The sequence below is a fragment of the Cheilinus undulatus genome, linkage group 8 (assembly GCF_018320785.1).
Source record: "Cheilinus undulatus linkage group 8, ASM1832078v1, whole genome shotgun sequence".
Lineage (NCBI taxonomy): Eukaryota > Metazoa > Chordata > Actinopteri > Labriformes > Labridae > Cheilinus > Cheilinus undulatus.
Window position 1 is genome coordinate 16,043,679 of NC_054872.1, and position 133,063 is coordinate 16,176,741.

The 133,063-nt window shown below is 38.7% G+C and overlaps 3 protein-coding genes across 3 annotated transcripts; 1 reads left to right on the forward strand and 2 right to left on the reverse strand.

Moving 5' to 3' along the window:
• Positions 1–27,668: 27,668 nt before the first annotated feature.
• Positions 27,669–37,973, forward strand: LOC121513996 (cholecystokinin-like). The gene is made up of 4 exons (XM_041794047.1): positions 27,669–27,738; positions 31,189–31,268; positions 36,535–36,727; positions 37,261–37,973. The coding sequence occupies exons 2-4, from the start codon at positions 31,191–31,193 to the stop codon at positions 37,401–37,403; spliced, it is 414 nt and encodes a 137-aa protein (XP_041649981.1). The 5' UTR covers positions 27,669–27,738; positions 31,189–31,190; the 3' UTR covers positions 37,404–37,973.
• A 7,865-nt stretch (positions 37,974–45,838) lies between these two features.
• Positions 45,839–87,171, reverse strand: mroh1 (maestro heat-like repeat family member 1). The gene is made up of 45 exons (XM_041793119.1): positions 87,020–87,171; positions 85,666–85,775; positions 85,359–85,504; positions 80,903–81,034; positions 80,644–80,806; positions 79,122–79,220; positions 78,854–79,005; positions 77,339–77,479; positions 75,633–75,725; positions 74,205–74,283; positions 72,984–73,097; positions 72,750–72,823; positions 71,769–71,891; positions 71,466–71,573; positions 71,172–71,316; positions 70,845–70,885; positions 69,125–69,266; positions 68,535–68,587; positions 68,208–68,315; positions 65,350–65,469; positions 65,093–65,215; positions 64,846–64,992; positions 64,347–64,373; positions 61,062–61,184; positions 60,883–60,962; positions 60,439–60,580; positions 59,699–59,794; positions 58,682–58,786; positions 58,272–58,407; positions 57,940–58,052; positions 57,639–57,791; positions 57,424–57,480; positions 57,136–57,233; positions 56,774–56,939; positions 55,887–56,053; positions 55,628–55,765; positions 55,181–55,295; positions 54,179–54,325; positions 53,970–54,036; positions 53,640–53,761; positions 53,383–53,532; positions 53,160–53,294; positions 52,704–52,806; positions 50,586–50,651; positions 45,839–49,738 (listed from the first exon to the last, which is right to left on the reverse strand). The coding sequence occupies exons 2-45, from the start codon at positions 85,685–85,687 to the stop codon at positions 49,662–49,664; spliced, it is 4,908 nt and encodes a 1,635-aa protein (XP_041649053.1). The 5' UTR covers positions 85,688–85,775; positions 87,020–87,171; the 3' UTR covers positions 45,839–49,661.
• A 1,626-nt stretch (positions 87,172–88,797) lies between these two features.
• ncam3 (neural cell adhesion molecule 3) lies at positions 88,798–104,076 on the reverse strand. The gene is made up of 17 exons (XM_041792393.1): positions 103,777–104,076; positions 103,107–103,178; positions 102,809–103,003; positions 102,579–102,716; positions 99,749–99,892; positions 99,375–99,492; positions 97,540–97,694; positions 97,298–97,431; positions 95,660–95,795; positions 95,327–95,497; positions 95,106–95,225; positions 94,762–94,764; positions 94,446–94,573; positions 92,575–92,743; positions 92,206–92,401; positions 91,963–92,091; positions 88,798–91,282 (listed from the first exon to the last, which is right to left on the reverse strand). Exons 1-17 carry the CDS (start codon positions 103,841–103,843, stop codon positions 91,240–91,242), a joined length of 2,118 nt encoding a protein of 705 aa, XP_041648327.1. The 5' UTR covers positions 103,844–104,076; the 3' UTR covers positions 88,798–91,239.
• Positions 104,077–133,063: the final 28,987 nt, after the last annotated feature.

Genomic DNA, 133,063 nt, shown 5'->3' on the forward strand with positions numbered 1-133,063 from the left:
CTTATTTATATTCAAAGCTACTATAAATCATTATTTAAATTTGGTTAGGTACTTACATAAGGGGGACAAGTGGTTAAGAAGCCTTTGAAAACTCAAAGACACAAGAAAAATGACCACTAAAAATTAAAATGCACACTTAGACACCAATTTCATCTCCAGAAATTGATCAAAGTACTTTTAGATTAGTCCTGTCCCCCTTTTAGTGTTTCAGTTCAGGCAATGGAAACGATGGCCCCCAGAGGTTTAGAGAAGTTCCTCAAAAAAGGCAGCATAATCCAACCACAAAAAGTAAGCAATGCATTGCAGAAAATAACAAAAAGGAGATAAAGTATACCAAAGGAATTGAACTAACCTGTCCAAGGAACGTTTCTCCAGGCCTAGCCTTAAAAGTCCATCTGAATTGAGCCCAGTCCTCCTTTTCACAGATCTTCATCTTCTCGTTTCAAAACCAGAATTGTTTTGTCAAGTTTTTCCTTTACTCAAAGTTAGGCAATGCCAGTGGCCTTGTGGCTCCAAGAGGCCACAAGATATAATGACGAGTCATCATTGGTGGAAATCAAATATGAGATACTGTGTGTCTAAGGTGGTTTTCACAACTGATTCAGTTCAATTTGCAACACTGTTGCACTTTCCTGAGGTTTGGTTGCATTCACATTGCTCTTGGTCAAACAAACCAAATCGTATGGATGATGGAGAGCAGTTATACGTTTGTGACGCTGTCATCCTAAACAAAGAGCAGTGAAGATGAAAAGTAGATGTAAAAGACGAAGAAACCAGAAATCCATGCCCTTCCACCAGCCCTTTTTTTTAACCTCATAAACAATTAAACAACAGAGGGTGGCCTCTGTCTGCCTTCGGGTGGGGGGACGGGTCCTGACTGTTGTTTGTGCGTATGCACTGAACAGCAGCTCAGAGTACCTACCCTTTTTGGAGTCGCTGGAGGGGGCGCTGGAGGGGGTGCTGGAGAGTGCTCCTTCCAGGGACTCCATCGTCCTGCTGGGAGACCTCAATGCTCATGTGGGCAATGACAGTGAGACCTGGAAGGGGGTGATTGGGAGGAACAGCCCCCCTCATCTGAACCTGAGTGGTGTTCTGTTGCTGGATTTCTGTGCTCATCATGGGATGTCTATAACGAACACCATGTTCAGGCATAAGGGTGTCCATATGTGCACTTGGCACCAGGACACCCTAGGTCGCAGTTCGATGATCAACTTTGTAGTCGTATCATCGGACTTGCGGCCACATGTCCTGGACACTTGGGTAAAGAGAGGGGCGGAGCTGTCAACTGATCACCACCTGGTTGTGAGTTGGCTCCACTGGTGGGGGAAGAAGCCGGTCAGACCTGGCAGGCCCAAACGTATGGTGAGGGTCTGCTGGGAACGTCTGGCAGAGTCCCCTGTCAGAAGGTGCTTCAACTCTTACCTCTGACAGAGCTTCAACCACATTCCGGGGGAGGCGGGGGACATTGTGTCCTAGTGGGCCGTGTTCCGTGCCTCTATTGCCAGAGCTTGGTCCGCATTGCCGGAAGTAAGTTGGACTCGTTCCCGGTGCGTGTTGGACTCCGCCAGGGCTGCCCTTTGTCATTGGTTCTGTTCATAACTTTTATGGACAGAATTTCTAGGCGCAGCCAGGGCATCGAGGGCGTCTGGTTTGGTGGCCTCAGGATTAGGTCTCTGCTTTTTATGGATGTGGTCCTGTTGGCTTCATCAACATGCTGGACAGACTATGTTGCTTGGCTGGCCTGGGAACGCCTCGGGATCCCCTGGGAAGAGCTGGGCGAAGTGGCCAGAGAGAGGGAAGTCTGGGCTTCCCTGCTTAGGCTGCTGCCCTTGCGACCCGATCTCGGATAAGCGGAAGAAGATGGATGGATGGATGGACAATTAAACAACAATGAATTTATTCTAACTTGGGATTTCTGCTTTTGCTTTGGGGCATTATGAGCAGTCAGCGAGGCAGTGAGCTGTCCAGCATGTCTTGTTTCCATGAGGCTAATGAATCAGTACCGAAGAAAAAGATGAAAAATGGCTAATAATTAAATCTGAAAGGCAGCATAGACTGAATGATGTTATGGCTGATAAGGAACAGCAGGAGGGAGGTATGTCTCATCATCCTCCATCCTGGCCCTGTCCATGAACTTCCAAAGACCTTTTTGAACCTCCAGAGTAGATGCATCTCATCTGAAACTCTGGAGTTCAGTTACTCTGTAAAGAGAAGAAAATCCATTGAAACAAAGAATTTTTTCTCTCAAAAACATTAAGGAATTTTAATTAAAAGTTGAATGATGCCTTTTTAAAAAGTTAGCCTTGAATCAAAGTCAGTGGTGTACTTTTTTGAAAAATAAATAAACTTTTCAAAGAGGCCACTAAGGGCAGAGAACAGGTCTCTGTAGAGGCTTTTGTTCATTAGATTCTCATTATGCTGGGAGACATTAAATCTGCAAACGATGCAATCCAGAGATAAAAGACAGCAAGAAAAAAACACTCTTATTAAGTATTGAATAATTACAGGTGAAAGAAACTCACAATGTGCTTTGAAGTGTTGCCTCATGGTCAAAAAGCGAGACTGTTGCTTCTCGTCAGCATTCTTCACTTTCTTTTCAAAAATTTAATTCTCATTTCTACCTTTTTTCTTATGTTTTGCTAACTATGGACTGTCTGCTGTCAATTATTATGTGGTCCAAAGTTTTTAACTCTTTTTAAGAATGTAAAACATGTTTTTCAGATTTATTAAACGGATGTCTTCCTTGTAAACATCATTTCTGCCCACTGCCCCCCCTCCCTTCCTCTGTGCCCCGACCTTCCCTTCATGTCTGACACAGAGCGAGGCAGCTGATTAGAGCAGAGGAGAGGGTCCATCTATTGAAGAGGTTTGTGACCCACACAACACTACGCTGCAATTAACTCAAGTACCATGACTCACTACCAAGAGAACGAATGAATTCCTAAAAAGACTGTGTGTTTGCATGCTTGTCATCTTTAATGAACACTGATGTTGTTATTTAACCAGGGCTGTGTGGGTAAAAGAACATTTTTTACTCTTCTTCTGATTAAGAGAGACTGATTGGTTCTTCTAGGATGAGGTGTTAATTAATCCATCCATCTGTTTTATAAACACCTTAGGCTGTTGAGGGTCACAGGGTGCTGGAGCTGATTTCAGCTCCCACTGCAGTGAGGCAGGGAGCTCCCTGGACAGATTACTCATTTATATGACATATACGAGGTATGGCTATTAAATAATGAGACTTATGAGGATAAAACCACATGGTTCACAGTCACAGCGAGTGTTATTAAAGGTTGGGTATTTTGCTTTCCAATAAGTGACGTGTTTAGTTCACTTTGAGCTACTGATAAAAGTGCACCTGTTCTTGCTAAGGCGTCTGAAAATTACTGCTCAGAGGTTGAGCAAGGCATTAACTCCAAGAGGATCTGGCTGCAGACCTTTATGGTGAGGCGTTCACCTGTGACCTAAACTGTGGGGTGGGAGATGACGTACATAACCCAAGCTGGGACCAGAATAACCTGCTGAATAGCGAATATTTTTTAAAGCCTTACAACATCATACATGTTTGATATTGTCGTATCGCCATGATTGAATTGAGTCTTATGATCACCTTACACTAACCTGACACACCAGATGGATTTGTTTCACACATCTATTTTTGAAAAGAAAACAACTCACTGCTGTTCTTTGTTCTTCTTTTAACAAAGAAACGTCATCAAGTTCTGATAAAACTGGCACTTTAGCAGCATCCATGCTAATGTCTTCCACCACAATTGCACCGGCCTCTTGCTGCCGCTTGCTTAATGCTGTGCCTGAAAGTACTGCCCCTCGTCGCTGATTGGTCCTGTCACTTTCTAACCGGGCCCAGACGGGGGCTTTGCAAGATGGATTCGCCAGACACTATAATATCAGCACCACTCGCTGTCTTTTTGCTTCTGGCTATATTCACTTTGATTTACATTGAGAGTAATGGCTTCTTGATTTTTGATCTCACTAATAGAATGATCATGTCCATTATATAAAGATTTCACAGAGGATGAATGCATAGAAGTAGTAGGCTAGGGGTAGAGGACCGCAGAAGCCTCTTAACGTCACACACTCAGTGCAGTACGAATTAAAACATGACATGTCCTGGTGAGTATATTTAAAACTTTCTCAAAATGCAGATATCTAGTGAGTCTTTGTTCACTTTACATATAGGAGATACAAATATCTGTCTAACATGGTGTATTTATCTGATAATGCCGAGTTCCATTTAAGAGTTGGAGTAGCTGATGCATTTATTTGTAAAACTTTCACACTCACCTTTTTAAAATGTTTGAAGGGTCACACTGGTCATTTTTCATGAGTGCTGCTTTCAGAAAGGTGGATAGATTTTGAAAGTTTGTTTTATCTGACTTATCCAAGGAGCCAAGGTCTCATCAGACATTAAGGAGTTGTGTTACAAAGAGCCCTGAGTGAGAGTTTCACCCTTAATTGTGTTTGGTAGGTGTGGGTTAGTTTCTAGTTTTGTGCTTGACTACGACTAAATGTATCTTGTGTGCTTGGGGGTGATGTGCAGGGTGATGTATCTTTGGGTAAGTGACCCTCTAAATTGCAAACAATCTGCTCAAATTCAACAAATTTTGGCATTTATGGCTTTATCCAGGCAACATTCGCCCAGGAACTTTGGTAAGGAACAAAGATGTCTTAGAAATCAGCAAAGCAGCTGAACTGAAACAGTTCCTGCTTTAAACTGGGCCTGTTGCACTGAATAATAAACCCAGTGTGTGTATAGAAAAGTTTTACATTTATCTGCTTAGATAGAAAACTTCTTAGCCATCATCTGTTAGAAATTAGAAATTAGAACTTTGGATCACATTTATGATACCAATTTGAAACTGTTTTAGGCAAACGTAAAAAGATTTGGCAGTGGCCCAAAAACCCTGTGCAACAATGGCAAAATGGAAATATGCATCTACTTCTCCTCTCCCTGAACAGCACCATCTTTCTGGACCAGCGACTAATGAATTTTGAACATGCAAGCAGCACAAACATTATGTGAAAACATTAATTTCTTGCTCTACAGGCAAAGAAATACCTATGAAGCTGTCAACATGTCATTTGAAGACTTCTTTTACAGCTTCCCAGCTGTCTCAGCACATGTTGGAGTTCACTTTGTTTCAAAGTTATCCAAAGACTTGCATGTTGTCAGTTTAGGAATTGGAGAGAAAACTTGTCCTTTTGCCAAGTAAGACTGGATTAAGAGGTATCTACTGTAGCTAGCTGGTTCTGCATTTTTCCAGCATGCCATTTGAAGCTATAAAGTTTGTGAGTGGTGAAGAAGGTATAGCTATTATACCCTGCAGTTGACTATTGGGACCAGAGGAAGATGCTAAGAGCTTCAGGTTGACTCTACATGAAGGATGGGCTTGCTCAGGGCTAGGGTGAGTTTCAGGTTCAGCCCTGGAGTTTCACAGCTTAGACGAGCCCAATTTAGTTCACAGCCTTTTTATAGAGAAGTCTAAGAACTACAGCTCTGCACGGGACTCTTTTCTTAATCCAGCTCTTGCCACTCCCACAGTGTGTGCAACCGACTCCCGCCTGATTAGAGGAATGGTGATGTGAATATGTTCACTAAGCACCACTTTGACAAAGTTTCCCCCCTGAATGAAAGAAAATTTCACAACACTCACATCATTTAACTGGAAATGGCTGAGTTATAGCAATGTTGAAGTAATATTTACTGACCTTATTTACACATCATGTATTTTTAAGTCCTACAGAAGTGAAATTGCTTGCAGATCTCCGGAAAGTTTGTGCGTTATGTAAACTGCAGCTCCTTTCATCTGCTCCCATGCTGTTACCATCCATGTGATTAGATGTTTGATGCAATATGGCTTATACGCTTGGAAATGAGTGTTTATTCCCCAGATAACTACATAATGGCTCAGCCTCTCTGTGCATCCATGCATATGTGCGGTAATAAGCCAACAACACAATAAGCAGAGCACTGAAGTTGTTTCAGAGCACAGTTTTATGTGGAGCTTTGACAAAACATCATACTGTTTGGCTGCACAGATATAGACCCAAATTCACACATTTACATGCAGCACCAGCAACTAAAACTGACAAATAACAACAATTAAACTGTGATTTTTCAGTGAATACCATCAGGGCACATAATGGTGGACGGGGCAAACTGAAAGCAAAAGGCACAACAATGTTGGATGTTATTGAAAATCTCTGCACATTTATGACTTTTCATGGCATTAGTTTTAAACTAGTACACCTAAGAAGTCTTTCTGAGTCAACTGGAGCAATAGTGTGGCATGAAAATCGACACAAGCAGATAGACACGCCGCCAATTATAGTAGTTAGATATAAAAACCCCATAAAATGTCAGTTTTAGATAACTGATTTGATTTTGTGCAATTATTCACACACTGAGACAACAGCTCACCTTCACTTTTTGTGTTACTGACAGCAACAATTGACACACTACTGACACAAAATCAAGTTTAACATTGTGTCATGATGATGACAATCTCATCGTTATGACTTAGGCATCAGGATTACGTTTTTTCTTAAAGACCCCGTGAAGTGAAAATAAATCTGTATTTAGGTTTGTTGTATCAAATTTCAGTCAAATAAAACATCTCTAGGTTTATAAAATTAAGCTTCAAAATCATGAAAAATGAGGCAGTACAATCTGCTCTAGGATGGTGTGGGCGTGTCTGTCGAATGAGCTGAAGCCACGCCCACTCAGGAGAAATATGATTCTCTCAAATTAAAAAAAATGCTACAATCTGAATCCATTATCTTGCCCCTTGACCCTAAATTTACCTTATATCAAAGCGCAGCTGTCTGACTTGAGCCAGAGAAGAGACAAAGTCCCTCTTCTGGCTCAAATCTCTGTTATGATACCTCAAATGATCCATAGTCCACTGTGGCTGATAGAATCTGCAATTTACCTCACAGTGATCAAAAAAGCAGCATTTAACTGAATGTTAACTTTCAATGTTAACTTTCAATGAAGGCACTGACATCCGCTAATTACAGACTGTACTGAGATGAACTTGTCTGTAGTTTTATATTGTAGTGTTAGAGGGGCGGGGTCATTCCCCACTGTGGGCTGTTGACATCACCAGTCCACATATTTGCCCCACCCAAACTAAACCCAGCCAGGAGAGAGGTGAAAAACTTTCTAACGGTCTAAATCCAGGTTTCAGTCACACATTGGTCTCGGTTTTTTCACATGTTTACAGCAACCATATTCCAACATATGTCTAGTGTTAAGACACAAATTTTGGATTTCACTTTACAGGGTCTTTAACAACAATATCACAAGTTAGTAGGATAGTTGTATGAGTCTTCCCTTCTCACAAATTATCTTTAGGCTAAGCAGCTTATCTATTCAGCACAGAATCATTACGTTTTGATTTTCCTCTGGGCAGTTTTCGAGTAAAACAGGTGTAGATTCAGACCGTACTCTTTAGAAATATAAAGACTTACTAACTGTCTACTCTCATGGTTTGTTCTTGGTCGTGGTGTTAGCTCTTCCATACTCTCATTGGCATGCCAGAGCAAAGCTTTTGCGGTCTAAGATGAACTCTAACTTGCAGAGCCAGATCGACGAGAGCCAAAAAAGAGGCAGACCATTTATCTGATCCTAGATTTTAAGAGCAACAAAGGTTCATGTTGAGGATTATTGATCTTGTTAGTAATGATTGATGAACAGGCTAACAACAAAACAAAAACATCACTAACATACCAGACAATTTTTCTACTAGGTGTCTGCTCATGTTTCAAAACCATTCAGTATGACAGCTAGACAAATCTTTGCACAAAATATTGGATGAGTATCAAATTAATGAATGAATAAATGCTGAAATAAGTAGTCCACTGGCAAACAAAAAGCTGTTTTCCTTTTTTTTCCATCAAACAGGCTTTGTTACTGATGGACCTCTAAGATAGAAAATCCTGTCTTGAAAGGCTTTTCTTCATAGTTCTGCATCTAAAATGATACATATGACACTTTTAATGCATTAAATGACATTTAGATTCAGCTTCATGAGTGTGGATGACATTATAATGCTCATGAAATGTGTTAATGGAGCATACTGTGGCTATTTTTATGTCTCTGCATCAGCAGTGGCCTGGGCTGGAGGCATTATGTTTATGGGTTGTCCATCCATCCATCCTGTTCTGTCTGCAGCCACTCCTGTGAGTGTGATGTCTCAAGAAACCTTTGAGGATTCTTGAAATTTTGTACAAATGTACGATCTGACTCAAGGATGATCAAATTATAATTTGGAGGTCAAAGGTCAAGGTCATTCATGAATGCTTTGGAGGATTTTCCTTTTTTTGCATAAATGTCCACTCTGCCTCTAACCTTTAGAAGCAGATGGGGTGGCCAGATTCTAGATCTGTCATAGACAGGAGTAGAGAGTAATAACATTTACTCAAATTACTTTAGCTGAGAAGCTTTTTAGTGTACTTGTACTTTTTTGAGTACCTCTAAAATCACTCCTATGTTTTGGGGGAAGTATTGTACTTTATCACATTTTAAAAAGCATCAAGTACTGAGTAAAAAAACAAACACTAAGAGCCAAAATGAGGAGGTCCAAGCTCTATTTCACCAAGAAAAATGACCAGTAGTTTGACTTTCTCAACACACATCAGTCAGCATTACTTTGCAAAAGAATGATCCAACGACAAAGGATGAAGGAAAGAATAGTGATACTCAAACAGAAGCTAACTAGCATGTTATTGTCGCCAAAGGAATATCTTATCCTATAGTTCGTACCAAAGAGCAGTTTCATCTTCACTCACTCGCTCACCCCACAAGGTTTATTCAGTTAATGATGCATTACTGTTTCAATTAAAAGCATGTTTGTGAGAAATTGAGGATTTTTTTTTATATGTATAAAGGGCTCAGCTAGCCTCTTAACTGTGAAAAAAACATCACTTTTGTAAAATCTAGGGATTGTACTCAAAATATGTCGCAATTTCTGATGATAAGTACAGCATAGAGGTTCATTTAGAGCTTTTCAGTGCCAACATTTATTTGTTTCCCCACTTCCTGCCTCCCACCAGACATTCAGGATTGTGTGATAGCAAACAACCTATGGAACAATAGATATGCTCTGCACCCAAACAAATCCTTATGATGCAGATTGGTTTGAGGAAATAAAAATATGTGGTCTTTGATTTTGCTGGATATGAACAACTCCATACTAAACACAATTTCAGACCTTCAAAGTCAGATTTCATTAAATTGTGTACGCCAAATCCCCAAGAGATCATGCTTCTCTTAAGATATATTGTGACACATGAAACCATACAACCATATATTACTCAACTATCAATCAAGGAGCTTTTGTTACTCACCAAAACACGTAAGAATTATTTTATATGGAATTAAAAGGAATGTAGTCATGGTGATTTTGGTTCGCCATGAAACAGGAAGTTTTTTTTTTTTTTTTCCCCAGAGTCTTAAAACACTGATAGATCTATGATTCTAAGCACAACATTTTTAAATGGGAAAAGGAGAGGAGTTGTCAATTTTGGAAAACTCTTACTAAATCCAAAGGGTTCTTCTTGAATTACGCCTTTAATTTTACAGTTCGTATAGAGCTGAAAAACACCTTATTCTGCACCTGAACAAAACTCCTAGGTTAAGACTGTGTGGGCCCCCATGTCTTCAACATACAGGGTACAAACTTCCTGAGACCAAAAACAAATTTTGAGTGGACGACGGTTTTAAGTTATTACGATGAACTTTCTGGGTGAACAGTGTTTCTGTTTATAATTTCCTCAGAGCGCTATTTGGACACATTTTAATCCACTCTACAAAGATTCATGGCTCTACCTTTGTTTTAAGACTTGTAAAAACTACTTGCTATTTCATGGCGAACACAAAATTGCCATGACTATTTTTGATGTAGCTTGAGCTTAAGCTTACATCAACCCACTGGCAGTTGTAAATAGGCTGCAACAAACAACAATGACCACATATATTCAGTTTTCATGTTCATGTTACATGTGTAGAAAATTATTATTAGTGTTTTAGGACTCTGTAAAATCCACTTCCTGTTTCATGGCAAACACAAAATTGCCATTTTTCTATTTTTTCGTGTAACCTGAGCTTAAGCTGACTTGAACCCACTGGCATTGTAATTTAGCTGCAACAAACAACAATGACCACATACATTTGGTTTTCATGTTCATATTACACATTTGGGAAATTATTACAGTTTTTAAAAGCTGTATTTTTTTGTCTTTCAAAAACAGGATAAATCACTGCAAATGTCTTAGTTATTAGATTAGTGGGAATTTTGTTATTACCTTTGCAGTAAGCAACTGCTATTACATTTGTGGGAAATCTATTACTTTTGTTTTCTTATTATGTTAAATAACTGCAGGTTTGTATTACATTTGTGGTTTAGTATGCTTGTGCCATTTATTACTTCTGCAGCTGTCACACTGTATCTGTATTTTCTTATAACATAAATGAGCCTTTACTCTGACTCAACGGTGTCTTACAAGAGCCTTATCAAACACAACACCACAGAAACCCCTCCAGCTCTGAATCCTAACCCACTATTGCACTCTCACCATCCAACAAACTTTATATTAAGATCAAAAATGTTGCTTTCATGGAGTAATTCAGAGACAAACAAAATAAACACTCAGATTGAGCGAGCATGCTCAGCATGCAAAAATCTGATGAAGCAGTAATAAGGAGCCAAGCTGGCATATACTGAAGCATGTTCTCATCTAGAATTCTCTAAGATTTGCATAAAGTGTGTGTGAACGATAATGCAATGTGTCTTTGTGTGACAATTGTAATACAGAGCTCCAGACATAATGGCTCCATTATCCTCCATCAAAATACAGCAAACACCTCAGGGGAAAGATGGAAGCCTGCTGAAACACGCCATCATGAGAGTTCATTATTTAACACTACACATGTTTATTTAAATAATAATAACATCATGAAAACCATGTCACTGGGTAATAACATTCATATATTACCCATGTGTGGTAATGGAAATATTAGATGTTCCTAAAACACCCAAAGTTCATATCACATTGGTGCTAAACATGACCATTAAGGAGTTATATAACTGTAATCGAGAGGGTAGAACTGATGCCAGGCTGGAGGGGAAATACCTAACACTGATGCACAGAACAATTAACTGCATATTGTTGAGAACATTTAGTTACTGTGTTTAACAAAAATGTTATCATTTTACCCCAGAAGGTATCTGCTGATCCAGATGTGATGTACTGGATGTCTTAAGACAGGGCTGATATTTCCTCAAAGGAAAATAACTAACAAGTTACATTAAAAAAAACACACTACAAAACCTAACTACAAATTCAACTCAATTAGAAGAGTAAACAAATAATATTAATGAGGTTAGCAAAAGATTAGCAGATGGGTATTTCTGCACATGGCCTACAAGGAGACAACTGCTAAAGTTTGTACTATAAATACCAGCCACCAGTCTAGGGCAAACATCAAAAATGTGATTTTTGAAGTATAGAAGCTCCCCCTCTGAAACAAAGGAAGCGTGCCAGAACGCCGGTGTAACCCAGGTGATAAATCAGCCTGCTGTCCCTTTATTTTTGTCCACATGTATTCTCATTCAACTAAATCTCGTGTTATTTCTGTTCTCGGTCACGTGGGCCTTTTAGCCAATTACTGTTTAGCTTCTGCTGACGTCATCTGGTCATGTGAGTCGCCGCGGCCTATCGCGTGTAGTTAATATGGCGCTGTGATTCAGTCTGGGCAGGTGCAGTGGGGAGGCTGTATCAGAGACATGCTACAGGAACCTTTTACCGAGCCAAAATCTATAAAGAACGAGTGTATGTGTGGCGTAAACTGCTGACTGACCAGGTTCTGGATGATGGCGAGCTAAAGAGGAGCAGGCAGAGAGCCTACAGACTACAGAGGTAGTCAGGAGTCACCTTCTCAGCCAGGCCGGTAGGGGGTTTCAGTAGCCCAGTAAAGAACTGTACCCCACTCACTTGCCAACTGCCCACTATCCAGATACAATCCCCCACAACTCTCTCACTAATATTCTTTTGGACTCAACCTCAAACCCAGACGTGGGTCTTCATGAACTGTGGGTGGGCCGCTGTGGCTTACATTTTGTGTTCAAACCGAGCTGGGGTTGGTTGAGACTTCGAACAATTGGATCCTTAAACTTTATTGACTTGTCATATTTTTTTGATTCTTGCTTACTGCACATTGTATATCATTGACTGATTGAATAAGCAATAATTTACTCGAATGGCCATTTGCATGATATGTTTCTTTAAATTTTGTCACTGTATATAATTGCACTGTATTTGTTCAGTTTATTTTTACAATACATGGTAACATCAAAAAGCAAGTTCAGCCTCTTGTCCACTCTCTCCCAAAGCGAATTCTAGATTTCTGGTTACTAGCCTACTACACCTTATAACTGTGGAACTCTATACATAGACATTACAGAGTATTCCCACAATACTTAATAGTCTTTGCATCACTTTAATCAACACAGTTGTTACACCAGCAAATCGTACTGTGTAGAACTTCGTTCCCTCGCTAGTCTGTCAGAGCATTTCCATGGCTGGCGCTCTAGACCGGCAGCGGCGTGTGCCTGGAGCAGCACTTCACTCCGCTTCGTTTCAGATACGCTGCAAGTCTATTTTCAGCGCCGGCAGCTGCCAAACCTCGTATATGCTGTATATGGAAATTCGGGGTAAGAACACAACACTTGCAGCCCATTTCCTGGACACACCTGTGGTGGCTCTTGATCCACTGATTCCAGCCTCAGTCTTCTTCTTGTGAAGCTCTCCTTAACCTGAAGACACACTACAAGATTTTTCTCTAGATTTGACCCACAATTCCCAAATTGGGTAAAGTCTGCCCTAGTTTACACTTGTTGGCACAAAAATCTGTTTGTGTGTGAGCAGAGAAGATGCAAATCTGCAAGTTTGTGAGGGAAACAGACTATCTCAGTCGTGTTTAATCAAATATGATTTAATTTCTTAGCAGAATCTGTATATATTGGGTGAACTGATTACTGACCCAACTGCAAACACTAGTTGCCAACAGCCAATGAAAAATGGAGGGTGGGACACAGTAAATAGCGTCAACGATGACAAGAAGTAGGGGAAATATAAAAACAATAATGGCGAACAGCGAGAGAGTGGCAACAAGGCGACAAGTTGATGAATTACCACCACCAACTGAGAAGTTTGTTTACCCTTCAAACTGTTGCCCTCGAAAGAGTTTGCACCAGAGTTTGATGCGTTCAGTTGGCTTTAGTTGGTTTCACAAATCATGTAGTCTGTAATCCCTCATCAGACACAATTAGGTATGAGATCCCTAGTCTTTCAGTCATCATACAAAAGTCTGCTGAAACAATCCATTAATGTGTACGCCTAGTCTTTTCAAAACCTGTTTCAAATTTTTTTATTTATTTATTTATCCTTTATCTTAACAGGGAGGACCCACTGAGACTGAGGTCTCTTTTCCAGGGGTACCCTGCAGTTACACAGAAACATTGTTAAAGTTGTTTAATGTGTCCCTGTCTAAAGTTATTGAATCTGTTTTGTTTGACAGTCCTCTAAGGGCTGAGCTCATCCTGTCACTGGCTCACCTTTTTAGACAAAATTTTTCTTTTCCAGTCAACTTTCCATGAAAATACATTGAAACTGCACTCTGAAAACAGCCTGCACTTTCAGCAATGACCCTTCTTGTGAAGGATGACAATGTTCTGGACATTTGTGAAGTCAGCAGTCTTCCCCATGATTGCAGTTGTGCTGAACCAGAGTGAGAGAAAGGAAACCTTTGCAAATTGGACTTTTACACAATATTCTAATATTTTGAGTTAGTTGATTTTTAATGAGATGTGAGCTGTAAGTATCAAAATTAAACCAATAATGTTTTTAAGTTGTATAAGATGAATCTCTTTTTTTTTAGACGCAGCTGTGCATTTGATTCTTTTGCCACAACATAAACTGTAGCTGACAGATTCCATCTAAAATAGAACATCTTAACTATGGCCTTTTATGTCACTCTTATGTCACTCATGTCACTGTTCATGATATAAGAACCCTACTCTTCAATACAGAGAGAAGAGGACTCAGAGATGATCTCTTGATTGCTTTCTTCATCAATAATGTTAAGATTGTTTACTCTTGGTCACCTAAACAAGTGTCTAAACATTAACCATCCTACCACTGTTGGACCCATATCACAGACTCAGTCTTTCAGGATGTGGCAGGGGCATAGTTTACTGTGCAGAGTCAGGTACTGTAACTGAAATTTAAACTAGTTTGGCATTGGCAGAGAAGACTTGGCAAATTTTTCATGGCCACAACCCGTACTAAGCTCTGCTGCTCATCCCACAAATGCATGTTCCTTCCAAATGTGTCACCATATCAAAGGGAAATAAACAGGCTTTCCAATAGTATAAGATATGGAGCTGCATAGAGCTTGTCAGGGTTTGCCAGATCTGGATTTTTCCAGTAGATTTGGGCTGCTTTTACCTACTACTGCAAGTAGATTTTTTTTTGTCTGCGGGTAGAGCCGACCCAGTTTTGATCTCTTGTGTATGAGTATTTAATATCCATAGCAGAACAAACGACTTTATTTACACGCAAGTACAACTAATCAACCAGCAGAGAAGCACGAAAACATGGCACATAGACATAAACACCACACAAAGAGAAGCAGCATGCCTATGTGTGCATAAGCAATATATGTGGTTTGTCAAAGGTTTTACTGGCTTATTTTAAATTTCAGCATAGGGCTTGACTTTGGGCAAGTTTTGGGCTAGTTTTGATTGACCATTAGGCTGGTTTTGTCACACAGACCTGGCAACTTAGTGAAGTGAAAAGATCTAAATACAGGGAGACACAGAAGTACTTTAATGCAAAAGCTGATTTCCAAAATTTACCAGAGCCTGAACTGAGTACTAGACTTGGTAAACGGATCATTTGGCGATCATTTATGCTCCACGCACGCATGTAAATAGATCTGTGCATTTTAAACTTTACAACTGTCTGAACCCTCATACTGACTTACAGTTTTGTGCAGAAGTTTTAGGCATGTAGAGCGCAAACAGTTCTTCACAGGTCCCAGTGTTCCACAACCCCGGGCTGAAGAGTGTCAGTGTTGACACATTTGACATGTACACGTGTCGCTCAGCAGCCAAGGTCGAGCTTAACAGCATTTCTTTTATCTGGTCCTTTGCACCCCTGGTAATACACCCAGCAACCACCAACAGTTTTCAGGTGCTTAGAACATACACATGACATCCAGGGGGGTGTGGCAACCCTCCTCCCCACCCTAACAGTACCCTAGGCTATTTTTGAGCGCCACATCTACCCAGAATTCCGCCCTTAAGCTGTGGTTTTTGTTTTGTTTTCATCAGATTATTTTCCCATGCCCTTGGTAATGTACAAAGACATCCAGAGCATGACCTGGGTTGTGTCAATCCTCCTTCCTGCCCGATAGGGCCCTCAGATGGGTGTACCCGCCATTACACGCCTTACTTCAGCCTCAAATTTCGGCTAAAACATGCCTAAAACTTCTGCACAGTACTGTATGTCTATAATGTTGGAGAGCACACTCAAAATCAATCCACAAGCAGTCATCGACTCTCACCAAGCTACTTTGATGCCGCTCCATCTGTCTCACTAAGTGAAGAAAGAACGATTTCTCTACTCAGCATACTCTAGAAGTTGTCTGTCTTTGTGCCCAGGTGAGCTCACATCATTGATATGTTTGTATTTTCTAAAAACTCAATAATATTCTTTAAAATGTTTCTTCTCGTTGTGTTCACTACTCTGGGTTAAACTGCATGACTGATGGCGGTATTGCAACGTCTGATCTGTATCCATAAGAAAACTGACAAAAACAGACAAAATAAACACAGAATATGGACTGAAAGGCCTGTCCATATCAATTTCAAGCATAGAGCATAAATGAGCCTGAAGATGACATTTTGATTCTCATTGCTTGATTGGAGATGAGCTGCTGGTGTGTCTGATTGATTGGTGTGAGGTGAGCCATGCACAGCTCCTGAGAAACACGCTCACAAACAGAAAGGAGGGGGAATGGGAAGCCTGGATCCTCACATTGTGACCAAACAGAGCTGGACTTTGGACTCAAGTGTACTTTGTGAATGTCCTAAGAGCATGACCACCAGCTTTGTTCAAACCATGACATCTAATACAAGTACAAATTTCCTTCGGTATCAATAAAGTATCTACCTAATTTATCTAAATACTGTGACAGGAGTAAGGCGTAGTAAACAGGTGTGTAAATTCAGACATAATCCAGGTTTAAGTAAACAGCATGGACAGCTCTGTTCCATGCAAATGACTCAGTAAACACTACAGTATGGCAGTGACAGCTCTGACAACACCAGGAAGTTGGAGCGGAGGCAGCTTAAGGGAAACAGCCTTGTCTTTCTAACCACTCATGCTTTATTCATTGTGACATGCAGATAGATCACAGACATTGGATTTTTCCTATTTCTTTATTTTGTGCCTTCTCATCCCCTCTGTTCTCCTCCCTGTGACTGGATAATCCATCTCAGCGTGTAGTTAGGATGTTTCTGTTCCTAAATTACATCTTGAGGAATGAGGAGAGAGGAGGCATGCTGGAGGAGCGATGAGCGACGTTGATCAGGTTTATCTTCTGAGCTCTGTGATGTATTATAAACGCCTGGCATAGAGCTGGAATCTACTGACTTGTTTCTGCACCTTAAAGTGATGTTGGTGAGGCATTGTTGTGTCAGTGAAAAAGAGACCCATTTTCTATCATGTGCGGTTTACATAAGCTTTGGCCATCTCAGCTATAAAGCTGGAAACTTGAGCCCAACATGTCATTTTTTCATCGTAAACTCTTAAGGCATTAACTCAGCTGTAACTAGCCTGGAACACCCACACAGGTTACCCTACAGGAAGTAGAGTAACCTGTACCAGAAAGAGCAGGTCGTAAATATAGAAAATAAAGTCTACTTACTGTCTGGTCTCAAATAAATAAAGAATTAATTCTAACTGACAATAAAAATGATGGTTGTGATACACAAGCCTATGAAAAAAAAAACATCCAAGATTACTGCTGATTCAGTCTCGGTTGCTTTTATCAGAGGGCCTCTGTGTGTGTTGAAATATGGCACAAAATTATTTCCTTTAAGATTTACTCCGGCACTTACAAAAAATGGTCAAACCACAGAGCGAGTTAAGTTTATTTATAAGGCATCATTCATATAATGAGCAATTCAAAGAGTTAAAAACAGAACACAAAGGCAGCTGAAAGGCGTTAAGTCCCTGTAAACTGATTTAAAAAAATATATTTTAGGTAGGGATGTAACAGTAACAAAACCTCACAGTATGGTATTTGCCTCGGTAACAAGTCCACATATTCATTGTGATATAAAAAAAAACTCAGAACAACAGATGATGACATCTACATTTCTTAAACAATAGTTACACTTTAAATATAAAATTATGTACAAAAAAGCGTTGTAGGTTTGCATAGTTTTAAAAATGAACATTTATATATGTTACATATGGGAGACCTAAAAGTTCTTTTTTATAAAATAAAAAACTGCACCAGCTGGACCTTGTTAATAAAAAGGCACTCCTACTGTGTGAAATCTGGTTTTTCAAACATTCTCAATGCTAATTCCTAACTTATACTTTACATATTTAGGATTTTTTTGTGGCACCAGTTTCAAACCAGCACACCCAAGAAGTCTTCTAAGAGGAATAAAGGAGAACCTGAGCAATGTGGTGAGGTGCAAATCAACACAGACAGACAGATACAGACTCACAATTATAGTAGTGAGATAATGATGGGGACTGACAGAGACTTTGAAGGTATGATGGCTATAAATGTAGCCTACGTGTATAACATGAAATGTAGTTTCATCACAGCTGTGTTATATAAGAGATATTTGATGTTTCTCTCTAAACACCACACAGAGGGTGCCAGAAGATGAAGCTTGGAAAGAGTGTCTGGTTTGTTCACTTGTGTGTTTGCTCAAAAACTGGGTCAGTCTCTCAGACAGCACAGATTAGATTTTGAAACATGGTGGAGTGGATAAACAGTCAATGTTCTCTCCAAAAAGCAGTGAGTTGTCAAGCAATAAACAAGAAATACTGTTTTTTCAATCTTGCACAGCAGGGAGGAGCAGGTGTCATTCAACTGAACTGCAATAATTCACAAAATGAACTGAGTAAAACAGTGTAGTGCTCTTCATCAGACAATCAGGAGGCTGGAGATGGTAAACAATTTCTACATATGGCGTTTGTCCATTGGAAGCCAGGCAGATGCTAATGACAGCAAACAGCTGCTAATGACAGGAAACAGGCTAATGTTAGCCTCATTTACATACAAGAGATGAGCTAAAAATACACCAGGGACAGACTGGAAAGTTAAAAACTACTACTCATTCACTCTCATGAACCATTACACACACAAATGATTAGATTTTACACAGCCAGTTAGTTATTAACTTGTAGTTTGACTGCCTTAAAACTCCTTTGAGAAGTTTAAGCTGGCTATGAAATGATTAAAGGTACCATTGATGCATCTAAATAACAACCAGAAGTAAACAACAGCATCAGCATAAAGATTTATCTCTTCTATACAGTAATTCTTTAATGCCTCAAACCTCTGCCACAGGGTAGGTGTTAGAAGTTCAACAGCATGCTGCAGTAGCAGACTTTTAAATAGATTTACACCAGTAGTAGTTCTCATTGAGATGACCTTTGGAGAAAGTAGGATGAGGTTATTTAGTAGAAGAAACCATAATTGTCCATATGCATGACAAAATAGAAATGTCACAGTTTGTCTACAGGGGCACCAAAACCAGCACAACAAGCAGGTTCCACAGAGGTGCTTTCAGTTAATAAGTGTGCCTTTTTTTTTAACCTTGCAAAGCAGATGAATTCGCCTGTTTCAGTGTTTCTCACTGGTGAATCCATCTTGCAAAGCTCCCGTCTGAACCATTTGGGCCCGGTTAGAAAGTGACAGGACCAATCAGCATCGAGAGGCAGTACTTTTGACGTAACAAGCAGCGACAAGATGCCGGTACAATCATGGCAGAAGACATTAGCGTGGATGCTGCTGTTCTGCAGTTCTGTATGGAGTTTACTCTTTCGATAGCAGCTTGGTAGCGGCTACGTCACATGTTTTTGTGCTCTGATTGGCCTGTAAAGATGTGACAGACTGTTCATCCAATCACCTTCCGAGTTTTTTTTTCAAAGGCTCTGCCCTTTCCCAAACGCTGTCTATGAGTGGTTTTCCAGATGGCTATGTGAAACAAATCCATCTGGCGTGATCGGTTTCCTTTTTCTGATTTGTCAACAGAAACCTATAAAATGATCACTTAAATATGATACTACAAAAGTCCCTATAAATCTGTCATTTTAATGTTGGTGTCAAAACAAATGAGAAACTACATAACTTTAGCAACATACAGTGCCCCTTGGATGTTTAACCCTTTTATAGATTTTATAAATCAATCATGGTCAATAGAATTTGACTTTTTTGACAAAAAGAAAAAAACTATTTAAGGTCAAAGTAAAAACATATTTCTACAAAGTAATGCCAAAAAGTCATGTTTAATAAAAATATGTTATGCAAAATAAGTGACTGTGTGAATATTTACCCCCTTTAAGTCAGTATTTAGTAGATGCAGCACAGCATTGAATCTGTGTGGAAAGTTCTCGCTGAGGCTTGCACATCTGGACACTGCAATTTTACTCTGTTCTTCTTTGCTAAACTGCTCAAGTCTGTCAGGTTGGACAGGGATTGAGCCCTTTTCAAGTCCAGCCACAAGTTTTCAAGTCACAAGTTGGGTTGAGGTCTGGGCTTTGACTCCAGAACATTCACCTTGTTGTCTTTAAAACATTTCTATGTAGCCCTGGGTCACTGTCTTGTTGAAAAAAATCATCTTCTCCAAGCTGAAGTTCTCTCACAGACTGAATAAGATTGTTCAGGATTTTCCTAAATTTTGCTGCCTTCCTTTTGCCCTCTATCTTTACAAGCCTTCCAGGGCTGGCAGTCCAGTAGCATCCCCACAGCATGATGCTGCCACCACCATGCTTCACAGTGTGGATGGTGCTTGTGGTGATGTGCAGTGTTTGGTGTCTGCCAAACATAGCATCTTATCAGACAGCCAAAAAGGACCAGTTTGGTCTAATCAGACCAAGGAGCTTTATTTCACTTGACCATGGAGTCTCCCACATGTCTTTTGGCAAACTGTATATGAGTCTCCAGGCCTGGCCACGCCCCATTATGATGTTTTGTCAACGTTAAGTATACAATGTGGTGTAAACAGGGAGTGTTTTGTTCTAAACTGTATCTGGACTTCCTGCCTCGCCTGATCATTTCTGTGTTGAGTTGATGTGCAGTGGTCGAGCATCTGGCAAAACTGATGCATATCAGTTGCAGAGGGTTCTGGGCTGCTGCAGCCTTACTGGAGGAGACACAACACAGCAGAGCTGGACCAAACACGCATCTGGTGGATTTTAGGGTTTAGGCTACCTTTCAAGTTCCGTACATATAATATACTTACTTGAATGGCTCTCCCCTTCTCCTTTAATGCCATCTGACTGGCATTCATTTAGTCAATACAGTCATGCAATCAACTTGCACAAAAAGCTCTGCTATTTTCCAAAGTGTTCTTCTTCACAGTGTTTTATTGGTCCATGTTGAACTGACCATTGACTTCAGGTGGTGTTGCAATGTTTGGTCTGCACACCAGCCTCCAGAAAACATGCTGAAATATGTGCAAAAGATACACTGAGTCCGGGTGGAAGGCTTGTTGGACATACAGTATAAATGAGCCTTTTGATCTCCTGGGGTAGCCAGCACTAAAAAAGCACACTCATTTTTGAGATTGTTCCTCTAAACTCTGTGACATAAATATTGTCTTTGGTGGGCTGGTGATGCAGTTTCAGCTTCACATTCCGTGAACTTTGTCTCCTCTTGGTTTTGTACATCAAGGACTTGTGCAAACAGTGACGATAAAGAAAGCCATGCCATAAAACTTTATTCATTAAAAGCCCACTCCCAGCCAAGATCTCATGGGAAGTCAAAGTTCTGGATTTGAGAGAGGAGAAAAAGTAGAAAAATATTCAAAAGACTCAGATTCGTCCTGTGACCTCGCCTGCAGCTAAACAAGTGAAGAATTTTGAATGATTCACACAAGCCCAGCGAGTAAATCAGTTTATGAATAAGCATAAAAGACATGATGACTGAATCCAGACATGTAAAGGGAGTGGTGCCTCTACTCCACAGGGCTGCTGAATACCTAAAGCTGCTTGTGACTGAAGAGGAGGATTAAAATTCTTTTTTCTCCAGCTGTGAATGATGCAGTAAAGACACACAGAGGTCATTCTGATTATCGTGAATGAAGATGTCAGTCAGTGATACTTTACATTGACCAATGAATGAGAAATGTAACCTGCTTTAATGAACTTCTGAAGAAAGACTGTATTAAAGCTTCATGTTGTTACTTCAGTGTATGCCTCATTCTACTTCAAGTGAAAATATCTCTCAGCCCTCTTCCACAAAGCTCTTTTCTTCTCCTTGCATCAGACGTCCTTTCTTAGAAAAACATCCTTTGTGAGAAAATGAATATCTGTTTGCGGGTTTTCTTATCCTATACTTTGACCCTTAAACCTGTGGCACATTGCAACAGTTTCTTTATTTGTAGAAAAATACCTTACATTGTGGAGTATCACCTTCAACAACATTTTTTAAAGTTTAATAATCCACTTTTCATCAGTTTGATATCTTTGTCAGAAGTTAAAACTATTATGTGCCAGACTATGTTTTGTTTTTTTCTGAGGTGCTGTGGCTGCCATACAGTACTCTGATTACCCACATCTGTGGTGAGTCTCCAAAGCCAGAGCTGAGCTACTCCTCACTCAAGACCAGCTATGTTCTCCAGCCACTATTTTCTGGTCCATTGCTCACTAGTTTGAAAAAAAGACCTTTGGTCATGTGGTTTTGCAGAGAAACAGCTCCGAATTAGGGCTGTCGCGGTATACTGGTATTGACGATAACCGTGGTATTAAAAAGTAAAATTTCACTATCGTGTTAAAAATGTGCATATGATAATATCGTGTAAATGATCCAGTGCTTCTCCAGCGCTGACATGAGCCCTTAACATTTTAAATAAGCCCATCACTGTAACAGATCATCAACTCCTGCTCTCCTCTAACCTCTGCAAGAGGGTCTGGCTGCAGCCCTCGAGCAAACCTCTACGCTGGGCCGTTCGGCTGGAGACCTCTACGGTGGGGCAAAACCTCTTCGCTGGGGCTTGACGTCATTGCCCAAGCCTACGCTTGGGCGTGCAGCGTGTTAGCTGTTGTTAGCATGACCTAGCTGTTGTTAGCATGACTACAACGCTGTGCTTATGACACATTAGCATAGCCCCGTATGCTGGGTGGTCTACACTGGACCGTGCAGTAGCAATTGCCGACCCATACGCTGGGGCTTGTATGTGTCTACGCTATTAAACCCCAACTGGTTCGGTTTAGGCTTTTAAATCCGACTGGTTCGGTTTAAGCGTTTAAATCCGACTGGTTAGGTTTAGGCATTAAAATCCGACTGGTTAGAGTTAGGGTCAGCCTGTCGGCAAGCGGATAGAGTTGAAATTTCGTCGAGGGTAATATATATCACGCCCCAGCGTAGAGGTCTGCCGGCTCGGGCAATATACGTCACGCCCCAGCGGAGAGGTCTCCAACCGAACGCCCCAGCGTAGAGGTTTGCCTGAGGGCTGCACCCAGATGCCTCTCAACCTCTGTGCCCCTTGTTCTGAAACCATCTAGCCTCACTTCGCCGCTCTCTCTCTCCATGCACCCCCCGGCATACGTACACTGTGAGCCCAGCAAGACATTTAGAGAAAACAAGTTTTCTTTTTCCTCCATCATACAGCTCTTAACGGACAGGATGCAGAGTCCTGCGCCGGACAGCTAACACCCTACCTGCCCATTCCCCCTGATTTCCTGATCATTAACACCTGCTGGCATGTGTGTTCCATCTGTCTCTCTCACTTGCACCCACAACATGCGTGTCCAGTTCCTCCTAAAGTCTGACCATCCACGTAAAACACGGAATGACAGAGCACTGCCCTTGACAAATAAGGTTTTTTTCACTGTTCTAAACCAAGTTTTCTCACTGAATGAAACAAAAAAGTCTCACATCCTTGTCAGCTATAACGCTCCAAAAACATCGGCAGCTGGCAGCCTGGACTAATTAACTGGGCAATATTGATAAGAGTAACATCAGGGTGATAATTACAGACTACATCCTTTGTTTTTTAAGCTGTAGGTGGAATTATTTTCCTGATCGTTGTTCGCGAGTGCCAAAGAGCGCATCGCTCCGTCAGCTCTCTCTGAGAGTTCGTTTTTACTCTTTGCCCCTCTCTGTTCCTGTCCTACCTGCCAATTTTTATGGATAGAAGGAATTTCCCCTAAAATAACAGTATTATGGCTCAGTATCTCTGTGCCAGTGTCTCTTCCTGTGCATCATGACGCGCATCAGAGCAGTGGAGACACTTACTGTATGCAGGGCTATGAGGAGCGTTAAAGCTTCTGTGCGCATTTAAAGAAATTAGACTGTGCCTTGTTTATTAACTTAAACAGTTTTAGTGCAAGCAAAAATAACTTCAGACCTGATCCCAACACAACCGTCTAACTCACTTCTTTTAGTAGAGCTAACAGGAAAAGTCTCATTAAAAAACTGCTGCAGGTGCTCTTTAAATATGTCTGTAATTAATTATTTCCTAATGTGTTAATAACCCTACGTTTCTGACACTGTGCTGATATGATGCATAAATCTTGTGTGGTGGATAAGTTTATCAGTCAGAGGTGGAACCGGGGGGGCTTGTGGGGTCTATGCTCCTGATGTTATCTCAAAAGCCCAGAATCTTTAACTCTGGTGAAAGTGCATTATCTCTGATTACTGATAAATGTAAAAAAAACTATCTTGGATTTTGATAAACAGATTGACCCTGCTGATCACAACATGGGAATTTCATTCTTGTTGCCAAACTGAAAAAACCCAAATCAGATGTTTTTTTTTGGTTTTACTTGGAAAAGCTTAAAAGCACATGCTGCAGAATAAATAAAACTATTAATATTTCTTCATTTTTTTAAAGAAATATTACCCTCCGCAATGACACAGCAGCTGCAGTACCTCCTTAGACAGGTATTTTGAGTGTAATTCATCTGCCAAAAGAGAGAACACAACATCAATAAAGTCAAAGACAAATTTGATTAATTGTCCTGTTATTATTTAAATTTTTATTTATATCGTGATAATATCGTTATCGTGACATTTTTTGCCTACGATAATCGTGAAGGGAAAATCTGATATCGTGACAGCCCTACTCCGAATATGAGAAAAATTAACCAAAGATTGTTCAAACATTTTTCCCCCCTCAAAACTGAGCATGATTTATAATATGGTAACTCATAAAGGAACAGTGTCCAACAAGGTTAATCTGAGAAAAGGAATATGAAAAATTAAATAAATGTGCAAATATTCAAAAGAAATGCAACAATGAAAACATACTGTGAATGAAAAAACATGCTGCAGAAAGCCTAAAGAAAAGCTCTAGCAACAACAAAAATGTGGTGGGAAAATAACGACATATCCGGGAATTGCGTGAACAAAACAGTCACCTTCTGAGAAATGCCCGAGGCCTTGAGTTGCACTCAGTGCAGCAGCTTTCTTATGGACAAAAGGAGAGCAAGTGGGAGAGAAAGAGAGAGAGAGGCAAGGCAGTGAATTTATTGATTATTGGACTGATTTATGACTAACACAACTCTGAAGACTTGGAAACCATGTCCTCTGTATACTGTGAAATAACTTTACAACATGTACAAAACACCAGCACAACTTCCAAAAAAGTTTCTGTTAGACTAAAAGCTCTGATGAAGAAACTGCTCTTAGTGTAGCTGGCATCAGTCATGTTCCATCATTTGCTGTATCATACCGAGCTATTCGCTTATTCTGTCCTGTGTGAGGCTCTTTGTATGTTCGTGAATTTGCAGCATCTCTTCTTTTGTAATCAAATAATTACATGCCATCACATAATGGCTGACGGTAGATCAGTGATGTCGGCCAATGTGAGCAGAACGCTATGCATATGTGAAAAAGTCACAAATGTAAACAAATGTCAATGTAAACTTTGTTTTAGCTTGGTGTGGTGTTATCATCCCGTGGTGTTAGGGGTTTTGTGGGGGAGTGAAGTGCTTTGTACATTTTCGACACAGTGTACAGGTGAGCCAAGATATTTTCTTGGCCCAAGTACCTCATATGACCCAACATCAAAAATCCTGAAATAACCCTTCAACGTGATTAAAAATTAATGCACTAATCATGGACAATCACATTTTGATTAATTTATCAATGCTGACAGTACTACTGACTGCAAATAAGAGTGCATTCTTGTTGAAAAGATTCCTCAATTCAAAATAATTCAGCAGCAGAAGCGGGCAGAGCTGAGTAGCGTATGCCATTTTAACTTGGAAATGCTGAGTTTGGCCACACCCTGATGATGGTCTGTAGGGTCATGGTGGGGTTAAGCATTAATGGGGAGCTTGGGCAACAGAGCATGCAGCCGATGACAGAGAATAACCATGGTTCATCACAAGTAAGCAGCTCAAAACATGAATGAGGTACAGCAAGACAACAGCAGCTTTCAGTAGCAGTTTTCATATTGCCATGACCAGTGTTGGGTAGTGTTACTTTTGAAACTAACTTGTTCGATTACTGCGTTACATACTGAGAAAAGTAATTTGTTACATTACTGAGTTACTTACTACTAAAAATAAGGCATTAGAGTACTTTTGCAGTACTAAATATTAATAACCCTTTAGCCACTCATTTCACTTGTTGGTTGTAAAAATAGCAGCTAATGACTCATGTCTGCCTTTAAATGTGCAGACTCTAATGCCAATGTACAGCCTAATTTACATCCCATAATCTGTGTCTCTGCAGCCTGATAACACCACTAACAGACAGGGAAACCTTTAAAGCTCTTTAACATGCTCACAATCTGATAACAAGCTGAGCAGAAGCATACAGAATCATTCAAGCGGTGTGTGTAATAATGGTACGTAACTGGAAAGGCTGAACAGCTGATTCAATTAAAGCAAGCAGAGCTTTTTAAACTTACGTTTCACCTTGATGCTGTTCTTGTCCCTTTCATGCAAAAATCCAACTTAGTGGGGATAATTTTTCACTGTCATGCTGTCCTTTCTGTTATCTCACAGGCTCAACAGGCTAGCAGTGTGTGCGTATTAGCACAGAATTTTTAACTTCTGCTGGCACGGCACTACGTACCAATATGACTACAGGAAACAATAAAGGACAAACCATGCAGATTTGCAGCTGCTTTGAGGAGCTTCTTTTTTTTCTTTCTCGTTTTGAAGCCACGGAAGAGAAAGGTAATTGGGGGTTCTCCTTTCAGTAACGTATTACTTTTATGAAAATGTAACTAATAACTAACCATGCAAAGCAGATGGATACGCATGTTTCCTTGTTTCTGACTGGCGAATCCATCTTGCAAAGCTCCTGTCTGAACCGTTTAGGCCCGGTTAGAAAGTGACTGAACCAATCAGCGATGAGGGGCAGTATTTTCAGGCGTGGCAGTCGTAACGTAAGCAAACAGCGACAAGAGGCCGGTGCAGTTATGGCTGAAGACATTAGCGTGGATGCTGCTAAAGCACCAGTTTTATCAGAACTTGACGACATTGTATTAAAAACAAGCATTTGGATGAACATCCAGGCTGAAACATGTAAACATTTTCTTCTCATTCTTCTGTAACATACCAGCATCTGCACATCCATCGCACGCAACGAAGGTTTACTCAGAGTTTCAGGATTACATGGTGACCCACTTCAGACTAACTGCGTCAGGGCTCCATTAGTGATCATTTCGTGGTATTAAGAAAAGAAAGCAGCAGAGAGAAATGTATTTCTTTTCGTGACCCGTCAAGACTAAACTCGACGCCACTTCGCCCTCAGAGAAATGTGAAGGGCACTGAACTGCATTTGTTCTTCTGCTCCGTTAGAAAGACAGTTGCAGACAAACAGTGGATGAATTTTCAGGCCTGGAGCAACACAGTAGGACAGATTGTGTTGTTCTTTTCACTTTCTAAAGTCTGTTTCCATCTACATACATGAATACACAAGACAAATACATGACAGACACTCATTTTAGTTTTGATTTTAAAATTACAACTTTCTCTCTCTAATACTGTCTCTAAATTCATGCCTGTTCTTGTTGCTGTTTCTATGCTCTATGCTCGCACACAGCAGAGCTTTAAAGAGCCCTCAGCCTCTGTTATAAACCACTAAACAGAGAATGAGTGAAGGTGTGTCTTTATTTCTCAGACAGGTGAGTGAAGAGACAATTATAGCTGTCATCTTCGTCCAGACCCCCTCTTCATTTCTCATGCGTGCTCATGTATACGTCCCAGTTTGCGAATGAGTTTGTGCGTCTGCAGTATGCGTCCTCAGTTGCGTCAATGCTGTCCGTTTCTGCGCCAGCAACCGGCTCCTCCCAGCCCTCCGGTATCCTCCCACTTCCTGTGTGTCAGTATAAAAGTGGTCTCCACTCTCAGCCTCTCAGACACTCACTCCAACCTGAACGTGAAGGAACAAACTCTACACTGAGACTTTCACTGCTGGTGGATGCTCAACAGCTGCAGGTAGGAATACAGCATTACTCCGATAACAATGGCTTACGCTGGTTTTAGTTATGTTACAGCAGCAATGACACAATTACCAAAAAAGAGTAGTTTTTTTTATTTTGGAAAGGTGGTTGTGGTTCTTTGAATGTTTAGATTTTACTTTACCGTAGTTGTTTGTCTTTTTATACAGGATGAATAAAATCTTTAAACGTGTGAGCTTTTAGATTTTTTTTTAAGTCTAATTGAAGTTCATTTATTTCACTCTTTACAATGCAATCTATTTTTTCCCATTATTTGTTCTGAATCAGGTGTTTTTAAACTTTACTGACTGCTTTCTCTGTGGAAAAATATGCACTATAGTATGACAACAAATCACAGCCTGCTTAAAATATTAACCATATACTAATCAGAGAGGATTTACATTTTTTTTTTCAGTTCAGGAGACTGGGTTTTTCTTTCTCCCCTTAAATTGTGCCTGCAGACAAATTGCCCATGTGATTTTTGCATAATTTATGCCGTATCACACTTTCTGTGATTGTTGAGTTTCAGAGTAAGATTATCTAAATGATTGAAGGCAGGGAAACATGCAAATACATGTCTAAAAGGCTGAACTCAGTAAATTTAATCACCAGTGGAGTCTTAAAAAAACCTCTTTATATTTTCTTTATCATACTACATAAGAGAGGAGGGAGGCAGAATAAGGGAAGGGGGAAGAATAGAAAAAGTAAGGTAGGAAGGGAGGGGAGAGAAAAAGATGGAGAGAGTGGGATGATGTCAAAGAAAAAAAAGAGGAGATACAGATGATAATAATAATAAGGATTCTAGTATCATACTAATAATAATAATCAAGGAAACAGATAATTTGTTCTGTGATACTTTGACAGCAACATCTTTTTGTTAATGCCAATAAAAGAAAATTGAGTTGATTTAAAAGAGGAGAGGAAGGGTACAAAAGAGGAGAAAAGGGGAGTTGTTGATGGGGAGCGGAATAAGGAGAGGAAAGGAAAATGAAGAGGAATAGAGCGAGGAGAAACAAGAGTATAGAGGGATAGAGGCAAAAGAAGTTGAGATAAGAGGAGCTGCCGAAGAGCAGGAGAGGAATAAGGAGAAGAGAGGTAAAAAAAAAAAAAAGGGATTGCGTGGTAAAATAAGTATAGAGGAGAAGAGGTAAAAGAAGAGAAGAGAGGGGTAAATGTGTGTAGAGAACAGGTTAAGAAAGGGGAGGACAGGTAAAAAAAAAAGGAGAACAGAGAAGTGTGAGAAAGGCAGCGTGGAGGAGAGGCAAATATGAGAAGAAAAAGGGGCAGAGAGGTAATTGAAGAGGTAAAAAAGAGGAGAAGGGGTAAAGGAAGGGTAAAAAGGTCATAGAAGAGGAGAAGGGATGAGAGGATAAAAAAGAGGGGGTAAGAGAAGAGGGGAAGTGAGGAGAGGTAAAAAGAGAGGAGGGGTAAATGAGAAGAGGTAAAAGAGACGCTAGAAAAAAAGGAGAAGGGAGGAGAGGTATAAAAAGAAGAGGTAAAAGAGTAAGGACGAAGGAAGGGTGAAAAAGAGGAGATGTAAAAAAAGGAGAAGTTGTAAAAGAAGGGCAGAGAGGTTAGAGAGAAGAGGTGAAATAAGGGTAGGAAGGAAGAAAGGTAGAATAAAGAGGGGAAAAAGGAGAGATAAAAAAGGATCAGTAAAAGAAAAGAAGGGTATAAAGGAGGAGAGGTTAGAGAAAGGTAGAGAGGAAAGGAGACCAGGCAAGCGGGGAAAAAGAGGGGCAGAAAGGTAAAAAAGAAGAGAGGAGAGGTAAAAGAAAGTAGAAGAAGAGAAAAGAGAAGAGGTAAAGGAAGGGTCTAACAGAGGAGAGGTAGAAGAATAGGCGGGATAAAAGAAGGGAAGCGAGGATGGGGAGGTAAAAGAAGTGATGTAAAAGAAGAGAGGAGAGCAGAGGAGAGAGCTTTCACACACTTTTCATCACTACCAGCCCATGCAAATATGCTTCTAATAAGTCTGATCTCTGCAATAAAAGAGCACAAAAATCCCTTTAAGTGCAATTAATTTTTCTATGAGAGGACAGATGAGGAAAGAAAGGAGCCTGAAATAGAGGAGAGTTGGAGGAGAGTAGAGTGGAGGAAAGAGGGTTTTACACACTTTAGAGTGGCACATCATTACCAGCCCGTTGAATAATGAATGGGAAACAATGACCAGCTGCTAGCAGGGATTATATTAGCATGAAGAGAATGACTGCTTACACCGACACTGTCAATTAAAACAGAAATATTCAGATGAACTGCTGTAATACAGTTACAGACATGAAATAATGATAATCCAGGCATCATTTGATTTAACACTACATTAGGAGGTTTCATGTCAAATTGTATGATACTGTGTTTTATACAGCCTGCATGTGTTTATGTATGTCTGTGTATGATTTATAATCATGCCTGGTGAAAATAAGCAGAAGTGAATCACTATTAGAATATTATGCAGCTTATTGTCCATTTATTGTAATATTGATTTGAACAAGTTTTTCAATGTCTGTGTATTTGTTCAAATATTTGCTTCACTGCAAGAGTTAAGGTGGTAATAGGAAGAGATCATTATACAGTCTATGTATGTATATGGGTGTGTCTGTTTGGAGGGATCATATATTGAAAGCCTCAGAGCAATCAGTGTTGCTGCTTTGATTTAATTGGATGATTTGTTCTGGAGGAATGTTCTGGCACTAAGCATCATTTATCACAACTAATAAGCTGCTTTGTCAGCCTCCAAGGTGGATGTATGTAACGTTAGCAAATCAGTTTGATAAATGATGCATAAGGTGATTTTTTCCATTTGTATGTGCATACTTTTTATCATAGTGACCAACAGCAGCAAGTTTTTGAAGCAACAGCAAAAATTGACCATCTAATCAGGCATACAAAGGTGATTAAGTTTTCTCTTTGTTTAATCCATCATGATCAATGACCACAGGGATCAAAAAAGGAATCTGATCACTGTAATTGGTCTCTCAGTGCTGTCATGTTAATATTAACCCTCTGTCTCAAAACCAGCTCAGAGAGCAAAGTGAAGATGAAGAGATAATTGGACAGGGTCCTTCGGGATTGTGACGCTGACAGATACATTTATCAAAGCTACCACACACAAACTCTCACTATTTTGCGGTCTTCACGGTGACAAAACCAGGGAGCACGTAGTGTACTAGACGCAAACTGATGCTCGCCTCAGGGTCCGGCTGAATCATCACAGGTTAATCTCGTCCCCTTGCCGCCCTGCTTCCAACAAAGCGAAAGATAAATCGCCGCTTTCTGCCGGACCTTCATTGCCTGTGATTATTTCCCCTCACACTGTTTTAACAGGCTGAAGGAGGCAATAAAAGGGGGCAGTGGGGGGACAGTAAATGGATATATTGGATAAAGTGGTCACATTAGGTGTGGAGGACTTCTTTAACTTTGTTTTATCTTGTCTGTCTTTCTCTCCTCACAGTCATGAATGTAGGAATCTGTATGTGTGTTCTCCTGGCTGCTCTGTCCAGTGGATCCCTGAGTCTGCCCTCACAAGTCATGGTAAGACACAAAAAAACATGCATGGCTAGAGTTTCCTTGAGGCAAGTTTAGATGTGCCATGGGAATTAGTATTAGTATTAGTATTAGTATTATTAGTTATTACTACAATTAACAACAATTAAAGATACTTTAACACGTGTTAAAGAGGCTGATTTGCAAGGATATGAGTATGGTGTGCCTTAAGATTTTGGCTTGATCTTAGGTGTGCCTTGGGAAAATACAGTGTAAATACACACACACACTTAGAAACTAATCATTATCTGATTTCTGGAATTACTTGATTATTCCAGTAAACAGCAGAATCCAATATGCTTTGCAAAGGCCATTAGCTATTAAAGTCCCTGTAAAGGAAAATCCAAAATGTGGGCCTTAACACACTAGATATGTTGGAATAACTTCTGTAAACATGTGGGAACACTGAGATCTATGTATGATTAAATTTTGGATTTTAAATTGATATTTGAGCAAGACAAAAATCTGAGCTAATGACATCACCGGTCTTAATGGGGAATTGCCCCGCCCCCACAATGCTACAATGATGTGAATGATATGACAGCCACCACTGAAAGTTGAAAGCCAGCCACATGCTGTGTTTTTTTCATTGTGAGGTAAATTCCCCAAATCTATCAGCTGCTGTTTCCTACAGGTCATTAAAAGCATCGTGCCAGAAAACATTTGTGCCAGAAAACAGTAAATAAATATAATTCCTATCTCTCTGCTCTGGCATGGAGCCAGGCAGCTGCTCTGATCAGAATTTTTTTTTTTTTTAAGTTGAGAGATCATATTTCTTGTGAGTGGGTGTGGCTTCAGCTCAATCAACTGACACGCCCACACCATCCGAGAACAGATATTAGTGCCTTATTTTTCATAGTTTTGAGGCTGACATTATAAACTTAAAGATGTTCTTCATGACTGAAATTTGGCTTGGTGGTTCATTACACAATGGCCTGTGGTACAACAAACCTAAAATACATTTTTTTTTTATCACTTTACAGGGATTGTATTGAAAAAAATGGATGAAAACACTGAGCTCTTTTTCTCAATAACTGGTTTTATTCAGTGTATTTATACCATTTAATCTGGTTCATAGTGATGGTACTTCTGGATGTAAGTAAAGAACGCAAGCAGAAATGGATGAAGAAACATCAAAAATAGCAAGCAGCAGAAATGGTGTTGAGAAGCAGCAATTTGGACTGAAGCTGAAATTAATTTCATGCTCATCCCATCAATATCCATCTCCTTAATGGTAGGAATTACAGAAATCCTTAACAAAGTATCTATGAAAATGGGCAAGATAGGGTTTTCAAGAGGGTAGAAAAGTTTAACTGCTAAGACACAAAACAACACTAGATATACAGTATATTTAACCTGACACACCACATAGACTTCCATATATCCATTTTCACATTCATTTGGGAAACCTGCCATACAAAGCGTTTGGGAAGGGTTAAACTTTTCAGAAAATGAGTATAAGTTGATGGGACAGATGTTCTGTCACATTCATTATGGGCCAATCAGAGCAACAAGACAAAATGAGGTAGTACGCATGCGCAGCTTCAGAAGTAACCTGAGCTGGACAGACAGGAGCTACTGTAGTTTATGATGGTGGAGCTTGTCTGAGGCTGCAACATGCTGGGGCCGGTTGGTAAAAGTGCAGAAACATGTTCTCTGCAAAGAGAAGCTTTGAGTGTGGCTCTTTGCTCTTGTTTTAATAAAGAAATGACCCAGTTCTGATAAAACTGCCACCATACTTTGGCAGCATCTTAACTAATTGCTACACCAGCAACAGCCATTGTTTATACTGGCTCACAGTACAGCTAAACCCCTTCTGTAACTATCGCAAACTCATGCCAAAGCAGGTCAGGAGCAGAGTGAAAACTTCTTTTCATCATGAAAAGCTTTAAGTGCTGTACTTTGCTCTTTATTTGACAAAGAATTGTGGTCTGGTAGAGATACAACTACTGCTATAATATGGCTAAATTCCAACTAAACACTAGAGTGGCACCATTGCTGTCAGCTTCCAGTAAAACTAAACCCCACCCATGGCTTTAAATGAAGCTGATCGGTCAGGTCCATTTTCAGACCTAGCTCAATGGTTTCAGATTAGAGCTTTTCAAGGTGGACCCTGATGACAAACATGGGATTTGGCCAATTCACCTGCTTTGCAAGGTCACAGCACATTACCAACCCTGAGAGCCAGCATTGCTAATGTTAGCATCGCAGCTAATGAGTCAGGACTGACACACCTTTTGCCACATCAGTGTGGCAAAAGGTGAAGAGGAAGCATTAAGCATGTGAACAAGGTTTTTTCCAAAAATGCATAAGTACAAGTGTAACCCTTTCTTTCTGTCTTTATCTCAGCATACGCAATAAATTCACTCAGATTCACAGCATTTATTTTCCAGCACACAACTGTCAGGAAAAACACAAGATATAGTTGGTGATAGTGAATCATACAGTACAACTCCAACCCCTACACATCAGAATAAAGAGGGAATTACACACTTTAACAGACACCAAATTTGATTTAGCTGCACAGTTTGCAAACAAGAGAGCATGAGGTAGAGTCGCTAGTAGCTACAAAGCTAACACACTTAGCAGACAAACTTCACTCGGCAAAACAATATAAACACTAAATAACTGCTAGCAACTGTCACAAAAGGTGGTGACAATATCAGTGTTACTTTATATTCATTTTAATTTGGGTTACGTTATTTTTGAAGTTTAACATTTAAAACAAACACACAGTTTTCAGTACACGCTGTGTATGGGATTGTTAGCAAAAAAGAAGATGACCTGAGATTCCCCCGCCTGTATTATTACCACCACCATCACACGAGAGCGCTATTAGCAAACAAATAAAAGGAGCATTGCATAGATGAGGATAGAAAATATCCTTTATCTGTGTATCACCTTTTCCTCAGATGACAAAGTAAGGTAACTTTACTGAAAATTAAAGGACTATTTAATGGACATAAAAATACATTATGACAAACTTCAACATTACATAATAACCCTGTTACACGAGCACATGTAAACAAGTCAAATCTGATTTTGCAATTACCTATGGATTAGTCAGGGTCTGTCTTTCATCATGGAGATTTTTGCAAATCTTCAAGCTGGTAAGGTTAATGATCAAACAATGACTGAAACAATTAATATGATTTGAGGAAAAAGAAGCAGTGCTATGGACTGGTTTGTTGAACTGCAAGCTTGTAAACAATGGCAGCTGGTGAAGAGATTAGGTCAGTGCATTTACTGCTAGATTCATTTCCTGGTTGAAACCAGACTCAAAAATCGGGAGAAACCCTTGTTATTCTGTTTTTATGTTTATGACAGAAAATGTAAAAAAAAAAAAGGAAAAACTAGCCATTTTCTCATTTTTTTGTTTTTGATAAAAATGGAAAAAAAAACAAAAAAACAAAACAGAAACACAAGCTGTTATCTTGTTTTTTTTCATTTTGGTCACAAAAACAGAAAACCACAAAAAAGGGGCCCAATTTTTGTTTCATTCAGTTCTGTTATTTTGTCTCCTTCATTTAATGAAATACTTGAGGAAAAGGAAATCAATTGACCATTTGAGAAAGCATTTCAAAGTTAAAGCCTCCATGTCAGAACAAGAGCTATCCATTTTGTTTTACGGTATGATAATAGGCCATCTATATATATATGCTCTATGTATAATGTATGAGAAATGATGTAAGTTGTAAATGAACTGTTGATTGATGGACTTTGACTTTATTACCTTTTATTATGTTGTATTTTCATTTCAGGTCCAAACATAGCAGGCCTTTTACAGCATGCATTTGCTGATTGTGTGTCTGGTGTCAGGTTCATACCAACGCTAAATGCTATATATATAAAAAATTCTGTTTTCATACTGTAAAACACAATTCACGGCTCTTGTTTTGACATGGAGGCTTTTATTTTGAAATGCTCACCTTTCCCAATAGGTCACACAATTTACTTTTCCTCAAGTATTTCATTAAATGAAAGAAACAAAATAACGGAATTGAAAAAAACAAAAATTTGACTCCTTTTTTTCAAAAGTGCTTTCATTTGTTCTTCTGTTTTTGTGACCAAAAACAAAAGAGACGAGAAAATGGCAATTTTTCTGGTTTTTGTTTTTTTTCCATTTTGTCAAAATGAAAACCGGGAAAATGGCTTGTTTTTCCATTTTACCCCCATTTTCTGTTAAAAATGAAAAGAAGGCTAGTTTTTCCATTTTACCCCCATTTTCTGTTAAAAATGAAAAGAAGGCTAGTTTTTCCATTTTTTCCATTTTTGTCAAAAACAAAGAAACGGAATAACGAGACTTTCTCACGATTTTTGAGTCTGGTTTCAACCAGAAAATGAATCTGCCAGAAAATACACTGACCATATTAGCATTGATGCAGCTGTAGCGTCAGTTTTATGATAACTGGAAAAGATGTTTTTACTTTCTTTTGACTGGCTTCAGCAAGGATTTAGTTTACCAGCTGGCTCCACTGATAGTGAAGAATTGTTTGGTGACACGACAAAGGCAACCTTTACAGCTCCTAGTATGAAGTTTACTCCTTGTTGGTGGTGCTTGTCTACTAGCTCATGTTTTGTTGCTGATTGACCCATAATGACAGCCAGAATGTTCAGCCAATCACCCTCCACGTTTCTTTTAAACACTCTGTACTTCCCTCACACTGTGTTTTTGGTATTGGCCAATTCAGTTATTCCAAGGAATTGAGTCAATTTTTCAAAGATATATTTCTGAGCTTTGTATGCCTTTACTCAGTGTCACAGACAGTGAGTAAAGGAAGAGCTGGGGAGAGACATGCAGGAAAGAAGCCATAGGCTGAACCTGAAATTATATATATATATTTTTTAAACTTTTTTTAGTCATATTTTTTGTTGCAAAAATACATGGATAGAGAAAAAAACCCACAGACTTGCATAGAAATACAAGTCAGCCATGATGAAAAAAGAGAAAAATGAAATTAATTGGTTAGTAAATGACAGACCTAAGAACCAAACTATCCAAATCAAAGCAGTAGAAAGAACATCTGCTGCCTCACGTGTCTAATTATGTTGGTTAGTTTGAATTTAATCAGAGCTGGTCAAACCTGGAAGTTAAGAATGCTGATTTGAGAAAAAGTGGTTTGGTTTCAATCCCAGCCTTTTATTTTTGCTAAATAACAAAAAGTATGTATTGTTCAAAACATCTGTCCAAGAAACAAGTACAGCTACATGTCTAAATCTTAGTTTTTTATTCAAAATATATATTTTTTTCCAGTCACAGAAAGCTGAAGGTGAAGCCCATGCATCAGACAGCCTGCCCACCTCCTCACCTAACCACACACGCCACTCCCGCTCAGCTCCAGCCCCCCCACCAGGCCTGCTGACCAACTACAACAAACAGCAGCAGGAGGAGGCAGACGCTCGCGACGGCCTGAACCAGCTCCTGGCCAGACTCATCTCCAGGAAAGGTGAGCGGAACGAAGAGTCAGTCATGTAACTGCAGCAAGAATCCTCCCTTCAGTCATCTCATAACACAGAACATTCCCATGGGCTTATTTCCCTTCTGCTCTTGTTATTTCTCTTTCCCTGTGCCGTCAGTCATGCTGCGTTTGTGCCCCACCATCTGCCATTGCTCGCCTCCCTCCAGCTTTCTCTTTCTCCTCTCTTCATGTTTCCATACCTCCCTCTCGTCCCCTCCCTCTGTCTTTTCCATTTCTGTTTCATTCATTTCCCTCCATCAGCCTGTGTGCACTGCCCTCACCTCCTTTGCTCATCGCCTTACCTCCTGACCTCACTCTCTCTGTCACGGTGCGTCTCTGTTTCTCTTTAACTCAACACCATGTGACTGTGAGACCTGCTGAGCTCACAGAGATGAGAATAAAAGCAAAACAAACCATGTGACTGACATACCACCTCATTCAGAGATATTTTCAATACTCATTAAGTACAGAAAGAAAAAGTACAGCTTGATCACATTTTGTGTGGTCTCTGTCTCCCTCAGTCTCCCCCAACCACAGCAGAACCTCCTTGTCCAGCAGAGCCAGCGGTCCGGCCCCCGGTCACAGGATAACTGACAGAGATTATATGGGCTGGATGGACTTTGGACGACGCAGCGCAGAGGACTACGGGGAATACTCCTCTTAGAGGCCGGCTTTGTCTCACTGAATCCTGAGTTACATCCCCCAACATCGCCAGTAAAATCCCCCCAAGAATAACAAGCCCTTTTCACTCTGCACTTACTGGAAACAAGGGCTGAATTGACTAAATCCCAGAGGGAGTTTAGCATTATGATAAACAAGTACAGTGAAAAAAAATCTATCCAATTAATCAATATGTGGTCCCTGAAGAGCACTTTTCACAGTATGTCTGAAATACATTAAAGCACAAATATTTATTTACAGAAATGTTTGAAAATATTCTCTAATGTGCATCAGACTCCATCTTTCAAACTTGTCTGTGACTCTGAAAACTTACATCATTCAAAACAACTCAAACGCATAAATTGTCATTTTCAAAGGGGCATACCTTTGGTTACATCTGGGCCATGTGGTATGTGTAAAAAAGAGAAACATGGCACTTCATTTGATTGGAACAGCTTTCAGTTGTGGATTTATACACATTTAATGCATTAGTAAGTAGTAATAACAGTAAGAAAAGACTGAGACAAAATAAACTAAACAAAGTATGTTTTATGTGTGCGGGTGTTTGTGTCAAAATGTTTAACAGGGTGTCAATATACAACCTCCAGTGCTGAAAAATGAAGCCAGTGTGGAGAAAAGTGCAGTTCCTCAAGTGTCCACTAGAGGTTGACTCCAAAAGCCCTAGATGTCACATTAACACTTATGTTAAATATCCAGTTTTTACAGCAGAAATAAACATGTTTACAGCCAGGTACAGAAACTGAATTTGGTACCAATAACTAATATTCTTAAGGTTGCATATTTATATAACCTTTCTGTTATGATTACTTTTAAATTCTGCCTATATTTGTAAACTTAACCTTTTGTTGAGCCTTGCCCACTTTGTTTTCTAGACTAGCAGCGGGTCCCATACTTCTGCACTAAATACTGGGGGTGTAAATCACCTATTTCATGACGCTTCATTTACTTCAGCTGAACTGAGAGGAGAGTGGTTAATACCTGTAAACGACCTTTTAAGATGATTGTAAACTGATAAAAAAAAAAAAAAAATCAGATGTAGTTAACAAAATAAGGCGAGAGCCCCACCCTGCTGTAGTCTTTGTCTGAAATATGTCCACAAAGCCGAGAGGAGTTTATATCCTCTTTATCTCAGCTGCTGCTGCCACTGTTAGCTTGTTTAGGACCACAGATGGGCGGAAACTGTCAACAGGTGTGCAGGAGGAATTTCAAAATTAAAGCTTAGCTTAAGGGTGACATTGTAAGTCAATGTTTTGACTTTATATCGATCTAATTGGATAATTAACCAACCAATTGATGTATCGATATATATCAATGGATCATTACAACCCTGCTAAATACAAAATATTTTGATTGAATAAGTGCACAAATTGCACTTGCACTGTTAAATTTATCTTTAAAACCATCTTTTGAATTGAGTTTGGAACAATAGACGCATTACACACTCAATGAACACCAAATTGGTGACGTAGCAGGTATTGTACTGCTGGCATGCTAGTGCGCTAGCTAATGTGTTGGTGTTTAAGGATAATTTGAAATCTCTAAAAACGGGTTAAAATTACTTAAAATAGTATAAATGTCAGCTACTACTGATATTGGTTAATGTTAGCTCCCCTGTGGAACATCAACAGAGAGCTTGTTCTGTAAAAAGAGATCATGTGTTATACATTTTAATCTGTCCAATGTTAATGCAAGTTGTAAGTTCATTTTAGCCAACAGTTTAGAATAGAAACATCAGTATTATATGTTGACTATGGTATTAGTCATATAAAATTAGTAAGTGAAGTTCTCTATCAAATAACATCATAGCTACTTAACATGACCAGTATGTCACATATAACATAAGATATTCCTTTGACATTTTCTATTACCTTTTAGCCAATGCAAACATTCTTTGTGAATGTCAGTGGGTTTAATTTTCAGTGTGGTTTTTGTTGTTTTGTTTTTCATAATCAACCATCATTCTAAGAAAATGGATGAAAATACTCTAGGACAACATGGATATCAGGAGTTGTTTAGCACCCTGAGCACACCTTTTAACTATACTGAAGGTACCTTAAAAATACAATGTGTAAAATTTGGCTGCATTTTGCCGAACAGAAACGGTGTACATGGGATATAATGTTTATATATCTATGTGAAGTATGTTAAAATAAGTGCACAATCATACCCTTTAAACTTTCGTTTTCTTTTCACAAAATTAGAAAAAAGCTTTTTAAATTTACATTACCACGGGTCGCCCTCACGGGGGCTGACATAACGAACCGCCAAGTTGTCTACGGCAATGTTTTGGGGACAGAAAGGGAGAAACCTGATTTTTAAATACGAACCTGCTTGCCGGTCCTGAAAGCTACCTGGAAGGCAGGTGGAGAAGAAGACTGACCTATAATCTATAAAAATAATGGTTACAAAAATGAATGAATAAACCCTCACCTCGTCACTGCTGTGATTGATGTCCGGCTCATGATCCTTTTTGGTCTTCACAAGCTCTTGTCGCTTAGTGATGTGACGTTTTGGTAACAGATCGGCTCATTCTAAAATCTGAACGTTAGATGTCGCTAAAATGCTAAATTTTACACATTGTACCTTTAAAGGTCACAATTTCACTGTGGTACTCTGAGAAAACTTGGCTGAGGTTCATGTTTGTCCAACCAAGAGTAGTCCAGTGATGGTTGCTGTGAGAGGGGACTCGGGATTAATCAGAGAGCCGACAACGCTCGGTTAAGGGCAGATTCAGTTTACCCATTGGTGAGCACATTGTAGTGGTTTTCATCTCCTACTCTTTGCCTGTTTCACCAGAAGTTAACTTAAGACAGCATTCCCATATAGCAAACACAACTCTTTGGCTTCAAAACTTTGCCTCAGAAGCCAACAGGTTATGATGACACTGATGTCTAAGGTAAAGAGGAAACTGTGGCTGTACCATCATTTTATTTTTGTTCGGTATCTGCTTGCAGTATAACCCCTCATTATTATGTATGTGACTGATGTCCATCTGTATAAACAATATACGCTTGATGCCTCCTAGTGTCCAATGCAAGAAGTGCCCTTCTTGGTGATGGGCATAAACCCACTGCAGACCGCAGACCACAACTGTGAGATGCTGTCCCTGTCAGAATGGAAATACATGCAAAAACTTTCAAAACAAAATCAAAAATATATATTTTTTACAGTTAGGGTAAGGGTAAAGTTTAAAATAAGGGTCAAGATACCTAAAGTTAAAAGTAAAAAACCTGCTCTGCAAAACCTAATTACAGAACATTTTATAAAGCTGAGTAAACTTTCTGCTCACAGAAGAAAACCTTGTCCTCCATTAAAAACACTCTAACGTAGCGATTGCTAAGGCTAAAGATACGTTAACTATGATCTTTTGGTAATGTAGCTGAAGACTGCACACCTTTTGAATTTTTGCAAATCTCAAAAAGCTACACTTTATTCACATAAAGTAAGCCATTGTAGCATAACATTAGCTCATGCTATGTTTGCTAAAGCTCACATTGATAAAGCTAACAAAGCTACACTGGCTTACATAGTAATGTTAACTGTGTAGCTAGTGCAGCTATGTTAGCTTTAGGTAAAGCTAAGGACGCCATTGAGCCACTTTGTCTGACTACTTGTAAAATGTGTCTATACATAGTTAAATACCGATTGGACCCCCAAGCTTTTTAGCAGTTTTATTTATGAAATGTTGCTTACCTGTAATTTTCACATACAATGGTTGCACTGCGCTCTGCAACACCACAGTTTTGCTCTGACCAAAGGTAAGTGGCCACAAACACTGGAAGCATGTCTTTAGCGCTGCACAATGCAGCACAGCCCTGATCAGCCTGTGACAAGAGTGCAGAGATGACGGGTGCACTGCAAGTTCACGCAGGAATAGTATTTTGCCTTTTTTGGGGTTGATTTTTCCATTCATTTCAACATGACATTATTCCTTCTGCCATGGATGAGTACATTAGGAAGTTAAGAGGTTAATATTTGCTACGAAGAATCTTCGGTTTTATGTAAAATTCTGTGGCTTTTTACCTCAAAAAATAACTTTTCAATGGGGCTGTTGTTGCTCTGTTACCCAGTTACATCCTGATGACCTTTTGCTTGTACTACAGGATGAGACGTTATATTAGTATAGTGATGATTTACAGTCCTTGCACATGGTTTACAGGAGTCTTTGCATTGTGTTTGAAGTTGGCCGGATACTTTGTACGTTTTCCAGCTGTTTGGATCGATCTGCTCTACAAGGGTTGACGGCTTGGCAGTGGCCAACACCAAAAACAGACCTGCATCATATCTCCACTGAACTGGTGTGGAACTTCAGGGATGTGTCGGAGTGCGGGTAGTGGAACTGCCCCGACTGACTAGAGCAGGGGTTCCCAAACTTTTCAGCCTGTGACCCCCAAAATAACAGTGTCATAGACCAGGGACCCCACCTTCCCTGGAGGTAGTTAAAGCTTAAGATGTTGCACAAAGCATGTACAAATTTACATTTGCGGTATAGTTTTTGTACATTTTACATATCTAAGCATAAATCTCCCATAATAGTTATGATGTAGTTCCGCCGGCAAATTGTAGCTCAGCCTTTGTATGTGGAAATTGGAGGTTGTGGATGTGAAAAAAAAAACGGTGTCGGTGTCAGTGTACAAACATGTGTTTCTTTCCAAACCTGCAGCAATTTTGGACAAAAAGAAAAGAATGACTGTGTGCAAAAGCCTTAAGTCTGTTGGTCTGTCTGAGAGTGTCTATCCACATTAGCCTTGGGCGTGATTGATAAAGGTCTCTTCACTGATAAAACAGTCAGAATAATACATCAGTTTCTAACAGACTTTCCCTGACTTGGGAGATGGCATAATGAGCCAATCTCTTGAATTAACTGGATTTGACTGATTCTAATCCTGTTTCAGAAGTGGCTCTGAACCACATCGTAACTTTGACAAGATTATCATCAGCCATCTGTGAGAGTCCTCATTAGTGAGAGTGAGTGCTGCAGCAAAAGAAACCAATGGAAGAGCCATCCTCCTGTGAAGAGAAATAAAGCTGTAAAACTCTGAAACTGAGGAAATACTCGCCTGAGATGATACAATGTACCTTTGATTAACTTTTGGTTAATATTGCAGATTTTATGCCACAAAGTGAAACAAATCTAAGGCAGGAGACTTAAACGGTGGACACCAAGTGAAGGATTATCTACCACAAATAGCTGAGTGCACCAGAAATGTGGAGAATATGTCTTCAAATCAAAGCTTGACTTTCGAAAAACAAATTATAGCCAGAAAAATGATTGTTCATTCGTTGTATAAATAAGATATGAAGTAATACAGACAAATCTGGAAATGTTTTAGATGAAAACAGAAACAGAGAGTTTTGTGTTAGATTATGTTTGAGTGAAGTGAAGCAAAGATGCCTCCCGCTCTGCCCTGGGAATGAATAAAACACTATTTGACCCATGAATAGAATAATCTTTATTTACATACCACACTGCCCCACACTGTGAAAACACAATCAAAAGTCCTGACCGCCATGTCAAACCCATCAACCTTTTATGAGTTAGCTCTTACATCCACTGAGTGTATAATCAGACATGTTTACAGACAGATGTTCTGTTCTTTAAGCTCCATTACTCAAAGAGGGACATGCATGATGGCTGCAGAACAAATAAAAAGAAACAAAAGAGCTCATCTGAGTCTCAGCAACAGAAACATGTAGATCAAAAGGAATGTAAAAAGGTATGATACAAACACAAACAAGGTCATCTCTCTCACGAAGGCAAACAAAAGCAACACACAGCTCAAAGATGAATATCTGTTGATCGTATACTCCTGTCTCAAGCTAACAATGGTCTTGTTCACCATCTGTATGAAAAGCTCATATATAAGAGCTCATGGGTACACTGCTACTATAGCACACAAAGGGAGACATTTCCATTTCCAAGTAAATCATCCCACTTTGTTCTGGTTTGCATGAGTCTGTGTATGAAAGAACAAAATAAATGATCTATGCTGCTTCATACAAACAGAATGAATGCGTTAAAGCAGTATCACTCAAGAGGAAGCGATGTGGTGGTGAAAATTCACACTGTTGATTTGGTTGCAGGTACTAGGCCAAGGGCAGAGGACGGTCAGAGCAGTGACGATATTTAGGATAAAATGTTCACTTTGTGGGATGTTAATTTTATACAACAGCTAAACAATAAAAAGGCTAGCCTAGCCTAGAAAAAAGATTTGTGAGCTGATGAATTCATGAAAATATTAAATTCTGTCCTATGATAGCTCAAATAAACGTTACAGTATTTTGAAAACACCTAGGGATCTTGAATAGCTTTATATTGTTAAAATAATAAACATAGCTTTTTGACAATTCATGCCACCGTAGTATGAAGCAAAATATGCAAATTATAATATATTATAACAATATCATTTGAAATATAATCCCTACAGTAAAGATCAGTGTAGAAAAATGATACAAAAGCATTTGGACAGTTCACTGAGGAGCAGTTTCATGGCCAGGTGTGGTCTGTTCCCTCCTAACTTTAAGACAAATGAAGCAGGTAAAAGGTCTGGAGATGGTTTCAAGTGTTGAATTGGCATTTTGTAGCTGTTTAAGTGGAGCTATCATTATGAAGCCCAAAAAGGCATCAGTGTAAGTGAAGGAGAACATAATTAGGCTGAGAAAAACTATCAAACAGATGGCTCTTTATGAGTTGCCAATTTAGTTAAAAAGACAGAATGTGCTGTCAGGCTCAGCAACATCAAACAGCCTGGAAGACCACAGAAGATAACTAACATGAATGATCGCAGAGTCATTTCCTTAATGAAGAGAATCCCTTTACAACATCTAGACAAGTACAGAATACTCCACAGGCGATGTTTGCATCCAGGCCTGCCCACACATTTTGCTGGGACCCTGACTAACCCAGAGAACAGCCATCACCAGTTGGGACTGATCAATGTATGTGTGTTGGATTAGTGGTAGCGGTGCTGGCATTCATCCTGACTAACACTTATGCCATTTTGGAGCTAAAAAGTGTGTCAGGCAGTTATTATTTTCATGAAGTTTGTGCCACTTTAAATCCCTTTTCACCACTTTTCCTGCTGATTTTTGCCTGTTTTATTTGCCACTTTTTTTTTGACAGTTTTGGTCCATTTTTGCCCCCTGAAACCAATGTTTGATACTTTCAAAATCGCCTTTCATTACTTTTTAATCCCATTTTAGCCTCTTTTAATCCATTATTACCCATTTCTAAGCCCATGTATTTAATTTTCTGCCCAATTTGCCCCTTTTAAACCCTCTCCACAACTTTTTCTGCCCATTTTTGCCACTTTCTGCTTACTGGTATCTTTGTTAACCAAGTGTTGTCACTATTCAGCCCTTTTTACCACTTTCATCAATTTTTGCCTATCTTAACTGCATTTCACTTTTTGATGTGACCTGTTTTTGCCAGTTTAAACCCATTTTTATCAGTTGTAACCATTTTCCCCACTTTTTCTGCCTGTTTTTGCCTCTTTCCACCACTTTCAAACAATTTTTTGTCTCTTTTAACCCAGTTTTGCCTTTGAAACCAATCTGTGCCACTTTTAAACCCCTCTTCACCTTTTCTGTTCATTTTTGTCTGTTTTATTTGCCATGTTACCATTTGGTTCACAGTCACTCTGTGTTGTATATTAAAGGTTGGGTATTCATGCACAACTGATTTAAGTTTTAATAAGTGATGTCTTTTGTTCACTGTAGTGCATGTTTTTCCAAAGGCGTCTGAAAATAATTAGCTTAAATGTTGAGCATCACTGAATCTTTTGGTAAATTAACTGAGGTTTATGGGAAACACTGTGAATACGTGCATGTGTTTGAATGGCAGAAAAGATTTTGTAAAGGCAGAGAGGATCTTCTGGATGCTCATGTGCATCAAAAACTCCTGAAAACATTCAACAAACTGAGCAAATCATTTGAAATGATCAAAGACTCAGTATGACAATGATAGCAGAAATGGTCTCCATTGACAGACAGTTCAGCAAATTTTATATGAAAATTTGAACATGACAAACGAGTGTGCCAAAGTTGTCCCAAAACTTCTGACTCCTTATCAAAAGGAAAAACACAAGCTAATTTGTGGAAACGAATTGAAACAACAATGATAACATCTGGGTGATGGAGGCTATTTAGGAAGGAAGGGATCATAATTAAAAGGCAAAAAGAATCCAGCAATAAGCAGTGATGAAATTGGCCCAACTAAATTACATCCACTGTATTTCATGATTGTATTTCTATAAAGTACACCTGAGGTTCAGCCTAAAATATCTCTTGGTCAGCTACCCAAAAGGCTGAATTTCAAAACATTTCTGCATGTATACTGCCCCCATCTGGAATTATAGAAAAGCACACTTCAACAGAGTTTAAAACAATAAACATGCTCTGTGTATATTTGGATGGATCTCTTTATTTCTTCATTTTAAATACACTGATTACCATCAGACACACTCTCCTCTGATCCACTTACACACAGCAGTGACATGCAAACGTTCACATAAAGAGCCGTACCTTCATGTTTCATTCATACTGAGACATTCATAACAAAAATCCAACATATTAAAAAAACAAGTCAATGACATGAAAAATCACACCAATCACAAAAAGTTCATATCAGCTTGAACAAAGAAGAAAATGCTCATGAATTAATATCTAACATTCACCCTAAAACAAGCCACAGCGTTGAAGTGCAAAAACGATGAGCCCATAAAGGCAGGCCTTTCATATTTAATACACTGATCAATTTTCTCTACTGATTTGTGAAATTTGGAAACCACTGGCTTCTTGTTTCCTGAAACAATTAAAAGAACCAAACAGATTGTTTTCAGTGGTCTAAGGAAAATAAATCAAATGTTCTCAACATGTGAGGAAATTAAGAGTTAAATCATCCAATCAATCAGCTCCAGGTATGTTTAAACATCACTGATGTAAGGCAGAGCTCCAAAGTGCAACAGAAATATAAAAACATTACAACTAATTATTGCTTTCTTCTTCTGAATCTTTATGTGATTTTGTGTCTCCAAATGAATGATAAGAAGGCAGATAAATGTTTTTTTTTCTGTTTCCTCTTTGAGTGAATGAATATTGATAAAGTAACATGTAGTACAGACATCCTTACAGTATTCACACTCATAAATATTTACACGATAATAAGAGGCTTAAGACTGTACAAGCATATAATGGAATAATTACAACATTTAGTGCATTCAACATAAGAGAACAAATCTAAAAGAGCATCTTATATTGGTTTCATATCTGTCTAGAAACATTTGGCACATTTTTAATCACGGCTACACTGGCCTGATCTGTGTAAACACACTGAAACAAACTGGTCTGCTCTACTGGGGTGGACTGGTCCCCAATCTGAAATGGTTTTGTAGCTGTTGTGTTTATTACAGCTGAAATAATTAAAAGGCTGAGCGCTGCTGTGACCTAGGATGTGAAAATGAATATGTGTGGAAGAAACAGAGCAGTCACAGAGGCTGTCTGACCTAGACACAAGTAATTATTACTTAGTATAACGGGAGGTTTCCTGTGTCACCATTTGAATGTCGCAGTGGCAGTGATATGAGAACAGTCAATACATTTACATGCAGTAAGAGAATGTCAGACTAAAACTGAACTCTTGAAATACATTCAAACATGTTTGCACAGCTGGAATTGCACTAAATCATATTTCTCAAATTTAGAAGATTAGTTTATTCTTGCATGCTTACACCTCAATTCAACCCAGAAGTTGAGCAGTATGAATGACGGTGTATCTTGGTTCTTATATGTGAGTGCAATCTTACACAGCCTCTGGACAACTTTATCCCCATTTTTAGATTAAAATAGTCCTATGATGCCCTGTTCCTGCAAGGTGCTATGAATCCAATCACTTCACTAAGGTACTGTATTGGATTAAAAAGCATTGCTGCAGCAGGGCAGTCCCCATAATCACAGCTACAGGACTGCCACAGGTCTGCCACAGGTGGGCGGCTGGGTTACAGTTTACATGAGGCGTTTGGGATTGCGGGTCTGAAAATGTCAAAAAGTAGTTTAACTGCCTTGTGGTTGTGGTGCCAACTACCAAGAGATCCAGCTTTAACTGTGTAACTGGCTGACAGTGTGTGTCCCTAGTAAAAGTGCTAAGCATACCTGAAATCTGGTTGTCCTCAGCAAGGTCAACTGTGTGCCCATCCGGTATAAACACAGGCCTTGTAAGCAAGGTCAACTGTGTCAAGGACCAGTCGTAACTATCTGAAAGGGGGCATATTGCTATTGCTCGTCTTTGTAGAGGGGACGCACTGACATCACTTTTAGCACACGACATGACTGTTCAGCCGGGCTGAGTGGCAAAATGGTCTGAAACACAGTATTCTGCTCAATCAGGAACGGATGAAAACGGGAAGAAAATCGACTAAGGTCCTTGTAAATTAGGAATGTTTGGACTCGACAGGATCCATACAGTTTCCTAAAGACACAGTGGACTGTTGACATTTATATGTCGCCATAAATGATGTTTCTGGACATTTATATGGACCTGTTTTTAAGTACTTGAAGCAGAGATGAAAGGCACACATCAGCCTGGTTCATCAGTGATGGATATGAAACTGAATTAACATAAAACATCAAAAGTTTTGGTAATATGAAGCTTTAGATAAGCCGTATCTCCATATTTCAGTGTTTCGTTTACTTTGTTTTACTTTAACATATCTGATTGGTCTGTGGTTGTTGAATCTGTTTATAAAATCCTGGGTGTAGCGTATTTTAAAACAAGACGAGCATCGCTGGCTGTCTACTTAATCTAGTTCAACCTTTATGTTATTCCTAATGGGAAAAATTCACAACTCTAAACTTTCAAATTACATTGTATAAACTGTAAAGTGTCAGATACATTCACTTCATGAAGCGTTCATGGAAATCACTTCAATATTTCACCAAATACAAATCAGGTTAATTCAAAAAGGCTGCTTTATTTATTTATTCCTTTAAGGCAAGAGGAAGGATAATGGAGAAAGGTTCATATCATATTTATCAATAACTGAATGTTTGCTGCAGCTATTGTGATAGCCTAGCTTCATCTTGCATCTCTATGAACAAACTGTTGCTACTCCAAACATTTCTATAAAATGATTTCATCAGCTGGAGATCTTTTCTGACCAATCATCGAGATGCACTTATTTAAAAAAAGACAGTAATTTTTATCTGAAATAACGCTCTTTACTGTTTAATCCCTACTGATTTCTGCTACTCAGCAGCTGAAACGGCAGAGAGCATAGCATAGCCTCCATACTAGGACAGGGAAAGTAGTAGTTCAGTTAAAAACCCTAATCAGGCTGTAGTCATAACTTGTATGGGCATGTAAACTTACTGAGTGCCATAATGACTTAAAAAAGAGGTACAGTTAATGGATATTATGGTCTAATCTCTGTTCACATGTCAAACAGCTCCAAAGGTTGGTCTAAAATCAAATATTTATTTATTATATCTTTTATTATCTATATGTAAGTGAATATCCTGAATGTAACCATCAGTCTTTGTCCTACATTTGGCTTTTTTAGTGTATTTGGAAGTCTTACTGGAGGAACCGTATGTCTAGCTGTTTTGAAAAGAAAGACACCATGCTCTTCTAAAGAAACATCTTTAAATACCTGGCCCACTGTACCTAATTTCTGAAACTGATGATGTGAAACTAGAATCTGACATCCACAGTCACAAAATGCTGGTATGACATTACACACAAACAAGCACACTGAAGCTGTTATTTACTTAAAATGTCATTTTCATCTATATGTATTATCTGAAGAAACTATATTTACTCTCTAAAAACTTTAACCTTCCATTCAATCTGTTTTACATTATAAACACTAGGATGGACGTTTTGTTTCATATGTACACCACAGTATATCTCTGGTATCGTAACACTGACACATTTCTAAGTGCTACACACGTTTCTTTCTGAGGAGAGGAGCACAGTCTTTGGTCACTAACATAAAATCAAGAATTAACACTCTCTTTCAAGTACTTTAGTTAAAAGAAGCTACACAAAAACTTCTAACAGCTTAATATAAGTGCATTTGGGTGTATGAATGTCTATTAATAGTGTTTTTTCTGAGTGATATCATAACATTGATGAATCTTTGAGTTTGGCTGTTTCACTTTACTCTGGCTCCGGTTCTTTTGGTGTTGGTTTTACTTTTCTTGTAGTGGTTATCTACTGAGATGTGTGTATTTGTCTTTAAGTGTGTCAGTGGAAATGACCCATGGCCTCAGCAGCCTTCGCTCTCACCACAGGATCTGGATCCTGGAGCAGCATCACTAAACCTGAGGAGGAAGAGACACAAAAAACAGTCAATATAAGATGACAAGCAGAGTTGATTTAATGTTTTGATCTACGCTAACCCACCTCTTCATTAGGTATGCCGGTACAACTGCTCATTAATACAAATATCTTATCAGCCAATCACACAGCTTACAACTACAGCATTTAGGTATGCAGACATGGTCGAGATGATCTGCTCAAGTTCAAACTAAGCATCCGAATGAGGAATAAAGGGGGTTTAAGTGACTTTAAATGTGCCACGGCTGTTGGCACCAGACAGGTTTTTACAAACTGCTTATCTGCTGGGATTTTTACACACAGCCATCTCTAGGGTTTAGAAGGAAGGGTCCAAAATAAGAGAAATATCCAAAGAGCTGCAGTTCTCTGGGCCAAAACACCTTGTTAAGACCAAGTTTAGAAAAGAATGACCAGACTGGTTTGAGCAAGCAGAAAGGCCACAGTGACTCAAACACTCAACTCTTGTCTACTAAAAAACAGAAAATTGAGGCTACAATTCACACAGGCTCACTAAAACAAGACAATAAAAGAAAATCCTGCCTGCCCTGATTAGTCTCAATTTCTGCTGCAAAACTAGAATGATCAAATCAAAGTTTGGTATAAAGAGAACAAAATCCTGCCAGATCTCCAACAACCATGGCACGTTCAAAGTCACTTAAATGATCTTTCTTCTCCATTCTGATACTCGATAAACTGAGAAAACAAAATGCATTGGTTGCTGACGTGTTACTGGATGATTAGATATTTGCATTAATGAGCAAATCAATGGGTATACCATTAGAGATAATAAAGAGTTTGGTGAGTGTATGCAATGTTATACTGGTCTTTCACCTTTAGTGATGGTTCCCATGTTGAGGTGGGAGAGATGCTCCTCTGAAAGATTCCCCAGCAGAAACCCTGAGAAAGTCCAAACAAACAGTTAGGTTCTATTAAGACGAGTCAACTTCACCGTTCTATCAGGCATACGGCTGTGAAATATTGTTTTTCACAGACCAGGTACAAAGAAAAAGTGATGCACATAGATGACAACAAACTAAACAACATACGTAAGACAATCAAGTGAACTGCATGTGACTGTGCTGTATTAAAGCTACATTTTTACCAAGCAGACAGATGTGGTTATGTACACTTTGGTGCGGCTTTGCACAGTTAACCTTTTCTGTGTAGGTTTGAATTCATCCAGGTCATGGTTATCCAAATCTTCGTCCATGGGGCTATTGGACTTGACTGAGGTTCTTGAACCTTGTTGAGATTCCTGAACATCAAGAACCACAATCAAGCCCAGTTGTCCCACCGACGAACATTTGGATACCGTTCACCATGATGTTATCTGTGTTTCCACAGCTTCTCATACCCTCTTCTTGATGGGTTGATGTGTAGAGGAATGGCGATAGACAAATCACCTACACATAATGCCTGCACCTTTAGAGTTGTCTATGGGCCAAAACCGCATGCTTGAAATTGTTCTCTTGAAATCCATGTGATACTTATACATGGTGTGTTCTGAGTGTGTGTTACTACTTGGGCTGGACGAAATGAAAAAAATCTTTTTGTTTTTTTTTTCCAATTTAGCAATTGAGATTCAGTCTTAATAAGAAATACATACAAAAATAAGAAAAAAAGATTTTTTTGCTAACTATTCAACAAAAAGACGTTTTTTTTTCTATTTTTGGTCTGCCTCTACTGTTATGCAAAAATGTCTGTAGAATCTCAACCCTTTAAGCACAATCAAATTAAATCATCTATTTTCTTCTGGACAACCTCCACTATCAGAATATGTGTGCTGTAAGGATGTCAGGTGAATGTATCAAAAGTAAAAGACCAAGTAAAAAAACAAAACAAAAACTGAATCTCACAAACATTTTACAATTCACACGCAGATCAACTATGAACATGACTTTTCACATCTGCGTTTAGTTTCTACAAGCCTCGTCTATTGGGAGAAAAAATATCAGCATTCTGACAAACACACAACAGAAACTATCACTATCATTTATCTCCATAAAACCAATTCAAACTGGCTCACATGATATTCTAGTGCGTTAAATGCACATTAACCCATTTCAGGAGCACAAACATCATTTTTTCATTAATTGGGCCATAGAGGCCCATTCCTTTTCCTTTCCAAACTAGTAGATAACTATCTTGTCTCTTATTGACCCTTGGCCGGCCCTGATTGGTCACAACTGCCAAGAAAACAACAGAATGAAAAACTGGACAGTTTGGCCGACAGTTGTTGTCTTTTAATTCTGGTGAAAATAGAGGACTGATAGCAACACTCATAATTTTTCATCACAAAAAAGGTAATAAATAGTCACATTATCATGGATTTAGCAATGTGGATATGTAGTATTAAAGCTGTATGAAGACATTGTGTTTTGTGCCTGGATTAGAGATGTTCTGGAAGGGATAGATACACAAGGGGACGTCTGTAGATTGGCAAAAAGGTTAGCTTCTAATCCCAGTTTACACCATAGAGATCTGTCTTATGCCCTAGTTACTATCCTGTTGCATGAAAAGTGACAACTCTTGACAAATGAATGTACTACAGTAAGTCTTACTCCTGCCTTAGGGTCGGACTAAACAGCAGAGGTTCCAAAAATAGTAGGATGGTACAGATTGGTTGTTTTAGGACCCTTTCCAACTTTTGTTGATGGAAATGCAAATAAATGTGTATCCTACCATACAGAACTGAGCTGCAGTGCTTTTTAAACACACCACAGGGTATTGTGTGCCCATCCGGTATAAACAAAGAAAGGAAAACATTCAAACAGGGTATTGTACTGTAAAAAAATAAAAATAGGAATAATGTTATGGATATTAATGAAGCATGCAACAAAAACATGACTAGTTGTTACAGTAATTTATATAGAAATGTTTTGAGACTGCAGATGCAGGATTAAGATCCCAGTGTAATATGATATAGATTAAAGAATGCTGTAGTCTTACCAATAAACATGGCTGCTCCTGCTCGGACTTCGTGCCAGTTGCTTTTGAAGAACTGGATAACTGAGATGTGATAAAAGTTCAACATGCCAGGAAAATCCTGAATCTTTGAACCACAAAAACACACACAAAGCATCAAACAAGAGATCACATCTACTATTTGGGTCAAAATGTAACTATTTTGAGAATAGAAATAAACTGAGGCATCATTATGAGCATATTCTATTTAAAAAAAAAATATATATATATATATATTTTGTGCTACTTTGAAAGCGTTTAACTAGATTGCAAATGCATTGTTTCAAAATTTTGCATGAAAAAAGCAACAAATCAGCAGAAATTCAAATTAAACTAAATTAAGAAAGAACATCTGAAAAATTCTGTTTTTAAGACGGTACACAACTCCCCTTAATCCACAATGTTTATACGTGACTGTTCCTGTGTCTCTGTGTTTCTCACCAGGTACTTTGTGAGGTCGTTAATGAACTCTCCATAGTGCAAGCTCTTGTCTTCATGGAGGTGATTCTGAAACATGGCCGTGATCTGCTCTGAGCCCACCACAGGAGCACAAACCCGCATCGCATACTTACAAGCCTGCACAGACAGACATATATTTGTATGAATCTCTAAAATTAGTCTACAATAAATAAAAAATGCTGTATTACAAATAAATCTTCTGCACCTTGACCACCTGTGGGTTTGGATCTACCAGGTGTAACAGCAAGCTGACCAGAACATTGTGGATCTGATCTTTGAACACGGCCTCTCCTGAGCCAAACTTGGACAGGTTTCCCATCAGATGGATGGAGGCACAGCGGATCTCATCATTGTCCTGAATGAGCATAGAGACACAAAGTTTAGTAGTTTATGTGTATCTGTGAGTGAAACAACTAGACCAAATTTTATCATTGCTCCTAAAAAGATGTAAATTCAGCTTACACTTTCCAGGAAAGGTTTTATTTTCATGAAGATGTAAACCACCAGTAAATGGACGTTCTTCTTGTCCAGATAGAGGAGGACTTTAGAAAGGCCCGACATAGCTTCGAGCGTAATCAGTTTACCTGCAGGAAGTTCAGAGGAAAAGAACATTTCTATCGATGAAAGCAGTTTTAGGACGGCACTGAGCATGCTGAATTATAAAATAATGGGTGTGGTGGAGGGAACTCCACATAGGCAGACCTTGAACTTTAAAAACAACTGTGATAAATCAGGACATGACTAATCTAGCTACAATTTTCTGCATGGAAAACAACCTTGGTGACAGTTTACCTGGATCATCTTTCTCCTCCATGCCTGAGCTCATGGCTGCCAGCAGCTCCTTTGCATACTTATTCACCTGGTTGGAGAGGAAGGTGAGTTTGTGAAAAAGTAGTAAATAGGAGAAGCGCCATAAGGGACAAAAAAAATTAAGTCATCTTGCAGCTGTTCTGCATACTGAAGTGATTGTTTATTCATTAGTGCACTGGTCAGTGTTGTACCTTCTCAGGTGATCCCTCAGCTATATTGCCCAGTCCCCGCACAGCCAACATACGGACAGTACAGCAAGGATCTGATATCCTCTCCATCATGTTGTTCATTAAGACATCTATCAGCATCAGCTCCGTCACTACATGGTGGTTTAAGAGCTGCGTAGAGAAAATTACAACAAAATAAAACTCATTTCACTCTCTTGATCTGTCAAGCTGAAAATATTCTCATAATCTGACAGCATTTTCATCAGTTCTAAATCACTGTGTCAGTGATCATCAACTGGTGCCCCGGGGCCACATCGGGCCCCCCATACCCCCAGAACATTATTAAATTCAGAAATATGCAGAGCAAAATAAGTTGATGTATATAAGGTACCTTTTCTACATTCCCTACAGCTAAAAAAAACCCAAAACAATTATTGATAAAAGTTGTCCATATTGGTAAAATGTTTGATCCATTTTATAGAAATCTACTAATTTGGATGCATGCTTACACATATTCTGAGTTCATCCTTGATTAAAAAGATGGTTTCTTCTTTCTTTCTTTCGGCCTTCAATCGTTTTCTTGCCTGACAATCAAAACTAAAAACCTTATTCTTGCACAGGTTTTTCTCCAATCAGGGCACACCATATTAGCATCAAACTCAGTAATGGAGAACATAACAGCCCCGATGCATTCAGCAAAAATATCTCAATCGCCCCCTTGTGGCTGGCTACGGTAAAGGGACTGATCTTACTTTTAGAGGCTAAAAATGGCATACATTTGAAATAAAATAAAATATTTTAAAGTATGATAATTAGACCAAAATATCTCTTAATTAAGTTTTATTGGAAAGTCCGGCCCCCAAAGCATCCATCAAGGAAAAACCTGGCCCTTGTACAAATGCAGTCGATGATCCCTGCCCTTTGTGATTTACATGCGGCTTTAGACATAAAAACTTGGTTTGACTTTTCTAAAGCATGAAGAATAAAAAGGACAGATCTATGATGAAATATCTCATTATGCGTCACCTCAGAAAAGAAAGCTGTGACAGTGATTCTCTGACATTCGTAGATGTTGTTCAGAGAGGGACACAGACACTCCACAATGGCGGGCAACCTGGGACCTGCATGCTTCGCCATCGCCCTGCAGACAAAAAAAAACACACCCTCATTAATGTGAGTTTAAAACAACGGATGAATTCTTAAAAGCACTGTTTTAATAGTTCAGGGAGACAGAAAAAGAAAGGATTTGAATTAAGATCCCTCATTTATTCTTCCATAGGGTGAGCTTAACATTTCTGAGCTCCTCTTTCAGTCTCTGATACTAATCATATATATTTACATCCAGAATAATGACCTATTTGGTAGAAACTTGTTGAAGCTTCATTGAGATGGAAAGTACCAGCATTTATGTTGACTAAATTTCTGTTTTAAATCTGAGGGAGAACTGATGAAGTTTTTCCTTTCTGTGTATACCGTGCCAGAAGAGTAACTCCACTGATGTGTGTATTTTGTTCCTTCATTGCTTCCCAGGCGTTATCTTCATCCAGCCTCTTCATCACTTCATCTAATTGGGCTCGTGCTAACAAGATTCGAAGTGCATCAGCGGCTACCCTGAAACACAAAAAGACAATACCCAAAAACCTGTCAGCAAACACAGTTTTAAGTTGTAATTTATTTGTGCAGTTGCCTCATCATAACTTTTTGAAGGGGATAAAGTGGTCAAGAAACTCACCCTGCTACATGGACAGAGGAGGCGTTTTTATTGTTATCTTTTGGTGCACAGACCCCGACACTTGCTCCCAGTCTGACAGTGAGACAGGAGAAGAGCTGAGGAAACATGCTGACTGCTGGCTCCTGACTTTGACCATTTAATAAAAGCTCTTTGAGTCCGCACGTCATCTGGAGACAAGGAACATCTAGTCACATATATATACATGGTAAAGAGAAACCTGCATTTTTGAGAGCTGTCCATTTTACTAGATTAACACTTGTGTCTTTTATATGTCTGCTGTACAAAGAAACATGAGATTTCTACAGTTTGAAAATATTACAAAAATTAATTCACATGCTAGCTACCACTGTTGCACTCTGGGTAGTGATGTCAAATGGTAGCCCTTTTTCTTCTTCCTTTATCTTTACAATAGATCTACAATAGTTTACTCCATCCTTTTTGCCCTCCTCACTAGGGTTACATTTTTACAAGCTTTAAGGATGACAAACATAACAAAAGATGTGGAAAGAAAAACAATGCAACCATTTGACCTCAGTACCCTGAGTGCCATGCACAAGGCAGTCTTTGTGAGATTTTATTTTTTAAATTTCATTTTAATTTTTTTTGGGTGTATTCCTTGAAATTACAAATACTGAAGTTAATTAAACAAGGTTAACCTGTCCTAATATGCAATGTTATTATGCTGCACACTTTGTGGTGTGTTGTGAATAGAAAAAAAAGACGACCCTACAACTGTTTTGGGAACTTGTTATTCAAATTCAGCCTTTTCATGAAATTGTTTTATAATTCTAAAATCATCTGTAATCAAATGTAATCATGTTTGATTAATACTTTCTAGAATCTCAAAGACACACTGTATTTACTGACATCGCGTCTTCATGACTTACAGCTAGAGGCTGACTGGTGGCCATCTTTGTCATCCCTCCTCTCATCATCGACTCTTTCTTGTCTACATACGGCGGCATGATGACGAGCTTCTCCATCACCATCTCAATGATCTGATTGGCTACAATGGGATCTGCCCCCAAGGCCATCCACATCTCGCTGATCCAGCTGGACAGGGGAGAGAAAAAAGTTTAGTCTCCATCAATGAAAAAATCTACTTGCTCAAAGAGACATGAGAAATTGCATAAGCAACTGAAAACAATTAAATGATAACTATTAATTTGAATAATGAAGTATTAAATTGTTGAAACCTTCTGTGGCTATGTTGAGATACCTTTTTAAGTTATAAGATGTGGATAAATACCTGTCATAGGGGAGTGGTTGGTTTATGAGTGCGTTGATCACAGTCTGAAGATGCTGAGAAGCCAGGATGAGTACCGTCTGTCCTGCTGCCACTCTCACCTAGGCACAAAGAGACGTTCTTTCAATGTGACTTTATTAAATGTATGCAGTTTGACATTAGCTACCAATAGTTGAAAATTATGGGGTTACTAAGTAAGATAAAACTAAGCCTTTAGGTCCTCGGTATTTAGAACATCAAAACAAAAAAAATGGAACAATACTGTGCTCTTTCTTGTATTACTGCTCCTACCTGCTCCTCAGTGATGCTCTGCAGACGGGAATGAAGCACCTCCAACATCTCTGGAACCTAAAACACATATGAAAAAATCATACAGGCAACACAGACACAGAGAAAGATATCTGTAGTCAAGTACAGCTGCTGTCTTTTTGCAAATGATAGAAGTTAATTTACGGCAGTCATCAAAGAGTTGAAGCTCGAGTGTGCTTGGTGTGCTTTTTTTTTACCTGCTCCTGAAGTCCTCCCCCTCTGTTCTTCAGCAGAGTGTTCAGGATGACAGATGACGCTCTGCAGCAGTTTGCCTGACTGTCGACGAGTCCTTCAAACAGCATGAACACCAAGGTAGAGAGCTGCTCGTGAGGCAGACGCTTACTCATCACCTGACACACATACAGGAAAAGATATGTTTACCTTTGATTTACAATTATGGCGAATGCAATCATAAAGAACACTATAAACTAATACCAAAGCTCATTTTTACGATCATTCCAAAGACAGCCATGCTGCTGGGTCAGGCTTAAGGTCTACCTTGGTGAGGTCAGAGCAGGTCTTGTATAAAACTGAGTGGTCTGGGTTTTCAAGCTGGTCTTTCAGGGGTAACAGACTGTCCACAGCTTCATCCTTATAGTCCAAGGAGAAACCTAAACACAGAGACAGCAAGATGATATTGAAGAACAAAGTCAAAATAACAAGTACAACGATGCAGACTCCCTAAATGTCTTATGTCTGTAAGTATAATTGATAAAAGACAAAAAATCCCAAAAAGAAATCAAACTTCACTGTCCTGTCCTCTCCAAATAAAAGCAAAAAAGCCCCAAAATAAACCTTTAAAACACAGTAAGGGCTCACTATCTTTGTACCTTCATAGCGTAGCTGTATATAAAGCAGAGTGTAAATACAGTCGACAGCAGCAGTGCGCACAGCAAGATTAGGGTCAGAACATCGAGGAGACAGTCGACCCAGCAGAGCTCCGAGGTTGTGGAAAGAGACCATGTTCTAGAACAGGGATACACAGGTTTAAAAATAGAGAAATGCACAGAAGGATTCTAACACTAAATATATTTTTACATAAGGAATGAAATTTGTAACTGAGGATGCATCACATTTTGTTTTCTTTGGTTACGTCTGAGAGAGTGAGAATAATATTACACTTAGGACCTTTACGGAAGTGGCCGTCTGTGATTCTTTAAGTGAAACTGTGTAGTTAGAAAACAAACCCACAAGACAAACAGGCCGATGTGTATATGTCTGTGTGTGTCTCTGTGTATACCTTGACAGTCAGGTTATCCAGGAAGTTAGCCAGGATGTGAGCGGTGGCAGTGACAGCTCTCTCTCTCTCATGGTCATTGCTAGAGCTCAACCAAGATTCAATGTGCTGCATGAGAGACACAAACAGACATGCTGAGAAAAAAAAGAGTACTAAAGTATGACAAAGCTAATGAAGTTACCTACTGATGTTTATTAGCTCAGTGTTGCAGATTATATAGTTTAATTTTACAAGTGAAAACCTGTTGAATGGATTAAAGCAGAGGAGACACTCCAAAAGAAAATGTGAGATTTGAAAAAAGGGCAGAAAAACTGGTTCCTGTGCCCTATACGTTGATTCACAAACTCAATGGTGGTGTGCGTTTCTAGGATTTGTGGAAAGTCTTGATGTTTAGAGAAATTCCAAAAGGTTAAACCATCTAAATCAATAGTTTTATCCACTCTGTTTTTGAAAAAACCCTTATATTAGAACACGACACTTACAAATAAAACAGAGTTGTCAAAATTTTGATTGATTTCAATCAATTGATCAGAAGAAAAAAAATCTGATTAAAAAATTGCTGATAAATCACATACGTGTCCATAATATCTTTGTAAATTTGATGTGAGCATATGCTAAATTTCTCTGTGCTCCTAATTTTTTAAGTGGGATTCATCCCAATTGGTAATTGGTGTCTCTAAATTGCAACCCACAACAGGATAAGCGGTATAGAAAGTGGATGGATGGATCATCCCAAAAGAGCAACACAAACTCAGTCTCTCTCCTCCTGTGCCTGTCTGCATCTATGAAGATATGTAAGTATTTTCCACTAATTAAATGTTGCTGCTTCAAAGGCCTGTAAAAAGATTCAAAGTACATTATTTCAGATGATTTCATTACATTTTTTTACTAAATCTATCTTGCCCTTACCCTTAATCACAAAGATAGTATCTAACAGATTACTTTTTTATCAATGGAAAGCACTATCATCAAACTCTGTTAAGCCAAAGATACTCTCTGATTGGCAACATCTTGTTTTACCTTGAAGACACTCTGCAGGCCGTCAGGTGTGGGATCTTTGGCCAGGACGCTTTTCAGCAGCTCCTGCAGAGCAGCAAAGGTATCTCTGTACAAATCCTGAACAGATTTTACAGGAGAGGTTAGTACTGTTGGAAGTAAGACAGCATTTGATTTTTTTTCTCAAACTTTTCATGCTAGAAGGAACATGATTAAAAGTTTTAGTGTCTCTCAAACTTTTTATATATATATATATATATATATATATGTATATATCTCATATTTGTGTATGTATGTGTGCATAGGTGTACATATAAATATCTCCACCATAACCAGGCTGTAATATATCCAACCTGTACATAACAGCTTGTAAATACTATTTATAATTTGTAAGTTGATGTTTTATATTCTATATTTTGTATTTATTCATTATTCTTTATTTGTATGCTGTTGTGTACGCTACTTTCATTTTTCCTTTATTTCTATTGTGTTATTGACACCAATGGCTGGCTTTGTCTGCACTACTTTTTACGCTGTAAATTTTGGAATTTCCCCTTGAGGGACTAATAAAGGAATATCTTATCTTTCCTCCATTCCTATTAATTTCTAATGGCTGTCACCAACTACCTGACCCCCAATGGACATTCTGCATCATGTGATTGCAAACAACCTATACATAACATATATTTAAATAATCAGCAGAATGCAGTACAAAGCATGCATGAAATAAGTGTTGGCAAACATCTGTGTGTGTTTCACTTCACCTTTTTCTGCTTAGGGTCCAGGATCTCGTCCTCTTTAGTTTTCTCTGGGGTGCTGGTCTCAGGTGGCAGAGACATCACACTGTTCACACACACCTTCAGTAAGTCAAAGCTCTCGTTCTCACTCAGAGCGGGATCCAGAGGCCTGCAACACTTCAGGTTAAAGACAAACTCCCAGAAATGGCAGAAACTTCTGTGTGGGAATGCTGCAGCTGAACTTAGGATTATGTCCCTGTTCTGCTTTGTGCTTCTCTGGGATAACTGTCATTTTCATTTACCTTTGATCAAAATAAGACTGTGATGCAAAGTTAACTTGATAGAGATCTGACCATGCCATCAAGGATAAACTAATGCTGTTATCAAGCTTGTTAGCATCAAACAGCTCAAACTGAACTCATGAAAACTGAATCTTTTGAACATCTGCAGTGAGTCTCACTCAAAGGATACATGAGGTTGGAGCATGTAGTCATCACAAGATGGCGAACAGGAGTCCTCAATGTATCAGCAGGCTCTGCCTTGATAAAATCCTGATCAGTGTGCACACAACAGCAAGAAGTCAGATCAGAACACCTGTATTTTCAGTTAATCACCAACATCAGCTTCTTTTACAAACTGAAATAACAAACCAGCATGACGTTAATGAGCTCCTGCTTGCGAGAGAAGACGTAGCCTTGTTTCTTCACACACTCTCTGATCGCCCTGGCTATGAGCCCGACACTCTGGACCAAACTGAGCTTCATCGTTAGGTCCTGAAACAAGGCAGACACACAAAATACAGAGATGCAAAAGAAAAAAATATGACAGAATGAACAAAAACACACATGAAAAAGGTTAAGATACAGAGGGAGTATGTTAAACAGTAAGACAATAGAAAAAGTTGTTGAAAAATGCAAACAAGCAGAAACTGCAGCCCCCTTTCAGCAGATGCAGCTCTACAAGTGACGGTGAAAAGTAAAGAGTTTTCAAATCATTCCAGCAAATCACAAATTAGAAAACTTAATCAATCCACTATACTTCATCAAGCAATCAAATCAATCCAACAGTGATCTTATAGATTGATCCTCCATGCCTACAGATGGAGGAAAGACAGAAATCAAAGCTGTTTGATAAGAGAAGATCGATTCAATAGAAAAAAAAAACACAGGCTCGGCTCTAACAGGTGACAGAAGAGACCTTAAGGCATTATAAACTGTTAGGATTCAGCAGGAGATTACACAAACCCAAAGTCACCTAGTGTGAGCTTTTAAAGATAGCCACCCAAAATGCAATACAATGAGGAAAGACAGGATGACACCACATAGATCTTTGGAAACAACGTGTAGAAAAATCAAAATTTAGTCCATGGCAGCTAAAACATTTGACAAGGCATCAGCATCAGATAACAAGAGCTGAAAGCACAAACTGAACAATGAAACATTTCTTACAGGTGTGTCTCCAATAAATAGAATATCATAATAAAAAAGTGTTCATTTTTTTCCTGTGATTTAATTCAAGAAGTGAAACTTCCATTTATTCTACATCCATCATTACAAAGTGAAATATCGCAAGACTTTTTACATTTAAATGTTGGTGATTATGGTTCGCAGCTCACAAAAATCTAAAATTCACTATCTCATAATATTAGACTATCATAAAACAACAGTCCAAAAAAGGATCCATAATACAGTAATGTTAACCTTCAAGAAAATTGTGCTCATTTATTCACTCAGTAACTGGTTGGAGCTCCTTTTGCACAAATAATTGCATCTATGTGACATTGCAAGGAGCCAGTCAGTCTGTGGCACTGCTGGGTTGTTATGAAGCCCAGGTTGCTCTGATAGCAGCCTTTTGCCCGCCTGTATTGTCACTCCTTTTATTCTTGACATTTCCTCAGAGACTGTCTGAGGTTCAGGTCAGGCCAGCTGGCCTATCAAATACGGTAACACCATGGTTAAAAAAACCAAAAAAACTTTCTGGTAGTTTTGGCTTCACTGTGGGCAGGTGCCAAGCCCTGCTTAAAAAGGAAATCAGAATCTTCTTTAAGCTTCTCTGTAGATGGAAGCATGACGTGCTCTAAAATCTCCTGGTACATGGCTGACAGCGTTGACTCTGGACTTGATAAATCACAACAGATGACATGGCACCTCAAACCATCACTGACTGTGGAAACTGAAAACTGGACTTCAAGCACCTTGGATTCTCTGCCTCTCTGATCTTCTGCCAGACTCTGGGACCTTGATTTCCAAATGAAATCAAAGATTTAGTTCCATCTGAAAACAGGACTTTGGACCACTGAGCAAAGGTCCAGTTCTTTTTCTCTTTAGCTCAGGCAAGACACTGGTGTGTGGTGGCTTTTGATCCACTGACTCCAGCCTCAGTCCACTCCTTGTGAAGTTCCCCTAAGTTCTTGAGTCTGCTTTGTTTGACAATCTCCTGAAGGCTGAGTTCATTCCTGTTTCTTGTGCACCTTTTCTTACCACACTTTTCCCTTTGAGTCAACTTTCCATGAATATGCTTTGATACAGACTCTGAGAATCGCCTGCCCTTTCAGCAGTGACCTTCTGTGGCCTACCCCCTTTGTGGAGGATGACAATGGTTGTCTTCTGCACATTTGTCAAGTCGGCCTTCTTTCCCATGATTGTGGTTGTGTGGACTGATCTAGAGTGAGAGAATGAAGAACCAGGAAACCTTTGGAAATTGGACTTTTCCACAATATTCTAATATTCTGAGATACCGGATTTTAGATTTTTGTGAGTTGTACGCTGTAATCATCAAGATTAAAACAAAAAAAAGTCTTAAAAATTTTCATTTTGTCTGGGATAAGTGTAGAATATATGGAAGCTTGAGTTTTTGAAGCAAATCACCAAGGAAAGAAAGAAATGCAACATGATATTCTAATTTTTTCAGATGCACCTGTATGTCCAGCTTCGAGGCAGCACTTCTCTACTGACTATTAAACTGTAATAGTCAGTTTGGTCTGTTAGTTTTCCATAACCTGCCAGGATCAGATGATTAAGTTGATATTAAGAATTTTGGGTGATGCAAGTCACACCAAAAGCATTTAGAAAATTCCTCAGCATTATATTTAGGATCATGGTATGAATAAATAATTGTTGTGATTGTTATCGCCTCAGGAAAACAGTGAGGTATTTATAAAATCAGCTGCTTTCAAATCTCTCAGAGAACTTGAGACAAAATACCATGTCTGAACTGGTGTAACACAAGAGAAGTGAGTTAAAATCCACAGCAAATCTCACCCAGAGTACCAAACACTTGAGTGTTATAAAGTTGGTTTTAGAAATATGTAAGTTTGGTTATGGATTCAAGATGTTGACAAAATATTATAAAAGGGGAAAATCTGTCATGGCAGGGATCTGTCATTAAAGCTTCATTTTAATTCAATCACAGCCACATGTTTACATCCATGTGAAAATTAAAAATGGTTCAACAATTAACTTTGTAGCTCATGTGAGCTAAGTGTTTGGTACTTGAAAGATTTTTGTAGGTGCATCAGTTCTAGCAACATTTCACTGTGGTAGAGAAATTTGAATTGTAAGCATCTTCTTTTATATTTAATCCCATATTGAGCAGGCAGCTTGTTTACTGCAATATGCTGTTTGATCTGATCAGACTGTGTTTGACATGAATTGGCCTTCTTTGTATTAACAGTGCAAGCATGAAAAGTCCGATACTTTCAGTATCAGTCAAAACTTTCAGGACAAGGGTGTTCATATCTATTACTCCACCACTGTGAAATGTAACTCAGAAAAGCAACAAGCTTTAAGAAAAGCCAACTGCCTGCATTTCCTGATTTGGAGACTTTCTGTAAAAATTTAGTTAGGACATCACACCCAAGTGTGCAGATCAGAGGGAAAAATAAAGAGTTAAGAAGAAGAGCAAGCTGTAAGAGCGCAGTATCCCTGTGACGATACCTTTGTCTCTACTTTAATCCCAAGAACCTGTACGAGATAGGGGTGATATAGGCATAAGTAAACATACAAATACAGCCCTGAAAAATGAAGTTAACAGGCCCTTTAAATCATCCAAGAACACTGATAAACATCTGAAGTCTATGTTTCTGATCATATGATCAATGTGCAGCCAATCAGAATCTTAAAGAAATACTATTGTCATTTGGATGATGCAAAGGAGTGCAGACAAAACCACAAACTGTCCGTTAGTTCAGTGATGGAGGGAACAAAGCTGCTTTGTTAACCCTTCTATTTGAATAAACCTCCCAAATACTCTTCCCTTTCGTCCTCACTGTTTAAAATGAGTAACAAATGGACTACACAGACTTAAAGGTAAAGAAAAACAAAGAGTGAGCTCTCTGTTTATTACAGAATACACAGGTTTAGTCCTTGTCATGATTATCCTTAGTAGCAGAAACCTTAATTTTTCCCAAAAGAATCCATTTCTTCTGTACTGCACCTTGGTGTTGAAGTGTTTACTGATACAGCGAAGGATTTCTTGATCGATGCGGTTCAGTATCTTCTCTGGAGGTGCATTTAGAGCAACTTGACCATAACACAAGATTAGTGTGCTTTTTACTTTCTCTATCTCCACATCATTACGCTCCTAAAGAAAAGGAAAGATAGGAGAGATGAGTAACACTTAACAGTGAAACAGCCAGTTTCAGCATACTGAATCTGTCATGCATCATAAAACTTCTTCATACTTTAAGCAGGTTAAAAATGCTTGGTGACTTCTTGAAGGCATCTGATTTTCCAAACTCATCCAGTTTGGCCAGAGTTCCCTCCAAGTGGCTGTTTGCACAAAGACCAACACCCATCGCAACTCCCTGATAGACAAACATGGCCAAAAAAAACACAAACATTAGATCATAAACCTGTCCAGCACATGATGCAATTCACTATAAGGCATGACTCTATTCATTTAAACTAGATAATCATAGCACTTAAGGGTTTGAGGTACCTCTCGCTCGATGGCATCACTGTGACGAGCTGTGAGGAGGATTTCCTGCAGCTGCTTTTTAACCAGCTCCTTATTGAAACACTGTTGGAGAGTCACTCCAATACACCGATACAGGAAACTCTAGAGAAGTTGGAGTAAAAAAAGAGAGGTAGTACTTCAGTGAACCAAGAACAGTTTTCTAGAGCGCACAGATAAATTATTTAGTCAGTCATACCAGGCTAGTATCACCAAAACAAGATATATGTTTATTGGTTCACAGGCGTTCCAATAAATGCATATTTGTCTTTTCCTGCCAAAAGAATGTGATGTAGACAAAATTCCTGGAAATATTACAGTAACTTTCATCAGATTGTTTGTCTGAGAGACTTCTCTGTCTACTCTAAAGAAATGATTCTCAAGAGGTGTCATGATGAGTAATTCTCAAAAGGTGTTGTTTGTTTTGTAGATTAAAATCTTGCAGTTTAGGGTAAATATGTATGTATAGTTAGTTTGTATGCTTCAGTATAATAGCACTTCTTGTATATTTTGTATAAGTGTAATAAGCTGTATGTTTGCAGTACAAGTTTCAAAACTGATGGTAAAATTGAGACAATCATATGACTTCAATTAGGAAGCATTTATGAAATTTAAACAGAAATCAAAGGTGAGGGATTAAAAAAGTTATAACTACTCCCTCCTCCTTCTTGCTCACGTAAACTGAGATGCTTAAGAAGGAGGTAGTGCTATTGACTACAAGAGATTGTGCTTATAATGGTGTGTTGTATATTACAGCTTGGGTTTTCATGTACAACTGCTGTAAGTTTCCAACAAGTGATGTGGGAACAAGTGATAAGGCATCTGAAAATGATTAGCTTATAAGCAGAGAAAAGCATATACTTGAAATTCTAGGTGAATTTGAACAAAACAGCAGCTGAATATTTGGTACATTAACTGAGGTGTATGAGAAACACTGCATGTCACGTACACGTGTATTTGAATGGCGTAAAAGATTTTGTGGAGGCAGAGAGGATGTCCAAGACAATGAACGTTCTGGGGACCAGTGCACATCAAATACTTCTTTCAAAATATTTAACGACTCAGAATCAGAATGATAGCAGAAATAGTCTCCATTGATAAAGACATAATTTTGCGTGAAACTTTGAGGATGAAGAAAGCACGACAAAGCAAGTCCAAATTCAAGGCCACTTTAATTGTCTTCTTTGACATTAGGGGTATCATTTTGGAGGAGTGGGTTCCAGAAGGGCCAACAGTGAATCAGCACTCTCAGAAACAAAAGCCGCGAGATAAATTCTGAAGAAAGAGGTCACAATTGTGGAAAAATTGTTTCATTATTCATCAAGACAATGCACCAGCTCACAGTGCGCTCTCGGTAAAGTAGTTTCTGGCCTAAAAACAAACCACAGTGATGATCACCCTCCCTATTCAGCTGATCTAGAGTGGCTTTTCCTTTTCCTTAGATCAAATCTGTGCTCAAAGGAACCCGTTTTGAGTCTGTGAGAAAAGAATGACAGAGGTTCTGAGACAACTGTCTGAAAATGACCTGGTGCACTGCTTTGATCAGTGAATGACCAGAATGCAGCGGTGTGTTGAAGCAGAAGAGGTGTATATTAAAGGAGAAAGAAACTGAAAAATGTTTCCATTCACGAAAATTGTATTACAGCATTAGTCTTGTTTTTAATAGCCATACCTCATATTATATTCTGAATGTTAAGAATTGTTAAGTTATATATTACAGATGTATAAATCAAATACGCCAATATCAGCTAGATTTCAGTCGACTGCAACAACACTGTTTACTGCAGCAGTGATTTCCTTCCGTATGCAGTGTTTCTGATTCACTTTAATACCAATTTTTGGGCTGAAAACAAAAAATACATCCTTACATTTTCTTCTCTGATCTGGAAACTGAAACCATATCAAAGAGACCAAGTTTCTTGGTCGTACTGATGTGATGATTGGCCAGATACATGTGTTTCATCACATGTGGACCTTGTTGCAAGGTGATTTCTACACTCTAACCCGAACAGCATTAGTCTTGTTTTTAATAGCCATACCTCATATTATATTCTGAATGTTAAGAATTGTTAAGTTATATATTACAGATGTATAAATCAAATACGCCAATATCAGCTAGATTTCAGTCGACTGCAACAACACTGTTTACTGCAGCAGTGATTTCCTTCCGTATGCAGTGTTTCTGATTCACTTTAATACCAATTTTTGGGCTGAAAACAAAAAATACATCCTTACATTTTCTTCTCTGATCTGGAAACTGAAACCATATCAAAGAGACCAAGTTTCTTGGTCGTACTGATGTGATGATTGGCCAGATACATGTGTTTCATCACATGTGGACCTTGTTGCAAGGTGATTTCTACACTCTAACCCGAACTGGTTTCAATGCAAGTTTGATAAATAAGGGCCAATGCGTGGGCGTGATAGTTTTTTTACTATTATAAGTCAGTTTGGATTTAAAATCAAAAACTGCTTAGTTTCTCTCATGATTCTAAAACTATTTCATGTGTTTGTTAAGTCGTCACAAGCCTCTTCCTGTTTGACTTTGGTGGGTTTGTGTGTTCACTCTTGTAAAAAGCCTGTGGATGGTTATGAGGAGGTGTGGCTCTTTTAAAAGCCATGAGCTCCAAAGAATGAAGACCACTCTTTAACTCTGCTGCCTTTTTCATTTAATTGAGACATGTAGGAAGCTCTACATTTCATTTCTGCAGCTACTACACAGACATACAAAACTTGTTTCAACTAATTTCATGCCATTAGAAAAACATGTTGGTGTCCAAACATATGAAACAGATTTAGAAAGCTCTTAATTTATAAATATAAAGGCTGTAAAAAGTCTTTACCTTCTCCTCTAATGCGTTGTTATACGTGGGGAGATATCTTGTTGCCTCAGCTGCTAACTGGCACACCCACTTATCGTTATCTATTGTGTCCAGGGTTTTAGACAAGAGCTGCAGACAAATCAATCACAGTAAGAATGAAATTTTACTCAATCCAGTCAGATTTGAACATTTCAGAATAAACAGAGACAAACTAAGCAGACATTGCTGCAGTGAACTTAGGCCAACAGTCAGGGACCATCAACAAAAAACACATCATGATTGGTATTTTGGTTAAAATGTCACTTCTTAGTCTAACAATATTAATTAAAATGCAACAAAAAAATTCACCTTTAGCAACTTTTCATCCCACTGCTTCTTATCCAGGCTATCTGCAGTCGACTCTAGAGACAGCAACAAACAAACAAACAGATCACTCTTCTGCAAAGGACAAACTGACTTATAAAAAGGGAAAAGGACCATTTAAAACAATGGCTCCCAACCTGGGGTCTGGGACCCCACCGGGAGGGGCACCAAAGATCTAAAAGGGGGCGTGGGGCTTTGTCTGCTCTGAGGCTGCCAAAATTAGATTTTCAAATATTGACTTAAACCATGGTAAAGCATAAAGCAGTTATTAAGTTGTTTATACAAATGTCTTTTGATAAGAAAAGCATACACATGCTTTTTTAGGGTTTAATCAGTTAAACAATTACAATCTATGTGGATTTTTAGTGGCAGTGTGTCACTTTTTCTTCTCTCTTGGGTTCTTGGGGGGGGCACCACTTTTCACAGGTACATGTAGGGGGGGGGGCTCCAAGGAAAAATGGTTGGGAAACACTGATCTAAAGGACCTGTAACCCTAACCCTAAACTGATGAAACAAAGCTTCCTATCAAGATTTGTTATGAAACAAAAGCTCAGAAGAGTTGTCGATGTTCATACCCTCTATCACTGACAGCAGAGGTGGGATCTCTTTCTCCCACAGTATTTCTGTATTCGGGTGAATGTTAACGCTGAGAATCTGAAGGAGAGAGAGGGACGGAGCGCCATGACCTCTACCATGAAACGGGAATGCTGAATTCACCTGAGACGGCCCATACAAGAGAAACACAGAGAAAACAAATGCTAGTCAGAAATGTTGTTAATCACAAGATAACTTTTCCTATTTGATGCTGACTAGTTAAAAACTCTATTCATCACTGTTTCACATCTAATTACCATACCACTGGAATACAAGTTGCCATGGTATATATCAGCTGAAGTCTGTGTTTGCAGCCTCCCAGAGGGAAAAACAGTTCAACCTGTTGTCATCTAGGATGATACCGTTCAGCAATGTCCAAAACGTGCAGCTTCTGTGCAGCTGTGTTGCTCTTTAAGCACCAACAGTTTCTGCTGGATGGAGTTTGTGCATCTACTAGCTACAGATCGGTAGTTGAGATCTCAGCCTGTGGTGATTGTTGTGAGAAAGACTCACAATCCGCAAGTCCTTCTGCTCAACTTTGTCACCTGTTGTCTTGAACTGAAGGGCCTTTCAGAAAAAAACAGCTGCTGTGTATCACAGCACATTATGAGCTGTGAAGTGTTTCAGGTGGTTTGCAGTGGGTAATGGTAGTGGCTGCACTTGTGATCATGAAGGTGCATGCCTCAGGATTATATACTGGTACATTGGTTGCACTTGCTGCGATAGTGTTGTATAGGACATGGACACATTTTTGATGAAAATATTGGTACATATGAATCTTATAGATCTGGTTTTACTGTAATACACTGAATGCATGTTATTATGCTTTATTACAATCTTTTGATGCAGATAGTTATTTGACTGGTTGTAAAGTGTCCACTGTTTTATTTTCCACACAAAGCATGCTTTAAAGTGTCTGTAAAGTGTTAAAAAGCTGTAACTGTCTCATGAGCCACACCAGGTCAAATTTCAGTTATGAAAAACACAAGTTTATATAATTAGGCTTAAAAATCATGAAAGATGAAAACATTCCATTTCCTGATGTTGTGACAGACTTGGCAGGAAAAGAACACATCTAACCTCAGACACTTTACGAAGCTTTAGCATCATGAAGCTAGCAGACAGGAGGGATTGAACTGTTTCTGCTTCGAGAGAGACAAAGCCACGATCTGCTTCTTTTAATCATCCAAGACTAAAGACAAGTGAAATATAGATTAAAAAGCACCTTCAGTAGGTAAGATGTTTGTTTGTACTGGGTCTTGAAAAATAGACAAGCACTCCAGCAATTAGCCTGCTCCCTGACCTTATAGTAAACTGTGGCCAGAGCACAGCTGTGTGGCTCTGTGCCACAGACAGAAGTCTGTCACAAGTCCCTCTGTTATGCTGCTCTTATAAACCTTATGGAACTCTGGTTGATAGATTTGGAATATTTGCCACACTAGAGCAAAAACTCAGCTCTAAGCTGGCTGTCAATTTTCAGTGAAGGCAGTGACATTATTGAACAGTCTGATGAACTGCTCAAGATTTTATACCGTTGATGCAAAAATTAGTCACACATAGATCTCAAGAGTTTTCACATGTTTACAGCAACCTTATTCCAATATATCTGGTGTGTTTTGACAAAAAAATTGGATTTCACTTTACAGAAACTTCAAACACTGTATCCAAAATTCAGCTTTTTTATTAATTGGATTTACTCACCAGCAGTCTGATCATTAGAGTTTGAGGAGATGGCAGGTTAACTAGAGGAAAGAAAAATGGCACATTTAGATTGACACATAAATACATCACAAGTTGGGACCCCGTAAAAAACACAGATACAATTTAAAGACATCAAATTCAAAAAAGGCCCCTTTTAACATAAAGTTGTCAGTACAAAGACAAAGATCTGTTTTTTTCAATGTTTGACATGGAAATGATGTTACTGATCACACTGCATTTCCTTTTTGTTTATAACAGCAGACAGACTTTTTGGAATCAGTATTGTAACACAAACTGCATGGCTGATGGTGTGGTCAGTATATATACCTTCTTGTGTGAAGTCTATTTTAAAGCTGGGTTCCTGGTTACTTTTCTTCTTGGTGCCAAGAACAATCAGACTCTTACACAGAGGAGTGGTTGCGTTACTGTACTGTGCAGGAGTCAGATAGTACAGCAGCTTTGGCCACAGCACCTACAAACAACAAATATAATGTGTTGAGTTTCTAAACAACAAACCCAGTGGAGATAAACGTTTACGGAGAAACTTCTATCAATTAGGATTTGTCAAACTTAAGTGTTCAAGGTTAAAAGTGCACACAGGAAACACAGAGATAGACATACATCGGCTAGACGTCCAACAGTCGTCGTCAGGAGATGTAAGGTGTTGTCACACATTGTCCTCAGTGCCTCATTAGTCACTTCCTCCGGATCTGTGGGCCTCTGGCCTCGCTGTAGACACACAGACGATTTTATCAGAGTACTTACAGGTACATGCTGTTATTCACTGTGAAACACTTATTTTATTAGCAAAATAACAGCTTGCCAGAAATGCAATGTTTTCATAATAAGGGCCAAAATAAGTTGGGCAAAAAACAGGTGTTTTTATTGTTACATTTTAAAGATTAAATTATAATGAGTTGATACCTGATATGTGTCAGGTAAGGCACAGTGTTGAACTATGAATCGAACCAGTAACTCCCCTCCCTCCAGCTCCAGGTAGCCATGATGAGCCATCGCACTGATCACCTGAACTACTCGCTTCTTCACCTGAAACACAGAGACAGAATTTTGAAATAACAATGTCATGATTATTATTATTAAAAATATTAAAACAACTATAAGCAATTTTGCAGAGAAAGTCACAAAGAGACTGTGCATGTCAAATAGGACGGTTTGGAATTTAATTTTTTCATACGCCATACCAGTGTTAATTCTGGCAGCTATTTTTAATTTTAGTCTTAGTTTTAGTCTTTAAATTAAATGCATTTTAGCTTTAGTCACATTTTAGTCATTTCAATCCTTTTCAGTTTTAGTCCATAAAAATCCTTACGTTTTAGTCTTTAGTTTTAGTCCAAGCATTTATTTTCTTGCCTGATTTTGGTACCAAATTATGGTAGTGTGTTCTGTGCACTCTCCTAAACCTGGGGTCCCTGCTTTCTGCAGCTGAGAGGCAGAAGAGATACAGATGCATTGTATTTTGACAGATTTACCCACATTGGAGAAATATCACGGATTTTGAATGTCCTACAAAAACTACATTACATTTTAGTCTTTAGTCATCTTGACAAAAACTAACTTAGTCTTTGTTAGTTTTGGTAATCACAGATCTTTTTTTTTAGTGTTAGTCTAGTTTTTGTCATGGGAAAAAAGGCTGTTGATGAACATTTTTAGTTGTAGGTATAGTCGACAAAATTAACACTGTTTCATAGCCTCTCCAAATTTTACCAGGGTATACATTATTACCACCAGGTGTCCAAAAATCTCATTATACTGGCACTTGATGGTGGGCACTTGTTGGCTTGCACTCACAAACACAATTAAAGCAATACTGTGGCAATTTTTTAAAACCCTGGGGTATGGTATTACAGTATTACCACCCATTCCTAATGTCAACATTTGTGTTACCTTGTTGCTGTGGTCAGCCATTGGCTGTCTGATACTGGCCAGAATCAGCAGCTTCTTACTCTCCATTGTTGAAGCTGTAACAAAGGTTAAAGAGCATACAGAATATATAAAAGGGAGATCATACATGGCCATGTTAATATTTAGAGTTTATCCAGCCTAATTAAACCCTGGGTTATGTGGCGAGACAGATTATCAAGTGTTTTAAAGGTTTAGGATGAATGTGTATCTTCTCACTGCTGGAGTTGATGAGGTGACGAAGAACAGCCAAGGAGCCAACTCTGCTGCGTTCATTACTATTCTCCAACTTCTGGAGAACAAACATCACCAGACGGTCTGGGAAGGCATTAGCTAGAGGGAGAGGAGTGAAGGTGAATAGAGAGAGAAAAATTATGAAAAAATGTATTAAGCCTGAGAAAAACATATTAAAAACACAAGAGGGATAAAGGGATAAAGTGAAACAAGAGGAAGGAGAAGGGAAGTAGGCCGGTGGTTTGAGTTAATATGATTATCTCACAGTGGACACAAAGTCTGACACACTAATGGTGATCTGATTACTGCTCTTGTGACTCTATAGACCTAAAACAGATAGAATAGACTATTACCTCATGCTTAATGTGGTCACCACAGAACTGCCTTAAATAACCTTTCAACTATTCTGATAATAATGACTTTATTTAATAAAATAACTTAATTTCAATAGCCTCTTAAAAAACAGATGTTTACAAAGTGCTTAAACAGACATAAGAAAGGCAGAATCTCTGGGAATAGTAAAATAGATACCAACACTCAGGCCAAACAAAGAAGTTTTTAAGAGTTGAAGAGGAAGGCAAGAATAAAATGCGAACACAAAGGACAACAAGAATGAAACAAAAGGAATGAAAATGAGACAACAAGTAGGTCTCGTTAGGAAGTCAAAGCAGAAAATGAAGAAAATTTTAAAATACAGAAAAAACAATGAAAGATGATAAAATGTAAGGAATAACTTGAGTAAAAATATAAGAAAGCATACAAAGAGACAGCATAACAGCAGTGTAAATAAGGGAAAATGAAAAGTATGAAAATTAAAGGAAAAAAAGTTGTGGAAAAAGACCATATTAGAATAAGACACCGATCAAGTGAGAGCAGCAGAATAAATAAAGAGGGAGATAAAATTGACTAAATAAAGGTGAGAGCTCAATAAAGAAAGTCTATAATGGTGAATTTAAGATGCGATTTAAAAATGTCCCTTGTTTTCTAAGCCAGCTTTTCTCAACCAGGTTGTAGACTATCATCTGTGTCACTCCTCAAGTTTAGAAGCTTTTTCATCGTTCCACTTTAATACCATGTCGGGGCTAAAACCAAAATATGTTATATTCTATGCATCTTCGAACATGTATTGTAGCCAATTGCATTACAGTTTGTTTGGTCATGTGTCCTAAAAACAATGAAATCACCCAACACTAAATGGGTTAATACCTAGTAAGCTGAAGCAGCGAAGGACCTCGTTGTGATTTTTGACAGTAGGAGGGTTACTGTAATCAACAGGGGCGGACACCTGGGGGAGACAAAGGAAACATTATATTTAACAGAAATTGCAATTTTGAGCCCGTTACATAGAAAACATCATGCAAACTTGACCAAAATGGCTAAGACAAGAAACCCTGACATCTTTGCAGCAGAAATAATCATAATGTGGGAATAGTAGCTCAGTAATGAGGCCTGAGTGGTTGTAGTTTATTTGTCTAAGGAAGTGGCTGCTTGAACATGGTGTTTTTACAGCACCAGGTCACACATGAGAAGTCAAATTTACATCTTTTAAGAACAACTTTTAACTGAAACTTGAAAGAAGAACTGAGAATATTTTAAGGACCACAAAATTCAAAGTCAACCTTTGTTTACCTGAGTAAAACACGAGAATCTGTACAGATCAGTTTCTACAAACAGGTAACAAGTTCTGCAATGTTTTCATTATAACTGTAACTGCCCTGCTGTTGTGAAACTCTTTTTCAAACAGGCAATCCAGATCCCACACACACATATCATAGGCACAGTCATCGTGGTTGAATGTTGCAACATTCAGGCACCAGCCCAAGTGTCAGCTGAGTCACAAGGTTATAAAAACATCTGACTACAATGACTCTCTGACAGCCAGCTGAGACAACTCAAAGGAATCAGCATAAATTCAGAGTACCTTCTATCACTAAACATAAAAAGAGGAGAAATGGGTTCAACACAATGTGACATCACTCAAGTCTTGTGACAGAAAAGCTGCACAGAAAGTGGAAACAGTCTCAGCTCAAACCACTCAGACCGAGGTATAGCCCACATAAATGTCTGCATGCTTCTTCCAAGGCTTTGAGGGTTGTGTTTGCTCAAGGTCTGTTTCTGAACATTTCCTCAAATTTCTGACCGAAAACTAATCCCAAACTTAACAAAAAACCATCCTGTTAGTAAAAACAATAATGATTTCTAATCAAGACTTCTGTAAAACATGTACTTTTTTTGAATAAAACCTGTAAAAGCTATTTCCTACAATGAAACCTTCAGCTACTGCAGCTGCATGTGAAATAAAGGCTCTCTGTTGTAAACGGCTTACTCACATCACACATCAACTATTTTCAAAATGCCAAAAAATTAGGTCACCACAAAATAAGCTAAAAGTTAGAACTCTTCATTGGATTAGCCACTTTACAAAAATATTTTGTAACATTTAAAGTTAATGTCTGAGTTAAAGGGTAGGGAAACATCAGGAACCAAAAGCTGGTTTGTATCTTTACACACAGGAGAGCAAAATCTACACACACGTTTCTGTTTCATTATACCTCTTAATGAGTATCTTTGTGTCATGCATTAGTGACCAGGTTTACTCAAGCCTAGGGGAACACAGATGAGCTTGATGTGTACCTGTTGGTGAAGTGCAAAGAGCAGACTATCTAGCTGTGTCTCCAACACCCTGCTGCCCATGTTGAGAGAAGCGTCAAGAACCTGGCACAGACTCTGAGTAAAGAAGAGAGGAAAAGAATACATGATTACTTTTTGAAAAAAAAAAAAAAAAAACAACTGAAGAAATTATGTCATATTTCAGTTCAGTTCTATGTTAAACATACTCTTGGGGTAACTTTGTTTAAACCACAGGCAAGGCTACAGCTAACTACCAGTGTATAAGCTGCTCTTTTTATTATACCTATTTCTCCATCTTCAAACACGGCTGCGGTTAATACACAGGGGTGACTTATAAACTTCAAGTGTGTGCAGCTGCCTCTGTTACCCTGTACGAGACCTAACACAATTGAAAATTCATCTCTTTTCATTGTTTATTGCAAACAACTGCTTAACTGCTCAGAAAATGCTGGAATATGCACGGACCACATCAGCACCACTTAGATCATAAATGTGCCGTTAAAAAAAACGGGAAGTATACTGTTAGAGTTACTGTCACTGTTGAGTGTTGATTTGACAGGAAACACTCCTCTGAGAGGAACACAAGTGACAGGTGGAGAAGGGCAGAGCGACTCATGGGCTGAGTCTGTCTCATAACAATCACCAGAGCATGATAGTTCAACATTAACAGTTGAGCAAAATCCATACAGAAGAAACTTAAAGGGCCACACAGGAAAACAGATTCAACTTTTGTCCTTTATGGAGATTCCCAAAAAAATACAGACAATGGTTATATATAACCCACGGGGACTTAATCCAAATTCTAAGGAGTTTTAACTGATGAAAGACAATAATCATTCTGATCAGAGCCAGAAGGCAGGTTAGAGATGTAGTCTAGTTTTTTGCATTACATTCACGCAACAAAATCCATAACAAATATTTCCCTGTAGGGATGTAGCAATATCAAAATTGATGCAATATTACCATGGGAAAAAGTCTACCATATATTAAAAAAAACAATAATAACAACAACAACAACAAATGAAGACTTGGAAAAGAATGGTGTCTGCATTTACTAAACAACAATTGCAGCTTGAATATTACAATATGTGCAAAAACATGTTTGCCATAGGCTTATAAATACTTTACATTTACGAACAAACCTAGCAATCTGTCGCACCCTCACACCGTTGCAGGGAAGTGGGATTGTGGATGCTTCCTTGAGTCTTTTGGCCTGGCTGGATTCAGCTCCTTGCATCTTTGTGAATTTTTTTAGGGTGATGATTTGCCAAGTGGCCACAGTCTGGCAGCATCTGCATGTTTTTTTTTGTTTGTCCACCACCTTTGCTCCTTTCGAATTTCTTGATACCAGGAACAAAAATGCTTCCATACTTCAGGTTTAAAAGTTTCTGGAGCCTCCACAATCCCTTAAACTTTGTCACTCGGTTCTCCCTGACCAATTGTAGCGTCTACTATTTTCACACTCTTAGATCAAGCAAGCAAGTGAAGTGCAAAGGATGATGGGTATGCAATGACTGATGGTAACTGAAGTTCCCACTTACCTTTGCTCTCCTCCACTAAAAAAGAATATATAAATATTTTGCTCTAAGGACCTATTGTTTGAAACAATCAATCAATCTGTCACCACGATACCGTGATATTAACAATACAGTTACATCAATACTGTTTGATCTCTATTCCTCTGCTCTCATTCTGCAGCTCATACCTACCTTGCTGATAATATAGTGCTCGTTGTTTTTTTTGTACAGTGACAAGATGGCGGGAATCAGTTTGGGAATCTGCTCCTCCAGTTTATCGCTGGCCATCAGATGACACATAGAGCCCACCGCCTCAGCTACTGTTAGCCTCAACTGAAACAAAGAGACAAGACAGTGTTTTTAACCATCTGTTTCCATCAGAAAGGAACAAAAAGGGAAACAAAAGCCATATATAGCAGCTATATATTGCTCCTACCCTGACCCTGTAACAGTGTGGTCCTACTAGACATTTCCAAGCCAGAAAGAATGGGGGAGAGCTTTCCAGCAAAATGGAGGGCCCATGGAGGTCAGAAAAAAGCATGGTCCATTATAAATGAGGGTTTGAAATCACTTGAAATAAGAAAATAAATGCAAAATAGAGGTGAAAATTGGCAAAAGGGTTAAAAGTGTCTACAAGTGTCAAAAATAAGTGGTCAAAAATAAGTGGTGAAAAGTGGTTAAAGATTGGCAAAAATAGGTTAGAGTTGGCAATAATAGGATAAAAAAGGCAAAAAGTGAGATGAAAGCGGCAAATATGAGTTAAAAAAGGCAAAATTAGTGGAAAACTGGCAGAAAATAGGAAAAAGCCGTTAAAAATGGCAAAAATGTGTTAGAAGTAGAAAATATTAGTGGCTAAAGTATTAAAAAGGGTTAAAAAGTAGTAAATGTTGTAAATAGAGGCAAAAGTGGATTTAATGAGGAAACAAATATGGCAAAAATGGGTGGAAACATGTACTTGACATTGCAGGAGAAGGAATGAACTACAGAAACAAATACAAAATAAGTTATTAAAGCAAATATCATGTGCCTGTATGGAGATTCTTTGGGTTTAATTCCTTTTTCAGAGTTTAACTCTGTTTGCTCTGAACTCTTTGTTTCGTACATTCAGTGCCCTTTTTGACCCAGTTGTGAATAGTGAACCATAATTAGCTCTAATAGGTTTCCTGCAGTCCCTAATGCAGGACGAGGACACAGTGGTTACATTGTTTGACTCAGTAAACATGGTCAAGAATAGAAAGAAAACAAATGAAGAACTTGCATGGTAAGTGTACAGTTTATATCCCAGATAAATGACAAGATATCAAACACTGTGTGTTGGTTCAGGTTACTGTGTTGATTTGTGAACAGTAAAGTAGAACAAAAAGTTTTCCCACTGTGTTTTTTCTTTAGTTTCAAATAACATGAACACAAATTTTCTCACTCATAAATGGATTTTGAAGTATGATCTACTAGCTCTCTAAAAAGCTTACTTATGTGTGTGATCAGGCAGCAGGAAATCTCTTTAGTTCTCCTGGCCTGAATAGTTTTACAATATCTAAAATATGTGCTATATCATCCTGTAGTGACTCTTTGAGAGTAAGCCATGTTGTCTCCCATCATATCTTAACTTCTCTGAGCCTATTTTGAAACTGCCTGAACAAAATTTGACTCTTAATTTTGACCAGCCAACTTTATCATCTTTTACATCTCTGAATAGTGAACCCTCACCTTTGACTCTCTACTTTGTAGCCATGAATTAAAGAGGATGTCAAAGGCAGCATAGATTTCACTGGAAAATGTGTCTTTCCTGACAGTCGGGTCTGGGGCTTTGTCCAGGTTGGCGAGGTACTCCAGGATACTGTCACTGAAATGAAGCAGAGCTGAAGGGAGAAAAACACAGCAGGGGGGAAGGAAGGGATCGACATATTTTAAACGTTCTGGAGGTGAAAACATGAAAGAAGTTTATACTTGTTAAATCTTGCTTGTACATGCTTACCAGATGAAAAGACCCACTTCATATTGTCCTGTTTGGCCATCCCCAGCATGGGTAACATGGTGCCTAAAATAGCATTCAGGAATGGCACCATGCCGTAAACTATAGAATAAAAAGAAGAACACAACATTAATGGTACTTTATACCTGACCACTTCCTCTTTAATGCAGGAAATGCTCACTATAGTCTTAACTAGTGATAAAACCAGAGCTAATTTAAATATATATATATATTCAAGAAGGATACAGTTTTAGAACAACTTTGCAGTTTTATGTCTCCAGTTATGTATACAACTGTCCCATTGTGAGAGTACAGTGGTGGGTAAGGTAGTTTTTTTCTATGTATTTTTGCCGCTTTGTCATATTTTTTTTTACAACTTTCTGTATATCTACGCCTCTGTTATCCCATTTTTACCACTTTGAACATATTTATGATACTTTTAACCCATGTATGCTACTTTTAAAATCCTTTTTCACCACTTTTTTCGACAATTTTTGCCTGTTTAAACCCATATTGATTCTGTTCTAAGAAAGAGGATTTTTTAGAGCACAACATACTGTGGCATATATTGAAAAGTACTTATTGCTTTGATAAGAGTGGTTATTATTCAGCTAAAAAATGGCTATCACAGCTTAACATTACAACAGACCATGATTTCGGGCCCCCCATTTGGCTGGGCCCCAGACAGCTCTCCCCTTTTTCCCCCCTTATGGGTGGCCTTGGCTTCAGGTAAATTACAATGACGTACGGTTCGTTACCTGGCTTCTCTTTACTGTCATGGTGAGACATGCTGGTGACTGGACTCTGACTGAGCTGTTGTCTGTTACATATCACTTTAGTAGAGCCAGCCTGCTCATATTTGTTCCTTATATTTTAGTGTCTCACAAACATGTACACACATAATTGTAAGTTTATCTGCATTAAATAAGGAAAGTGAATCCAATACAGAGGTGTCACAGCTTTTGGCTATCACTTAAAGTCGTCAGGAGCTGCCGCAGAAAGGTTTGAAGTCTGGTTTAAATTTAGCAAAAGTTAAATCAGCAGCACTTCAAACTGATGAGACAGGACAGCAGTTTTTTAAACTCCTGACGACTGTTTTTGCTTCACTGTCAGTGCTGCTGCCACTGCTTGGCACTCTGTATAGTTGTGGGTTTTGATTATTTTTAACAAGGAGTCAACAACAGTACTGGCAACAGGACAAAAGGATTGAGAGTAAATCAGGCTTTACATACCTGATTTAATGGATTATAAATGTCTTGATTTGTTCAAAGGCTCTGGATATCCCTGACTGCACTATAAAGGTAAGGCTCCCAATCACTGTACTACAAAGGGTTTGAATAAACAAATTCTACCAGGGTGTGAAATCTTTGGGCTAAAAATGCTGTTTTTAGACAGGTCTAACAAGTTCAAGACTTTCTCAGCCACCTCTGAATGCCTGCTTTGTCAACAGGAGTTATGATTTCCTGGAGTGTGTGTATGTGTGAAAAGATGTATGTGTGGCTTCTTTGTGTTTATATTGTCTTACCGTTGGAGTCAGAGAGGTTTGCTAATGTCTGAACCACAAAGAAGTGTGGTATGAGCCCAGGCTGAAACTTGCTCAGTATCTCCTCCATGATGTCGTTAATGTGTTTGTTCCCCACAGCAACCAAGATGTTACTGGCCGCCTGCTGCCAATCAGGGACAACCTCCTAGTTGACCCAAGAAGACAGGAAAAGAAAATTTTCAAACATATAATCCATCTTCTTTCCATTGATGAAGACAAAAATTGATGTCTCACATTTTACCTTTGATCGTGTCATTTCCTCTGAGGCGAGAGAGATGATGCTCTTTATCCTCGGGTAACTGATCTCCTCTATCCTGCAGCCCACAATCAGCTCAATAGTCTGAAGAATTACAACTCTGTGGCTCACTGCCAACTACAGGAAAAATTAAAGGGAAAAGGGTGAGAAAATGACAAGTTTTTACCTGTGATCATGTCATACCCATGTTCTCATTCCCACATTTCCTGCCTGTTTACCTAGCTAACTTATCCAACAAATAATAATTTAAAGATAACGTTAAATGCATTGTGAAATGCTGTGACTTGCTTTCACAAAGGGAAGAAACACACAATACAACACATTCAACGGCATCACTGTCACTGATGTTTCATAAGATGTTTCCTCAGCGTAAAGATGCCATCAGCTGATAATGAAAAAGTAAAATGCATGTGATAGTACGATAACATGTTGTAACATCAAACAGTAAGGAGATGACTCACGGCTGTATGGTTATGGTTTTTAGGAAACAAGCTACAAAAAGAAAAAAGGAACAGAAACGAATTTGAAGGATATTTGCTTTTTAACCGCTAAGCAGCTTAAGTAATAGATTTTTAAACTATAGACTTTTTTAATACAGAAAAAATTCCCAAACTTTTCAACATGCAACACTCAAAATAGCAGTGCCAGAGAGTGGGAACCTCCTCAGTCTCTGAAGTAGGGCTGTAGTCAACCAAAGAAAAACTTGGTCGACTAAAATCGCACCAGATCATCAATTAATTGGTCGTGGGACAGACCAAAAAAACAACAACAACAACAACAACAACAACCACCTCCATGCTTCTATGTTATTTCTACATCAAACTTAAAACTGACAATGCAGTCAGTGCATTTAGGTGGTAATTACAAGTCAAAATGAGCCCAAAATTAAATTAAAAATCTTAAATTTTTTGCAGTATAACCATCTTATGTTGTAATTTTTTAACAAAATGTTGCCACACCACTGACTTTTTCGACATGTTGTCAATTAACAGGAAATGGAGTATAATCGTGCTTCATGGGCTTTACTCTCCTCTAAGGAGGGAGGGTCCTAGTGAAGCTGTTTTGACTTTCTGGGTATTTAACCTGTAATAAATTACCCTTAAAGGCATGAGTAAATTGTAATTGTATATGTATATATAATAGTTATATTCATAGTTTTTGTTTTGTAAATTGTATTTTGTAACACTAGATAACTGAAAAAATAAAAACACATGACGTCTCCCTTCTCACCCCTGCAAATAATGGATTCTTCCAATTAAAGCAGCACATACGATTGTTCGACCAATTAGATTTTGGTTGGACATGAGGTCATTGACCAATTAATCGACCAATCAACTTGAGGCTGTCAGCCCTACTCTGGAGGGGGTTTAAGTACGATGTTGTGCACAGCCACATACAACAGCCAAGAGGCCTTGACACAGGCATAATAACACAAATATTTCAACAGCCTAAACGCCACAATATTATTTTGTTTAGGAGCACCAAATATCCTCATAGTCATGTCCACACACCTCATACTGAATTTCTGCCCTTAAAGCAGGTTTAAATCCAGTCTGTGGCTCCTTCCCTCATGTCATTTCCCACTCTATCTCCCCTGCTCCTGACTCTACCCACTGTCTTATTCAAATCAAGGCATAAAAGCCCAAACATTAACCTTAGAAACTATTTATACACATCATTTCATGCACTAACTTCATAAAGATCATATCATAAAGAAGGCTAGAAGCAGAATACAAGTAATCTCCATGTATAGATTGTGGCGCTGAGTGGACAGACTACATTTGATAATGCACAATTAATGCCTGTTATGCCTGTAGTCAACCAAAATTACACCCAGGCACAAACCAGTCTACTGGTCGTTCAGATGTATTATTAAAAAAACAACAAAAAAAAAACAAAAAAGAAAAAAAAAGAGGTGATAAAGTCAGATGATACACATAGCCTATTTGCTGACCGGTGAATTAAACTGCCCAGGGAAGTTCATGCTGTGAGGGAGGGCAGAGCAGAAACACTCAACAGCGCTCCTTCAATGCAGAGTGCCTGCATCTCTGTGTTGAGCTAAAGATTTGTGGTTTCCAAGTTATTCTGAGCGTAACTACCATAAGATGATCAAGAATCACATTCCGCGTCACTTTGTGTGCTTCTCTCTACTAGAGCTGCATCGCTCCTCTCTGTCTCCTGCAGCGCATCTCTCCATCAGTCTCGCTCCATCTGCCCCTCCACCCACGACTGGCTGACCAGGGTGGTCTTGATCTGACGACAGCTTTTAAACCAAACAATCGACCAACCAAATGGAAGCTGTCAGGCCTAATGCCTGTGTGCTTTTTTAAAAAGAGAGGCAGACCCCTATATTATTGCTATCATGTGTCCACTTTCATTTAAGAATTTATTTTACACATTCATTCAGATTCAGTATATATCTTGTCTAATGGCTTTGATTTTACTTCTACAGTTATGGATAAAATCTACTTTTTGAAACTATTTAAAAATGTTCTTTGTTTCTGAAAGGCACCTTACACCCCCTCTGGGAACCAACAAATGAGCAAAGTACTAAATGTGTTTCAGATGTGGTGTGGAATGATATTTATTAATGCTGCATAATTTTTTTATCATTAAAAAGTATTAATAAGTATTAATGAGCAACTGCAATTACACTTGGCAATATTGTGGATTACGATTACAATATAGTACATAAATGTTATTTTAAATCTACTTGCTTTAGGGTTAGCTATTATCAAGGAAAATTCAGAGAATAACAATAGTATGAATTATTCTTAACTCAAAACATAAAAATAAGAAGTAGCATCAAAAAATTACAAAAGCTGAAGTTTTTTAAAGATCTGCTTTCAAAATAATAACATTTTCCAAATATTTTTGAAAATAAAGGTACTTCTACTAAGGCCAAAAGTGGCACTATTGTTAACTCAAAGGCCTTTCTGCAGCCAACCTTTCAAGCACTACTTGGTACAAAAATAATTGTAGCCTTTTAATGTGGTTATATAATTAAACAGTCTGACATAGCGTTTACAACTGTGACTAGATTAATTGTGCAGCACTAGTATATATCACTCTGAATCATTTAAGATAATGGTTCCAAGCTGTTTTCCCTTTAGCTTCTCTAAATTGTATCACAGAAAAGCCGAGCCCCCCAAGACCCACGTGAAAAAAGTAATGTAATTCTGTCAGAAAACAACATTGATTTGAACAACGTTGAAACGCTTTAACATGATTTAAGTTAATATCTAGTTCTGACAACCTCAGAGCAGACAAAACTTTATGCCCCCACTTAGATCTTTGGCGACCCACTTGGGGGTCCTGAACTACTGGTTTAGAACGCGTGATTTTAGATGTTTTGTATATCTAAAATGATGTTTGGTACACATAATGATGTTTCATGGAAAAAGAAGTTATAGATATTGAAAAAAAATGTTTTTGGCACATCCAGTGAATGTCTGATAAAATCATCATCATAGCTGGTAAATAACCATTGGGTACTTACAGAGAAAATTACAATAAGTAGAATTATTTAAACAACTTTACACATAAAAACAAGACATTTCAGCTCCCAAACTGTAAGAATGTTTTTTTTTTTTTAACAAAAAAGGAACTTGATACTTATGAACTGCAACATTAAGATACCATGTTGGTGTTTAGGACATTTTAATCAGAGCTTCACTTCTTTCATTTAAACTTCTGTTCAATTTGTTTACAAAAAATATGACTACTGTAGAATTAAAACAATGATTCTTGCTGCATTATTGAAATCTGCAAATTTCCAGGTGGGATTTTAAGGCAAATCCATATGAATGGTGCATCAACTGATTTACATTTGTACAGATTTGAACCTCTCATATCCCTTTTTTGAACTTTCATTCTGTCTATAAGGGGTTGAAAACTGCATGTTTGGGGCTCTGAGAGGCTTTTAAATGTGACCTGGTTTAACAGATTAGCAGCCAGACTATTGTTAGCTGGGTTACTGGAGTCAAGACAAATCTCATATAAAACCAGCAACATTTCCATCATATGAGTCTCACTTCTTTGTTCTTACTGCAATTCAGCTCAATGTTTACCAGTCTTGCAGGACAACATTTTGAGTTTTGACAGAAATCAGAGGCATCGTGGACTTCCCCCTGTAACTCTCACTCTTCATTTGCGATCACACAGCGAAGTCACGGCAATTAAATCCTGAATGTAACTGTGAGGAGTTCTCAGCTCGATTTGACACTTTGTACCAACAACAGCACCCACAGAGTGAATCATAGTACAACCTATTAAGCATGCTCATGTGGTAATGCTAATCTGGCTTTTTTGATTAAAGGCCATTAAAGTGTGACGTGGGAAAATGAATAAGCGTCATGCTTGCTCATTTTCATAGGTAGTCATTTTGGTCCTAATCCTAAAACCCTGAGATGTTTGACATAATGGGGAATGTTAACTTTACCTTTGGGTGTTTCAGGAGATAGTCCTGACACATGGCCAACACTCGGTCAGGCTGCTGTTTTCCCAGGGTCAACATAGACTTTCTGACCTGTTCCTGCACCTCAGAGTCTTTATCCATGGCTGCATCTAGTAGAGCCAGGGTCACCTCTGAAGAGAGAGAGTAAATCCAAACAGAGATTAGTCTAGGTAAAAAGATTTAAGTACAGAAAGAAGACGGGCTTAGCATAAAAAAAACAGAATTTTATCACCATATGCAAAGAGTCAGATATAAAAAACATTCAGCAAGACAGGAAAAGTGTCACACTCACGTTCAACATCGGTCTCGTCCATGATGGACAGAGGGGGCTGGCTTCCTGGAGCCTATGACAAAGGATGCAGCTTTTCTCCAGAAATAAAGATGAGAAGAGGCTGCCTGGTGCTAAGAAAACGAAACAAAATGTGGTTATAATGTCCAATGCTAATTTTAAATAATATTACAGTTAAGTCTGTCAAAATGTTCAATTCTTCAACACCTGGTAGCCTTGTTGAGCTTTTTGTTATATTATTTTCATTTTATTTTGCCTATATTTGATAGGACAGCTGCAGAGAGACAGGAAATACAGGAACAGAGAGCTGGGGGTGGCATGCACCAATCAGCATCAGGATCAGAAGGCAAAACCACAACAAGTGTGACAAGGACCACAACCTGGGCGCATGAGGCACCAACTCCACCAACCAAGCCAGAAAAAAAGCACTGACACCATATATTTGAAAAGTAATCATGCTTTATTTTAATGACCAATAGAAAATCACAAAAAATCTACAGATCACCAGTCATAATTTAATTCCATTTGTGTTGCTGTGATACATAAATGGATTTTACTAGTACCATACTGAAGATTAAAAAATCTGGCTACATGATATGCCTAACAGATGTCGAAAATTATTTTTAATCTCTTGTGAGTAACATAGGGTAACACAAGGGGTTCAAATCCTGGTATGAACACATTCATTTCCAGCGTGGACCCTTGGGCACGGTCCTTAATGCCATTAACACCTGTCTATGTGTCACATCTAAGTCGCTTGTATTAAAGCGTCTGCTAAATGACTTTGTGACATTGTCTTGTCTACACCTACCTGAAGTAACCTGGAGAAACTAGAGCAATTTGAAGATAGGCTTCAATCTACTGACACCTACCTGCAGCATGTGACAGACATTGTGGGCATTAGACCAACAACAGTCTCGTCAAAACAAACAATAAAACCACATTTTAGTCTTTAATCAGAAGCTCTTCAGGTCAGTGTTGATAAACGCTGTATTAGACCCATATCACTTCCGCACCCTTACGCAAGACACACGTACAGTTTATAATTCAACTGTCAAACCTGACCAATAAGTGGCTAATTAATGTAGACATTTTGGTGCTGTTTGAAGATGGCATTGAGCAAAAAGTCAGCTAGGTGTTAGCTATACAACACAGTTAGTGTAACGCCTTTAATAGTAGCAGTAACAATTAAATAATGTCAGTCGTTCACCTGGTTGGATGGTGATGCTGCAGCTAACCTACAGACTGACCCACGTTAGCATGCTAAGCTAACAGCTGCTGCTAAGGAAGAGACGACAGCGTCCCCACGTCACAGACTGAAGGAAAAACACAGCCGCGCTGAATAAAGATGACTTACCAAGTCCCTGTAAGCGTCCGCTGAACAATAACCTCTCCACACAACCTCTCCTTCTTCCTGCGGTGTGCAGAGGAGTTTTTTTCTGCCTTGGTGCTGTGTATCTTTCAGTCTCTGCAGGTGTAAACACGCCTGGTCATGTGCTTGTAGTCAGCAGGAACGTATCAGGCAGGGGGCGTGGCCTCTGAGACACAGACCTCAAACACATAGAGCTGCTACATAACAGTCTAAAGTTTCTTGAAGCTCTATGGACACCAGTGGAGGACTGGACTCTATGATAATTACATTAAAATGTCCCGTGGTTTGTGAGTCAGAGGGGAACTAAGGAATCAGTTTCCTGTATGTTTCAGAATTTGGGCCGATTTGTGCTTCTTCTGCTGTTTTTTAATGAATAGTCCATGTCTTTGTTTAAGAAGAAGATGGAAAAGACATATTTTAAAAGAAATTCAGTTATTACAATCTGTTATTGACCCTGCTACCAGGTATGGAGAAAGTACAGGAGTATGTCACCAAGTACAAGTACAGTTACTCTGATTAGCCAAAACTTACTGAAGTAGAAGTAAAGGTATTGATTTCAAAATGTACACAAAAAGTACAAGTACCCCAAAAAACCCTAGTCAGTTACAGTAATTTGAGTAAATGCAATTACTTACTTTCCACCTCTGCCTGCTACACAAACATGGGGTGAAATACAAACATGCACAAACAGGACTCAAGAGAAATATATCACCGGAGGGATGTCAGAGTGAGGGGCAGCTGTAATGAGCAGGCCTGCCCATAAGGGGGCTACAGAGGTTTCTCAGACCCAGCCACATGGGGGGTCCATCAAAGTTAGTAAAAAAACAGTCCATCCTTTATTTGAGCACTAATAAAATGTTTTTTTCTTGTGGTGTCAAAGTTTTCAATTAATTTTGATTAATTAATCAAGGGGATTAAAATGCAATTAAAAATGAATACTAATTAATCGCATTGATGCCATCACACATCCAGCCAAAGTAGATTTGTAACTTCAAATGAAACATGTAAAAATTCTCTGTGCTATTCATTTTCATGATTTTCTGGATAAAATTCATATTCTACACATTAACACCATCCTAGATTGATTAGTAAGTGGACAAGCTGTCCTTGGCCTCAACTTGTCCAATTTCAAAAGCTGGTAGATTTTTTTGCAATGTTTTATTCTTTAATTAATTTTCTTGTTATAAAAAGTACATTTTAGTCATTTTCATCATATTTCAGTTTCCATGCTATCTTGGAAAGTATGGTAGGCTTGCATGGCCCTCTGTAACCTTGCACTTTTCAAACATTTTTGCCTTGTGTCTGTCTGTAATCCTTATTTGTGTTTTTTTCTATCTAAGGTAAAAACAACAACAACAACATAAATCATGCATTAAATTTGACTGGTTGGGCTTTTTTTTCCCTTTTTTTTAATTTGGGTTGTGATTTCTCATGAGGAGGTGGTGGCTGGTCCTGATGCCCAACCAGCTGAGAACCACTGCTCTTAACAACTAAATACACTAAGACATTTTCAGAAATCTATATTGACTAGTCTAGCATTGCTTAGTGGTTGTAACAACTGGCTCTCCCTCTCTCCTGAGTAAAATACAGTGTCTAACTTGACAAAAGAAAGTCTCTGTTGTTTTACATTGTCTGCAAAATGGCTTCAGTCCTTTAACAAGCTGAATAATCTTGACTTTTTATGATCCACTGAAAAGATAGGAAGGCTCTGGCTACAGCCGTGTCAGATGTGTTGTAATGTGATGGACAAATAACACAACATATATTGATCTGGTGAGCACAAAACACATAAAGCTCTTCCATGATTTTACTAAATATAAAAATGCAACAATGTGTATTTACAACAATGTACAGTGGTCAATAGAAAAATATCAAAACACTCCATTAATTTTGGCAGATAAATGTCAAACAACAAGATCTTAAACACAGAGAAGAGAGTAATTTTTCATCGCATATGGTTAATATGAGCAATAAAATGGCAAATAGCTCAAAATAACAGCAGAAATCAATTTTGTCTGTTTTATACTGATTACAGTTAGTTAGAGTAAGGTTTTTATGAATGGTGTTGGAGTAAACCCTTTAAAACTTAAAAAAACAACAGTAAAAATAACTACAAAGTCAAAAATGAATTTAGGTCTAAAGCCTCTCATGCTGAAAAATTGCCGTGTTGGTTAGCAGAAACAAATATGAACACATGATAAGGACACCTTATTGCAGTTCTTTGGTTTCACTGATAACCAAAAAAATCTTTACATTATTTTAAAGGAAAATAAAAGGTTTCATAACACCAAGGAGAATCACTAAAATGTTTAACCTGAATTTGAACTGAAATATATATTTAGATTAACATACTGAAAGTCATCTAACTAAATAGTTCTTTAAAATCATCATAAATTCAAAGGCAGCCTGACTGTTACTTTTTAAAGTTAAAATAAATAACTTTTTAAAAATCTATTTATTTATTTATTTGTTTACACTGTACTTATTGTACACAGGGTTTCTTCCACTGAAACAAACTGTGTTTTTCTCCTTGAAAAAACCTTAATAAGTTTTTGGATAACTTGCAATGTCGTCATCTCGTTGGACTCAGCCTATCATGCCACCTTGTGATTTGTCTCTGGTGTGGGTTTCACATCCATCATTGTCTCTTATGATGAAGTAAGTTTGTCTTCCTTATACAACAAAAAGATGTATCATCAATCTTTATAAAGCCAGTCTACGTGAACTGACTTCTCATTTATGTTCTCTTCTGACCAAAAAAACTGTTAGTGCTTGTATTTTTCATTGTTGAGGTTTTTAAAAAATGAGTTGTTAGCTTTAAAATCAAAACAGCTATTTCAGCTCTTTTTCAGAGTCAATAGAGCACTTTTGAAATCTTAAATAATCAGTAACTGTACTCAAATTTTTGACAATAATGTCTTAATCTGCAGTTTTCCCAGAATGCCTTTGGGCATTAGACTCTTTTGCACCATGAGTGAAGTTACCAACTCAGCTAGACAAGATGTGTCTGTGTGGACCAAACACAAAACAAAGAATAGTATATGGAACATGATTCAAAAGAACTTTCTGGTACAGTGTCCACCCTGTGGTCACCTTAGCCTACCTTGAGTAACATTCATATTCACGATAAAGTATGTGATGGAATTAAGTAAACTCTGCAGTGGATAAAAAAGATGTAGCTTTAAAAAAATACTTAAATTTTTTTTTTTGAGTTGGGTATAAACAGCATTTTTAAGTTTAGGAAAGTTTCCACAGTGTAGTTAGTTAGACTCAAAAACATTAACTTAACCCTGCACAAATGTATGAGTAAAATTGAGTTTATTTAACCTATAAAGGCAAAGTAATGTATTTTAAATTGAATCTACCGCTGCTTAAAAACTTTGATGTAATCAGTTTCAGCAAAAATTGTGAGTATTTTCAACTTGTTTGTTTTACACTGTGGGACTTCTAGTACTGCTGTCTTGACCAGGACTCTCTTGTAATTCAATGCTAATACTCCAGGTTACTAGAGGTTACATAAAAAGAAGAAACATGAAGGTGAGTTGGACTGGTTTAAGCATAAATGCCTGTTAAATAGTTTAAAACACTGTTAAGTATCAGATTAAATTTTTGTTAACTTAAAATATTTGATCAGTTATTATCAGAGCAGCAATAGTTCAAGGTAAATAACTTATCAGCAATAAGAATGTGTTACACAAAACAACACAAGGAAAATATTTTTTATAAATTTGGAAAAAAGCCCAAAAATTTTTTATATTTAACACCCAAAAAGAGTACAAATCAAATATCAAAATGTGTCCGTGTACAACATTCAAAACGCAGCAAAAGGTAAACAGTTGTTTTTAACATAAAGCAATTTAACAATTCACTTCAGACAATGAATTTACCCTGTTTAACACTGATGTCAAAACTACCCTGTACGATGTGAGAAATTTGTCTTTGTACTAATGTAAATGACAGTGGACGGAGGAACACAACAGGACTGCAAAATGGCATCATTTACGATCCTTAGCTTCAGTTCAAGGACATATTATCATGAGACCATGAAAGCAGAACAATATTTGTCTCAATCTCCTTGAAAAACACCAAAATTAATAACATCACCAGTAAGGGATGTGTCACCTTTCCCATATTGGATGTTTCCAAATGTCACCAACATCTTGGGGTCAGCTGTAGGCTGTGTGATGGTTTTTGTTTTCCTGACTTCAATTGTCGGCATGGGGTAGGTCTTTACGGGGCTGTATTTTTCTGCAGGAAAGAAACAAAGGATCAGTAAGATGCTGGGGAAAAAACTGCACAGAAATGTAACAAAGAACTTTAATAAGCTACACAAATTGAAATATTTTTTCACTATATTTTAAAGAAGTGTCAGTTTAATCATTAAATATGGTTTGGAGAAACTCTTTTCATGTTTGTGTTTTCTGATAACTTACATATAGAGAATATATTAGCTTTTCTGTTCACCATAACCAATGTGTAGTACCAATAAGATTGGTACCATAAACAATCATTCTTTAATCTTCAGAGTTTCCCCAGAATGCATCAAAAATTTTTACACAGTAAGTGAAAGTGCTGACTGAGTTGGAGAAGTCCCACCTCTGGTGAGCGACCACAGTACACAATGGATGGTATACAGAACATGACTGAAGAGGACTTCCTGGTTTAGTGTGCATCTTTCAGTTATTCTTACTTGTAATCCCTTAAGTTTACCTGCCTTGAGTGGCATAAATGTTCAAGATTGAAGTTTGTGATAGAAACAAGGGAAAATAGCAGTGGATGGCACATGTAGCTTTATCCTGTGACCCTTTTATTACAATTTCAATTTCAATTTCAGAGTGAAAATAAAGAGCCCATAGCAGGTATTATGACATAATTCAGCTGTTTGACCACGTGTTGAGTAGAAATGGAAAGAAATTAAAAGATCATACTCGTGTTTGGTGAGGGGAGCTTTGTCACAGGTGACCTCAGTGAGCGCCCCTCCATCCTTGGTGATAGTCTGTACCCCTGTTCGCTGCAGACTGCCAGTGGGTGTGGAAATACCCTTCAGCTTCACCTCTCTGCAGCCACAACACACCAAAAGTATGACATGTGCAACTAGGTTAGCTCCTGTTTTGTGCAAATACACATCATACACGACTCCACATGCACTCTTTTAGATATTTCCAGCTCACCCATTAGTGTTCCCCTCTCCGTCCTCCAGCATTCGTAGGCCTGGCACTTTCTGTCCAAACAGTTTCACAGCGATGGACATGAGCAGACCACAGCGGTTTATGTAGCAGCAGGAGGCGTCTACCACCAGGAACAACACCAGGAAAATAACCATGACAATGGCGACCACACTGCCTTTGGTCATGCTGCGGCTGTTTGCTGTGACAGAAGGGAGGCACAATACAGTGAGCATGAATTAATAAAGCAAAACAGTGAAACTGTTCAAGTTTGTCATGGATCCTTCTGTCACTCCACAGTTTTAAGGATCTCTGTAGTTAGGTAGTCTGGTTAAAATGTAAATGTTATGGTGTGATTAGTGTAATGATGCATACCAGGCTGTGGTCCGATGGTGAAGTTGAAAGTGGCAGGGATAGAGGAACCATTGGCATTGACTGCTGTGACTTCCATCTGATAGTCAGAGCTGAAAGACAGGCCTTGAAGGGAGATAGAGTCAGCGCTGGACGACAGCTGCATCTCTTTCCACTCTGACCCCTCTTTATTCTGAAAGACAGGAAACAAACAGGACTTAAGGATGATGGCAAGGAATTTTAAGTGTATTTGAAGTGTTCAGGAGAACTAGATCTTTCCCACTATTCTGAATTGAACACAGACAAATATTTGGTTGAATAATGCCAATAATGTTCTTTTGTTAACATCCAGTCACTGGGTGGCACTGGTGCACAAAAAAACCCTAGAAATACCCTCTGAAAATGCAACCACCTCCACAGCACCAACAAGTAAAAAGAGCTGAAGATGTTTCTAATATTATTAGAGGTGTGATCAAGCATTTTCTGTTGAATAAGTGCTGTAGTGCTCCCTCACCCTGATCACTGTCAATGCTGTACAGAATGTTTAGATCAATTCTGATTCAGTTCAACTGATAAAGATAGTAGGCAGCATCTTTGTGTGTAAATCCATGCAAGGCTGCCCATAAGGGAGGGATAAAGGGGAGAGATTTCTGTGACCCAGCCAAACTGAGGGTGCATGGAGGTCAGCATAACCATGGTCCATTGTTAAGTTCCCTTATTTTATTATTAGACTGAATAATAACCTCTCTTACCAAAGCAACAAAAAATAATTTTATTTAATTATGCTTTGGTACAATACAGTCTTTCCTAAAAAATGTAAACCCCTTTAAACAGAAAGATGTTTAAATTGGTAATGTTAACAATCTGGATGGGCACACTGAACTCAGTGATTAGGACAGCCAAGCCACGCTCATGGCTAGGTCATAATGTGCACAAACATCAGGGTTGCAAACAAAAAAACTGCAAGAAACTGAGACAATTTTAATAGAAAAGATCTGACATATTGTGAAAAGAGACAAAAACAAAGAAAAGTGGCAAAAATAGATTAAAGTGGCAAAAAGAAGTGGCAAATTTGTGCAAAAAGTGTTCAAACAATGGCAGATGTGGATTAAAAGTGGCAAAAAAAGAGGTAAAAATGAGGCAAAAATTGATAAGAAGCAGCAAAAATGGGTTAAAAAATGGAAAGATCGGGCAAAAAACAGAAACAGAAAAGCCCAAGAAAAAATGGGTTATGTAGTAAATTTGGCAGAAATGGGCAGCAGTTGGCAAAAATGTGGCAAGAAATGAGGGAAAATGGGTTAAACATGGCAAAAAAGTTCTGATGTATTAAAATGTATGGAAAGTAGCAAAAAGAGAAGGCAAAAATAGGCAGAAAGCAGCAAAAATTGATTAAAAGAGACTTACAAGAGAAATACAGGGCAAAACATTAGCAAAGAGCAGCAAAGAAAATGGTTAAAAGTGGCAACATAAGGTACAAAAAAATAATCAAGAAAATATGTAATATTTCACAAAAAGAAGTGGCAAAAATGGGAGTTGGCAAAAAAGTGGCAGAAAATGGGCAAAAATGGGTTAAAAGTGGCAAAAAGCGCAAGTGAGGACAAAAAGCAGAAAAAATGTGTTAAAATGGCAAAAAGAACTGCCATTAATAGGCAAAAGAAGTGGTGGGATGACTTCTTCCATTCCCCTGCCCGTATTTTCTCTCTCCCTCTAAAGCTGTCCTTTCTAAATAATAATGGCAAAAGCCCCCAAAATAAACAGGAAAATGGCTGAATAGCAGCAAAAAAACAGTTAAAAGTAGTGCCACATTTTGGTCTATTTTTAAGTTAAATGTTTAAAGAAATGCTGTAGCTCTACATGAACTTAATGTTTGCAAATCTACAAATCTACACACTGACCTGCTTGTATCGTATGTTAAAGTGCTGCAGAGGAGTCCCTCCATCGTCTGTCTGTTTGAGAGGGATGGAGAATGAGTTGCTGAGTATTTTCATCGCGCCAGTGGAAACAACTGGACAATCTGGTTCACCTGCAAACAAGTGGCAAAAAGACAGCAGGTTGATCAGTAATTTTGAAAAAATAGTCACATTTAAAAGCCGTGAATTCTTATCAACAAATCATGTTTGGATTGATACATGTATTTATTCTATTTCTGTCAAACATTCATGTTTATCAGATCATTATCTAAAGTTTAGTAAATGACTGTGTGTACTTTACCCTCTGAGGATGGATGACAACATGGCAGCATGAAAGGACATCAGGCCCCACATGATGAAGACATGCAAATGTTGTGATGATGTTTGCACGAAACATAAAGAAGAACATTTAGTGATGAGGAATGAGAAGTAAAAGCCTTGCTTGGTGGAAAAACACAAGCATGCAGGACAACTTCCCATTAACAATGAACAACTGTGTTTGTGGCCTTTGCAAACATTCATGCAAACATGTCGAAAAACAATGCACATCCTTTCAATTCTACACTCATAGCATGTAAAATGGATTAATTGTGATTTGTGAATATTTTGTGCTGCTGATGTGCCATCAGCATTTGTAACACTTACGTATCCCATGTGTGCGGACAGTGTTTGAGTCTGAGAACTGTCCCAGTCCCACTGCGTTCATAGCAGCTAGACGCACGGTATATAACGTGTACGGCTTTAGGGAGGTGATAGCTAACGGATCTAGGGAGCAAACACAGACAAAGAGAGGCACACCATCAGCTAAAATGTTTAAATAAACAAAAATGTTGTATTTTGTGATAAAGACATCATCAGTGTTTCACCTAAAGTAGGGGCTGTGACGATCTCCTTCCACTGCTCTGCTGCACTTTGCCTCCACTGCAGGACGTAATTAGTGATGGGTGCTCCCCCACTGATGGGTGGGGTTTTGAGGAAGAAGAAGACTGAGGTCGGTCCAGGAGCGACTGACAGGTAGAGAGGGGGACCGGGCTGAGCTGTGGATCAGGAGGAAGGTTGTGAAAAGGAAGAATGATTATTAAATGATATAAAAACAAAGAAAATAAAATTGGAATAATTCATATTTTCTCTAAGAGCACACACAATACAATTGGAAAATGTATGCACATTTCTGGAGAGATCAATAGAAACAAACTCACTGGTAATTGCAATGTCTCTTGAAGCATTTCCAGATGTGCTGACAGCCATGCAGGAATAAAGCCCACCATCAGAGGGCACCACGTCATTAATCGTCAACACACCATCAACAACTTGGACGCGACCAGAGGAAGAGTCCTGACAGACAAAGAGTCAAAAAAAACCATCCAGTTAGATGAAAGATAGATAGATGGATAGATACTTTATTAATCATGAGGGAAATTCAAGTGGAGAGTTACAAGTTACATCTTAGCTCAATTCACTCTGCAGTGTTATTCTATAAATTATGTTGTTTGAGTGTGTGGGCATTGTGAGAATATAGCACACAGTAAATATGTTAACTAGTTCACGATTGTCAGACGGTTATTGAGGTAAGAAACAGTGGTCTGCCTACATATTTTTACCTGTTTAAGGTAAAATACGTAGAATTTTTGCACTAACATGTCGCAATTAATCAAAAAAGACTAAAGATATACTTTTGTAGTTATGTCTTTACATTACCTTAACTATTTTTAACAGTTTCAAAGTTAGAGCAATCTTTTCTTTTGTAGCTGTAACGATCTACATCCTGTCATGGCAGTTGCACTTCTTTTCTGCACCTCGTTCATGTTTTGTGCTGCTTTCTTGTGATCAGTTATGCATTCAGTTGCCAAAGCGCCCCCGTGATGTGGAGCTTAACTTTGCTACCCCTGTAATGTTGGCCCTAGTTGGGGATTTCCAGTTCAAGTTCAGACCAGATGCGTTGCTCAGCTCTGCCCACCTCTGTAGCTTACTCTTTTTTCTGAATTGAGGACTTCTTTCAATAAAAACTGCACTCCCTACATGTATTTACGACTGCCACCATTTACTATAAACCATTATTTTTGTTCATGGATGAACTTCATATAGTAAGGGAGAAAAGCTGTTACAAAGTGAGTGTCATAATTTGTGCTGCAATGCATTGCTTTGTGAGTGGCTTGCAGTGCTAACTAGAAGCACTGTGAGCAGAAAGGCTACTTTAAACAACCTTTCGCTCTCAATATGGGAAATTGATCAATAAAACTTAAAAAAGCATGTTTTAGAGTGTGTAAAATTGGGAATATTTGCCAATATTTATAGTCAGACTCTAGACTTCATTGCTCACAGCTGGTGGTAACAGACATCAGTGGTATTAAGCAAAATTGTGCTTCTGTGATTTGGTTAACTCTGTGGTACTTTAGAAACATGCAAGATGCAAAAATTACAAGATGGTGGAGTCCATATTGTGGACCCTACCTGTGTATGAATAAAAGGCTTAATCTGAGGTAATAAACACATAATAATTCAATATACTCAGGAGATTAAACCCTAATTTAGACCAGCCTATTATACATATGTATGTTTTATTTTTGACCAAGTTTGTCCAGCTGCATGCATCTAGGTTAGATATTATAGATTGCACCTTTAATGTTTATTAAATAAACCTTATGGAGGGCATTTGTTTTACTGATCAGGGTCCTAGATTTGAAATGAGAAGTATGCAGCAGAGGGAGTTGAGCAGCACTCATCTAATCATCATCTTTTGTTGTTCTGATTGAGCACCGCCTAGTGGCTGAATTGACATGCCCTGTATTTGAAGTGTCTAATATTGTGTGGTTGGATATATGAGTGTGTATTCATACCAGTGTCTGCCCATTGTGCTTGTTGAGCCAGTGCAGCTCAGGCTGAGGATGTCCAGAGACGTTACAGGACACAGAGACACGCTCTCCCATGGACACGCTCTGCCACTCTGCAGACACAGACACCTCTGGGGCCTCTGAGATGAGACAACCAAAACTAGTGAACACCTCACCAGAATGAAAGAAATCCTCAGGTGCTTATGCCTACACATCATCCTCAAACGACAAGAAAGAGCTGTACTGACCATAAACATGAAGAATGGTGGTGGCACTGTTCTCAGAGATCTTGTTTTTGGCTGTACAGACGTACTCTCCGTAGTCCGCCCGCGTAACAGACGTGATGGTCAGAATAGTGTTCTCTGACTCAAAATGATGATGTGAGGAGTCAAAAATTGTTGGCCTACGAGGACAAAATACGACCAAATTACACATTTAAATTGTACACTGAAAGGGATTATGTCAAAAGACATATTGATACCAGGTGTATTGAATATTATAAATAACTAAGAGAGAGCGATAACATTTAGGATACACAGGTATGGAAGCCCTAAGCAGACACACAACCACAATGCTTCTTTGCACTTACTTTAAGCCTCATTCACCTGACAAATCTAGATAAACATCTTATTTTCAGATATTTCAAACAACTTCAGACTTGTCAGCAGCCTTTTAAAACATACTAGGATTTATTTTTGACAAAAAGTCAGTCGAACAAATTTGCTAAGATTTGAGAATGTTGCATTGTGGTGCTTTGAAAACATAGTTGCAGATAACTTTTTCTTTGTTGTCTTATTTATTCAAAAGCAAACTAAGATTAAAGAGAGAGTCCTCTTTTACTGTTTAACCTTGTGAGGATTTTTTTTTATTGATTACTAGGGTCTTGGTCTTATCTTGGTCACGGTTTTGAATCAGCCTTGACCCCCACAGTTCTTGGTCTTGTCTTTGTCTCACTGCACTCTGGTCTTGGGCATGTCTTGGACTTGGACAGTTTGGTCTTAACTACAACACTGGTCTAGAAAGTGTATGGGATATATTTCACATCTATCTGTGAAACAGCCCAAAGTCGGCGTTTGGGAAGGGCAGAACCTTTCAAAGAATTCTGGAAGGGTGTTTGGACAACATCCTGTCTGTCACATTCAAAGTGGGCCAATCACAGTGACAAGACATATGACCTAGAGGATTTTAGCAGTCCAGGGACTCAAGTACATAGCGTGAGCTTGACAGGCATTCCTTTACCAGCAGCCGTTGTTTACTGGATTCTGCTACAACTACACCACAACTGTAGCTATAACCTTGCTCTAACATGATGCTGATTGGTCCATCCTCTCTCGGACTGATTAAGAACAGATTGAAGCTTTGCAAGATGGACTTTACTTAATGACAGACATGGAATAAGGCCAATCCATCGGCTTTGCGAGGTCAATGCTTGTCAATGTCACCTCTTAGTCAATGACAAATCATAATCTAGGAGCAGCAGAACTCATAGTATCAGCTTTTTAACCATAAGGCAGAGAAGAATGTTGCCAGATTATGACTTTTTGAAGACATAATTTCCATGTCTAGAGCTGCTGCTAATGTTTCTTTGAATAAGGATAAACCCTAAGTGTACAAAATTATTACAAGAAGCTTAATAGATGGCATGATGTGGTCTGACCTACTACAGAGACCACCCTCTTGGGGTGGCTGCATGGAAATAATCCCATTATCACAGAAATATATATATATTTTTTATCTTTAGTTAAAGAGATAAATTAAGTCTAGAGTGATGAAGAAAAAACTAGAAGTTATAACCATGAGAAAGTTGAGTCTATGAGGTGTATATGTCTGCTTGGCACTTCTAATTTATATCAGAGATACTAGTACAAACACATCTTTAGTCAAACTCTACAACACTCACAAGAAAAGCATTGGACTGTAATCCAAAGGAGCTTGTACTGTATGCTGCCAGACTTTGCTGTGAAACTATTTTAGATCAAAAAAGGTCAATTCCTTGAATGAATTAAGATTATTTCCCCTCATTAATACACTGATGTATAATGTGCCTGTCATTAAATGCTTTCCTCTACAGGTAGAGACGTACATGGTCCAGGTGACGTTGGGACGAGGATGGCCGCTAACCGAACACCTTAAGGTAACATTGGTTTCTGGTCCAGCCATCACTTTTTTCACCTCTTCTCTCAGAAACACAGTGGGATGAACTGCAGGATGGAATCATATTTATGTCAAATGTATGCTTAAGTCACGCTTTACTTATATAGTGACATCTCAATGGATAAAAGTAATGTATAAAATTCAGCTCTAAAGAAAAATGTCCAGCATAACAATCATTCCAAACCATATCACTGAGTGTCATGTTACAGACACCCCACTCTAAGGAGCTAGAAAAGATCTGAGTAATAAATCATCCCACAAACCTCTCCTGTTTCTGCGTCAGCATGTTAAAATAATACTCACTGTTGACAACGACAGAGATGGTGAGTTCCTTAGAGACTGTTCTTCCTTTGATCTGGGCCTTGCAAGTGTACGTCCCAGCATCGCCTCTTGTCACATTTTTAATAAGGAGAGTGTTATCAGGCAGCTGACGTACTTGGCCTCCAGCTGAAGGGCACAAAAACACAAAGACAGAAACAGTGAGGGATACAGTGATGTAAATATAACTACATGAGAGATGGAGACTGAAACAAAGACACAGAGGAGAACACCAGGGTTAGAAGAAAATATTACACTGAACTCTGTATGCTTCAAAAATCACCATACTATCGAACATGTGCTATTATTTATTGGAATACTTTGGTACTTTTACCATTGTATGGTTCTTGTCCCATAGTGCACACACAGCACAGTATAGTATAATATATATATAATATGAAGAATTGGTACCTTGGTATGAGTATGGTATGTTTACCATGGAATAAAATCCATGTTGCTTACTATGGTTCAAGTACCTTGTAAATACAGGAACATGTACCATGGCACTGTCAAAAATAATATGGCACTAGTAGTATAGTAGTATCATGTTACTTATACAATGAGACTGTGATATATACAAAATCATAAGAAATGATTAGGGCCGTCAAAAAATTTACATTTTTACTTGCCAATAATTTTGGAATTTTTAATTTGTAGTTGTAGTTAATTGCAATTAATTGAACCCTTTTATTTGCATTTCAAAATGCTACTATTTTGCATGTTAGACAGTTTTCGTGTCATTTTGGATTTTTCTACTGTCCTAACCAGGTAAAGAGTAATTGACTTCCTGTTTGGGCACAGACCTACTTTTTGTGGTAGATCAATGATTTAAACATATACTTAACCACAGAAAAAGGAATTTGCTATGGACTGAAAAATAAATAAGAGATCATGAAAAAGGTTGAGAGGATTTTTGACTTGTCCACTGAGCTCTATGAGTTTTCAATGAGGCTTGCGATTAATTGAGATTAAAAAAATATTTGTGGACCTAAATTGATTGAGATTAACTGAATTCATCTTGACACATCATCAATATATAACTGTGTGTATTAATTCTAATTATGTTATATGTTATTATTAGGGCTGTTAAGATTAATCAAGTTAATCAAAATTAATTAAGGTCCACAATTATTGTGCCATTATTTTCAAATACGATTAGTCACCTGAAATATTTTTCCTCTCAACGCACACTGGTTAAGGCCATGTCAGCATCTCCCAGCGGCTACAGTGATGAAAAATAAGTCCATCATTGCTCTTTGATAATTTATTCCCCTTTAAAAAACTCATAAACAGCTCAGTGGACAAGTCAGAAATCATCTGAACCTTTTAAATGATCTCTTATTTCATTTTCAATCCATAGATAGTTCCTTTTTCTGTGGTTAAGTATATGTTTAAATAGAAGTTCTACCTCTAAGGTATGTCCGTACCCAAACAGGAAGTCAATTACCCTTAGTTTTAAGGCAGTATAAAAATCCAAAATGACACAAAAACAGTTTAAAATGCAAAATAGTGCAATTTTGAAATGCAATAAAATGGGTGTGATTAATCACAATAAACTACAGAAAATTTGAGATTAATCGTGGTTAGATATTTTAATCGTTTGACAGCCCATATAATTTTATTAAAATATATCAATAGCATATGAGGATTAGGAAAGCAGGGATAGACATACAAGCAGACAGGAGATAGGGAGCAAAGCTTCATAATAAACAGAATAGACAAACGCTTCTTTCTATTCTAGAACTGATGGGGGGAATTCTAGTGAACATCTAACTGAGGCTATCAAGCAGGTGGCCAAGTTGATCTGCCAAAAGTCAAGCCAACTGAGATGTTTTTGCTGAGCTCAGTTCCAGTAAAAGAAGAGTGGGTTTCCAAGAAAACTTTAAGATGGCAAAGTGATGTTAAGCAGATGTTCAACTTAACATCATTTGATGAGCAGCCTTGATATTTGTAATACTGTAGTAGGAGAACTGATGTGATTGGATCAGACCTCAAAGAATGCAGGAACCATGAAGAGTTTATAAAACTGCAATTTTTTGTTGTACTGGGAAGATTTAATCAAATTTTTAAAATTTAAAACTGCATTTTTCTGAGAAATCATTGTACAAATAAAAATATCCAAAAGTATTTCTGTGGTGGAGTACTGTGGTAAACTTTGTTGTGATGTTGACTTCTCCTTATTGTAAGTCAATCCAGAAACAGACAAAGAGGTGGCTAAGGCAGGACTCAAGCTTCCTGTCTCAAAAAAAAACCTTCAATGTTTCAATCAACCATTCCTCTACTTTCTTTGCCCCTTTATCCTGTGGTGTCCCCCAAGGTTCCATACTTGTTCCAGTCCTCTTCTTCATCAATTTGCTCCTGTTAGTCCAAACCATCAAAATCACATCACCTCTATGCAGATGACACACAAATCTACCTTACCCTTGAGCCCATTGACCATAACCAACTACATGACCTAAATACCTGTCTTTAAAATCCTGAATGGCCACAAACTTTCTTCAACTTGACAAACAGTTGAATCAAGTAGTAAAAGTAAGAGTCATGCAGCTCTGTATCACCACCAGACAGACCATTTCACCGAACCTCTGCCCTAAAAAACTCATCTATTCATTTATTTCATCCCGTCTTGGTTACAGTAGATCACTATATTTTGGTGTCACACGCTCCTGTTTATCCTAGCTCTAGCTTTCATCCAAAATATAGCAGAGAGAGTTCTCAGAACTTCTTTTTCTTACAGGAACAAGAATCAACCATTGTGGAAGTAAAAATATTAATTAGAACAGATTTTTGTTCCCCATGCTGGTGTTGGTCCTACCATTGGCCGAGATCTCTCGTCCGTCTCTGAGCCAATGAACATCTACCGCTGGCTTTCCCGTCACCAGGCACGGCACCTTGCCCTCTGTTCCCTCCAGAAACTCATGATAGGTGGTGGTGCCTCCAAAAGACGGACCCTCTGACAGAAGAGCAAGAGGTTAGGATTCATACTCGCTATACATACAGTATATATATATATCAGCAAACAGTGTATAACCAAGGTTTACCTACCATAAATGTAGAGTATTTTATGAGTATTATCTGTGTGTCCATTGTCGAAGTCACAATGACAGGTGTATTTGCCTGAATCCTTCAAGGTGGCCTTCTTTATGAATAGTTTAGAGGCAGTCTCATCCACCTTTGAAACCATTTCTTCATTGATATCTTCCCCATCCTTCTGCCATGTTATGTCTCCCTCTCCACCAGCTGGAAACAGGATATACAAGGTTGAAATAACAAGAAAGGCACAAAATGACACATTTTACTGTATTTAGGCTTCATTAGACATTGAAAAGTTAAAAAGACTCACCTTTACACAGAAGAAAGATCGGTGTTCCCACCAAAACATCGTCTTCACTTGTAATGATTTGCATTGCTGCTTCTAGAGAACAGAGAGGAAATTATATTTAATGTTTCTGCATTTCATGAAAAATTCTAAACCCTGGTATAAGAAAATTCCTGTTCCATACACTGATTCTCCTGTCCTGTCTGCCTAAGGCTTCTTGGATTAGATTTATGGCAATGCAGATAGAGATGACATCCTAAATCATTTGTGTTAACCTTCCAAACTTTCAGCAAAACAAACAATGGTGTACAGAAAGACATATTACAGACACAATAAATGATGACTATTACAATAAGTCCTTTTTAAACAGAGTAACTAGGCTAAAATGATTGTAAATCTTGAACTGAGCTTTTTAGACATACATTTACCTGTCTGCATTATGACATAAAACTTTGACTAAACATACTGAAAACAGTGATTTAAACCCTAACTTCATTCTGAAAAATTAACTAAATTTATTCAGTTGTTGTCATCTCACCTACAAAAATGTAGACAATTTACTGCAAAAATGAATTTGAAAGATACAAACTGTCTCACACACCTTAGGTAACCTGCTACTTTTACTTTCTTTGGCTATCAATACTTCAGCGATGAGGTGCTTTTCAAAATAAATCTTTATAATATCAGACCTTACCTGTGCCATACACCAGCAGCAGCAGCAGTGATGCCATTCTTAAGACGAGCGCTGATTGGTTCATCATGCTCACCTGGATGATGATCTGGCTTTAAATTTAAAAAAAATTCTCTGTTGTTTGAGTGTTCAGTCAAAAATGTCTGGTGGTCTAGTCAGCACCAGTCAACAGTGTGGTTCAAGGCTCATCTGCTAAAGTTTTAAAGATGGACCATAAAAATCCTAAAACCTGTAGCTCTGTCGCTCCACTATCAAGGCTTCTGATGTTTCTTATTCAACCTAACGTTAACTATGATGAGCCAGGGTCTGTGTTGGAGGTTATATAGAGGCACAAAAACAGAGGAGATGAGAGGATACAAGAAAGGGTGGGGAAAGAGAGGGACAGAGAGAGAGAGAGAGAGAGAGAGTGAGTAAGAGAAAATGGAGCATGCTTGTCCATCTTTTAACAACAGCACAGTCACTACTGGTCATTCATGAAGAGAAGTTGAAGATGCTGATTGATGATTTTTACTGATATCTTACTGATTCTTTTAGTTTTTCTATCTTGTCAATTCTGAATTTCAGGGAAACCTCGATGTCCTATCGAGAACACATCGAGTGAAATAAAAATGAAACACATTTGTGCTGAGCCTCATTTATTCCAACTTAGCCTTTGTCCTAACTTGGCCTATGTCTTTTATTTACCCCTTTATTTTCCCTCTTTTTCTTGTCTTTCTTTGTCCTCTCCCCCTCTTTCCACCCTGTCTGTTCCTTCTCTCTCCAGGCTACCGGATGAAAGCAGGGGAGGCAGCCCCCCAGGGGAAGAAGAGATGGGCAAAGATATTTTTATCACTCCATCGTTTTTTCCTCTCCCATTTGAAAAAGGGTCACTTTCTACTCAAGCACACGCAATCCTAGCTCACTCTTTGCCAAACTGCACATACAGTACGCCAAATCCCCCCCACTACTGTCACATGTTGCTGAAAACATACATCCTTTAGGATGCCGATAACAATGAACCTCAGTGACACCCTTTCTACTACAGAGATAACATTTTGCCAACTTTGAACTCTGATTGGAGGAAGGAATTCAGGGAACTAAATTCAAAAGTTTTGATTACCAAGTTATCCCTCTCATGTAATCATTTAATTCAGCTTTTGTGGTCAAAGTAGAACTTTGATTAAAGTCAGTAAAGTGTTGAAATACATGAAAGGCTTTTTTAAACTAACTAACTATTTCTCATGGTAGACCTTACAGCAAACAAAAGTGCCAAGATAGAAAAATTGCAGTTCTTTCAGTGGCCACTTGTGGGAGGCTCAAAAAGTGAGACAGGTCTGGCTGCAGACCTTAGATCTCAGACAGCCTCTCTCACCGATGGTTTTAAGGTTACGTTCACACTGCAGTTAAAAGTGACCTGAATCTGATGTTTTTGCTCACATGTGATTCGTATCTGATTTTTTACTGATTGAATCTGACCTTTTCTAATCAGTTTCAGTACCACTTTCATATGTGGTTCAAAATCACAAACATATCTGGTCTTTTGGAAGTTGACAGCAGTGTGAACAGGCAAACAAAAAAATCAGATCTGAGAAAAGATCAGAATTGAGCATTAAGGCCTACAGTGTGAACGTAGCCAAAGACACTGATCTGTCAGAACGAAATTACATGCAAAAAAATTCAGAATAAACTTTCAGTTAGGGTAAGGGTTCAGATAACTGTAAGGATACCAAAAGTTAAAAACCTGACCTGCAAAATTTAATTACAAAATGTTTAATAAAGCTGAGTAAGCAGTCTGCTTACAGGGAAAAAGCTTGTCCCCCAGGAAAAATACTCTAATGTAGCAAATGTAGCTTACATAGCTGCACAAGCTATGCAGATAAAAGAGCCACATAGTTAATGTAACTTAAGCTAAAGCTCACAAAGGTCATGGATAACTATACTAATGAAGCTAACATTATCTACATAAGCAATGCAACAATGTTATCTACGTAGCTTACAGAGAAACGTTAGCTTTAGCTTTGTTTGCTAAAGTTAACATTGCTAAAGCCAGCTTAGCTAAATTGGCTTATGTAGTAACATTAACTTAGTAGCTTGCGTAGAAATATTAACTTTAAAGCTAACGGAGCTAAAGTGAGCCACCATTCGTGTACCTACTTCTAAAAATTACTTCATGAATTTTACTGCCAGACTTTATGAATAAAGTTGCATTAAAAAAAAATATCAAAAATTTGAAAATTGGAAATACGTTCTACCAGCAAATTTTGGCAACTACGTAGACTGTGTGGCACATTAGTGGTCTGAGAAGGGCCATCTGGGATCTGTGCTCTATGGCTAGACTGTACTATGAAAAGTGACAAAATTCTGATAACATCAGATACAAAAAACTACACCACAGCAGATATGCATAGTTTAAAAGCTATGACACAATCTCATGGATTTTAATGCTTTTAGTAGAGTCCCAGGTACTGTATAAAGGTCCAAAGTGACAAAAACTTGCAGTTTAAATTTATTTCTCAGCTTTTCAGCAGTTGTCAGATGATGCAAACGTGTCATTTTAATGAGATGAATAAAACTCCTGATAGTGAAGCATCAAGTGATGTCCAGTGGTTGATCCTAAGCTTTAATGCCCTCCAGGCCTCTGTGAGGTCTTGTGACAAAATCTATGAATAAAAGACTTCACACTAATAAAGCTTTTGTTCTTCAAGCCATTTTTGCATTCCTTACAACTGTGCCTATTATTTCCCGATAAATTACACGTTATGGGTCATCAACACTTGCGTATGTCACTCTACTGAGCCAGTACTGTGTTTTTGCCTTGTTTGTGCATTTTGGATTTTTAACTGACAAAAGTCTAAGCTTTTTTTCCTGCATATTTATAATAGTGATAAAGCATAACATCAGGCTGTATGATTCCTGCTCATCACTAACTCACTTGTCATCAAAATCGTAACATGGCAGCAAAATTTTACAGCACATAAAAACACAATAAAATGGTTTGCTAGTTTTGTTATAATGAAGGTATCCATTGAGAGTACAGAATCTTCCACAGAAAAATTTAGCTCCTACAGCCTTTTATATCTCACGTATTAGCTCATATAGTATGTGTGTCTTGCTTAAGTGTGGAGTTGAAAGGTGAGACAAGAGTGTTGATGGGTGGAGGTTTCCATGTTGAAAATTAAATAAAAATAGATGTAGTAATTTCCTAAATTAAAAGCATGCTTTTAAAATCAAATTGCGACTTGATGAGCTGAATTGCAGGCCACTGCATTAGACGTTCAGACTGCTGTGACTGAAACAGTCTTGTCACGTCCCCAATCTTTGGTCTAAACTAGGCTTTATTTAGTGGATAATATTTTACCACTACCCCTCGTATCTTTATTTCAAGAGGCATGGAGGTGCTTGTATATAAAGGTAGGGGTAAAACTTAAAAATGGGACTGAGCCTAATTGCAGCAACAAAACCAAGCAAACCAATTGCAAAACCAGTCATAATTGTTAACTACAGAGACAACAACACTTTGCAGTTATGACAAGATCCATCTACTGTAAGTAAGTTTCATTCCACCAGCCTTTATGGTCTCCTGAATTAACAAGTCCAGTCGGCTAGGGCTGAAGCTAAGACCTCCTCCGACAATCATGGGGGTGTCCCCCGAGTGGAGCCTCATCGTAAATTTGCCAAAATAATCTTAATGTGAATGGTTTCTCCACGATTTTACTGTTGACACCACACATGCATCCTAGCCTCCCTGACCCAAAATCATAATCAAACATGTTTTTTACAATCCAAGGTTGTAGAACCCACAGCAACCAATGAGAGCAAACAGACCAGGTAGCATCACCAGCTGGACCAAATGTACTTTAACCGCTCACAAGATAAAACCAACTGTACCTTCATTCCAGCCAGGGTTTCATCCTGATTATTTTCCTTGTTTAATTATCTTTGCTGTGACTGCAATGCATGCCTGGACAGCCTATGGTGGACGGACAGAAAGCTGACGGTAACAACAGACATTCATGTCTGTTATGTTGTGTTCATACCAGACCTGAGAAAAATTATTCACGCCAGTTAAGTACATATAAGTCAATTTAAAGATGGAAGTAGACGACACTTCCCTTCTGGTGGCACAAACAAAGCCAATGTGCGGTGTGCTGTGTTCAATACACTGTTCGCCTTGTTCACTTATTCCATAGAGTTGAAAATATGAACTCAAGCAAATCATTTACGGCTGATGGAAAATCAGCATGGAGATCCCCTGGTCACCGGAGGATCCTAAAAGACGACTAATGTGTGTGCTCAGAAGATGAAAAATTGTTTGAATTTGTCCAAGCCTTTGGTCTCCCAGGCTTTTAAAATCTTGTAAGATTTGATGATTGTCTTGTGTGTGGCTAAACTAACACACTGGGTCTTCTACCCTCCCCTCTTACCTGAATTCAGTCACTTCTGAATGCAGAAAACCAGAATGTGGAAACCAAAATGAACCTGAAATAACAAATGTGCAGTTAAAAGCCATTTGGCAGTGTTAATCCCCTTTATATAAAGTTGTTGGTTTGAATGTCCTTGTAAGTAATGCGATTTTGAGAGTTAGATGGAATAAATTATGTCAGGGCTTGGACACTTTAGAAACTGAGCAACATTTGTATTTCCTTCACTCCTGTGTCTGCATTAACGTGTCCTTGAGCAACCTGGTGATAACACGCTTGTGATTGAAGAGTTACATCAGAGACTGTCCTTCAATAAAACACACCCAAACACACAACGTCACTGCCTTTCATCTACTTGGCATTAGCGTCCACTGTTAGCCAACTTTTGTCCTATGGGTCCTATCAATTTTATTGGCCAACAGCCAGCCAGCCCCTCCCACCTCCGTCTTGATAGCCTATCAGTGTCTCCACACCGCCGTCCAGCTGACCAGTCAAAGGGTAGAGAGCCCAAAGGGGCTACCTATCAGGTTGATTATCAGGAGGTGCTATTATGGCTCATTTAAATGGAGTGTGCTCATAATTAGGGCTCTTATCCACAGCCATTAACGAGGGTGGGCACACACTGACAGCTGCCACACATCAGACGTTCAGCAGGAATCTCTGTTTTAACTAATCTCTCTCTTAAATTCATTGTTTATTGATATAACTGACAGAAATCTGCAGCTCTCATAATTGTGGCAAGGCTTCATAGAACAACACCATGATGTTTAATTTAAACCTATTGTTTACTAAGCTTTAATGGAGCAAGGACATTTTAGGTTTTAATAAAGCAAGATTACACAAACTATTGAATTGGCTGTTATGGATTGCTATTTCAATTTTGCCCCACACTTTCAGATAAATGTTGTTGGGAAAAACAATCTTTAGGTCATTAGACAGAGACTGGTGGTTGTCGTCAGTAACCAAGAAAACTCTAAATGTACAAACACTTAAAATTAGATATCCTGGCCTACAGTGTAACTAAATTGAAGTAATAGCCATTCATGTATAAAAAATGTAAGTGTTCATGCTACTTTAATCTCATCTTTAAAATGTGTTTGCTATATGTCATTGAATAACTACAGAAAACAAACGGTGTCATGTGACACCACAGTAGTGTTACAGACAAAGTGAAGATGCTAAGGAACTAAATAAATATAGATTTTTTTTCTATGTTAAAATTACTGAAATTAATACTGTGTCATTTTGAGTAATTTGAATTTTATCCCAACTACATCACTACAATTAAACTTACTGCTAGGAAAATCAGATCAGCTTTGGCAGATTTTGGTCTATGGAGGTAACCTGACATGCCAGGTAGACTGTTTCATATCCTTTGCATAGATAATGTATGTTCACATTCATCTGGGAAAGCTCAAATTAAAGGTGTTTTGGAAGGTCGGGACTTCTCAAACAATTCCCAAAAGGTAATTGGACAAACATTCTGTCTGTCAAATTCATTACACACATACTCACACACACATAATCAGAACGACAAGACAAAAAATGGTTGTACGCATGCGCAGCTCCTGTTCTAACCCATGCAAGACAGGCAAATGCTGCTATAGTTTCTGAACAGAGGATTTTGATGTGGATAAAAATTATTCCGAGGTCGGTCAGGAGAAGAGCAAAAACGTCTTCATCTCTTTGCTCTTTATTTAATGAACAAATGTGGCCAGTTCTTATAAAACTACCGACATACTAATGCGGGGGCAGGTAGTGATCCCTACATAGAGAAACGCTACCAAAAAGGCCATGTTTTGAGCTGTTTACAGCTATACTATACCAAGTGTTCAAAAGTGCGAAAATATAAATAATTCTTAATTCTTAAACTAGTTTTGTGTCCCAATATTTGTGAAAAATTCAGGGAGACAAAAATAAAAGGTAAAAAAACAAAACAAAACAAAAAAACTCACAGAAAAAGAGCAGTAAACAGGAATTAAAGAAGCCTCAGTCCAAAGCTTAAACGGGCGGGTTTGTTTCCACAAAGCAGTCCACTTTGGTTTGCCATGGTTTTCTCTCATTAAACTCTGATCTTATAACCTTGCAAAGCAGATGGAAAAACCTGTTTCCGTGTTTCTCACTGGCAAATCCATCTTGCAAAGCTCCCGTCTGAACCCTTTGGGCCCAGCTAGAAAGTGACAGGACCAATCAGCGTCAAGGGGCAGGACTTTTTGGGCGCAACAAGCAACAAGAGGCCAGTGCAACTATGGCGGAAGACATTAGCTTGGATGCTGCTGAAGCATCAGTTTTATCAGAACTTGATGACATTTCTTTGTTAAAAGAACAAAGAAAAGCATTGAGTTGTTTTCTTTTAGAAAACTCCTTGGGCAGGGGTACAGCGCGGTAGCAGCTATGTCGTGTTTTGTTGCTCTGATTGGCCTGTAAAGACGTGACAAAACGTTTATCCAATCACCCTCTGAGTTTTTTTCTTTTTTTTTTTTTTTTTTTTTTTTAAGATTTGTTTTTGGGCCTTTTCATGCCTTCATTTGGATAGAGGAGGATGGTGGATAGACCCAGAAATAGGCCGGACTCGGACCCAGGCCGCCCGTGCACATGGTGCACGCCCCAACCACTCGACCACCGGTGTGCCAAGTTTTTTTCAAAGGCTCTGCCCTTTCCCAAATGCTTTTAATGAATGGTTTAGCAGATCGATGTGTGAAACAAATCCATCTGGCATGCCAGGTTATTGATCTTACCCATGAGTCCTCAGCTGACGTCCATCCAGTCTTGTTTGTTGTGACGGGAACCCCATCTCTTTAGAGATCCAGATCTTATTTGGTATTATTTTTGCTTTCTTAAAGATTATTTTTTTTGTTTTTTTAATGCCTTTATTTAGAGAGGAGAACAGTGGTTAGGGTCAGAAATAAGATCACAGAGTGGGTATGAGACATGCAGGCTTGAACCTGTTGTTTTAAGGTGTTTTTATTAACCATCATCTTGAATTTTTTTTTTTTATCATAGTTCAAAGTTTTCTCCATCAAGATTTTTTCAAATTCTTTTTTTTTCTATTTAACCTTTATTTAACCAGGAGTATTCCCATAGAGATACAAATATCTCTTTTACAAGGGAGTCCTGGCCAGGACAGCAGCATGATAAGTTTCACACATGACATTAAACATAAGAACAAAAGGTTACATGAATCGACAAATAAGCAGTTTTCAGCAGGAAAAACACATGCACACACTGGCCAAGTGTTCCCTAATTCTAGCTTTGAAATCACTTAACTAATATTACGCTGAAGTTTAACTTGGCCCTGTAACTCTGACCAAGACGACTGAGCAAAAACATTAAAAACTGTTTGACCAAAGACAGAGCGAGTTGGAGGAACCTCATATATGATGAATCCATGAGAACGAAAATTACAGCTACTGACAGTTTTTGGAGTCAGTGAAGAACAAAGATAAGAAGGTAATTCATGTAAAATAGCCTTATAAAGAAAGATATACCAATGTTCCATCCTTCTATTGTATAAGGAAGACAAACCAAGTTTCTCATACAAAACACAATGATGGGTCCAAAAACCCAGACTGGTGACAAATTGCAAGGCAGCATGGTACACTGAGCCCAACATTTTCAGAGAGGATGAGGTAGCATGCATGTAAAAAACATCACAATAGTCAATTACAGACAAAAATGTAGCTTAATTGAGTTTCTTCCTTGCAACAAAAGAAAAACAGCATTTGTTTCAAAAGAAGAACCCCAGTTTCACCTTCAGTTTCTCGGCAAGACAACATACAGTGTATGCTGATTGAAAGACAGATTTTCTTCCAGCAAAAGGTCAAGATATTTATGTGTTTGAGCACATTCAATTGCCTCGTTATTTAAGGTGAAAATCTGAGCACTGTCTTGAGCTTGTCCATAAGTTGAATAATTAAAAATAGAATTTTCTTGAAAAAAGAAAGCACATACCATACCAATGTTTAACATTTAATAATGTCTTAGATAAATAAACAAGTTCTGAGAACAATTGGCTGCTCTGTTGGTGCCAGAGTCTCTACATTAGGCTAAAAATAATACGTTCAAACTGTCACGCAAATACACAACCGCATGCCAACATCCAGATGCTTGATTTATGCAATGTATGATTGTTATGTAACCTGAGAAGCCATTGAGTTTAAGTCACTTACAGAATTACTCCAGCCTGTTGTCTCAGTTTAAATTGTGCCTCAGAGTATATAAGTTCAAAAAGGCATCTGATTTGAATGAATATTACATTTTGACATACTGTACCTACTGTAGTCAGTTCTGATGCCTGCAGTTTTACTAGATTTTCAAACCAAACTTCTTCATTTAAGAAATCCTACTTGAACTATCACCTGGTATTGAATGCTAACCTGGCACACCAGATGTGTGTTTCACACATCATCTGGTAAACCACTCATATACAGCATTTGGGAAAGGGCAGAGCCTTTGAAAAAAAAAAACTCGGAGGGTGATTGGATGAACGTTCTGTCACATCTTTAAAGGCCAATCAGAGCAACAGAACACGTGACGTAGCTGCTACTGAGCTGCACCTGCGCCCCTACCGAGGAGTAAACTCCATAAAGAACTGCATAACGCGAACTATGGTGATCGTAGACATGTCAGTACACGACTTTTGTTATTTTTGAAAGGAAAACAGCTCAATGCCATTCTTTGTTCTTCTTTAAAAGAAGAAATGTTGTCAAGTTCTGATAAAACTGGCACTTTAGCAGCATCCACACTGTCTTCTGCCATAACTGCACCTGCCTCTTGTTGCTGCTTGCTTACGTCACAACTCCGCTGCGCCCAAAAGTCCTGTCCCTTGATGCTGATTGGTCCTGTCACTTTCTAACCGGGCCCAAAGGGTTCAGACGGGAGCTTTGCAAGATGGATTTGCCAGTGAGAAACATGGAAACAAGTGTATCCATCTGCTTTGCAAGGTAAGTTAAATGCCTCCTAAGTTTATAATCACAGTGAACCTAAAGCAGTGGGTCAAGAAGAAAGGATGGTTTCTGGAGTAGTGTGAGTGGTAAAAATCTTATAAGTAAGGGATGAACATGAGGTCCACTGACCTTGAACTTTGGCTCCACTAGTCTGACCAGGACGAGGGAACAATCTGAAAACATAATTCAATGGCCTTAGCTACTGCTGCTGCAAAGGCATGACTAAAACTGGTTAAATTAAGTGTGTGAAACACTGAACTTAGATAAACAAGTCATGAAAAGTGAATGGCCGACTCAAACTGGGTTCCCCTGGGTAAAAGACTGTTTGCAGACAAATTGCTCTTTTATATAAGAGTATTGTTTTCAGGACGCTAAAAAAGATCTGGTTACTTTTTTCAGCATCGTCCCTTTTTCCCTGGCATGTATTTTTACCACATTACGTGCCACTATCATATAATACGGTGTTAAAAGGTCATTTAACGTTTTGAAGACGTGGAAAAACCCTCCAGCTGCATGATAAATGTAGACATAGACAGCAGACACTGTTGTTTTCTAGCTCTGTTTAAATATACACAGACAATGCATTCATTGTTTAAAGTAAAATACTGTTACATAATACATCTGTGTACATATAATACATATTACAAACAACCTGTGCACTAACAAAGGTGCGTGCAACAGATGGACAGCCGAAGACATGACAATGAGACAGACAGGAAGGAGAAAGAGACAAACTAAAAACACCCACAACAGACGTGTGTGTGTTGCTTTGTCAGTTTTTCTTAAAAAGATAATTTTGGCTTTTTTGTTATGTAACTTCAACAACATTATACAGGACTTTCTAAATTTAATTATGAGTTGCTGAGTGAAAGTGAGACTAAACATTATGAAACAGTACTTTGTTGGAATTAAGTCAGCTTCCATCTTTTGTAGAGGGCTGAAAACATAATGAGATATGTGTAGATGTCTTGAGCCTGTGAAGATCATTTTCGGCTCATTATTTTGGGCCTTTTTGCTGTCGCTTATTGTAATGAGCAGTCCTGCTCTTAAGTGCTCTGGATCTCTTGGCTCACAGGTCATTCATTTGGTTCCATTTTGGCTTATATTTCTATTATACATTATATTATATATAGAACAATATGTATTCTATTATATTTTGGCTTCTATAATTCAGTCATACTTACAGTGCCTATAAAAAGTATTCCCGCACATGTATGTTTTACCCTTTTTTGTTTATATAAATCAATCATGGTCAGTTTAATTCGTAACCTTGCAAAGCAGATGAATACGCCTGTTTCCGTGTTTCTCACCGGTGAATCCATCTTGCAAAGCTCCCATCTGAACCGTTTGTGACAGGACCAATCATCGTCAAGGGGCAGTACTTTTGGGAGCAGCGGAGTCGTGATTTCTTTTTTATAAGAAGAACAAAGAACAGCATTGGGTTGTTTTCTCTTCAAAAACGACAAAAGTCTTGTGCTGACTTGTCTACAGTTGCCACAGTTCGCGCTGTGCAGTTCTTTATGGAGTTTACTCCTTGGTAGGGGCTACGTCATGTTTTGTAAAGTTGTGATGGACAGAACGTTCATCCAATCACCCTCCGAGTTTTTTTTCAAAGCCTCCACCCTTTCCCAAATGCTGTATATGAGAGGTTTTCCAGATGGATGTGTGAAACAAATCCATTTGGCATGCCAGGCTATAGAATTTGCCTTTCCTTAAAAAAAGACTACCCAAAAATTGCTTTATGTCAGAGTAAAAACAAATTACTACAAAATAATTACATTAAGAATACGGTAAAATAAGTGATGCCATAAATATTCACCCCATTGTAAATTGACTGGCCTAATTTAACAGAGGTCCAGCCAGTTGGTGCTAGTGGTCCCATAGTTAGTGAAATGGGGATCACCTGAGTGCAGTGAATGTGTCTCAAGTGACTGTAATATAGAAGCACCTGTGTTCAGTAGGTCCAATCACTGGTTAATCCTGACTACCATTACACCATGAAGACAAAAGAACACTCCAATACAAAAAACATTTCTGAGGCACAGAACAACCCCTGGAGTTCAGTTAACTCCATCATCAAGAAATGGAAGGAATAGGGCACATGTGTAAATCTGCCTATATCAGGATGTCCTCACAAACTAGGCATGAAGAAGACCAGTGAGAGAGGCCACCAAGACACCCTATGACTACTCTGAAGTAGTTACAAGCTTCAACAACAGTTTCACTTGTTCTTTACCAGTCAAAGCTTTATGGGAGAATGGCCACTGGTGAGGAAAAGTCATTAAATCTTTGCTAGAGTTCACCAAAAGGCATATGGGAGACTCCATTAACAAGAGGAAGAAAGTTGTTTTGGTGTGATGTGACCAAAATGGTGCTTTTTTACCATCAGACAAGATGGTCAAACTCGAGACCGTTCTCACGTCTCTAGTTGATTTTGACTGTAAACAATGAGCTGCACTAAAAGAGGAAGTATTTACTCGGATGTCCATTATTCATTATCTGTCTGTCCCCTGACTACACTAAAGCCCTTTAAGGAATTGGCTATCGTCATCAAGAGGCTTTAATGTCCTCAGACGATAGCCAAAGGTTCAGAGAAAGGAGGGTTCATGTCTTTATTTGATAGCAAAAACACCAAATTCCAACAGGTGTCTACAGAAAAAATAATTTCTGATCAGTGTTACAAAGTGAATAATCATAGAAAAGAGGAGCAATCATTTTATTTTTCCCTCTCATGTTTTCAATCTTTATTATTGTGACATCAGGATGCAGGAAGTACTCAGTGCTCACACACAACGATAATAATCAGCCATTAGCCTGCACATGTGACACTATAATGGTTTGTTCGCATGTGCCCACGTATGTGTGTCATGCCAAATGCCAGACATAAGATCTCCACCCAGCTGAGAACGTGGCTGACATACTCTAAAGGGCAGTGCCGCTCCCTGAATATGTTTGTGTATGTGATAAGTGTGTTATCCTTAAATGAGCTCTCTGTACAAGATAAATATGAGCTCTAGGATAGTCAGCTAGTCTAACCTCAGGACCCATCACCATGTTCCCAATGAGAAACTGTAATCCAAATTTTAGAAAACATGCAACCACTTTTATTTGTTCAACAAGAAATGTTCCAAGAGGTTTCTAAAAAGTGCATCATCACAGAAGTCCTTAGAGGACATACATGCTTATGTTTGATTTTACCCAGTCTCCTGAGATAATATGTTCATTTAAGTTGTTCTTTTAGAGATCTTGGAAAATTAACACATTATGATGGGAAAACAGCTAATCAACCAATATTTACTTATCACATGAAGTAAAATTTGCAATACGTTATTTCTCTAAAAATACTGTCACTTTTGCCAGTTTGCTTTTCCCAGGCACACATTCATGACCCACTGAAATCAATTCTGTGATCCACTTTAGGATCCAGGCCCACTGGTTCAAAACCACTGCTCTAGAAAATTGTTGATTTAATCCATGATTATAACTGAGATACAGAGGTTTATCTTTTTACTGGTAATTTAGATGAGCTTTGACTGAATATTTCACACATGCATTGCTGAATGTTCCTTTAAAAGGCGAGCTGTCCCTGCAATCCTCCTGAACCAGTAAAGAAAACTTAAGGAGGAAGGAGATTAATGGAGTTTATTTTCTACACCTGGCATGTGACTGGTGAGATCTTTGTAGACATACTGACATGAATTTATTGTGCTTTCAGGTGGCTGGCAGTTGCTTTTCACTCTTCTGTCAAAACAAAACATTTTCACCATTCTATGCTGTCCTTTAGAAATGTCCTGCCTCCTGAGAACCACAAGACAGAAATATTTCAAGGACACTCTGCCTGAAATTTTCTGTACAATTTTCCAGAGTACATGCTTGACAACACCTGCCCTTTTTGAAATAACTGCCAAAGATTCAATGGAAAGGATCCAACTACTACACTGTTAAAAGGGTGAGACTAACAGCTTGCTACTGCTGTCCGTGGTATTACAATTCAAAGAAAGTTATCATGATATAAATGCGACAGCAGAGCAGTGAGCAGTAGTTTGTTTTCTAGAGGCCAATACTGAGTTTTACTCTCCGACTGTTTTTCCCCACAGCATTGAGAGTGCCTAGCATTCAGCCTGGATTTTTTACCCTTTTGTTGATTTTATAAATAAGCTGTCAATATAATTTGGCTTTTTTGACATTAATAAATTACAAAATCCCCTTATATGTCAAAGTGAAAACCAATTCTACAGCTGAGAAGCATCCCCACAGCATGATACTGCCACCACCTATGCTTTACAGTTGGGATGGTGTGTTTGTGGTGATGTACAGTGTTTGGTGTCTACCAAATATAGCATCCTGTCTGATGGCCAAAAGGCACTATTTTGGTCTCATCAGACCAAAGAATTTTTCTACTTGACCATGGAGTCTCCTACATGCATTTTGGTGAACTCTAGTTGAGATTTAATGGTTTTCTTCAACAGTGGCTTTCTCTTTGCCACTCTTCCATAAAGCTTTGACTGGTGAAGAACCTAGGCAACAGTTGTATGCAGAGTCTCTCCCATCTCAGCTGCTGAAGCTTGTAACTCCTTCAGAGCAGTCACAGGTGTCTCGCTGGTCTCTCTCACTAGTCTCCTTCTTGCATGGTCACTGAGTTTGTGAGGACAGTCTGATCTAGGCAGATCTACACACGTGTCATATTCCTTTAATTTCTTGATGATGGATTTAACTGAGCTCCGGGGATATTCAGTGCCTCAGGAAATATTTTGTATCATCCCCTTACTTACACTTTCAATAACCTTTCCTCTGAGTTGCTTGGAGTGTTCTTTTGTCTTCATGGTGTAATGGTGCAATAATAATTGTCTTAAACTTTATTTCAATCTATAGTTTTAATTTCTAAAATTATGGACAATATGTACTGTAAAATACATTTTTGCAAAAAAAAAAAAGAAAAAAAAACTAATTTAGACTTTTTTTATGGACAATATGCATTGAAAATCAATTTTTGGCACACTAAAGTTATGAAAATAGCACAACCAGTGTTTCTAAAATAGCAGCAGGATGCACATTTAACCTCAGAAATACTTCCAGTCTGTTTTCTCATGAGTTCCTCTATTCTCCTGAAGTCAAAGCTGCTTTCTATATTTATCCTTATTATATTTGTACTCATAGATGACAGTGAAAGATGCCCTGAGGTCGTCAAAATCTGTTTACATCAGCCATTGTTGTCATGTAAACAAAGAATAAACAATTACTTTAGCTAAACCCCTTCACCTCCACATGTCTTCAGCTAATAATCATAACAACGTGAGTCGGTCGTACTGTTTCCTGCTCATCTCGTCATGGCCTTTTACTGAACAGGAAAGTCTGTGAATTGGCAGAAATCAGAGTAAGGTGGTAGACATGAAGCTGATTTCAGTGCCAGTTTTACCCTGTCTGTGATGCCATGACCAACAATCATCAGAATAGTAGGTGAGCATTTACAGGAACTATACATCATATGCACACAGAATGATGAGCAGCAGGAAACAGTTAATGGATTTAGTGAAGCCATGGGAGTGGTGGGAAGTGTCGTACTGCTAAGAGATCATTTTACAGCCATAGCTGTGTTCCTCATCAAACAGCCTGGCAGTCTAAACAATCCTGAACGTCGCCGTTCAGTCTAATCATATCTTCCATCTGAATGTGGAGAACATCTAAACCGTCTGTAGCAGATCAGCTGCAGATGTGACGGCACATCATCTGAGTGTGAGAACAAAGCAGCAGAAAGTAAAGTGTAGGGATTACATCATTTTACAGCCAACAGTGTAGGAAATGGTACTGGGACTTTTGTAAAAGCATGCCGTTGGGATGAGGGATAAAGTTTTTTTGGGGGGGGGGGTTTCACATTTTCAGTTGACTTAATTTTGTAGTTTATAAAGATTTAATTGGAATTCAGAGTCAAAACATACTCCCTGTAAAAGTTGACACCTGTAATAATTTTGGCAGCTATTATAACTTTAGTTGTAGAGAAAAAAAAATGCCTTTCAGTTTTAGTCACACTGAGACATTTGCTCTCTTAGTCCAGTTTTATATATTCTTGATTCATCTCAGGCAAAGTGAAATATTTCAAGACTTCTTTTAATCTTGATGATTACGGCATACAGCTGACAAAGATCAGAAATCCACCATCACCAAATATTAGGCTATTGTGGAAAAGTCAAATTTCCAAAGGTTTCCTGAGCATTCAGTACACACAACTACAATCGTGTGGAAGACTGCTGACTTTTCTGTCTTCAAGAAGACAATCATTGACACCCTTCACCAGGAGGGTAAGCCACAGGTCACTGCTAAAGGGGTAGGCTGTTCTCAGAAGCTCTATTAAAGCATATTCAGGGAAAGTTGACTGGATGGGAAAAGTGTGGTAAGATAAGGTGCACAAGCAACAGGGATGAGCTCAGCCTTCAGAGGACTGTCAAACAAAGCAAATTCAAGAACTTAGGGGAGCTTCAAAAGGAGTGGACTCAGGCTGGAGTCAGTAGATTTAGAACCATGACACACAGAAGGGTCCAGGAGATGGACTACAAGGGACGTGTTCCTTATGTCAAGTCAATCCTAATCCACAGACAACCTTATGAGCTTCATTGCCTGCTAAGGAGAAAAAGGACTGGACAGTTGCTCAATGGTCCAAAGTCCTGTTTTAAGAGAATATTAAATTTTAAAATTTCATTTGGAAATTGAGGTTTCAGGGTCTAGAGGATTTCATCACTCATTTGGTGTATCATCAGTCTGTCATCTTAAAGTAATCTGGACAATTCAGTGTTTGTACGTCACTAAAATCCAAAATACAATCAGCAAAAACAAAGGCAGGAAGACAGATGTCGGGTTGGTGTGCAGTCTCTGCACATGTGCTTTGACTAATTGGCTGTCGTCTAGACAAAGCTAAAACCTGAAGAGACTGGCTGCTTCTGTGTGCTCATAACTTTGCCACCAGATGGTGAATTCATCCACATTCATAAAGAACTTCCTCTCACTGCATGCAGCTTATACCAGTTCAAGAATTACCTTCCAAACAATTACCACAGTCTTTCATAAACAACGCTTATAACAACAGAGTGCTTCACATGAAGTTTTCATTGACATTTTCAGCTGTGGGGGGGGGGTTGTCCACCCCTCCTCAGCCTAGCTATACAAACAGTAGTTTACCAGAATGGAGCCCTGTTTATTTGACTTATAGTTTATTTTGAATGCCATCACATGAGTGAATGAATTCATGTCCAAACACTGCAACAAGCTGCCAGCAGTTTGGCACAGGCTGATATGTTACTAGAACTTCCTTCAGGATGTTTTCCTCCAAACACATGAAGCCTCTCATTTAGCAGACATCATTAAAACTGACTGCCTGGAATAGCTGCAGCGCTTCGGACTTTGAGACAGATGTTGAGAGGAGGAAGAAAAACAAATTATATTTTATGAATGAATGTTTATCTAGTGTTGAACTTGTCTGTACTATTTAAATGTAAGTCATCCATCTGCAGGGCCAGGCCCTTCTAATGAACGGGTAATGATTTAGTGACACAGTGTTGGGTAAACCAGCACGTAACCTCCATGCTGCATTACTTCTGGTTATTTGTTAGTGCGTCTTATCTCTGCTACAAGTGTTGACTGAGGCCCTTTCTTTTGTTGAGTTGTTGCCTTGGGGGTCTTGATGAGGGGAAAGACAGAGATTTTCTCCATAAACACGTACGGTAAATCCTCTTTCTCTACTACTGTGGTCCAATTTAGGTCAAGTATTTGCCCTAAGGAGAGGGAGAGAGAAGACAAGAAGTGTGGAAACAAACAAAGGCTTCATGTACACTGCAGTGAGTGTCTTAAACACTACACAGTGCTGAAATGAGCTCTAATAGTGGCTTAAACTGTCTGATTTGAGAGATCATAGTATTGTCTAAAAGTACTCTTTCTAAAGTTTTCTGTCACTTGTAGTGGGTGCAAGTTCAGCTCACTTTGCAGAGCAGACACCACTTGAACAGGGACTACAGTCCTTACTGCACAGATCAGGTCTGGCCAGGGTTTTAGAAATACTGAGGTCCAAAAGCTGAGCTGTTGAGGGGATTAGGGAGCATGTTACCCCAGATTTATTTAAATTTTCCTGATCTAATGTAAGTGCATTTTTCCTCTTTTTGAAGTCATAATGCTTAAAATAAGGTTTGAGATATGGGCACAGTTGGCCTAGCGGTAAGACTGCGCCCCATATAAGCAGGTGGCTCAAGTTCAAGTCTTGCTTTTGGCTCCTTTCCTGCTCTTGTCAGCTCTTTCATCCCTGTTTCTGACTCTATCCACTGTCCTATCCTCTGAATAAAGGCACAACTAGTGTAAGTTTCCAACTGATATGTCTGAAATTCACTTCTAGCTATTGGTTGAAGTGTTTTTGGAGTTGGAAAATGATAACTTAGCTTAAACTTCAATTTTTTGGTGCGACTGAACCAAACAGCCCCCCCCCCCCCCCCCCCCCAAAAAAAGAGTCCTTTATGATTTATAAAACTCAATGTCTGTCTTCTTCCTCTCCCATTAATTGTAACACTAGTGTCATATTCACAGTCAAATAATTCCTGTGCAGAAATCACAGAAACATTCTACTTTTGATTATCCAGACATAACATATTGGGGGATTCACAAAAAAATGATGTTTTTCCCCCTGAAATTCAACATTTACGTAAATATTTTTGGCAAAGCTAGAAATGTCTGGTGTTGTCTCTGTATTGTTCACCCTGTTTCTTTGTTAAACTGTTGATATAAATCAAAATGTTTTTCAAAAACTCCTGTTTTGGTCATCTGCGACACTTATGAAAATCCTAGTTGTACTGTAAGCCGGTAAATATAATTGCTGCCTCTGGTGTAGCAGTTCACTCAGATGTAGCTGCATTATAGCGGGATTTTTATCAGAACTTGGCTACATTTCTTTATTAAAACTAAGAGTGTTTCTGAGCGTCTATTTCCCCATTCAGCTAAACCAGTGGTCCCTAAACTGGGGTCCACGACATCCTTTATGAAGATAAAACTGATTTGACATTTACATTTTTGACTCTTTCTCATTTATAAATAGTAACATTGTATTCAAAATAACAAAATAGAATAATAAAACAATAATAATAATAATAATAATAATTATCAATCTGAAGATATCCCAACATCACCAAAACTTTACATCAAACTTTATACAAAAGTGACCAGATTTCTTATCAACTTTACATATTTACAAAAATCAATGATAATTCATCCATATATCTTTTTTATACACACATTTTTAGTGCTAATTTTCAACAAAAACAAATGAACAAGAAACAAATGCACAAATTATATTTTTGGCTATAATGTCAACACTATGAATAACTGATTGATTGCGATTGGGATTGATTGTGATTGGTTGTAATAAGGACTGATGTGTGATTGGTATTGATTTTGATTAGTTGTGATTAGGATTGATTTATTGTGATTGTCATTTGTTCAAGCATTTTAATGTGCCTTTGAATGGTACATGGTGTAGCATTCACCAGAATGTAAGGGGACAGAATGAGGTCTCCTTTTGCAACCCCTTTCGTGCACAAACCCTGCACCTTCTGGTTGGGTGCTGTTTTTTCGGTGTTGACAGGATGGGGACAAGGGGATGGGCTGCAAAATTGGCATCCAGTCTCTTCCTAGGGTCAGTATTATAAGGTGCTCTTGGGGTCTTCTGAGCTCGAGGGGCATCCATGACCTCTTCAGCATCACTTTCCTGACCAGCCTGTCTCACTGGTTCTTGGCTGGTCCATGATTTTACAACACTCTGAATGAATGACAGCAGAGTGCTGCATTTGCCATGTGGGGTTTTAGCTTTGTAAAGCACAAAAGCATTGATTTCAAACAAATATGTCACAAATTTCTTTCACCACTAGTGAGACTTCCTGACAAAGGGGTAGTATGCAATATTTTGATTTGTCGACTCCATTCTTTGCATTGTTGTATTCAACAATACAAGCCGGCTTTTGCTTCTGAACCTTCTCTCTGTGGCCTTTTTGCCATACCAGGATGTTCTCCATGTTGTTCTGATGGAATGTTGTCACCATTTTCACTGTTTGTTTGTCTTGCCAAGCTAAGACCATGACATTTTCTTTGTCATGGACAACCGGTGTTCCCTCCCTCCTAAGGTCAACATTTCCAAGCTCACGATTAACTGATGGCTCACCTCTGTTCTTCCTGAGGGTGCCACAGACATGGGTGTTCAGGTCAAGAAGGCGCTCACACAGGGAAACAGAGTTGTAAAAGTTGTCCATGAACAACCTGTAGCCATGACCTGCTAAGCGGTTAAGAAGAGAGACGACTGTGTCTCCTAGTGGAGCACTTTCACCACAGTAGGGTTTTACATTAAAACAGTACCCTGTCTCAGAGCCACAAAGAACGTAGGACTTGATACCATATTTGATCCTTTTTGGGGATTGTACACCTTGAAAGCCAGGTACCCACACCAAAGAAGTACTCCCTCATCAATGCAAATGTTTGTGTTGGGTTGATAGATTTCTCGAAATTTAGAAACAAGGTAGTCTAGAACAGGGCGAACTTTGTACAGCTTGTCATTACTGTTGGCTGGCCTTGATTTGTTATCACTGAAGTGAAGAAATCTCCAAATAATTTAAAATCTGTTGCGAGACATGCACTTGCTGAACTAGGGGGTAGCTAACATTTCATCTGTTGACCAGTACATTTCAAGGTCAGGCTTACGACTGATACCTGTAAGAAAAAACAGCCCCAGGAGGGTTTTCATTTCTTGCACTGTAACTGGTTTCCATGCATGAATACGAGCATGTGGTGAGGTATCAGTTTCAGCTTGTATACACTGATTTGCATATAGGTTAGTCTGGTCAACAATGTTCTGCAAAAGTTCATCAGTAATATACAACTCTGCGAAATCAAGTGGCTGCTCTGAATCAAGAGCTGCAGCCACATTGATAGGCCCAGGGCTCTGAGTAAAAGGAATATTTACTGGTTGCCAGTCCTTTTCAAGCCACTCATTACAAGGTCCGGGAACTGAAGCTGGATGGTGGTCAGGGGCCCTCGCTTGTTGACTGGCTGCACCATGCCCTCGCATTCAACCGTGTTTTCTTCCTTGTTGCTGTGTTTGATCTGTAAATAATCATATGAACATATATTTTTTTATCTATCAGTGTATGAATAAATTTATTTACCTATTTATCTATCTGTGTATGTGTGTATGAATATATTTATTTACCTATTTATCTATCTGTGTGTGTGTGTGTATAAATATGTTTATTTCTTTATCTATCTATGCATGTATCTATCCATGTATGCATGTATTATTTATTATACAAAAGCCAAATATAAAACAATTTCTTACCATTTGCACCTCTGATATTTGGGAGCCGAGAACGAGATCTGTATCTTGAGTCCCTCCACTCTGTGCCCAAAGAGTCACAATCTGAACTCCCACTCGCTTCCCGATAGCGACTTGGTGCCCTCTGTCTTGTCCCACGTCTGGTCATCTGTCTTTCCCTGGCACAGCCGCGAAAAATGTCTCCGCCGTCTCCCCCATCTCTGTCTCCCCCATCTCCGTGTCTCTCTGTTCCCCTGGAGTCTCCGCCGTCTCTCCCATCTCCGTCTCTGCTATCTGTCTCACCTCCTCTGTATATCATAAATTGAATTGTCTGAGTCTGTGTCCGTTAGAACCTTTAAGGCTTCTGTCACTGTGAGTTTTTTCCGTGGAACCAGAATTTTCCAAAGTGCGCTAATACTGTTAACGCTGTTGTCATGAGATACATACAGGAAACTGTTTGTATAAATTTGCTGCAACTCAGTTTCCCAGGTGAGCTGCTTCTTCTTTGTTTGTTTTATGCACCCGGGAGTGTGTGATAATTCACAAGATACACAACAGCACCCCCACAATATGACGGTGAAAACATGAATTGCCGGAAAATCTCGTCAAAGGCGGGGAAGCGTTGGGACGCAATTGATGGAGTATCTCGTCAATGGCGGGGAAAAAGTTAAAAATCAAATAAATACATATAGGGACCACAGCGCCACAAAACGACCTTACTAAACCGATGACTCCCTACAGTGGGCTGATGACATCATGAGCCCACATATTGGCTCCGCCCACATGAAGCCAAGCCAGGAACGAGGTGAAAAACTTTCCAACAGTCCAAATCCAAAATTCAGTCACATGTAGATCTCAGTGTTTTCACGTTGACAGAAACCATATTCCAACATATCTAGTGTGTTAAAGCAGAAACTTTGGATTTCACTTTACAGGGTCTTTAGAGTTTCTAATGGTGGTAATGTTTTTGCCTTCTCCCAACCAGCCTCCACATGAGTTTGATCAACCAACCAACATTGGTGAACTACAGTAGCACATGTCTGTTGTGCTCAGGTGACTACTGGAGCTGAGCATGCTGTGACTGGCCTGTAATAGATGTGACGATGGAACATTTGCCCAACCATGTTCTGAGAATGTTTCTAAAAAATCCTGCCCTTCAAAAACACTCTGAATCTAAAACACATCATGCATGGATATGCAGTATATCTGGTGTGTCAGGTTGCTTCTCCTCTTCCAGCACACTTTGTTTCGCCAACAAAGCCAAAGTGCTGCTCTCAGCCCTCCCTGGCGTTAGCTTGATTTTTTTAGCTGGCAGAGTTGAGTGGAGATAATAAAGGTGGCTCACGGACAGTCTTGGGATCCAGCTAAATTTTTTCTCAGTTTTTTGAGGCACTAAAATGATTCTCTTTGTGCCACAGAAATAAAATGACTGGACTATCCTAAACCACTGTACCTGTGCATTTATTAACCCAAATTTAGACAGTTGTACTCATGTTGTAAATTTTTGTTGCGTACAGAAACGTGCTCGTGTTTATCTTCTGTCTCAGTAGTTTTTCCTTCTGCCTTTGAAGACACTTCACTTGCTGTGAAAAAAACACAACCTGGCTGGATAACGTGACTTTGTAGGTTCCATACGTCACGACTGCCAGACTGACATATGAACCGGAGCTGGGCAAACTCTACGTGACTTGTGGTGTGGCAGCCTCATTCAGGGATTTGTGTTGTTTATTTTGTTTAGTCTTTTTTGGACGTCTGTGATCACATCCTCTAGTAGTCTGTAGCTCTGCCCATACCATGATCCCCCTTTGCTCCTAAAAACACACCCACCAACGTACTCAGAGGCATGTGTGCGTGTCATGTATACAGGAAGAGAGGCATGCCACTGAAACAATGAAGGAACATAGTTACTGAAGCCAGGAGCGAATGCAGACTAAAAGGGGGTACTATGCCATTTTTGATCACCTTGTTGAAAGTAGGGAATAGAAAAAATTAAGTTTTGTAAATAAATGCTTCAAAGAAAATAATAATCAGTGTTATTTTCTTCTAGGAGTTTATGCAACTGGCTGAACAAGGTATCACAGCCTGCAAAGGTAAAAACAATGTCAGATAGGTTTGCAGATAATTGCTGATGTTAGCAGTGCTAGCACTGATAGCCTAGTTTGTTGGTTACCATTCACAACAAGACTAGGTTAAAACCTGGCTGATTGAAATTATCTATGATGGCAGTTGAAATGCCTGACTGAGTTGTGTGTTCTGGCAAAGTGATTTGTGTTTGGGGTGTGTAATTGTCCCTAATTTCTGTGGGTTGAGAGTTGAAGGACCCTTAAAGTTTAAAACATAAATCCCTGTCAGCAGGAAACAGCTAACCTGACACGCCAGATCGACGGAATATATTTCACAATCATCTTGGAATGCTCCCATGGAAAGCATTTGGGAAGGGCGGGACTTATCAAAAAATCTACAGAAGATGATTGGAGGAACGTTATGTCTGTCACATTCATGATGGGCTATCAGAGTGACAAATGACGTAGTGCGCATGCAGGGGTGTAGCTAGGGATTCAGGGTCTCCAGAAAAATATATAACACGGGGCCCCCTTTAACCAGCTAGCCAAGCAACAAATGTTAAGTCATTATTACAAATATCCATGCATTTTAATGTATTTTTGAACCATAATTTCTCCATTTATGAGCAATATTTTTAATATGGTTCAATTAAATTTACTTGCATTATTTCACAGCGCTAGACTACACCATTTGGACATTTTTAAGGGAGGAGTAGGCCCCCCCCTAGTATTTTATTTTATTCTATTTGATACAAATTTCAATCTGTTAGATGATTTAGCTAGTCGCTATTGATTCAATAATCACAATTACTTCTGAGAAAAAAATTTAAAAATAACTACTTTTTATTACAGGCTTCTCAAGGACCCCTCCCTACTGGGGGCCCGGGTAATGAGTACCCTCATGCTTGGTGGTACGCCCATGTGCGCATGTGCTACTCTTGCGCAGGCCACTGCTGCCTTAGATTGTTAAAGGCAGAGCTTCATGTAGAACTGATGCCAAGGCTGCTTGGGAGATGTGTAAAAACAACTTCCATGCCAAGACAAGCTTTCACTGTGACACTTTGCGCTTGTTTCAAAAAGAAATGTAGTCCAGTTCCGATTAAACTGCCACTGTCCTCCAGCTACATCCGAGCTAACAGCTAATGCGGCTGCAGCCCCTGGATACACCAGAAAATCATAACCATAACGAACACAAACCCATGCCGAAACAGAGCGTAAGAAGAGTGAAAACATCTTTTCTGCCACGGAAAGCTTTCAGTGTTGCTCTGCAGCGCTTATTTTAAAAATCAATGTTGTCACATTCTGACCAGAGTGCCGCTGTGGCTAATTCTGTGCTAAATGCTCACGAGCAGCTTTTGTATAAGCATTCACTCAAGAAGTAACCCTTTCCCTGTAACTATCACATAGTCATGCCAAACAGATCAGCAGAAGAGTTCACAAGATGAAAAGCTTTTAGGGTTGTTTAGGGTTGTTTTCATTTCTGTATTCTATATGAATACTATATGAACTGTAGCTGCTTGGAGAGCGACAGTCACAACGCCTTTCTTTTAATCATCCAGGACTAAAGACAAGTGAAATATGGATGAAAACACACCTTTGTTCGGTGAGTTGTTTGTTCCTGCTGCAACTGGTCTAAGTGAAAAACAGACAAGCACTCCAGCAATTAGCCTTCCCCCAGTCTAAGTGTGAACTCTGATCAGAGCGCAGCTGCCTGGCTCTGTGCTAGATAGTTTTACTGATCCATAGGCCACCGTGGCTGATAGATTTTGCAAATTTACCCCACAATGAACAAAAACACAGCATATTGCTGGCTGTTAACTAATAATGAAGTTAGTGACAATGGCTAATAACAGACCATATTGAGATGAAGTGCTCGATGATTTTATATCGTAGTGTTAGGGTGGTGGGGTAATTCCCCATAGTGGCCAGGGATGTGATGGGTCGATATATTTGCTCTTCCCAAATTAAACCCAGCCAGGAGAGAGGTAAACAACTTTCTAATGGGCTAAATCCAAAACTCAGTCACACATAGATCTCATGTTTACATCAACCTTATTCCAACATATCTAGTGTGTTAAGACACAAATTTTGGATTTTACTTTACAGGGACTTTAAATAAAAGTAAAATGACTGGTTTAAAAAACACAGAAAAAGAACAAGTAGCCCTCTACAGAAAAGCTATGTAAATGCACTAAAAACAGTAAATGTAATCTACTGCTTTTCACCCAATATGATTTACTATTACTGGCACCCTATCATCCCGGTCTTCAGTGGCCATGGCCCTGAGGAGCATGAGGCGTCCTCTATTTATATGCATCAAAGATGGAAACCCTAGTCCACAATAAATGCTGTTACGCATTGCTCTGGTCAGGTTATACACCGGTTTAACTTGACATAAACTGCCAACAACTCCCTCTGTTAAACTGCTAAATGATGCCATTCATCCACTGTGCTGGTTTACATTCATTCATAACATTAGTACACTCAGTCAATTAATATGAATTTGGGGTCCATTATTTGCCAAAAGACACATTAGTATTTGGACAGGAAGAGACCAGCATTGAACAGTCAGTTCAGACTAGTGGACAGCCTGTTTTATCTCCTGTACCACACCTGAACCTTATATAATCTAAATATGGAAATAAACACTGTATTTCCTGTTGCCCTCAAGTCTCATTTCTAATTTGATGAGCCCAGCAGGCGAACAATACGAATGTTCTCTCAGGCCATGTGCTGGGGGCTTTTGGACCCTTCCTCCTCCTCTTCCTCCCTCACTCCCTGTCTGACTGTCCGTGTCTCTACGTGACCGGTCCAGGGTCCGTCAGAGCCACTGCAGGCCGCCATGGCAGCAGATAACGCTAACTAGCTTCCTGCCATTATGGCTAATTGCCCCCGGCCCGGAACCGTGCAGACACCCTGGGTGGGGCGTGACTGAAGAGTGTGTCCCTGTGTGTTTTTTATTTCAGATGTAGGTCAATCACATGTCTGAAAATGGCACCCATCTGTTTATATAGCTGGATTCATGTCCATCGTCCTGTTAAACCATACCTGTTTGTGTGCTGTGACATATGGTTCTTTCTAGTAAGCAGAAGGGAAGATGAAGGGTGTGTAGAAAGTGAAGGGACTGGACATTTTGTTGCTAGACAACATGATATGCTGTCTATGTCAGTCACAAAGCAAAGGAGGGAGATTCTCTAATCAAAACAGGATAAATAGGACAGACCTTTAAATGTGGAGATATTCTAAGTCAGCTTTTTGTTTTTCAAACGAGTGAAGAGATGAGGCAAAAAATGAAAGATATGGAGCATCTGTTGAAAACATTTGCTATTGGACCATATCATGAGTCGTGCTGAGTAAACTGACCCTTGTATCTGTATAAACAGTATGTTCACTATAGGAAGAATGCAAGGGTGATGGTGCGTTAGCATGCTGGTGATGTTCCTGTCCCATTCATAAAGGAAGCAGAGGATGTTTAGATGCTGCACTGTATGTTATCTGTTGTTCTATCTGCTGATGTATACAGCAGGATATTTGACCCTGGGGAGTGCTGACACCCAACAGAATGTATCTTACGAGGACATCGAGAATGGATAGTTCAGCCATGCACATGATACAGAAACATAATGGACAGAGGAGGTAGCTTAAGGACATAGGCTAATTACGGTTAAATCCAGTGTATGAGCCACACTTGTAATGCCCAGTTTTCATCTAAAAAGTTTGCTGTGGCCTACGTATTGGGGTCTTGTATACCAGTAAAAAGTGCTGAGATGCAGCATCATTACCACTAGTGCATGCTAAGACCTGTTATTACTAAAAATTCATCCCATTCACTGTCTATACCACTGTGCAACCGCTTTCTCGCTCAGAACATGCTAGAAAGCATAATGGCACGAAACAGACCAGTAGGTTGGTGCCTCTTTTTAACTGCTTTTCTCCCTCGTTAGATTATAATCCTGCATTTCGAGAAAACTGTAAGTATAGAGGGTAAGCTTGTGATGTCACAGCAGGTGTGAGTCTCTGCTGTTCCAGTCGCTGAGTGGTAGAAAGTTAATCGATATTCATCACAGATTAGATAAAGAAGAGTTGTGGATTTGAGGCATATGTCTATAGAATCATATAGTTAATATAATCAGTACATAAGTAAGATAACATGATTTTTATTTGGTGAAATACTTAAGTTATTTCCCTGAAAGCTTCATGAAGTAAACGTATCCGATGCTACAACAGTTTACATGACTTCATAAGAAAGTTGGGAGCTGCAGTGTGTGACTTATCAAGCAAAAAAACATAATGGTTTTGCTGGTGTTAAAATCAAACTAAATTAAGAAAGAAATCCTGAGTAAATCTCTTTTTGAAATACACCCTGAATTTTTGCAAACAGATCTCTGTATTCTCTTTACAGATAAGCTAAAGCAATGGTTCCCAAAGTGGGCTGTGGGTCTCGGTGTCATGACAAGGGGTGCAGCAAAGCACCCAGGTCAAAAAGTATTGTACGTAAGTGTGTTAACAAATGTACGAAAAACTCTCACAGTATGTTTATAGTACAGTTGTATTTCAGACACACTTGATTAGAGCACATTTCAAATACATTAATCTGTATTTGAACATACTTTAAAAAAGTATACTTCAAATAACCAAATTGAAAATATATTTATTTAAAACTTTTAGAGGATATGTTAAATGGAAAGTATACTATAACCCAGGGATAGCTGCACCTTAGACAGCAGATTTATTTGCAAGTAATCTAAACAGATCAGTCAAAAATATGCTGTTCTTGTATCAGGTGGCATTTTTCCCCCGCATTTTTAACATTTTAAGACCGACTGATGCTAAATTTATAAGACTGGAATATTCATTAGAAACATTCATTCAACATGACTGTTTATCACTTTAAAATGGAAACCTGTTGTCCACAATATCTGATCAGTCTCTCGGATTATTTCACCTGACCTAGGATGAGTGCAGAGTCCAGAAAAAGAATCCTCACCTTACCTACTGAATGAAAACCTATAAGCACATGTCTGAGCCACAACAGACGTTCTTATGCATGACCGTTCTCTTTGCATCCCCCTGACATCTCTGCGCATGTCATGAAGTAGTGCATCTCCGTGTTTAATTATGTCTGTGTGCGCTGCACCAAGAACAAAAATGCCTACCTCTTATGTCGTAGGACAGCCTGTTTCCATCCATCCATTTTCTATACCCCTTATTCTGTTCTGGGTCGGGGGGGGGGGGGGCTGGAGCCTATCCCAGCTGTCACTGGGCCCACCCTGGACTGGTCGCCAGTCAATCGCAAGGCTGACATATAGAGACAGACAACCAGGCACACTCACATTCAGACCTACGGGCAATTTAGAGTGATCAATTAACATAATGAGCATGTTTTTAGTGGTGGGAGGAAGCCGGAGTACCCGGAGAGAGACCACACATGCACGGGGAGAATGTGCAAACTCCGCACAGAAAGGCCCTGACCAGGAAGCGAACCAGCAACCTTGTTGTTGTGAGGCAACAGCGCTAACTACTGCGCTGCCGTGCCGCCCTGACAGCCTGTGTCCAGGTTAGGAATACATTTACAGTTATAAACAATTTGTTTTATCGTTATGAGAGTAATTTTTACCATTTTTTGACGAGACCTGGAGTCAAATATGCCTTTTTATACCTTTTTAAACTATGTCCCATTTAAACGTTAATGATCAAAACCATAACTGCAAGTCTTGTTGACATAAAATGAAATTGTATGTAAATAAATGTAGTTGATGTTAGTTCGGCATTATAGATTCTTTATAAAGAGGTATTAAATCAGGCTGACATTGAGCTGAATCACCAAAGCGAAATACGATGTCTGTGTTTGGGGCTGATGGACTGTTACGCAGGGAAAGTGTTTGCTATCCTGAGAGCAGCTGTTTTAATTCCCCACAGGGACAGAAGTTTTGTTTTACAAGGCAAAAACCTCTGACATTTGTTAAGACCTGAGATGCAGAAAACCTACCAGAGGTGCAGGAAGGGCTGGACTCAATGAGAGTCTGTTCAGCTGTGCATGGTGGTTAAATTCTTCATCTTCAACAAAATAATCAGTATTAGACTAGACAATAAATACTTCTCCTTCAGTCTTAAAAGTCATGCAGTCTGTATCAGCCTCTTTTTCAGCAGCATGTTTGCAGAGTTGAGGTGATGAAGCAGTCTGCTGTGCGTCTTTTTACTATGCTCCTCCCTGCTCTAAAGAGAGTTCAGTGTACCATATCTAACTCATTTATTGCATCGTAGTACAACCTTTCCTTGCTATAATAATAGAAAAATCATGATAAATGAGTGAAAATTTGTAATTTAAACAACTAAAAGGGTAAAAATTTAAAAAATGAATGTATTCTTTAAAATTTCCATCTTTTTCCCAAATGTCTCGCAAGCCAGATGACACCTGCTGGTGGGCCGGAAGTGGCCCGCGGGCCACCATTTGAGGACTGCTGCTATAACCCTGATACTAGTGTATTTACTAGCAGTATATTTTATTCACTGTTACTTAAAATGCCATTCAATTGTATTTTTTTCAGTATA

What these genes read in the sequence shown, in the direction of transcription:
- LOC121513996 (XM_041794047.1), top strand. Translation starts at nt 31,191, where the DNA reads ATGAATGTAGGAATCTGTATGTGTGTTCTCCTGGCTGCTCTGTCCAGT. An exon ending in GTCTGCCCTCACAAGTCATG is followed by an intron (nt 31,269 to 36,534) that starts GTAAGACACAAA and finishes ATTTTTTTCCAG; the next exon opens with TCACAGAAAGCTGAAGGTGA. An exon ending in CAGACTCATCTCCAGGAAAG is followed by an intron (nt 36,728 to 37,260) that starts GTGAGCGGAACG and finishes TGTCTCCCTCAG; the next exon opens with TCTCCCCCAACCACAGCAGA.
- mroh1 (XM_041793119.1), bottom strand. Translation starts at nt 85,687, where the DNA reads ATGGACGAGACCGATGTTGAAC. An exon ending in GGGATGAAAAGTTGCTAAAG is followed by an intron (nt 68,316 to 68,534) that starts GTGAATTTTTTT and finishes ATTTGTCTGCAG; the next exon opens with CTCTTGTCTAAAACCCTGGA. An exon ending in AGCTCATTAACGTCATGCTG is followed by an intron (nt 60,963 to 61,061) that starts GTTTGTTATTTC and finishes CACACTGATCAG; the next exon opens with GATTTTATCAAGGCAGAGCC.
- ncam3 (XM_041792393.1), bottom strand. Translation starts at nt 103,843, where the DNA reads ATGATGAACCAATCAGCGCTCGTCTTAAGAATGGCATCACTGCTGCTG. An exon ending in CACCATTCTTCATGTTTATG is followed by an intron (nt 97,432 to 97,539) that starts GTCAGTACAGCT and finishes GTCTCATCTCAG; the next exon opens with AGGCCCCAGAGGTGTCTGTG. An exon ending in CACCATCGGACCACAGCCTG is followed by an intron (nt 92,402 to 92,574) that starts GTATGCATCATT and finishes CTTCTGTCACAG; the next exon opens with CAAACAGCCGCAGCATGACC.